Source organism: Mustelus asterias, chromosome 13 (assembly GCF_964213995.1).
Source record: "Mustelus asterias chromosome 13, sMusAst1.hap1.1, whole genome shotgun sequence".
NCBI classification, from domain to species: Eukaryota; Metazoa; Chordata; class Chondrichthyes; order Carcharhiniformes; family Triakidae; genus Mustelus; species Mustelus asterias.
In genome coordinates this window covers 99,176,653-99,320,831 of record NC_135813.1, presented here as the reverse complement: position 1 = coordinate 99,320,831, position 144,179 = coordinate 99,176,653, and the positions used below count along the sequence as shown (strand labels likewise).

At 44.3% G+C, this 144,179-nt stretch overlaps 4 protein-coding genes across 8 annotated transcripts in view; 1 reads left to right on the top strand and 3 right to left on the bottom strand.

The window, feature by feature from the left end:
• The window catches only part of ttc28 (tetratricopeptide repeat domain 28), a 764,757-nt gene extending 750,342 nt beyond the window's left edge, over positions 1-14,415 (bottom strand). For all 4 annotated transcript variants that reach the window (XM_078227381.1, XM_078227383.1, XM_078227382.1 and 1 more), the window contains exon 1: positions 14,141-14,415. In XM_078227381.1, coding sequence (XP_078083507.1) covers positions 14,141-14,167 — 27 coding nt within the window. In that variant the 5' untranslated portion in view covers positions 14,168-14,415. The remainder of the gene's footprint in view (positions 1-14,140) is intronic.
• Positions 14,416-24,051: 9,636 nt separating this feature from the next.
• On the bottom strand, positions 24,052-47,201 carry tfip11 (tuftelin interacting protein 11). Its single transcript, XM_078227380.1, has 13 exons — positions 47,073-47,201; positions 44,146-44,351; positions 41,655-41,814; positions 40,014-40,170; positions 39,440-39,567; positions 37,060-37,218; positions 33,887-34,390; positions 32,511-32,617; positions 31,608-31,776; positions 30,524-30,767; positions 27,276-27,418; positions 26,818-26,983; positions 24,052-24,788 (listed from the first exon to the last, which is right to left on the bottom strand). Exons 2-13 carry the CDS (start codon positions 44,343-44,345, stop codon positions 24,433-24,435), a joined length of 2,493 nt encoding a protein of 830 aa, XP_078083506.1. The 5' UTR covers positions 44,346-44,351; positions 47,073-47,201; the 3' UTR covers positions 24,052-24,432.
• Positions 47,202-47,275: 74 nt separating this feature from the next.
• srrd (SRR1 domain containing) lies at positions 47,276-56,847 on the top strand. Of its 2 annotated transcripts, none has more exons than XM_078227379.1 (7): positions 47,276-47,765; positions 50,046-50,086; positions 50,177-50,397; positions 51,790-51,888; positions 52,147-52,298; positions 53,136-53,181; positions 55,593-56,847. In XM_078227379.1, exons 1-7 carry the CDS (start codon positions 47,608-47,610, stop codon positions 55,797-55,799), a joined length of 924 nt encoding a protein of 307 aa, XP_078083505.1. In that variant the 5' UTR covers positions 47,276-47,607; the 3' UTR covers positions 55,800-56,847. The 2 variants fall into 2 exon arrangements, with proteins under 2 accessions (XP_078083505.1, XP_078083504.1); XM_078227378.1 differs by having other exon boundaries at positions 47,289-47,765; positions 50,171-50,397; positions 55,593-56,846.
• Positions 56,672-143,900, bottom strand: LOC144502945 (clustered mitochondria protein homolog). The gene is made up of 26 exons (XM_078227377.1): positions 143,750-143,900; positions 128,326-128,504; positions 127,330-127,501; positions 121,949-122,092; positions 119,991-120,136; positions 118,941-119,095; positions 115,475-115,600; positions 113,713-113,860; positions 103,828-103,920; positions 99,363-100,057; positions 96,464-96,561; positions 89,355-89,459; positions 87,611-87,711; positions 86,828-86,980; positions 84,991-85,053; positions 82,296-82,534; positions 80,833-80,917; positions 77,175-77,328; positions 75,981-76,120; positions 74,550-74,630; positions 73,115-73,240; positions 72,043-72,164; positions 66,532-66,625; positions 65,419-65,553; positions 62,756-62,829; positions 56,672-58,504 (listed from the first exon to the last, which is right to left on the bottom strand). The coding sequence occupies exons 1-26, from the start codon at positions 143,877-143,879 to the stop codon at positions 58,234-58,236; spliced, it is 4,029 nt and encodes a 1,342-aa protein (XP_078083503.1). The 5' UTR covers positions 143,880-143,900; the 3' UTR covers positions 56,672-58,233.
• Between the last annotated feature and the right edge of the window lie 279 nt (positions 143,901-144,179).

Here is a 144,179-nt window from a genome sequence, read left to right as displayed (position 1 = left end):
TAATTAGTTCAAACCCATGTCACCTCAACCAATCATCACAATCAAGTCAGAGGTAATTTTCCACTTTGGTTTTTTTTGTATTATTTGCTATTTTATAAACCTCTGCACTGTCACCTCTCAGCTACCTCATTTCAAAACTGAGAAGAACCTTTTCCATTCCTCAGATCTCCAATACAACAGATTAACTTTGTCAGTCTTCTCTGAACTCCCTTCCTTGTGTCTCAGTGACCTGACCTGAAAACAGAATGATGAGGTCTGACCATAGCATTATACAGCTTGAACATGTACTCTTAGGGCATGCTACTGTCTTGGCTTGGGTTTTGAGGACTCTGGGTCTGTATTCGATGGAGTTTAGAAGGATGAGAGAGGGATCTCATCGAAACTTGCAAAATACTGAAAGGCCCGGGTAGAGTGGACGTGGGGAAGATGTTTCCATTAGTAAAAAAGAGTAGGATTCGAGGGCACAGCCTCAGAGTAAACTGAGATGAAGAGGAATTTCTTCAACCAGATGGTGGTGAAATCTATGGAATTCATTGCCACAGAAGGCTGAGGAGGCCAGGTCATTAAGACAGGAATAGATAGGTTCTTGACTGGTAAGGGGATCAAGGTTAAGGGGGAAAAGGCGGGAGAATGGGGTTGAGAAACAAATCAACCATGATTGAATGGTGGAGCAGACTTGATGGGCCGAATGGCCTAATTCTGCTCCTATATCTTATGGTCTTATTACTGTTTGGTTCATCATCGCTCGCTTTGTTGATTGCTGTTTGGTAGAGATTGAATGTGGCGGATAATGAATCTGCACCGATCCAGAGATCTTTCAACTTTATCCCAAACTATTCCTGAACTTTAAGGGTGTACCTTGCCCCTTTTCTTCCCTACGTGCATTCATGCCAATTGTCCATGTTTGAGCCCATCAGCACTCTGGAGGCTCGCTCACAAGTCCCGACTAAAACCAAGTCACTCTCCACTCAGTGCTGCTTCTGTATTATCCACTCGCTTCCATCTCACCATCATTCGTAACTTGGTTCATAACTTTGTCTTGTTGAAAGTCAAAGTGATTCTCATAAAATAGAATCCATATAGTACAGAAGAGGCCATTCAGCCCATTGGATCTGCACCGTCTCTTGACAGTGTCTTACCCCAAGCCACCTCCCCCACCCTATCCCGCGCATTTTCCATGGCTGATCCATTTAACCTGCACATTTTGGGATGCTAAGGGGCAATTTAGCATGGACAATCCCCCTAACCTGCACAACTTTGGACTATGGGTGGAAACCGGAGCACCTGGAGGAAACACACGCAGACATGGGGAGAACGTACAAATACCACACTGTCACCCAAGTCCAGAATTTTTTTAATATTCATTCGTGGGATATGGGCATCGCTGGCTGGCCAGCATTTATTGCCCATCCCTAGTCGCCCTTGAGAAGGTGGTGCCTTCTTGAATCGCTGCAGTCCATGTTCTGTGGGTTGACCCACAATGTTGTTAGGGAGGGAATTCCAGGATTTTGACCCAGCGACTGCGAAGGAACTGCATATATATTTCCAAGTCAGGATGGTGAGTGACTTGGAAGGGAACTTGCAGGTGGTGGTGTTCCCATTTGTCTGCTGCCCTTGTCGTTCTAGATGGAAGTGGTCATGAGTTTGGAAGGTGCTGTCTCAGGATCTTTGGTGAATTGCTGCAGTGCATCTTGTAGATAGTACACACTGCTGCTACTGAGCGTCGGTGGTGGAGGGATTGAATGTTTGTAGATTGGTGCCAATCAAGCGGGCTGCTTTGTCCTGGATGGTGTCAAGCTTCTCAAGTGTTGTTAGATCTGCACCCATCCAGGCGAGTGGGGAGTATTCCATCACATTCCTGACTTGTGCCTTGCAAATGAAAGATAGGCTTTGGGGAGTCAGGAGGCGAGTTACTCGCCGCAGTATTCCTAGCCTCTGACCTGCTCTTGTAGCCACTGTGTTTATGTGGTAAGTTCAGTTGAGTTTCTGGTTAATGGTAACCCCAAGGGTGTTGACAGCGGGGGATTCAGTGATGGTAACACCATTGAATGTTAAGGGGCGGTGGTTAGTGTGTCTCTTATTGGTGATGGTCATTGCCTGGCATTTGTGTGGCACGAATGTTATTTGCCACTTGTCAGCCCAACCCTGGATATTGTCCAGATCTTGTTGCATTTGAACATGGACTGCTTCAGTATCTGAGGAGTCACGAATGGTGCTGAACATTGTGCAATCATGGGCGAACACCCTATTTCTGATCTTATGATGGAGCGAAGGTCATTGATGAAGCAGCTGAAGATTGTTGGACCGAGGACATTACCCTGAGGGACTCCTGCAGAGATATCCTGGAGCTGAGATGACTGACCCTCCACAACCACAACCATCTTCCTATGTACCAGGTATGACTCCAACTCTCCAGCAGAGAGTTTGCACTGATACTCATTGATTCCAGTTTTGCCAGGGCTCCTTGATGCCACACTCGGTCGAATGCGGCATTGATGTCAAGGGCTGTCACTCTCACCTCACCTCTGGAATTCAGCTCTTTTGTCCATGTTTGAACCAAGGCTGTAATGAGGTCAGGAGCTGAGTGACCCTGGCGAAACCCAAACTGGGCGTCACTGAGCAGGTTATTGCTGAGCAAGTGCTGCTTGATAGCACTGTTGATGACCCCTTCAATCACTTTACTGATGATCGAGAATAGACTGATTGGGCGGTAATTGGCTGGGTTGGATTTGTCCTGCTTTTTGTGTACAGGACATACCTGGGCAATTTTCCACATTGTTGGGTAGATGCCAGTGTTGTAACTACTGGAAATGTTTGGCTAGTGGAGCGGCAAGTTCTGGAGCACAAGTCTTCAGGACTATTGCCGGAATGTTATCAGGGCCCATTGCCTTTGCAGTATCCAGTGCCTTCAACGGTTCTTGATATCACGTGGAGTGAATCGAATTGGTTGGAGACTGACATCTGAGATGCTGGGGACCACTGGAGGAGGCCGAGATGGATGATCCACTCAGCACTTCTGGCTGAAGATTGTTGCAAATGCTTCAGCCTTATCTTTTGCACTGATGCGCTGGGTTCCTCCATCATTGGGATATTTGTGGAGCCTCCTCCTCCAGTGAGTTGTTTAATTGTCCATCACATTCTCGACTGGATGTGGAAGGACTACAGAGCTCAGATCTGATCTGTTGGCTGTGGGATCGCTTAGCTCTGTTTATCACTCGCTGTTTTTGCCGTTTGGCATTCAGCTCGTCCTGTTTGGTAGCTTCACCAGGTTGACACCTCATTTTTTCGGTGTGCCTGGTGCTGCTCCTGGCATGCCCTCCTGCACTCTCCATTGAACCCGGGTCCTTGCAGCGGTGAGGCAGCAGTGCTAACCACTGTGCCACCGATGTGCTATCAGTGGGAATTCTTAGATGAAACATACAAACTGCAGAATTATCCAGCATAACTGGGGAAGGAGGAGAGAAAAAAAAGATTCAAGCATGGACTAAGGTGATGAGGGAGGTGAGGGTGGGTGGAGGTAGGGACAAGTGCCAGCCTTGACTGAGGGAGAGAAAAAGAACTGCATATTCCAGAGAAGTAGAGAGACTGCAAAGTGGACAGATGCAGAGTGTGGGCAGGGGACATGAAGAGTGTTAATTTGAACTGAGGAGCAGGACAATATCCCTCTTTGATTGAGAGGTTGGAGGAGATAAAGTGTCTCTGAACCGGATGTGGTGTCAGGACAGATTGAATACTGAGTAATCCTTCAAGAAATAATTGTCAAGCCTTGTTTGGTCTGAAAACTATATAGCTCTTATTTTTCCTATACTTTTTAAACATTTGAAAAAAATCAATTGTGTAGAAGGTAAAGCTTTAAATTATTCACAAAACTGCAATTGTAATACAACATTTTGCAGGAAAACACATGCCAGTCCCTTCCCCCATCCAAGCGGAAGGTGCTCGAAAGACATCTACCTTCCAAGAACCTTCAGCAATTATATGTCCAGCACCATGCCAATCTTCAGCAATTCCATCCCCAACACCACCCCAATCTTCAACAATTCCATCCCCAACACCACCCCAATCTTCAACAATTCCATCCCCAACACCACCCCAATCTTCAGCAATTCTATCCCCAGCACCACCCCTATCTCTCCCTCCCCACAAGTTTTGACCTATCCAGGTTTCCTGGAAGGCAATCTGAGCACACTACAGTTTATGTTACTGACTTCTTCCTGAATTGTCAATGTTTTGGGAAATGAGTCAGCATTTTTGAAGCTATTGTTTAGTTTTCCTTTTTTCCAGTGTTCATGTTCAGTATTTTATAACTGTCCGTGTTAAACTTCTTCTATCATTTGACTCAGTTACAAATTTTATAGATCAGCCGGTGCACAACATGGTTTTGTGTCACGGAAATTGTATTTGACTAATTTATGAGGGCAGTGTTTAGCACTGTGCCTCACGGTGCCAGGGACCCGGGTTCGATTCCCAGCTTGGATCACTATCTGTGCGCAGTCTGCATGTTCTCCCCGTGTCTGTGTGGGTTTCCTCCAGATGCTCCGGTTTCCTCCCACAGTTTGAAAGACATGCTAGTTAGCTGCATTGGCCATGCTAAATTCTCCCTCAGTGTACCCGAACAGGCGCCAGAGTGTGGCGATTAGGTGATTTTCACAGTAACTTCATTGCAGTGTTAATGTAAGCCGACTTGTGACACTAATAAATAAACTTAAACTTCATTAGAGCTCCAAAAGGAAGTATCATGGATAAAGGGAGATCTGCAGATGTGATATATTTGGGATTTCCAAACTGCATTTTATAAGGTGCCATATCAAATGTTACGATACAAAATAAGTGCTTATGGCATAAGGGCTAATGCATTAGCATAAATAGAAAGATTGGTTAGCTAACAAGAAACAGAATAGGGAGAAATGGGTCTTTTTGGGTTGGCAAGCTAGAACTAGTGGAGTGGCACAGGGATCAGCACTGGATCTTTAATTATTTACAATCAACATCAAAAACACTTGGGAGTGAATGGGATCAAAGGTAATGGGGAGAAAGCAGGCCTAGGCTATTGAGTTGGACCATCAGCCTTGATAGTGATGAATGGCAGAGCAGGCTCGAAGAGCCAAATGGCCTCCTCCTGCTCCCATCTTCTATGTTTCTATGATTTGGATAAAGAGACAGAATGCACGGGTAGATAAATTTGCTGATGACACCAAAGTAGGTAGGAGATTAAAGGTGTGAAGAGGACATAAGGGATATAAACAGGTTAAGTGAGTGGCTGAAAATTTGGCAGATGAAGCGAGTCTCATGTGGGAAAATGTGAACTTGTCCACTTTGGCAAGAAGAATAAAAGCAATATGTTATTTAAATAGAGAGACTGCAGAACTCTTGTGGCAAAGACACCCAAGTGTCCTAGTACATGATTGCAAAATGTTAGTCTGCAGAAACAAGTGATTAGAAAATCAATTGGAACATTGTTGTCTATTGCAAGGAGAATAAATGCAGGAAAAAAAAGGAAGTTTTGCTACAGAGCTTTGGAGAGAGCACATCAGGAGTAGTGTATCATTTTGGTCTCCTTACCTAAGAAATTTAGCAGTTCAGAGAAGGTTCATTTATCTGAATCCTTGGATGAAGGGCTTATCTTAAGAGGAAAGGCTGGACAGGTTAGGCCTGTAGAAGAATGAGAGTTGAAACAAAAGATCCTGAGGGGACTTCACAAGGCAGATGCTGAAAGGATATTGCCTTTTAAGGGAGAGATGAGAACCAGTGGACATGGTTTAAATTAAGCATTCTCCCATTTAATTCAAGGATTAGGGGATTTATTCCCCCACCCTCTCGCCAAGAGGTCTGTATGTTGGAAATCTCTTCCCCTGGCAGCAGTGGAGGCAAGGTCATTGAATATTTTAAGGCTGAATTTGATAAATTCTCAATTGACAAGGGGGTGAAAGGTTGTAGGGGGTGGACAGGAAAATAGAGCTGAAGCCACAATCAGATCAGCCACGATCTTATTGCATGGCAGAACTGACTCGAGGGGCCGAATGGCCTATTCCTGTTCCTAGTTCATGTGTTTATATTGTGTAATTCCAGAGCGACCTCCACAGAATCAACTGCTTGGTATCATCTGCAAATTTGACCAAATTCCATTGTTTATAAGAGTGCGGAAGAAGTTTACAAGATCGGTCTTGGGGATGCGAAACTTCAGTTCGGAGGATTTGCTGGAGAGGTTTTCATTGGAGAGCAGGCAGCTAAGAGGAGATTTGATCGAGGATGTTCAAAGTCAAGAGGGGACTGGACAGCTTAGATAGGGAGAATCTGATCCCACTCATTAAAAGGACAGATTTCAAGTGTTTTGCACAAGAAATAAGTGTGTTGCAAGAAAACATTTTTCCACATGAGTGGTTGGGTTCTGGAATGCACGGTCTGGAAGTGTGGTGGAGGCAGCTTCAATCTGGGACATTGAAGAGGGGAAATGATTATAGCACTGAGCCATAATGCTCACTTGGAGAACTGGTGCAGACAGGATGGGCCAAATGGCCTCCTTCTGTGCGGGGCCAATTATGTGAAGTCACTTATTTTTCTTACGGATCACAAGACAGATTTCTGATATCCCACCCAGGCACAACTTTGCTAACAAGTACCAGCTGCTTTCAGCTCTGCAAGGGACAATTTGTGGCCATTAAAAGCATGTTGGCATCTGAAACATCCAGCCAATGGATATAAATCTGGTAGTTAGCTACCGAAAGAGACAGTGTCAATGTCATGCCCTTGGCTCATCACTACGTCTGCGCAGGAGCAGCATCATGAGCCATAGCTGCGGCTTGCTTTTGCGTCTGTCAAGGGCACCAGACTCGTAAATAAGTGTCTTACCAGAGGCAGCAGGTCAACCTTCAACACAGAAATGCGGTGGTCGGACTGAAAACAAAACCTTAGCACGAACGTACATTAAAATCTCTTCTCGAACCTTAAACAAGCTGTAGCTAACGGTTACAGGCTGGGGTGATAATGCAGGTTTACTGGAAAACTGATAGGAAGCTGCCAGCTACAACCTGTCGCTCAGGCATGGAAAGGACTTTAAAAGATGGGAAAGTCAGGGCCTCAAATTCTCTGTGTTAAAAAAGGAATGGACCCAGCAACTGAGATAAAGTAAAATTTATTTATTAGTCACAAGTAGGCTTACATTCACACTGTAATGAAGTTACTGTGAAAATCCCCGAGTCGCTATACTCCGGCACCTGTTTGGGTACACTGAGGGAGAATTCAGCAGGGCCAATGCACCTAACCTACAAGTCTTTGGACTGTAGGAGGAAACCAGAGCACCCGGAGGAAATCCACGCAGACGTGGGGAGAACGTGCAAACTCCACACAGACAGTGACCCAAGCCGGGAATTGAACCTGGGTCCCTGGCACTGAGAGGCAGCAGTGCTAACCGCTGTGCCACCGTGACGCTCTGATCGAACGAGGTTTAAAGATTTCAGCTGAAGTCCCACAGAAGGTGGAGTTTACTTGACAACGTTAAAATTTAAAACAACTCCGGGTAGCGACTTTTTAAAAAAAAGATTGCTTGGCCAAAAGACGTACAGTTGGCAACCTTCCCCCTTTAGAGCAAGAGCCTGTGCTCTCATTTAGAGAGCAGAATAGGTGCAATCGATAGGGAAACAGGGAAAAAAACAGGAGAGAAATGAAATATCCAGCCTGGGTGTGCAAGACAGAAAAGTCAAAACAATCCTGAAATCTCTGGAACTTGGTAACAGTGGGTGTTTCACTGCCATCTTTCCACAGCATTTGAGCTTCTCATCACATTAAACATGGAATACTTAACTGGCAAATTAGTTAGAGCAATTTTAATAGAAGCTGAATACTGTCCTTTTGCAAGTGCAATTCCGGCATTTATTCTCTCAGTAGGTTTAATAATATATACTCTTCAATTAGCGCAGCACTGCAGGATGTCCTTTCACTTAATTACCATGGAAACACTGAAGCTTTCAAAGCGCTACGACTCTTTACTGCTTTCTGATTTTTAAAAAATCTGCTTTTCAACTTATTGAAGGGGTGAGGGGAGCAGGGGGTGGGGAGGGGGAGGCTGCAGCCTCCCCCTCCTTCGCCTCTTTTCTCTCTCTCTCTCCCCACCCTCCCACCAGCTCCTGCTCCTCTTGGCTCCTTTCCATCTCCCCTTCTCTGTAATAAACCTGTCAAAAAGTATCACATCACACTCCTTTTCGCACAAATCCAGATTATTTCAATACTTTTTCATTTTGCTGATCACTTGTGTGGTTATGCTACTTTAATTGCTTGCCATTTGGAAGAAGACTAACATCGATGTAATTTAGAGAACACGCACTCCGTCATTGACCCTTGTTAATTTTATTCCTCACAATTTTAAGTGTTTAAGGGCGCAGTGACAGACCTCAGGCACTCCTGCAGCATGAAAGATGGATATGTAATCAGGGTCATCGCTGATGTCTCTCCAGACTCGACTGTCAATTCCCGCCTCCCATCTGGGACCAGTTATCTAAAAATATCATTGCCAATCGTGACTACAGCGTCTGCACCTGACAGCGAGAAAGTTTGATGCTCCGCACTCTACCCAGCTCCTAATTTCAGCAATGCTGTTATGAGGAATGTGAGTACATTGTGATATTAAAGAGCAGAGCTCCTCCAGTGCTACTATGCAACAGGATGTGTAGTTTCTGGGGGCAGCTCGATTGTAAAATTCATACCTTGGTTCACAAATCTCTCCATGCCCCAGTCCTCCTCCTCTCCACAACCTCATCCACCTCTATATCTCTGCACTCCTCCAATTCTCCATTTTTACACATCTCCTCCATTTTACACAACTCCAGTTTTAAACGCCCCGCTATTGGCAGTTATGTCGGCCTTTGGCTTCAGAGTTTCCTCTTTAAACCATCGGGCGCAATCCTATCAGCCAATCATGCCACGCTCCCGCTGCAGCGAGGTCGGAGAATTTAGCGCTCAGCCAAATCTCCGTTCACTGCAGCAGGATGGGAAAATCCCAGAGCTTGAGCTCTGGCGAAGTGTCATCCAGACTCGAAATGTAGGGTCTATTCTCTCTCCACAGGTGCTGTCAGACCTGCTGAGATTTTCCAGCATTTTCTGTTTTTGTATCATGAGCAGCAGTTGGAGTCGTTTCTCTTCCACCCTACCTCCCTCACACTTTGTTGCCCATTTTCTCCCCTCTTATCCTCTCTTGAATATTCTGACTTTTTACCTGGGTACAATTCCATGGGCACCCATTGCTTACCTTGTCCAAATGATTACTGTTCATCTGCAAAAATAGACAATGAAAATTGGCAGACTGTGTAATCGCTGGGGTGGTGAAGACTAATCCAATAGTGACAATACATGCATATTTCCACCAGGAAATGGTAATCAGGAACTCGTCAATTTTCCCTTTAAGCCAAAGGTGCTGAGGCATATCATTCCAACCCGATGACAGCCCCGGCTGACATTAACCAATTCTTTGCTGGTGGGGCCAGCTGTAGCTGCTCCCCCAAATACGCAGACTAACCTTTGAGCCATCAGGGTTGGAGTTATTAAAGAGTTGATGGATGTTAGTAGGACATCAACTTAGAAGACTCATAAAAAGGTACATGCTTATAAACCTCAAAGCACAACGCAAGAACATAAAACATAGGAGTAGGCCAATCAGCCTGCTGAGCTTGGTCCACCATTCAATGAGATTATGGCAGATCTCCTACTTCACATCATTTTCCTACCCTATCCCCATATCGTTTCAAATATGTCAAAATCTATCCAACTCAGTCTTGAACATACTCAATGACTGAACCTCCACAGCCCTCTGTGCTAGAGGATTCAAAAGATTCACCACCCTCTGAGTGGAGAAATTCCTCCTCACCTCAGTCCTAAATGGCCCGTTCCTTATTCGGAGACCGTGTCCCCTGGTTCCAGACACCCACCCCCCCCCCCAAAATCAGGGGAATAATCCTTCCTGCATCTATCCTGCTGAGCCCTGTAAGAATTTTGTATGTTAGCATGAGGTCACCTCTCATTCTTCTAAACTCCAGAGAATAAAGGCCCAGTCAACTTAAACACTCCTCAAAGGGAAACCCCTCCATCCCAGGTGCTAATTTAGTGAATCTTCGTTGCACTCGCGTTACAGCAAGTATATCATTTCCTTAGATAAAGCAGGCAAAACATGGTGCAAAACTCCAGGTACAGCCTCACCAAGGCTCTATATAATTGCAGCCATGGATTCGATAAGGAATAACACATGGCTAACACTGCGGGAGTTGTGTTATTGCCACAAAGTTTAAAAATCGTCAGGCAGATCATACAGAAGTGGGATCTGGTTTCCATCGTAATTACAGATCTTCTTGCGCCAAGATAAGGATAACGTAACAGCAACAAAAACAATTGGTCCTTGAGGTATGGCAAAGTTACAAACGAAGCAATCACTGAGTAAGGGATCAGCACAGAGCTGCTTGAGGAAGTGGATGCAGTGCATAACTGTACTCTAGTCTATGCCAATGGTGAAAATGAAAAATGCAGGAAAATTATTTAGTTAAAAAATAGAATCACGAGTTCTCAGATTGATTCCCATCTTGTTCAATTGATGGTCCTACATTGCCAATCAATGAAGCGGTTTAAAATTTTAGTTTGCATTCTGCGACTTCCCTATAAACTGCAAAGAAAGAGCAATCCTTGACAGATTGCGCGCCAAAAGCGTGTTGAAGGAAGTCTACAATTATCTAAATCCCACCCACCAATGGTTTCTTCACCCCTTCCAAAAATGAAAATGTGAGAAACTAGAGCAAAGCGAAAGGCAATGACAGACCACCCAGAACAGTTAAAAGACAAGGCACCTTCACCCATTTAACTGTGAAATTAACTCCATACACATGGAATAAATTGAATCCCGGAACACATGGACAATCAAAAAGGCATTAGTGGCAAAATCTGATTGCACAGTTTTCACACACAGTTCTTAAACATTCTCAATCTAAATCATGCTGTTTGCATGGTGAAGAATGCTTTGTGGTGGCCCACATAAACAGTCACTGCATTTCATTATGTAAAAATACTTTGATGCGATAAGATGCCCATATAAACCCCAATAATGTCAAATTAGAAACTGTAGGGCTGAAGCTTCCTTCTCTACCATCTCACCCCACTGTTCAAAGGTCAAAATTTGAACTTTGACTCCAAGACGTCAGGAAAGAGTTTCTATCACAAGTGACCTCCGAGGACACCAGATTTCTGAGCCTCTCAGCTGCCGCCGACATCACACGCTGCCAATAAAAATGATGAAACGGTTCAAAATCAATCAAAGCTCATTACTGACCACTGCCTGAAAGGTAAACAAATGCCCTTCAAATCACAGGTGGGGACAGAGTGTGCTCTGATGCCTAAAGCAGAACAGCAGCAATTTAACCTTAACTACCTCAATTGAAAATGGAAGTTTGTTGTTTAGAAAATATTCTCTACGTTGTACAAAAGTAGACACAAAAATCACCCCATTCAGCCAAAAATAAATGTATCCAATGGAAAGCAGTAATGACATCACATGAGTTTAACATCATAGAATCACAGAATCCCTACAGTGCAGAACCATTTGGCCCATCAAGTCTGCACCAACCACAATCCCACCCAGGCCCCATTCCCGCAAGCCCTGTTAATCCCCTGACACTAGGGTCAATTTATCATGGCCAATCAACCTAGCCTGCACAGCTTTGGACTATGGGAGGAAACCAGAGCACCCGGAGGAAACCCACGAAGGGAGAACGTGCAAACTCCACGTAGACAGTGACCCAAGGCCGGAATCGAACCCGGGCCCTTGGTGCTGTGAGACAAGCAGTGATAACCACTGTGCCGCCACGCCGCCCGTTCCTTCAGGGAACGTCAACATTTCGTTGACTGCAAAAATTGAAAATCAGCTGGAAAATTAAAACAAAAATGACTTAAATTAGGCACAAAATACACACGGTTGTTTTATTAATCAACTAAGTGCAGTCCCAGACATCTGTCCTCACCAGCTTATTAGCAACAGAGTGCAGAAAACAGGCCTTCTGCCCAACCACTCTGTTGGAAGAAGGCAAGTTGAATCAAAAAGATTGGCATTTCTGTATTGTGCCTACTTGGACTGTGAATAGCACTGAGCAGTTGAGACTCAGTTAACAAACCTAGTCTGGTGGGTGTGTGCTGAGCTGTAAAACATGAGAAAGTAGTGGTTACAGTTCTGCCACTGACGGTCGGAGCAATTTGAGATGATAATTAAGGGCATCAGAAAACATTAAATTAAATGTTTTTATTAAATTATATTGGCTTAATTAAGTTTTCACCAAATACATCAGTGCCAAAATGCTAAATAATTCTCCTGATAGCATTTGTCAAACACATTCTGCAGTGGGTCACTGCTGTAAAGAAATCACCATGTGTAGTAAAACAATGTCCAGTGTGGTCAAGCGACTTGGCTGACCTGCAAAAGGTCAAGAACCACAGCTTTAAAGCAGCACCATAGCAAACATCAGGACTCATGACTGGGGGGCCTGCCTGTGTGTGAAATTCAAACTGTATGCTGGGCAAGGTGGGGGAATTTGAGAATCAAAGTAGGAGTCCAACACTTTTCCAGAAAGTGCACAAGGCACAAATCCAGCCTTTAAACAGATTACATGCTTCATCTGCTTAGACATTAATTCCAACTGATGCAAAGATTTGTTGTATTTTTCCAAGATCCTCAACATCTGGGCAAGATATTTTTTTTTATGTATAACACATGATAGCTCAAGTTATTTCCTGCAATCTGTGGTGATTGCATCATTTTTCTTATTGGTAATTTTCCCCCTTCAAGCCAAACTACCCCTATTTTTCCCAGTTGGCCCAGCCTCAACATCATTTACCGTGGAGAGTCGGCAACCTCTTCCCCGAGTTGGACGAACGATGGAAGTTGAGGTGCAGCAGCAGGGCCTGAGCTGTGCTCCAACCTCCCTACTGGTTGCAGGGCCTGCAGTCTATGTTTGATCGTCCATACAGTACAGCTCAGACCATGAACTGAGCACAGTAAAAGGTCTGAACCTAGACCTTCCCTCTCCAGGGCTAGCAATAGTCCACATCAACTTAATCCTTTCCCATCATGCGTTAACCAACCCCATTGTGTGTTAACCACATCAAATATCTTCCACCACCCATTACAAATAAACAAACATGAAGTAAAAGCATTTTTTTAAAAAGACAGACAATAGTGAGTGATTTGAGAGGTATAATCTCCTCTTTGAGGTCCAAATGATGATGATAAATCTTAGTGCATAAATGTTTTTAAGCACAGAGAACAGACATCAGTGCAAGTGAGGCCCTTGGGTTGTTTGGGCTACCCTTGTTTTTCCTTCCTTTGTAAAAACAAAGCAACTTGCGAGGGGAGGGTGTTAGGTGTGAGAAATGCAGAGTAATAAACTACATAAGGCTTTATTGGCGTGATGCTGGGATCTGAATGCCAGGATTTCATTATTTTGTGTTTTATTTTCCAACCACCACCCCCCCTCCTTCACTTTTGAAAACGAACATTCCTGCCTTCAAAATAAGAAACCGTTAGAAGGGAAGAAAGCTGGTGATTTCCTTCTCCCCCCCCCCCCAACTCCCTTCTACTGGACCAAGTGAGGGGATTGGGGGACCCTGTACACACACATAGTGGGGGGGAGAGACAGGGGATAGTTACCAGCTACAATCATGGGGTTAAAGCTAATGAGTGCAGTAGCTGAATGGCTTGGGGGATGCGTTAGATGGGCGATGCCAGAAATCCTGCACTCACTCCACTCTTCCCAGGCCCCACACTCCTTCCAGCTCTGTTACAGCAAAGAGGGGGGAAAACAAAAAAAAAACTTGGTTCTGTAACAGTAATCAATCTCTACGCGGGTTGCAGATCAGCCGGAGATTAAATGCTCCTTCAGATGCGAAATCTTCATTAAAAAAAGTAGAATCGAGTCGAAATCTTTCTTATTTTAAAAAAATACACGTTCACCACACTTTGGAAAGTTTAAACTCGGGACAAAAGTTGAGATTTCCTCGCCCCACCCCTCTGTCAACATTTCTAATGATTCAAATAAAGGGGGGAGAGAATAAAGGAGAGAGAGTGAGCTGCTGGGAGGGAGCTGGGGTTGTGCAGGCAGAGTTAGTGGGGAGTACTCACCTTCTCTCTCTTGCTGTTTGCTGTCATGGTGCGGGGCTCTTGTACTGCGCTGGCTAGCGGCTCACTGGCCGGTCCCAGCACCGGCAGATCTCGCCATCCACTCGGACAAAAGCTGCAGTGACTGGGCTCAGTGAGCCGGCCTCTCCTCCCCCCGGATTCTCTCTCTCTCCCTCTCTGATCCTCCTCTTTGCGTTTATTAAAAGTTCGCCATGTTGTTCCACATACTTTTCCCCTTTGGCACCAGGATCCGTCCTCCCTTGCTAAAGCTCTGCGATGTAACGGATATGGCTGCGGGATCCCGTGTTGCAAACGCTCAGCGCTGCTGCCAGACACCCCCCCACCCCCCAACACATCCCCAATCCAATCAGCCCCGAGTTCATCAAATACCCCCAGCCTCAACTAAACACCCAACATCAATACCCCCAGCCTCAACTAAATACCCCCAGCCTTAACTAAATACCCCACATCAATACCCCCAGCCTCAACTAAATACCCCACATCAACATTCCCCAGCCTTAACTAAACACCCCACATCAATACCCCCAGCCTCAACTAAACACCACCACATCAATACCCCCAGCCTTAACTAAATACCCCACATCAACATCCCCAGCCTCAACTAAATACCTCACATCAATACCCCCAGCCTCAACTAAATACCCCACATCAATACCCCAGCCTCAACTAAATACCCCACATCAATACCCCCAGCCTTAACTAAATACCCCACATCAACATCCCCAGCCTCAACTAAATACCTCACATCAATACCCCCAGCCTCAACTAAATACCTCACATCAATACCTCAGCCTCAACTAAATACTCCACATCAATACCCCGAGCCTCAACTAAATACCTCACATCAATACCTCAGCCTCAACTAAATACTCCACATCAATACCCCGAGCCTCAACTAAATACCCCCACATCAATACCCCCAGCCTCAACTATATACCTCCACATCAATCCCCCCAGCCTCAACTAAATACCCCACATCAATATACCCAGCCTTAACTAAATACCCCACATCAATATCCCCAACTTCAACTAAATACCCCCCACATCAACATCCCAGCCTCATCTAAATACCCCAGCCTCATCTAAATACCCCCACCAACATTCCTAGCCTCAACTAAATACCCCCCACATCAATACCTCAACCTCAACTAAATACCCCACATCAATACCCCAGCCTCAACTAAATACCCCACATCAATACCCCCAGCCTTAACTAAATACCCCACATCAACATCCCCAGCCTCAACTAAATACCTCACATCAATACCCCCAGCCTCAACTAAATACCGCACATCAATACCTCAGCCTCAACTAAATACTCCACATCAATACCCCGAGCCTCAACTAAATACCCCCACATCAATACCCCCAGCCTCAACTATATACCTCCACATCAATACTCCCAGCCTCAACTAAATACCCCACATCAATATACCCAGCCTCAACTAAATACCCCAGCCTTAACTAAATACCCCACATCAATATCCCCAACTTCAACTAAATACCCCCCACATCAACATCCCAGCCTCATCTAAATACCCCAGCCTCATCTAAATACCCCCACCAACATTCCCAGCCTCAACCAAATACCCCCCACATCAATACCTCAACCTCAACTAAATACCCCATATCAATACCCCCAGCCTCAACTAAATACCCCCACATCAATACCCCCAGCCTTAACTAAATACCCCACATCAATATCCCCAACTTCAACTAAATACCCCCCCACATCAATACCCCCAGCCTCAACTAAATACCCCCACATCAATACCCCGAGCCTCAACTAAATACCCCCACATCAATACCCCCAGCCTCAACTAAATACCCCACACATCAACATCCCAGCCACATCTAAATACCACAGCCTCAACTAAATACCCCCACATCAATACCCCCAGCCTCAACTAAATACCCCCACATCAAAAGCCCCCATAATAAGACCATAAGACATAGGAGCAGTATTAGGTCACTCAACCCATCGATTCTGCTCCGCCATTCAATCATGGCTGATATTTTTCTCATCTCCATTCTCCTGCCTTTTCCCAATAACCCCTGATCCCCTTATTAATTCCCTCACTTGCAACCCCAACCCACAGCCACAACCCCAAGTACCCCACATCAGCAGTCCCATTAAATTCTCCCAAACACATCTAATACCCCAACAGCCAATCAAATACCCTACATTAACCCGCATAGTCTAATGAAACCATGACACACAACCTCCCAAATATCCCACAGCAACTCCTACAATTCCATAGCCACAACCCTAATAAGTACCCCACATCTACCCCCACAAACCTTCCCGATATAGCCACAACCCACTATCAAATACACCAAACCCCAAGCACATCGTCCTCCAAAGTCTTATTCCCCCTCCCCTGCAATGCAGCCCCAACCCTCAATCATAAACCCCAACACCAAATTCTCCATATCAACCTTCAATAATCCCACCCCACTCCCAAACCAGCCAAATGCCCACATTAAGATAAAAGCAAAATACTGCAGATGCTGGAATCTGAAACAAAAACAGAAAATGCTGGAAAATCTCAGCAGCTCTGGCAGTATCTGTGGAGAGAGAATAGAGCCAACGTTTCGAGTCTAGATGACCCTTCGTCAGAACTGAGAGCAAAGAGAATCAGCAGAGATTTATATTATGAGGGTGGGGTGGGGGGAATGGGGCAAAGGGAGTGTAAATGAGGATACAGAGGCTGAGGAGGCGCTAAAAAGTGTCCATTAAGTATTTAGAATGCATGAATGGCAGAACAGAGGTGCAGATTGTTAAAGGACTGCCTGAGGAATGTGGCAGTTGTCAATGTTTGCTGGGGATTTAGAAGCATCTGGCAACAGTTGCAGCGGCCTAAGGGGAGTGTGATACCATATGCAGGAGGTCCTGAACACCCCTTTCAGGTGAAGCAGCTTCAATCTGGTCTATTGCATTCGCTGCTCCTAATGCGGTCTACTCTACATCAGGGAGACCAAACATAGACTGGGTGACCGCTTTGCTGAAGAGGGGGAAGCAAGAAGGAGAGTTGGACTAAAAAGTGAAAAATGGAGGTGAGAAAGAAGGATGATAAAATGGATGAATGAGATGAAACAAAATGAAATAGAATAAATGGAAATGGGGTCAAGGTTGAGGGGAGAGTTCATGCTCTGAAGGTCTTGGACTCGATGATCAGTCCAGAAGGCTGTAAAATGCCCAATTGGAAGATGAGGTGCTGTTCCTCCAGTTTGCGTTGGGGTTCACTGGAACATTGCAAAAGGCCAAGGACGGACATGTGGACAGGAGACCTGTGTGGTGTGTTGAAGTGGCAAGTGGCAGGAAGGTCTGGGTCCTGCTTGCGGATGGACCGAAGGTGTTCAGCAAAGCGGTCACCCAGTCTATGTTTGGTCTCCCTGATGTAGAGTAGACCGCATTAGGAGCAGCGAATGCAATAGACCAGATTGAAGCTGCTTCACCTGAAAGGGGTGTTCAGGACCTCCTGCATATGGTATCACACTCCCCTTAGGCCGCTGCAACTGTTGCCAGATGCTTCTAAATCCCCAGCAAACATTGACACATGCCCATGAGGTCCCCAGCAAAAGGTAACACACTCCGCCAGGACACCCTGTAAATAGTGGTAGTCTCTCAAGATGCTATAAATGGTGACATCTTCCTCTGAACCCCTGCAAACATTTACACGCTCATCAAAAACCCTTGCAAAAGATGGCAGACTCCCCATAGATCTCTCTCACCAAGGTCCTCTGCTACTGTTGACACTCTTCTGGTATTTGTGCTATCTTCTGTATCAGCTAACAAAAAAAACACTTCCTATCACAGACAATGATTTCTATTAGCATACACTAACGATCTGCAATTAATTCAGTACAAAAACCTCATGAAGGTAACCAGGGTCTTTGAGACATCTTTTAGGGTCACTAGGGTGCACAATTTGAATACTCATGAACATCCACAGAATGTTATAGCCCAAACCTCAAAAACCTCCAGTATTCCATCAAACTCTTTCAACTCCTTTTAAACTATCTCTCAGATTCACAACCTGATACCAAAACTCTCCATCAGACCCCAGATGCTGCACCTCAACTTTTGTTTAATTAAGTTTATTTTCGCTTCTATTATGGGAGTTGCAGTACCATGTGTATTTACATTCCTTTACATAGTCGAATGCATTACTGCAGCAATTCATTAAATTGCTATTAAAGTCAGTGTATATTACTCTCCATCATGAGGTTACCTGTGCAATCCATGTTACAGCCATTTCATTTGGTCAAATTGTACATATTCCCTGCATACTTGACAATTGTCAAGTGTAAAAAGGGTGCATAATGGTGGCAATCTTTTGATACACTGTATTGTGTTTAACACAGAATTTTGCACACGTTTCTGTTGCTAAATATAACATGACGCATCTTTTATAGTGCCATATCAGGTTTGTTGCTCTCAGCCTGGTACACAAGTGACTAGACTGTACGACCTTTTAAGTGCTTTTGAACCTCAGAGAATGCCACAGCAAAGAGATCCAGGAGAGTTAGTGATTAATGAAAGTGGACAGGTTCAGAACGCAAGGCAGAAAGGATTAGTGGGGAATTTGCAGGAACAGGGACAAAAGACACAATCCAGCAAGCCATCTAAAATGGAGGAGATTCATCCCTTCCTTATAGTGTGTTTCAGGCACCCACAAAGGCAAAACACACCATAAAGACAATAACAGTTGCAAGTGTGGGGATGGTTCCAGATTCCCGAGGCAAAAATATTCAACTGCTGGTAGTTTAAGGGCAAGAAAAGCCCTCTACATTCATTCTACAAACAATCAATCAAAAACATTTCAATAGCTAGCTATTTGAAGAAATATCAACTCATTCTTACATTTACCAGAGGGAATTTTGATTGAATGGAGAGAGGAATGGTTAGTGGTTCTTAACTTCATATTTTTGGCATGGATGAACAGTATATTTTGCTATATGCTTCCAGATAAAAGCTTAACTTTTAAAGGGTGAATGGCAAAGTGGGGCGGAGTGAGGAGGAATGTTCAATAGGACTCAAGTGCAAGTCTGAGAGGAAAGGAAGAAAGCTAATATCAATGAAAATGAAGATCGAAAAATCCTCATGCTTGACACAAGGACCATCTAGTGACTTACTGCACAGATAAGAATGTTTATTTGCAGGAACTGAAGTATTTCTCTATAGCAAACGAATTGGAAAGAATTGAAAATAAATAATAGAATCTCTCATCAGAAATTTTTTGTCATCCTGTAACAGAATGGCAGAATCCCACCAAATAAATATACACTGGACTTGAAATTGCTGGAATCAATCATTAAGGAGGAGATGACTGAGCATTTGGAAAGACAAAGCTCAATCCACCATTGTCAGCATGGTTCTATGAAGGGAAAGTCATGCTTGACAAACTTGCTTGAATTCTTTGTGGACGTACCAAGGTGGATAGTGGGGAGCCTATGGATTTGGTATATCTAGACTTCCAGAAGACGTTTGACAAGGTGCCGTATAAAAGACTGATCCAGAAGGTGAGGTCGCAGGGGATTGGGGGTAGAGTACTAGATTGGATTGAGGATTGGCTGACTGACAGAAAGCAGAGGTTCGGAATAAATGGGTCCTTCTCTGGTTGATAAAATGTAACTGGTTGAGTGCCGCAGGGGTCAGTCCTTGGACCTCAACTGTTTACAATCTATATAAATGATCTGCAAGCAGGGACAGAGTGTGACATAGCAAAATTTGTGGATGATACAAAAATAGGTGGGAAAGCAGGCAGCGAAGAGGATATAAAGATTCTACAGACGGATATAAATAGGCTAAGAGAATGGGCTAAAATTTGGCAGATGGAGTTTAATATGGATAAATGTGAGGTTATCCATTTTTGCAGAAAACCAATGGAAATGCAAATTATTGCCTAAATGGAAAACAGATTAAAAATATGTCCGGTTAGAGGGATCTGGCTGTCTATGTTCATGGATCACAGAAAGTCAGTATGCAGGTACAGCACGTAATAAATAAGGCAAATGGGTTGTTGGCATTTATTGCAAAAGGACTGGAGTATAAAAGTGTTGTTGCAATTGTATAGGGTGTTGGTGAGACCACATCTGGAGTATTGTGTCCAGTTTTGGTCTCTTTATTTGAGGAAGGATGTGGTGGCATTGGAGGCAGTTCAGAGGAGGTTCACCAGATAGATTCCGGGGATGAATGGGTTGACGTATGAGGAGATATTAAACAGTTTGGGCTTGTATTTGCTAGAGTTTAGAAGGGATCTGATTGAGGTATATAAAATTTTAAAAGGGATTGTTAACGTAAATATAGACCAAATGTTTCCCCTTATGGGGCAATCTAGAACTAAAGGTCACAGGTATAGGTTGCACGGCAGTAGATTTAAAACAGAGATGAGAAGGAACTACTTCTCACAGAGACTGGTAAATTTGTGGAACTCGCTGTCCCAGAGCGCGGTGGAGTCTGAATCATTGAATGGTTTCAAGAGGGAGATAGATATATTTCTAATAAAGAAAGAAAAAGGGGGATATGCGGAACAGGTGGGGAGGTGGATCGGCCACGATCTGATTGAATGGCTGAGCAGGCTCGAAGGGCTGAATTTGCCGACTTCTGCTCCTAATTCCTATGTTCGCCTCTTATGGAACAGCCTGAGGTTCTTCTCAGAATGTCCCTGTTGCTTTAGTGATTCCCAAGGTGGGAACCAACGAATGTTATAGCATGGCTGGAGTCACACTGTCCTTAGTGCAACTAATTGTACTGAGGCACAATGGAGCCAAATAAAACCAGGGACCAGCATCAGGTGCTGAAAGTGGAGCAGAATTTCCAGTTGACATTAAGAATGACACCACTCCCAAGATAGCAAATCACAACAATGGATCAGAGAAACTGGTAAATGAAACATCAGAACACTTTAATTTCTGACATCCTTTCAACAAATTTATGTTCATACTTCAATTTGGATGCAGTGACTACTAATGATTGGAAAAAGAGCATGTGTAAAAGACTTTGTTGATAATCTTGAATAACCAGTAAATATCAGAGCTGAGTTTATTAAAGAAAGCATGCAAAAGTACCAATAAGAGCATGTAAATTTCCAATGCAGACTTTGATCCTGTATGACTGAATACTGAAATAATTTGTGCTAGAGAAGGGTGAAACTAAAATGTTGTCAACTGTTATGGGACTCTGAACTCAGTTCACCAGCAAAACAACCTCAAATTGTTCACACTGAATATTTTATTTGAAAACACTCAAGAAATAATTATTTTGTCATTACAAGGATGAGTACAACACCTAGAACTAGTGTAACATCTCGGATGTCACCATTTCTGTTCACTTGCTGTTTAATTTGGCAGTTTTATTCCACCGCCTTCCAACAGTCAAAGTAGACCAGGAGAGCTAAAACCCAGCGATAAGGCATTCTCTATTCAACTCCTGGATTCACCCACACATTATCTGGATGCCAGGCAGGTGAAGGCATATACCAGTTTGTTGGAAGCAAAACTAAAACTTAAATGAATGGTGTCAGCCAAAGAAAAATATGCGACATTACTGAACTAAAGAGAAGTATCTGGGGTAAAAATGTAACTGAAGATTTGCACTTTCTGTATAAAACTCACCTCATGACATTATTTTGTTTAAGCAGCAAAACAGCTGTTAGCAGAGTTCCAAAGTTGCATCACCAAACAATACTTAGCAAAAGTGAAAATGTGCTGTGTTGGAAAATCAGCGAGTACAGAATATTCTGACTAAAAATGTTCATTTTCCTGAACAGAAATGAAATCTTGTCATATGGAATCTCTCTCTTCACCTTCCAAACTCTTGATGTCTGTCTTAATCTTTCTCGTCTCCATTTCAACTGATAAGGCTGGTAACGTTCTCCTCTAAATGTTCCTCTACACATTATTCCAAACATTTCTGACCTAACCTTTAGAACACTGGGGGTGATTTTCCCATCTCGCTGCGCTGCTTTTGTAGCGCAGCGGGCCTGGAGACTCGAGCGGAGGCCATTTTGTGGGCTCCCTGCTGGGCTCCATCATTCCGGAGAGACTCCGGCAGCCGGATTTCCAGCGCCATCAGCTCCGTGCCAGAAACTGGCAAGGAGATGAGGAAATTATGCAAATCTTAATTGAAATCTCTGGGCCCGCTAGCCTTTCTCCCCCCGCCCCTCCACCCCCCCAGTCAGGAGTGGCTCACTCCAGCAGGGTTTACTATAGCTCCCCACTTACGGGGGACCCCGCTGGAGTAAAGGGGGGACCATCCCCCCAGGAGGTCGGAGGTGAGGGGGGTGGCCCCAAGGGGCAAAGTGCCAATGACCAGAGGGCACTCTGGCACTGCCCACCAGGCAGTGTCAAGGGGGCGGGACCTATTGGGGTAGTGGGTTCCACTGCCACTCTGCAGGGGAATCTCGCATAGGGAAGGAGCTCAGCTATTGGGGCTGGGCACCTGGGTGAGGGGGGTGGAAATCGGCAGATCAGGGCTGTGGGGGAGATCAAGGCAGGCCGGGGGGGGGTGGGGGTTGAGGCTGGCCCAGACATGTTCATGGAGCCAACGATTGAGAAGCCAGATATTGGGAGGCCAGCAGTGCAGGGCTACCGCACACCTGCTTATCTCAGCACTGACAGGTCGCACATGCGCAGTGGCCCGCTCAGCAATATGCTGTCAGCCTCTCCAGCAGGAAGGCCCCTGCTAGTGCACTCTGCAGTGCACAGAACATGGTAGATTCATTTTGAAATTCCTGCCGAAAAAAAAGCAGGATTTACTCCAGTTTTTATGCAAATTCGACACTTGGAGAATTCTTTTGGGAGAATCTTCCCCCAGTATATTTTAAACAAAGTCCCCATGATTCTGTGAAATCAAAGGGAACTCGAGGAAGTTTACAACAACCTCCCATATTCTACATGGAATGTTTGGAATAGTCTGCACTGTCTCCCTCAACTTGCTTCAGAAACTGTGCAGAAAAAGTGCACTCTGCAAAACCTACAGCCTAGCACATCACAGGATCTCCTGAAATATACAGAAAGTGCTGGAGATATACAGGTCATTCAGCATCTGAAAACAGCAAAAGACAAGTTAAACTTCCACAAGCATACATTCACTAGAACTACAAGCATTTTAATACAGTTAGGAAAAATTGAGAGGGGCAGAACTCCAATCACAGAGAGGGAGTTAAGGAATTAAATTATGAGACTATTTAATAAAAAATTGTTAGGTGATAGAAAATGTCAGACAGGCAATGAAAGGACTTTAAAGTAAGGTGCAAATATTGCAGGCAAAGAGAAAATCGATGGAAAAAATCTGCAAGTGCACAAGTCTCCCTCAACTTGCCTTTCCAGGGGGCGGCACGGTAGCACAGTGGTTAGCACTGCTGCTTCACAGCTCCAGGGACCCGGGTTCGATTCCTGGCTTGGGTCACTGTCTGTGTGGAGTTTGCACATTCTCCTTGTGTCTGCATGGGTTTCCTCCAGGTGCTCCGGTTCATTCAGGAATGGGTAATTTTGCCTCCACAGCCGAATATTATTGGCAGCCACTGGGAGAGTTTTGAAAAAGTTCATGATTACCGTCTCTTCCATTGTGGGTACGACAAGTGTCTGTTAATCGTAGCCAACTCAAGGCATTGGCGTCAGTGACTCAGCCTCCTGGATAATGGTAGGCAATTTAACATGGCCAATCCACCTACCTCACACATTTTTGGACTGTGGGGGGAAACCGGAGCACCCGGAGGAAATCCACACAGACACGGGGAGAACGTGCAAACTCCTCAAATAACAATAAAGACAGCAGCATACTTACAGGGAGCATGATTCCTGACATGAGGAGATAGTGTTACATGTCATTGGCATCCTTCACTCCATTGCTTCCAATAATAACCGACTCTGGCTTAATGATCCTTATCTGTTTAACATCTGATAATTTTACTGAGATTAAAACATTGATGTTGATACTGTTATGACACCAAACTCCTGGGTTTATTGTTCATAAATAAAAGATCTTACAAGAAACAGAAAATGTTACAGGTTTTTAAAAATACAACACACAACAAAGTGGGACTCCTTAAGAAACAAATATTGGAATCAGTCATTGAGTAAGGATCTCGGTTAGGGAATAAGAGTCAAACAGAGCTGTGAAGATCTCCTCACTGTTAAAGTCTCTTCCTCAGTCACCCCAACTCTGAATAAACAGGTGAAGTCTTCTTGTATAACTGCAGTCACTGGAATGAAAGAGTAGAACAGAAAGCAGAGAGAAACACATTGCTGCATCTCCTGTTTGCATGTTACTTAGCCATGTCAATGAGGCTCTGAAGTGATGTTGGCACCCACGTTTTCTCTCCCTGTACAAAAACAACCCCTCTGTCAATGTAAATAACTATCCGCCCAAAGGTATAGAGCTGTTTCCCCTCATGGCGTTTGCCCATCAAAGGCATGAAGACAATATTGTGCTCCTCGGCCTTTGCCTGGATCAAGTCCTTGAAATTCATTGGTATGGAGGTTGAGCTGACACCAATGCCACGGTGTGCCATGTTCTCAGCCTCACGGCGCTCCTGCATTGCTTCGTACTGAAAGTCTCTCCGGCGCTCCGTGTGGGTGAGGTATGCAATGTTCTCCCGAGCTCCTGGCTGCATGTAACCACCTGTTTAAAAATAAAAGAAGAAAATCCTTTACTCTACATCCAAGGATTGACAAAATTCCTCTTGGCTAATTGCATACCATAGTGAAGGTTTTAACTATCCGGGCACACTCATTAAAACTTGGTCAAGACAGAAAGAGGAAAGTTTTGTTTTCCGCCCAGAAGCTAACAAAACTTGGAAATAAGTTGCCAAGAATTACATTGAAGTGAACAGTGTAAGAATACAGGTTTGTTACAACTTAAACAAGCTCAAACATTTACCAAATTTTACAAGCATGCTTTGCAACGCCAAGATCTTTTCACACCAAACTGCACTTCTGAATTCTGCAAGCCATCCGTTACCTTACCTACAGCAGAGGCCTGTGGATCAGGGAAAAGGTACTCTTGTCAATTCATAGGCCTGAGGCTCTCTATAGCACCCATAGTGCAATCTTGGCTGAAACCAGCTAACACATCCCTGAATGGGGGTCAAACCTAGGACTTTCTTGGTCTAATGGCTCCGGAACTTACTGAGTATCAACATCCTGGGGGTTACCATTGACCAGAAACTGAACTGGACTAACCATAAAAATACTGTAGCTACAAGAACAGGTCAGAGGCTGGGAATCCTGCAGCAAGTAAGTCACCTCCTGACTCTCCAAAGCCTTGCAGCTCGAGCAACAAAGCTCGACACCACCCAGGACAAAGCAGCTTGTTTGATTGGCACCACTTCAACAAACATTAACTCCCTCCACTATCAACGAACAGTGGAAGCAGTGTGTACCATCTACAAGATGCGGTGCAGCAACTCACCCAGGCTCCTTTGGCAGAGCCTTCCAAGCTCATGACTACTACCATTTAGAAGCACAAGATCAGCAGCCACATGGGAACACCACCACCTGGAAGTTCCCCTTCAAGTCAGTCATCATCCTGACTTAGAAATATATTGCCGTTTGTTTACAGTCGCTGGGTCAAAATACGGGAACTCCTTCCTCACAGCACTGTGGGTGGACCTATATCACAGGGACTGCAGCGTTTCAAGGCGGCAGCTCACCAGCACCGTCCAAGGACAATTAGGGATGGACAATAAATGCTGGCCAGGCCAGCAACGCCCACATCTCGTAAATACATTTAAAAAAAATTATTAATGGTTTGTAAGATGTTTTTATGTCTATAACATATTAAAATCTTATATCTGTGCACACTTCCTGTTAGATTTTCCATTATAAAATCTCTTCTTTTATCATGAAACTATCCAATGCAAACTGGTTATGCTGTAACTATACAGTCCTACTAGTGGAGGTGCAGAGGAAGGTGGGAGGGAAGATGTTCCAGGATACAGATAGGTTGCTGCTACAGAACACAACTGTATTGGGGTAATGGCATGGTGAGATTGGTCTCGAGGTATAAAGCATGGGTAGGGGGTATTGTAGTGGTGGCCTCAATGTCTATGAATTAGTCAGGAGTGTAGTTACAAGGTGTGGGAGCATTGAGTCTGTGGCAGCAGGGCCTGGTTTCACCAGCCTTGTAGGGTGTTCCCCACCTAGTGCAAGAAACCCTCTTAGGGAATTCCACCTCCACATGAAGAAAGTGGTAACTGAAAACTAATGTTAGGTTGGTTTGATGCTTTTAAAAGTGTTAACGATGCATTTTAAAAGCACCAAAGGGGCTGAACCAAGCTATATTTATTCCTGAATAATATGGAAAAGATAGATTTGTCAAGTCATATATCTTACTGCTGTTTGTGGGACCTTGCTGTGCACATATTGGTTGCTGCACTTCCAAACATTACAACAAAAATACACTTTAAAGGTACTTCACTGGTTGTAAAGGACATTGGGACAAGTCACAACGACTGCATTACTCCTTTGAAAGGATTTCAAAATCCTTGCTTTTCCTTTCTTGAACTCTTTGCTACATATAAGGCACATTTTTTCTCTTTCTTACTAGTCATTTTCGTGTCTCCATCTTTCTTTCCATTCCCAAATATGTGCTCTTCCCATCCTCACCTTCCGGAGAACATCCAGAAGTAACAAAACCAAGAGATGCTTACCAACTGTGGAGGTGACAGCCCGATTCATAATGTCCAGGGCTTCATTAAACTTCTCCTTGATCGTTGGGTGGGCCAATACCTGGTCAGAAAACATGGACTTCCAGCCCAAGTACCATTTAGTGACCTCTTCATAATTGGGACTGTTACTGAGCCAAGAACATAGCACCTGGACAGGAGAAAGGGGTAATTTGGGGAATTCAAAGGAGAATAAAGGTCACATATTAAAAGTTGCATTAAGCAGTGAAGAAGTAAGTTGTATGTGAAGCTAAAAGAAGGAATGACAATGAATTGTATAAACCATTTCATGCTTCCCCTCTTTGCATACAATTCTAATAATTCAATCCTTCCAATTTGTTCCAATGAACAGTAAACAAAGTTCTACTGCCAAACGTACCAATGACTGAGACAGAGAAAAGTAGGAAGTTGACATATTGCAGCTCGGTCATCACAAGACTCACCTGCAACCATTTTGGGAAGAAGTTTTTCTCAAGCAGTCCTATGAGGCTGGAAGGTGAGATCATGTCCTCCCAGTCCATCGCCCAGTGGAAGGTATCCATGTGTTGTTGGTGAGGATTGATCACAAACTCTGCTAAACACATCCCTGTCAGAGATCAGAAACAAACACAACTCTGAAACATATCCCTGTCAGGAGTTAGCAACAGCCACCCAGTGTCAAATTTCAAGTTGGAAAGGCTCTCTAAAAAGCCACCTTAATTTTTTGTGTTATTAATTTTCTCTTTTTTTGTAAATGGGCATTTTTGAAGCGAGGAGATTAGTGGTAAGTTTGGATGTTTAGCTACAATGACAGCACTCACACATGCAGCTTTAAACCAGAATGGTCAACAATTGCAAGAACATGGTAGTGCAATGGTTATGTTACTGAACTAGTAACTGAGAGTCCTCCAAGAATAATCCAGAGGATTCTCAATTCCCAGTTTGAGCATTTGAACTTCATTTTAATTAAATTTGTCAATAAAAAAAAATTCTAACAGTAAAAGTGACCATGAAGCTGTCAGACTGTTTAAATATCCAACTAATTCACTGATGCTCGTTTAGGGAAGGAAATCTGCCATCCCATATGTGACAGAAAACTAAAAGGGTTTTCTTTTTGTTCATTCATGGGATGTTGGCGTCACTGGCTGGCCAGCATTTATTGCCCATCCCTAGTTGCCTGAGGGCAGTTGAGAGGCAACCACATTATTGTGGCTCTGGAGTCACATGTAGGCCAGATCAGATAAGGACAGCAGATTTCCTTCCCTAAAAGACATTAGTGAATCAGATGGGTTTTTTCCGACAACCAATGGTTTAATGGTCATCAGAAGAATCTTAATTCCAGATATTTTTTACTGAATTCAAATTCCACCATTTGCTGTGGCAGGATTCGAACCCAGGTCCCCAAAATATTAGCTGAGTTTCTGATTAGCGGAGTTAATAATACCACTAGGCCATCATCTCTTCAATTTAAGATTGATTCTTGACTGCCTTCAAAGTGGTCTAGCAAGTCACTCAGTGAAATCAACCTGCTAGAAGACAGTCTGCCACAATATTATCAAAACAATAACCTTAAAAATAATTAAAATAACTCAGAGTCTCACCAATAAAATTTCTCAAAAAGAAATGAAATAGTTACAAGGAATGCTGGTGAATGGGAGTGGTTTGTAATTTGCTTCCTGTGACAAATTAACAGTGGGATGCATGCAGATAGTTTCCTAAAGCAGCATTCCTTCAACCCAACAAGGCACATGGGATGCTCAAATCAGTCTGAACAAAGCAGAAATAGAGAGAATATTGCCACTGGCAGGAGGGTTGGTAACAAGACGACACGGATTTAAGATAATTGGCAAAAGAACCAGAGGTGAGAGGAGAATTTTTCCTTTTAAATACAGCTGCTATGATTTTGGCAAGAAATTGGATACATAACAACTTGTATTTGTAAAGCTCCTTTAACATAGTGAAAAGATCCAAGGAACTTCAAAAGAGTGGCTATCAAACAAAAATTTGATGCTAAGCCACATATGTAGGTGTCAGGACAGCTTGGTCAAAAAGAGGTGGCCTTTAACTAATGTTTTACAGGGAGGGAGAAAGGTAGCAATGCCTCAGGAGGAAAGTCCAGAGCTTAGGGCCACAAAAGGTGGAGCGATGTAAATCAGAGATGTACAAGAGGTCAGAATTGGAGCAGCACAGATATCATGCTGAGTTGTAGGGCTCTAGGAGTTACGGATATAAAATGAGCCAGGTCATGAAGGGATTTGAAAACAAAAAAAGCAATTTTAAAGCTGAGACAGTGCAGACCAGAGAAAGTCTCGCGGTGAGTTAGGATTTGGACAGTAGAGTTTTAGATGAACTCAAAGTTTACTGAGGGTGTTCAGTGGGAGACTGCCCAAGTGAGCATTGGAATAGCCAAGTCCAGAGAGAAGAAAGGTATTGGTGAGGCATTCGACAGCTGATGAGCTGAAGCAGGGCAGAGACGGGCGATGTGATAGCAATGGAAGTAGACAGTCACTAATGGGAGAGGATTATGAAGTTTGGAGGCTCAGCTCAGGGTTAAATGGGATACTACGGTTGCAAACAGTCCGGTTTAGCCTCAGACAGTGGCCAGGGAGAGTGATAGAGTTGGTGTGTAGGGAATGGAGTGTATGATGTGTATCAAATGCAATGGTCATTTTGGAACCCCACCAATAACGAAGAATTAAAAAGAAAAGAAAATTGACCCCAATCTCTGGTTTTAAAGAGGTGCGCTGGGGGCGTGAGCAATTAACCTGTGTTCAGGAAGTGGCCCCTAATTTAAATATTTCAATGAGACCACGTGCCTCCAACTTTCGCTCTCTTACAGTTTTAACGCTGGTCAGCTGGATTTCCCCAAGCCTCAGGGAACCCAGCAACTCAAAGGATGCGACAACAGCTGGACAGAAAAATTAAATGTTTTTCCAGCGCTGATTTTACTTTCCCACTGGCCCAACAAGCCGACCATCACCCCTCCACACAACTGAGACCCCACAGTTACAACATCCCGTGATGCGCGACCCATGATCTCCAACACACACCTTCTGAAAGTTCAGTGATGGCTGATCAAGACAGTATCTATATTGAACTATGACTGGGTAAAACTGGGTTGTATTACCTGGAGATAAGGAGTTTAAAGGTTGATCAACATGTTGGAAATGTGAAGGAAATTAATTTAATAGGGAGGGAATTCAGAACAAAGGGCTAATAATGTTAATAGTGAATCAAATAATAACTTCTGTGCAAAAAAAAAGGACTGTGACAATTTGAAATAACTGCCATAATTGTAAATCAGTGGAAAGTATTTAAAAGAAAGATATGTACTAACTTTCACAAAGATATTGAGGAATTATGGGCCAAACTGGTCTGTCCCTATTTACATATTCACACTGCATCCCTAAGTTAAGGGCAAAAAAACTAGCTCGTGTTCACACTCAGCTCTCTATCTAATAACTTCTGTTGGTAAGCGCATATTTGCGGATGTCGGGACCAACCGGAAAGTGACTTGGTTGTGATGATCCCTGATAGTCAATTAACCTGCTGAAACTCAATCTTGGCTCAACACAGATATTAGCAAACTTGATTAAGGTGCTGAATGGCAATTGGCATCTGCAGAGTTGTACAGTACAAAGCGCCAGTATCTTAAAAAGTAGAATAAAACTGTTTAAATTGCGACATAAATTATATTTATACAGTTTCTCACCTAACTTTGGAACAATGTTTTTCAACATGAAAGCTTCCCAAGATCCTGGTGTGAACACATTCTTCCAGGGCAACAGGATCAGTTTTGCAGAAGAGTCACTGGGGTGCCACTTCTGCAATGCATTGGAAAGTTTGTTGCGGATGGGTGAATACAGGGGTTCCAGGCGCATCTGCATCAGTGGAAGCCATGGGTGAATCCAGGCGTGGATTGGCACTGTGTCTGTCAGCGGATTCCAGTTCTCAACCTAAAAAGAACACAGAGGTCTGTCTGATGAGTGATGGGGGCTGGAGTTACGTACCTTTTATTGATTTTTGCCTTTTCTTGATGCTGCACGAGGCCTTTCTCAGTAGTTATTCGGCTAATTGTTCTTCCAATCCCCAATATTTTCTTCTACCCCTTCTCCAGTTCCTTGACAACTGCTGGTTATTGAAATAAGGTCACCTCCTTGGCAACCTGATGGAACCAGATAATTAAAGGTACCTTAATGAGCCTTTCCCACTTTGCCATGCTCCATTTATGTTCTGACTTTTTCTATCCAATTTCTTCTCGACTCCTATCTGTCCCGATTATCTCTTCCTTTTCCTATTCGCTTCCCATTCCTCCACTTTGGATGTTTCTGGCATTTTCTTTGCTCTATTTCATTTTTTTTCTCTATTCATTTTCTTTTCCTTCTTGTGGTTTATAATTTGTTCTTTAATAAACTCGAACATTTTGAAAGTTGAAGTCAATATTTTTAAAGCTTACTTCAATAGTGTCACAAGTAGGCTTATATTAACACTGCAATGAAGTTACTGTGAAAATCCCCTAGTTGCCACACTCCGGTGCTTGTTCGGGTACACTGAGGGAGAATTTAGCATGGCCAGTGCACCTAACCAGCATGTCTTTCAGACTGTGGAAGGAAACTGCAGCAGCCAGAGGAAACCCAGGCAGACATGGGGAGAATGTGCAGACTCCGCACAGACAGTGACCCAAGCAGGGAATCAAACCTGGGTCCCTGGTGCTGTGAGGCAGCAGTGCTAACCACTGCACCACCCTGCAAAATATGCAAACATGCCTTGTAACATTAATAAGATATGGCTCCTACCTCACGCTGTAATTTAGGAAAGATCAACTGTTCAAGAATATTGTCCAGTATCCAGAGAGGGATTGCAGGCATCCAGTTCTCCAAGAAATCTACCATAGGAGCACAATTCCGGGGCAGCCACTGGGATACAACATTACGGACATATGGCATCCATACCTCCCACATCAACCTGAGAATGTGAAAAGGGGAAAAAAAAATAGGGACTGGGAATAGTTCACTCAACCCAAAGACCAAGTTTTCCAACACACTGTAAAACACTCATATTCCAGCCCCTCCTCAATTTCTCTCCCTTCCTTCCTCCATCTTCATTCTCTTAATATAATGAAACATCTCAGGGTGCTTCATGTGTTCAAACAACATTTAACACTGAGCCACGTAAGGAGATATTAGGCTAACTCTTGCATGATGAAAGCGGTTTTAATCTTGTGTAGAGAAATAATTCTGGATTTTATGCTGAACAGTTTTGAAACAACTTGAAATACAGTGGAAGCTGAGTTCAGAGACCAGTCCTGGTGACTTATCAACTTTAAATAGTGCCAGCCTTTCTAATACCTCCGCTTTATCAATTTTTAGTCAATCCAGTGTCTCAACAACCTCGTCTGTCTCCAGCAATGTAATGATGCCTATTCATGGGCTGGGATCCAAATGGTAATCAAATTGTTGGCCATCTGAAGGAGAACTGGTATCTGCAGCAGCTCAGCTAAGTCTAGAGCAGAGAATCAAACCTGGAACAGTCTAATGTGCTAATTTGAGGAACTACTCTTCCTTTAATTCTGATTCTGACTCATAAGAGTCTTGAACTGGCTGAAATAAAGTGTGTGTGAAGTCCAGTTTACCTTCACAACCTGAAAGCAATCAACATTTCTAATTATCACTCTAAAAGTTTTGATTATTCATTCTTACCTGTGGTAGGGGTCCAACGACAACACATCACACCCTCCATGCTGCAGCTGGTCTCGCTCTAGAAGTTTCCTCCACTTGGACATGACGTCTAAGCCATAATTGTTATCCTAAATGAAGAAAAGAAACGACGCAGATTACTCCAGCTTTTGTCCACATTGTGCTCAGTTCATCACTATGAGGGATGGATCCCTCTCTTCCTTATTTTCTACAGTGGCTATATCAGAAAACAAATCCCAACAAGTCAGGTCTAGCATGGAGCATCCCCTCTCTGTTGGAGGCTCATTTAATCTGAGGTCTAGAATTAAGTTTTATCGCATTACATTACCAAGTGCTCAAGGCAAGGAAAGGCATGGAATGGAATTTAATATATTCAGTCCTACGTTGATTATATTTGGCAAAATACGGGACCTTTTTGGTGTACGGACTCTCAGTCAATGGCATTCCTCTGCTGGCTGACTTCATTAACCTTCCTCCACCATGTGAATCTTGACAGTGAGCGTTGCCACGTTTTTCACCATGCATCCTGTCTTCATTAAACATCAGTGTAGACACACCTTTCACCAAGAGATGCTGGACAGCAATCACAAAAGTGTGAAGACTAACTGATTTTAAGTGGATCCTACAATCACAAAATTCTTTTGTATGGCTGCGGTTGAGAGTACTATTCTTTTTGGATATCTGTCCTGGTAGTGTTGTCTCAGGAAAGTAAACTTTTGAAGGGTACAGTATTGAGCCAGGAAGGGTATTTCTTGATTAAACCTGTTCTCAAAGAATTTTGATAAAACTTAATTCTAGACCTCAGATTAAATGAGCCTCCAACAGAGAGGGGATGCTCCATACTAGACTTGACTTGTTGGAATTTTTTTTCTGATATAGTCACTGTAGAAAATAAAGAAGAGAGCGTTATGAACAGTGAAAATCATCCTGGTCTCATTATTACTGCTGGTTGCGTTCAGGGAAAAGGCTACAGTCCCTTAGATGCAGGACAGATCGGTTCTTGAACTCGTTTGTGCCTTTTAACATTTAATAGGAGTTTGATGAATGGATGAGGATATGAACTCAGGGTGAGACTCGCTGATTATTTTAACGTACTAGAATAGACTTTAATATATTTTAATCAGTTAGATTTTCGTGATGGGGTTTTCTTCCTTTGAATGTTATCTTAATTTATAAATAATTTTGTTTTAATGAACGAGCTATGTACTCAAAATGAATTCCTGTATGGACAATAAGGTGAAATTGGATTGATTTCCCTTTCTTGTTAGCCCCATAGGCAATGGGGACTTCAAACCAATGATCATCCTAGTGTGTTGCCCAGGACCATAATGGGTATGATGGGCATGATAATTACTCACGTTTGTGGTGGTAGTCCTTACCTGCAAAGGATTCCAAGTCTTAAAGTATTCTTTCAGCAGTGGAAATACAATGGCAATGGAGAGCTCTGCAAGGTCAAACATTTTGTACTCCTCAAAATATTTCTCCTGCAGCATCTCAAAGATTTTTGCACATTCTTCCAGGGTCAATGGATTGTCACAGTTCGGCTGAAGTCTCTTCTCACAGTCCTCCACAATCTGTAAGATGCTGCTGAGCTTGTCTATGATCTTATCCTCATGGGCGAGGATTTCGGAGAGCTTCTCATTCTCATGGGAGAGGTTGACCACCATGTCCCTCTCATACTGCAGCTGACGATCATTCTGGATGATCTCTTGCTCGGTCATTTCAATGAGCAGTTGCAGGTTGTGCTCCAGCTCGGGGAGGGAAAAGCCCTCTGACTTGGCATCTTTAACTGGGGACTGCGTGTCATCAGGAATATCATGCTTCTGGTTCATCTGACTGTAACTGTAATAGACTTTCTGCTCCTTTCCCGTCATGTCTATAACCTACACGAAGAATTAGAAAGTTAAAAAGTCACAATGGCTCAATTTCAATCCAAGTCATAACCAACTAATCAGGTGTCAACTAGTTTCACTAACTTTGACCTCACACAACACACATTTTCAGATCCAATTAAACAAGCAGGTGTACTTCATCACTAGTTGTAAGAAGTTGTCCGCTATGTTTCAGTCATCTTAATCTGATTACATAGTAATATTAGGTCAAGATTAGTTAACAAGAGTGTCTACCACTATGTGTGTTTTCAGATGTTCAGGGAATTGGTAGCAGATATTACTGACATTAAAAAACATTCATTTTTTCAAAATTCATGGGTTATGGTGTCACTGATTGGGCCAACATTTATTGACCATCCCTATTTGCCCTTGAACTGAATGGCTTGCTAGGCCATGATGTGGAGATGCCGGCGTTGGACTCGGGTAAGGCCATTTCAGAGGTATTTAAGAGTCAGCACATTGCTGTGGATCTGGAGTCACATGTCAGATTACCTTCCCTGATGCACATTAGCGAACCTGCTGGGTTTTTACAACAATCGACAATGGTTTCAAGGGCATCATTAAAGACTTTTAACCACAGATTTTTACTGAATTCAAATTTCACTTTCTGCGTGGTGGGATTCGAACCCGGGGTCCCAGAGCAGTACCCTGGGTCTCTGGATTACTAGTCCAGTGACAATACCACTGCACCCCTATATACTGAGTCTTTGTGAAAAAGATTATTAAAAAGGGGAAATCCATGATTTTTAAAAATTTATTCATGGGACATGGGCGTCATTGGCTGACCAGCATTTATTGCCCACCCCTTGTTGCCCTTGAGAAGGTGGCGGTGACAACTGAGTGGCTTGCTAGGCCATTTCTGAGGGCAGTCGAGAGTCAACCACATTGCTGCAGCTCTGGAGTCACATGTAGGCCAGACCAGGTAAGGACGGCAGAGTTCCTTCCCTAAAGGACATTAGTGAACCAAATGGGTTTTCCTGACAATCAATACTGGTCATCAGTAGATTCTTAATTCCAGATTTTTTTTATTGGCTAGATTCAAACCCAAGTCCCCAGAACGTTAGCTGAGTTTCTGGATTTATAGTGGAGCGATAATACCACTAGGCCATCGCCTCATAATTTGTTGTTTACCACACGTGGGCTGACTTCCCTGCCATTACCACACATGCACACCAGTTCAAGGAGTATCCCAGCGTGTGAAAAGGAGTAACCCTGGATTTCCACTGTTTTTTCACACCACAAAGCATTCTAACAGGCAAATGGACAAAAACAGGAAGCACCCTCCTGTAACACAAGCCAGCTTACAAATGTGATAATGTTGCAGGAGCATTGCAATAAAACCCACCTGTTATTTTCCTGCCTTTACACTAGGTGCAAACATTATCTATACAAACAGACATACAGTATTATTGGCCACTGAGTAGTTTATGGAAGAAGGCTTCAAGCGCCAAAAAAAAAATGTATTTAACCATTTTTTTAAAAGTTCTATTTCCTGTTGGCATGTAGACAACAGTGAGCCTTCGTGCAGTTGTCTTATTTTCTCTCCAGCAATAGTTTATTTTCCAAAGCTTATGCGAGGTGGATGACCAACGAGGCAATGTCAGGCTAGTTTCATGGCAGCTGGTCTCTGCCAACACCTGCAAATCCACATCTGCAGACAGGGGTTACCAGATCTCTCCTCAGTTGATCCTTAATACATGCAGTGGCTCCAGCTCTGAAGGTAAGTTAAGACAACAGGCTCAAAAGTATGGTCTAACTAATCATCATGCTAGAGATTCACCCAGGGTACATGTTACAAGACATGAAAAAGGCATGGTTGGGTGATATGAACTTTTTAAAAATCTGGAATTAAGAACCTACTAATGACCATTGTCAATTGTCCAAAAAGCTCATCTGGTTCATTAATGTCCTTTAGGGATGCAAATCTGCTGTCCTTACCTGCCAAGTCCAATTATGCAACCTTGGATGCCACCAACCACATTAGTAGGCACCATCACACCGAGTTGATAACGACTGTCTTTGCATCTTCAGAGTCAACAGAAATTCATTTGCAGAACTGTACCACCTGCGATAAACTTTTAAGCTCCTGAGGGATATTGATAAGGTGAACGTGGAGAGGAGGTTTCCTCTTGTCAGAGAATGTAGAACGAAGGAACAATTGTTTAAAAATAAGGAGTTACTCATTTAAAAACAGAAATTATGAGAATTTGTTTTCTCCGAGGGTCTTGAGTCTCTGGAAATCTCTGTCTCATAGGCAGTGAAAGCAGAGATTTGAATATTTTAAAAGCAGAGCTAGATAGATTCTTGATTGACAAGAGGGTATCAATAGGCAGGAATGTGGGATTGAAGTTACAAGCAGATCAGCCATGATCTTATTGAATGATGGAGCAGACTTGAGGGGTCGAGTGGCCTACTCCTGCTCCAAATTCGTATGCATTTTGCAAACATCACAGTATCAGCTCAGTGCCAGTTAGCTGTAGCCACAGCCTTGATTATAACTCCTGTCAGCTACACTAATACTCAGTTTGTGGAGATGATGCTAAGGAATAGCAGAGAGCAAAACAATAGTGCCCAACGTTCACAGGTCTACATCCAATCAAAAATTATATATGGAAATGTCTAAACATTTGCGGATATGGGGAAAGCCCTTTCCCATGCACCTTGACTTGTGAAAGTTCTGTCTGAGGCGTCGCCATTTTCCTGCCCAGACTCGTTGCTCCCTTTGCTTTAAGTTCCTCCACAGTTTTGAAGCTGTACTTGGGTTTCTTCTTTCCACCTGTGGGATCCTTCCGCCACTGGCTCATCTCCTTCTGAAAATCCTGCACACAAAGGGTTAATTAGTCACTGGGTACTGACCGCCCTTCATTATTGACAGACTGGGAAACATCCCTTCAACTGTCATCCACTTCAGAGATCCAGTCATGTGAATCCCAACTCGATTAACCCCCAAATTTCATCTAGGGACCAGGTACCAAGCAGTGGCTCATTGTGCATGAGGCAGACAATTAAAACTGCAGGGGTGGGGTATGTTAACCTGACACTGGCAGAAGCCCAGGTGCCGTCTGCCAGCCAATGCTCTCAGCTGCGCACAAACTGCCCACTGTATTTCTGACATTACAACAGCGACTGCCATTCAAAGGCACTTCACCAGCTTTGGACACAGTGAAGTCATGAAAAGTGCTAAATAAATCAAGTTTTCTTTTGGCAAAGGAAAGAAAAGATAACTCTCCCCAATCCTGCTTCCCCACCACCCAACACCGTTCCCCCCCCTGCCCCCCCCAACCCCGCTCCCCCCCCCGCCCCCCCCAACCCCGCTCCCGCCCCCCCCAACCCCGCTCCCGCCCCCCCCCAACCCCGCTCCCGCCCCCCCCAACCCCGCTCCCGCCCCTCCCCAACCCCGCTCCCGCCCCCCCCAACCCCGCTCCCGCCCCCCCCAACCCCGCTCCCGCCCCCCCCAACCCCGCTCCCGCCCCCCCCAACCCCGCTCCCGCCCCCCCCAACCCCGCTCCCGCCCCCCCCCAACCCCGCTCCCGCCCCCCCAACCCCGCTCCCGCCCCCCCCAACCCCGCTCCCGCCCCCCAACCCCGCTCCCGCCCCCCCAACCCCGCTCCCGCTCCCCCCAACCCCGCTCCCGCTCCCCCCAACCCCGCTCCCGCTCCCCCCAACCCCGCTCCCGCTCCCCCCAACCCCGCTCCCACCCCCCCAACCCCGCTCCCGCCCCAAAACCCTGCTCCCCCCCGCACCCCGCTCCCCCCCCCAAAACCCAGCTCCCCCCCACCCCCCCACCCCAAACCCCGCTCCCCCCCCCCCCCAAGTAAACAGTACAAGACTTGACACACAGCAGCGCATAATGCTTCTCGAAAAAGGATGCATGAATTTTGATGGGAAAGGTAAAAGGGTAAAAACAAATCCTCTTATTTAGGGTTTTTACTGACACTTTTCACATTTCTGAAAATCATCCAAGCTATGGCTACTGTAAGCAGGTACGAATGTCGATTAGTAACCAGACAACATGAAATGGGCATTACAGGGAGGCACCACTTCAACTATTTTCCCCCAGTCAACTAACTGAAGTTATTTTATTGGGAAATGGGTCACTTGTTGGTCCAACTCTAAGTATTATTCCAATGCACTCTTAGCCAGCCTCCACATTCACACTCTGCAAACTTGAAATCATGCAACACTCTGCTGCCCTTACTTCACACTACCCAGTGCCCCTATTAATCATGTGCCCACTGAACTACATTGTTTCCCAGTTAAGCAACTCAATTTTAAAAGTTTCATCTTTATTTTCAAATCTGTTCATGCTCTTGCCCCCTAGTCTTATCCCAGAAACCTCCAAGATCCCTTAATCCTGTCTGCTTGAGCAACCCTGATGTTAGTTCCTCCACTATTTTTCGTCGTACCCTCAGTTACCAATGCTCTCAATTCTGGAATTCCCTCTCTATACCTCTAATGCTCAGGCTGGAGTTTTACCACCTCTGGGGTGGGCGAGGCTCGCTGAACGGAAATCTCCGTTGGCCTTGGGCGGGATTTTACGATTCTTACTCTTTGACTAAGATTTTGTTCATCTGCCCATATATATCCTTATGTAGTTTGTGTCAAATGTTGCATTATAACACTCCTGTGTAGCACCTTGCAATGTTTTATGATGTTGACAGTGCTATGTAAATACAAGTTATTATTACTGTGTGGTATCTTACTACAAACTGCCCCTTTATTCACCAGTGCAACACTAAGCATTAAATGCCAAAAGAAGTTTGATTTACAGGCATGGTTGATGTAGATACACATACTTGTCCTTTGTACTTCTAGACTGGGGCCAGGGTCAGGTGAGGGGGAGACCGCAGAAAGTAATTATTCAGAGTCTCTCAACTAAATTGCTTTCCATTGACCATACTCAGAAACGCACGTGCATGATTGGAAGAAAGATCAAAATTGAACTATCTGGAACAGCTCCTTCGGAAAAAGGGAAAAATTGTGGATTTGATACAAAAAAAACCATACAGATAACGGGACAAGAGTTATATTATTCCAAACCTCGTCTGCTTCTTCATCAGAATCAACAATGGGAAAATCCTTCAGTGACTGTTCTGTTCGTTCAGACCCATAAGCTCCAATTGCTCCTTTCCCCTTCCTCATCTTTGCCTCAATTGGTGCCACAATTCCTGCAGAGCAACAGAAACAGCATTACTAACAACATGACTACACAACTCCTAAATCCACAAACTGGGCAAAAGATTAAATTGCATGGTTTGGAGCTGATGAAACTATGGAACTGTCACGCTCAGGATGGCAACTTGTTTAGGTTGCACTGTGAAGAATACCAAGTTAGATTGGGTGGTGGGGTGAGATTGCGGCAGCTGCAGGGATGAATTTAATCATTTCTCAGGAAATTAAATGGATGGAAGCATAATAATAGTTCCACATTCCATTGGAGTACTCATCAGTATCCATCAGAAGAACAGCACATTCACCCAGAGACCTGCGTGGCAGCCCAGCGGATGGGCACAGCTCTTGCCAACTTTCCCTAATGAACGCAATACATTTTATGAAATTAGTTACAGACAGAGAATTATCGCTAAAGTTACTAATAACTTTCTGATAACTGTACCTTGTGCATTCTTCCCAAGACCTCTGCCAGGTACGTAACCCATCTTCTGCAGCAGTTTCTGTCCAATCCCTTTGGTGTGTTTTTCCCAGGTGCCAATTTCCTGGTTTGTTCGATGTCCTCCGGTGAATCCTTTCGAACTAGATTTGAAAAAGCCACCCTGAGGAAAAAAAATTGATAAGTAAAAACTGAGGTCCCTGAACCAAATCTGGGGGATCAATATGCAACCTGACTTCATGGGAGGGGATGTCGTGAGGTAGGGGAAGAATACATATGTCCACTGAAAGAATCTGGAAAGAAGTGTACAAAGATTCTGCCCAGCGAAAGTGAGTTTTTTGGTGCCTGGAAAGTAAGTATTTAATGTTTTATTCAACCACTGCAGCTGGATAAATAGCTAATCGCGATGCATGACTATTTCAGTGAACAATACCAGTTACCCAATTGTCTAAAAAACAAATAAAGCACACATGATGTTACCATTTGCCCGATGTAAACAAATAGCTGACAACTGTTTTCGTGTGAATCTTTGTTTCAAAAGCTTCAAATTTATTGGATTTTAGGAAAACAACTTTAAATACTACCATATCCTGACTAAATATACTTTTTGACTTTCACTGAAAACAATGATTGTTTTTGAGTTTATAATAAAAGCAAACAAGGCTCAGGTTCACTAATCACCCTCAACACTCTGTCTCCCGACTAAAGTCAAAATTGAACAGTTAATAATTTAGATGTGAAACCTAACCAGAAAGACACAATAATACACAATGCATCACATGGTATAGAATTCTTGTCCAAATATGGTTACTCCAGGCAGCTGGAAAAGTCAGATATCTACACAGAATGTTCAGGGCAGCAGAAAAATAATCCCACAGACATATCTCAAAGAACTTGCTTAAAATTCAATTGAAATTTGAGGTGAGATTTTCTTAGCCCTTAAAATACACGGTTCAAAAATGTTTTTTTCTCCAAATATGAAATATAACATAAAACCATTGCTGGAAATAGGGCTCAATCTGCCTGACTTCATAGAATCTACAGCCCATCGAGTCTGCACCGACAACAATCCCACCCAGGTCCAATCCCCGCAACTCCACACATCCACCCTCCTCGTCCCCCTGACACTAAGGGGCAATTTAGCATGGCCAATCAACCTAACCTGCACATCTTTGGAGTGTGGAAGGAAACCGGGGCACCCGGATGAAACCCACGCAGACACGGGGAGAACACGTAAACTCCACACAGACAGTGTCCCAAGGCCGGAATTAAACGCAGGTCCCTAGCGCTGTGAGGCAGCAGTGCTAACCACCGTGCCAATGTGCCGACTTGAGTTGCATGATGTTGGCTAACCCATCACTGCCATCATGACTGGAAAAAGCTGCCAGAAGTAGTAGAGGTGGGTACAATTTTGTCTTTTAAAAAGCATTTAGACAGTTACGGGATAAGATGGGTATCGAGGGATATGGGCCAAATGTGGGCAATTGGGATTAGCTTAGGTGTTTAAAAGAATAGGGCGGCATGGAGAAGTTGGGCTGAAGGGCCTGTTTCCATGCTGTAAACCTCTATGACTCTATGTCTTTTGATGAATCAACATCCAATCACAGCTACTTAGTGACATGCCCAGGCCTTTGACTGAATACTTACAGTTTTCAGTTTCTTTGGTGCAAAGTCTTTTGGAAAATCTTCTCGCTTAGTTTTCTCCTCTTCAGAGTCATCAGAGTCCTTCTCTTCCTCATTTTCTTCGGCTGCAGGTCGACGGATTCCAGCACTGATGAAATTAACTGGCGCAGTGTAATCTTTGGAACTATGGAAACAGTGCAGATATGGCCAAGTTTAGATACAGCAAAAAAGTTATTGTACACTGCATTCAAAAGTCTAACTGCCGTTCTTTAAATCCAACGTACAGCTACTAGCATCTGAAAGCGAGCACACAAGAAAATCAAGATAGGAAACACACAGAAATCTGAACACAAATGCTGCCATGTTCCGAAAAGATAAACCCAATTGAATTTCTGAATAATTAGCTATGCTGCAATTGCATCTATCTAACTGGGCTGCGGAGGACCAGTACTGAACACATCCTAACCGGTGAATGGACATCTATATACTGACCATTACAGCAGGAGTTAAATAGTCCAAAATCAATGAGCCATCACAGGTGAATTGCCAAAGTCTTCCAGGCCTCACCAGTGACAAACACAGTGGCTGCCTATTCATACCAAAGGCTACAGACATAATTCTTCCACGAACAAACTGTACTGGTCTGGTGACAATCAATGCCACAGTGACTGAGCACAACCCCGGACCCAGATTTAAGTTTAAATGTATTTCGTTATTCGTCACAAGTAAGGCTTACATTAACACTGCAATGAAGTTACTGTGAAATTCCCCCAGTCACCACACTCTGGCGTCTGTTCGGGTCAATGCACCCTAACCAGCACGTCTTTCAGAATGTGGGAGGAAACCGGAGCACCCGGAGGAAACCCACGCAGACACGGGGAGAACATGCAAACTCCACACAGACAGTGACCCAAGCCGGGAATTGAACCCGGGTCCCTGGCACTGTGAGGCAGCAGTGCTAACCACTGTGCTACCGTGCCGCCCCTTCTCCACTCGACCAACTCTTGATTTTGGTCAGAAAGAGAAATGGTGAGACTTGGTCCCAACAATGATCGTGGCAAAATACTTCCAATCCTTAAAATGGTAGCCAGGGTCTTTCAATACCTCACAGCTACTGGTTACAAAATAGGATGAAAGGATGTCAGAATCATCTCACCCGGACAGCACCCGTCATCCAACAGTGCAAGAAATGGATAGGGGAGTCCAACAAACGAGAAACTGAAAAATATGTTCCTACTTCTGCCCTAGCTACGTTAACTGGTCTAAGCCTAGGCTGGAGCAATTGCATCTTGAGTCTATCAATGCAATTTGGCAAGAAAGTTGAGGTGCATAAATAAGTTGTCTGATAAATCAAGGGTTTTAGAACTCTCTAATGGTTCATCTCATTTAGAGAATAACCAAGCCATAAAGTGCAGGAAAGTCCCCGATTTTATCATTGATCTGGGTTTATTGAGCAATCCTTTGCTGCGCCATGGGAAAATTCTCCACTCGTTCGAATCAATCATCTCAGTCCCAGGACATTGTTACAGGAGTTTGTAAATGTAGTGTCCCAAGTCCACCCATCTTCATCTGCTTTATCAATGTCTTTCCTTTCATTATACTGTCAGAAGTGGAGACGTTCACTGACAATTGCATAATATTCAGTACCCTTTGAGACTCCTCAGATACATCCACGCCATATGCAGCAAGACCTGTATTCAGGATTCGGCTGATAAGTGGCAAATAACTTTCGCACAAGTGGCAGGCAATGACCATCTTCAATTAGAAAGAAATAAACCATCTCTCCATGACATTTAATTATATCACCTTTGCCGAATCCTCCACTATAAATGTCTTGAGGATTACCAATGACCAGAAACTGATCTGAATCAGATATATAAATACTGTAGCTACAAATGTAGGACAGAGGCTAGGAATTCTGTGGTGAAAAACTCACCTCCTGATCTCCTAAAGCTTGAAGACAATCTACGAGGTACAAGTCAGGAGTGTGATGGAATACTCTCCATTTGCCTGGATGAGTGCAGCTCCAACAACACTCAAGAAGCTCGACACCACCCAGGACAAAGCAGCCCACTAGATAGATGCCCCATCCGCCACCAACGCACAGTGGCAACAATGTACATCGTCTACAAGATACAACTCACCAAGGCTCTTTCAACCGAACCTTCCGAACTTGCGGCCACTACCAAGAGAAGGAGAAAGGTAGCAGATACACCACCTGCAAGTTCCACTCCAAGCCACACACCATCCTGACTTGGAAATCTATCACTTTTCCTTCGCTGTCACTCAGTTAAATTCCTCAAACTCCCTCTCAAACAGCACTGTGGGTGTTCCTACAATACATTGACTGCAGCAGTTCAAGAAGGTTGGCTCACCATCACCTTCTCAAGGGCAATTAAGGATGGGCAATAAATGCTGATCTAACCAACATCACATGAATGCATACATATTTTAAAAGTCATGATTTGTTGATAAATAAATGTTCACAGTTAGTGAAAGCACCGAGCTGGATTACCGTTTCCCCCCAAAGCTTGGCCTCTCATCATCAGAGTCATTCTCAGCCCACATGCCATAGATCGCATCCTCCTTTGTCTGTCGGTGGCGCACGCGGTCTGGGTTGAACTCGTTTTCCAAGTCCCAATCTGAAATCTCAAAGCGCTCCATTTCCACCTCATCGTCATCCTGGTCTTTCCCGTACAGATGTGACATCGACATTTTTACCTGCCAGATAATAAAACCAACAAGGAGACAATAAACATGGTGTTAACAGCATTTCGTTACAAGAACCAAATCTATCAACTTCCGCTCAAATATCCCTTTTGCTGCAATATTTAAATCCCAAGACTGATCATTTTTGATCAGTAAAAATTGAGGCCCAATATTTCGTAAAATAAATAAAGTACATCACAAGTGATTGGATTCTGAATGAAAACAAAAATTGCTAGAAATGCAATGCTGGTCACTGAGCATCTGAGGCACAGAGATGTATTAATACAGTGAAATCTTGATGTGCCAAACTCACGAGACAAAATTCCACTTGTGTCAATGTTATCCACCATTCCCACTGGAAGATTAGCAACAGCCACTGAACGATGCCTGTGATTAGCCAAAATTCCAGTAGTTGAACTGGTTTAGCTGAAATTTTTCCAGCAAGGAAAATAATTCCAAATCAAATTACAAAAGGGATGCTTCCCCCAATATGCCGGACTGACCAGAATGGAGTGTTTAGACCAAGCACGTTCAAATATGAAATGCTGGACAAGCCTTCATTTCACATCAAAATTTCTCTCTGAAGTGACATGCAAGCATGTGAATGTGGCAAAACCTGTAGGAAAGTTAAACGCCCACTTGCTCACCCACCTATTTCCCAGGAGAACACAGCAAAGGTCTTACAGATACTCTGGGATTTCGGACTGCCGCACCGAAACATTTAAGACCTGCTGGGTTGCATTGATGACATCGCAGATTGTACTGCACAAGTCTGAAAACAGCACACGAAGCAACAAACAATAACAGACTTCTTCCAATGCTAAATCCAATCCTTTTCCAAGGCTAAACCCCCAGCTTTTTTCCAAGGATGACATGTGGCACCATGTGAGATCTGCAGCTATCACAAGTTCTGTTTAACTTGAATTTTAGGGCTGAACCCTGTAATTTGACTCATCAAACGTTTACTGTAATTAGCTGATAAAGAGTTTCAATCGAAATCTCGTTATTCTTTCCATTTAAAATGCCAATCAACCTGATGTCTTCCATTTCCTGATATTTATTATCAGGGGATTTTCACTGTTACTTAATTGCTGTATTAATGTAAGCCTATTTCATAGAATCCTACAGTGCAGGAGGCCATTCGGCCTATCAAGCCTGCACCGACCACAATACGACGCAGGCCCTATCCCCATAACCCCATGCATTTACCCTGCTAGTCCCGCTGACACTAAGGGGCAATTTAGCATGGACAATCCCCCTAACCCGCACATCTTTGGACTGTGGGAGGAAACCAGAGCACCTGGAGGAAACCCACGCAGACACGGGGAGAATGTGCAAACTTCACAGCATACTTGTGACAATAATGAACAAAAACATTTGCTGATTCTTTTTAATCACAGATGTCACAATAAAAGGAATTTCTTGGCTACGAGTTGCAAACAGTACTATTGCCAGTCTATGTTCAGAAATAAATTGAAATACAGTCTACTCCCAGCTATTTCTTTTAATCCCTTTGTTGGAAACGCCAAGGGAAAAGAACAAAGGGATACACGGACAGTTAGGTTTTTAAACAAGAGTGCAGGGTTTGGACCTAAAGTTACAAGTAACCTAGAGAGAAAGGCAAAACACCCAACCTACAAAAGAGTAAGGGTGCATGGTATAGCATTTTACCCCACATTTTTTAAATTTGATTTATCACATGTATTAGTATACAGTGAAAAGTATTGTTTCTTGTGCGCTATACAGACAAAGCATACCATATATAAAAGGAAAGGAGAGTACAAAATGTGGTATTACAGTCATAGCTGGGGTGTAGAGAAAGAAAAACTTAATATAAGGTAGGTCCATTCAAAAGTCTAATGGCAGCAGGGAAGAAGCTATTCTTGAGTCGGTTGGTTCACGATGTCAGACTTTTATATCCTTTTCCTGACTGAAGAAGGAAGAGAGAATGTCCGGGGTGCATGGGATAAGATGTTGAATTGAAGCATTGTTACAGAGCTTGAAAGAGTTAGAGTAGTTTTAAAACCATAGGACGATATTAAAAGACAAAATTAGAGAGTATGCTGGGCACAGTTCGCAAGAAGTCACCACGTGCCTGTGCCATCTTGGAGTCAGAGATTCTATTAAGTAAGTGCAATTTGTTATGACGGTTCCTTATAGGTTCACTTGTCAAGTGGCAAGTGGTTAAAGATTTCTAACTAGCCCTGTCCCACCAAATTTCATCCTGCTTTCAACAAGTTTGGACACAGAAAGATGTCTCACAACACCAGGTTAAATTCCAACAGGTTTATTTGTAATCACGAGCTTTTGGAGCGCTGCTCCTTCATCAGGTGAGATCAACAAGATTGGAGATAGCATATTTGAAAGAAAGAACGATGATATCAGGTTCAGCTCATGAGGGTCTCCAAGGTTATGTCATTACATTAGTAGATATTGGACATAACGGCCTCTCTCCTAACCGTAAGACATTCAGTAAGAAGTCTCACAACACCAGGTTAAAGTCCCAACAGGTTTATTTGGAATCACGAGCTTTTGGAGCGCTGTTCCTTCCTCACCTGGTGTTGTGAGACTTCTTACCGTGCTCACTGCTAACCATGAGACGCTCAGGCCATTTACAGGGGTGGCCATCAGCACACGACATGTAAGGTCTCCGCCTGGGCGAAGCGGGGCCTGTGCGGCTCCGACAACCATCCAGCGGAATGTATTGCGGTGAAATCCGCCAGCGGGACTTACCGCACTCCCGCAGCCGGCCCCGAAGCGGCTGCTTTCTCCCCGCTTTGAGTTAAATCGATTTGTTTTTCCTCTCCGGACCCGGCGGTGCTAGGGCGCCATCTTGAGATGAAGTGCCCGGCGCGAGTTTCCGCTGCTGGGAAACATGGAGCGCGCACAAAGGTTCCGGCCCGGCATTGGGGACAGCGGGACTGGGAGGAGGGGGGGACGGTAAACCGTGTGACACCGCGGCCCCTGCGAGCTGAGAGGTCACCGAGGAAGAGGCGGGCCCCAGGGAATGGAAAAGGGGGGGCCATTTGGCGACAGGTTTAAAGTTTTCTCCTCACAGAGGTTACCTTGCTCCGTATCTCCAATTTTATTTTTGCCTTTTCACAACATCCAAACTGTGACCCATCAGCTGCTGCTCCTGACCCTGGGCCCAAGGCTCTTAGCACAAGCTTCCTCAGCAACACTAACACAGAGGATGCAGGATGCACCTGGCCTTCCTTGACCTTTTGATTAAGTGGCCAGACAGAGAGAGAGAAAGAGGAATAAAGAGATGTCTGCCTGTCCAGCAGGAGGGGAATGGAAAACCATCAGCAAGAAAAGGGGGATAAAGAAAGGGAGAGAAAACATCAGAGGCATGCCCTGTCCTGAAGTAGAGTTTCTGAGTGTGGCTGAAGGGGAGAGAATCCAACAGAGAATACAGGAAACAGTGTAAGTTGGCATGGATTTGGTCGTCAGAACTTGCCGTCCAGTGCTGTTGTGGAGTGTCTGGGGGATAATGTGGATATTGATTTTATCCCCTTCATTGTAGGGAATTACTACATGGTTCATTGTAGGGTGGCACAGTGGTTAGCACTGTTGCCTCACAGCATCAGGGACCTGGGTTCAATTCCGTCCTCGGGTCGCTGTCTGTGTGGAGTTTGCACATTCTCCCCTTGTCTGCATAGGTTTCCTCCGGGTGCTCCGGTTTCCTCCCACAGTCCAAAGATGTGCAGGTGAGATGGATTGGCCATAGTAAATTGCTCCTTAGTGTCCCAAAATGTGTAGATTTAGGGGGAATTAGTGGGGTAACGGGGATAGGCCTGGGTGAGATGCTCTGTTGAAGAGTCGGTGCAGAGTCAATGGGCAATATGGCTTCTTTCTGCAGTGTAGGGATTCTGTGATTCTACCTCAGCCTCTCATTAGCACCATGACAGAGATAACATAGAAGATAGGAGCAGGAGGAGGCCATTTGGCATAGGAAGTAAGCAATATATGAGGATTGTGGGCATAAACATCATATCAACTGATACTGTGCGACAATGAACAGTGGTAGAACAGCAAAGTGCAAAATTAATAAAATTTAAACTTTCAGATGCCACTGAAAATGGGAGGAAGTCCATTTGGATTACGCATGTAGCCTGTCACCTACTGGATAAGGCACTGCATATGGAACTGAACTGATGTTGACATTTAAGGCTCACCTTTTATGACCATTATGATCTGTGCATCAGTCAATTCATTTTTCCTATTCAGTATTAACTTCTTTGGTGGTGAAGGGAAGAAGAAACATTTGTGTTTACATTGAGATCTGATAAGATTATAACATCAAGATTATAAGATACAGGGACAAGAGAAAATTGGTCAGATGTGCAGTCCATCTGGCTGTTTAAGTTCACCTTTGTGCTTTGATCGGTTTGTACCTTCTCTTGTCCAGTTCACATCCCTCTGTTCTGTGATGAATTGAATTCTGCTGTTTCATTTTTCAATCCTTAACTGAGTCACATTGCCAGCATTGGCATCCAAATGAGTGATATATGGAAGAGACTAAATGGACCTTAAGTTCCAATTAGTTTCCTTTAATTTCCCATTCTTTTCAAAAGAATCACAGAATTGTTACTGTGCAGAAGGAGGCCATTTGGCCCATCATGCCTGCACTGGCTCTCTATAAACAAGCATGATTTAGTGCCATTCCCCTGCCTTTTCCCCATATCCCTATACATTGTTTGTGTTCCAATAATCATCTAATGTTGTCTTGAATGCCTCGATTGAACCTGCACTTGCTAGCAGTGCATTCCAGACCCCAACCTCTTGTTGTGTAAAAAAGTTTTTCCTCACAATACATTTACTTCTTTTGCAAATCACTTTAAATCTGTGCCTTCTTGTTCTTGAATCTTTACAAGCAGGAACAGTTTCTGCCTATCTGCTCTGTCCAGACTCCTCATGATTTTGAACACCTCTATCAAATCTGATTAAAAAATAACACTTTGCAACAAAATCTCTAGTACTGTCATTAAGACAGCTTTTCCACTCCCATATTCTCTCTTTAAACATGTATCTTTTCTCTCTGTCTCTTACATAATGTTGCACTGAGGAGATTAAGAAAATAAATGTTAAAAATAGCAAGTTTCTTCTCTGAGTGGCAAACATAGTTTTTGATTTATCAAATCTCATTCTTTGCCGCCTTCTCCCCAAAGAGAACGGTGCCAACCTCTCCAATCTGTCCTAACTGAAGAGTCTCATCCCTGGAGCCCTTTTGTTCATCTCTTCTGCACTCTCTCCAATACATTCACATCCTTCCTATAGTGTTGCACCCAGAATTGTACACACTATTCCAACTGAGGTCTAACCAGTGTCTTGTATAAGCTCAGCCTTAACTCCTTGCTTTTGTACTCCAAGCCCCTATAAATAAAACCCAGAATAGTGTGTGTTATCAACTGCTTTCCCTAGCAGTCCTGCCACTTCTAATGACATAAACACCCAGATCCCTCTGCTCCTGTACCCCATTAAGAATTTTATCCCTTATTTTATATTTCTCCATATTCTTTCTACCAAACTGCATCACCTCACACTTCTGAATAAGTTAGAACATTTTGATTCTCCCATCAATGCAGCAGACACAGGGGATGAAGTCATAGCTTGGGTCCACTGGCTCTGTCCCTGTAGATTTAACACCTACAAAACAGCCAAAGCTTCCTATGACTGGAAACTGATCATTGAATTTTGTTACAGAGAGGAACTACGGAATTCAGAATTCTGGACTGATTGCTATGGTGAGTTGGAAGATTTAAGTATTTGCAGTTCTTGGGTCTTTCAATCTGTTATTCCCACATGGTTATTGTGACAATTTGTTTCAGAAACAGTTCAAAGAGTTGTGAATATATATCATACAGCTCCGCTGGCATCTCCATCGATATCCTTTCCGAGTGAGGAAGCTCCAGAGTCCCTTGAATACAAAAAGGACAACGTAGACCATTGTCGAACTACACTTGACACGGTGTGTTATGGAATCGGAAACTTTTCCAGTTCTGTAACATCTCGCTATCAACTGGCCCTGCTGCTCCTGCTACTAGAGACACTACAGGTAAGCATAGTCAGGTGCCAAGATGGTAAATGCATGAAGTAAAAGAGACCAATGAGTAATGTCACGTTGCATTATCCCTGAATGCTTAGAAGCCCCATTTTCTATTTGAGGAACAGGGTTAAAATTAGCTTGTCAAAAGTTTGTGATCTCATCCTTAACATTGGGATGAAACATGTTTTTATTCTTTTTTAAATTCATTCGTGGGACATGGGTGTCGCTGGCTGGCCAGCATCTATTGCCCATCCCTAGTTGCCCTTGATGAGAGGGTAGTTGAGAGTCAAAAACATTGCTGTGGCTCTGGAGTCACATGTAGGCCAGACCAGGTAAGAACGGCAGATTTCCTTCCCTAAAGGACAGTAATGAACCAGATGGGTTTTTCCAACAAAGGTTTCATGGTCATCAGTAGATTCTTAATTCCAGATTTTTTTTTATTGAATTCAAATTCCACCATCTGCCGTGGCGGGATTCAAACCCGGGTCCCCAGAACATTACCTGAGTTTCTGGATTTATAGTCTCGTGATAATGTTACTAGGCCATTGCCTAGTTGCTTTTCCATCTTCGACTCCAGTGGTGAATCTGCTTCTCCCACTACTTATTGCATTTTTCATCTGTCATTCTTCTATTGCCTAGTACTTCTATAAGGCTTGTGTGGAACCCAGTCAATGCCATGCAGCCATGTTTAGCACATTAATGTTCTACTGCAGTGTTATAAATGGACATCTGCATCTTGAATGGACTGTTCAAGATGCAGATTGTCCATCTTGAACAGTCAATACAACATATTAAAAAAAGGCAAAAGTTCGACAACTGTGATTGTTAATATGCGTACAAATACTGTCTTGGAGATCATTGTCACAAAGCAAGCTCTGGGGGAATATCATTATGAGACCTTATTGGGACAGTTTAGGAGGCTTTACTTTGGACCCAACTCACATCATGTCTGACTGAGAAATAATTCATGGGAATCACAAATAAAATAATTTTCTTGTTTTTATGCACAAGTTTTCCATGTTTTTGCTGTATGATGTTGTATTGGGCAGCAAGTGTATGAATGCAGCTGGGAGAGACTTTCTAATCTTCATTTCCATTTCAGAGAATGCAGCTGGCCTCTATTTGAACCACCTCTGTGATAGCCAAGGATCAGATCATTAATTCACTACACTCAGCAGGGAGCTGTGGACGGGTAGAAAGAGGCTGTGGATGGGTAGAAAGAGGCAGTGGCTTGTCTTATAAAACTCTGCAGCAACCATGCACAATTTGAACTGAGCCGACCAGAAAAATCAACATTTTAATTTCACCAATAATCAGAGTGTTGCACTAAGTTTCCTGCCTTAGTATGTTGTGATTTTAATTTGTGAAAAGTTTTAAATTTTACATCATTGAGTCCAACAGATCCCTCGAGATGGCTGTCTTCTCTTTGATCCCCTATTTACAGAATGGGAGAAGAGATTCTTGAAGGATTGTGGGATGGTGGTGCTCAAGGACAATGAGGTAAAATACTTGGTCACATGCACATTTTGTTTTAAGTATTGTGTTCCGGGTAATCCCTGTCTGACAAAAATGAAGCACTTCTGTCTGGTTTTAGCTTTCTAAAGACACCTTTTAATTCAATCCCTGATCAAAACACGTTTTTCTTATGGGGCCACGTGATTACTTCAGTAGCAAACCACACTTGTCGGTGTGATCAGAAAGGTTTCTTTTTGCATCCCTCGATGTTATTGACAATTTCCTTTTTAAAAAAACTATCAGGAAGGAAAGCGGCCCATCAACAAGCCAACGCTCTTCTACATGATTCATTGTGGCAAAGCCCTTTACAATAACCTCCTGTGGAAAAACTGGTCACCAGAAAAGCTCGCACAAACCATTCTCATTGGAAACAGTTTTAAAGGGATGGAGGAGAGGTAAGAAAATTCTGTGCCTGTTCATCCTTCACATCGAAAAAAAAGTCGGGGGGAGGGGGAGAGATGGGGGACAAGAGGAAAATGGGAACAAATTATGCTCTGAGGGAGGTTTATGGATCAATAGTACTGTGAGAGGAAAGGGTTCCAGAATTGGGACTTCAAATTATAGAGTAAAATTTCCTTTGTAAAAATTTTGGGGTGATCTATTTTGAATTTTTAAAGAGGAATTGATAAATTTTATTCAGACAAGCTGTTCACTTTGGTGAAGAATTGAAATGCAAGGAATGAACTTGGTATAAGAAGGGAAGTCAAAGGGCAGCACGGTAGCACAGTGGTTAGCACTGCTGCTTCACAGCTCCAGGGACCTGGGTTCGATTCCCGGCTTGGGTCACTGTCTGTGTGGAGTTTGCACATTCTCCTTGTGTCTGCGTGGGTTTCCTCCCACAGTCCAAAGATGTGCAGGTTAGGTTGATTGGCCATGCTAAATTGCCCCTTAGTGTCCTGGAATTCGTAGGTTAGAGGGATTAGTTGGTTAAATATGTAGGGACATGGGGGTAGAGCCTGGGTGGGATTGTGGTCGGTGCAGACTCGATGGGCCGAATGGCCTCTTTCTGTGCTGTAGGGTTTCTAAGATTCTAAGATTCTAAGAAAACTTTTCAACCGAATGGTAATAGAGCTGTGGAATAAGTTATCAGGGACAGCCATTGGAATGGATGTTACAAATAGATTTATGAATCACCGAGATGTGTTTCTGAAGGTACTGAAAAAGGTGGTAAGAAAGGAGATTTGAGAATATCAAAATAGTTGGGTCTAATGATTTTAAAAAATATATTACAGATTACCAGCCCGAGTACTGCAGAGAGACTACACATATATTAATCATGTATCCTTCTCTGATTTCAATCAATGATTCAAAGATTATTGCAATTGAAACTGGACTAGTAACAACCAACACCAATCATGGTTCCAAAGCTGTGCCCTCAAGAGTCCACACATTGAAGATTGCCTCCTATCTCCATTTTTAGTTTTCACATAGCTGCTCTGTTACAGAGGGCACCCATTGTCAATCAGACACACAGTTTTTACATTCCCAGTGGGAACATTACCAAAAATCCATCATTAGAATCATTAGTGGCCAGTTTTCTCTCTTTGCACTACCCTCGAGCCCCCCTCCCCGATTCAGGCACAGAAAAGTTAGGGACCAAGGGTGGCAGCAGTACTCATCCTTCAGACCTTGATAAAATGGTTGCTTTTCATAGTCAACTTGAACTGTGAGTTGTGGAATATTTGACTTTAGGCAGGACCCATCACAGCCCAATCTAATCTGGTTCTCACTTATTGTCCCTTCCTTTCAGCACAATTAATCAGGAGCAGGCACACAGACTAATTTTTATCTACGATTCCACCCCGGTCACCAATTCCAAGAGCTTTGAAGCCAATTGTAGCACTTCACTAGCACCGGTAGGGATGCCGTGAACTGATTTTATACAGAGCTGGGTCATGATGGGGGTAATTTGCCCGGAGCTGCTAATTTATGAGATTCAAACCTAAGAATTGCCAGGAGACACAAGCCATTAATTCACTATACACTGAAAAAGTATTTTCTTAAAACCTCCCTCCTCACTAGCTGAGAGGTTTTAAGTTGATAATTTGCAATCAAAATAGATATTTTCTTCTTCGCCCATTATAAGCTGAAAAACTGTGACTCGCCATCTCTGTTCCAGTGGAAATTCTTCCAATATGCACAGTGGCTCAGTGGTTAGCACTGCTGCCTCCCAGCGCCAGGGACCTGGGTTCGATCCCAGCCTTGGATGACTGTGTGGAGTTTGCACATTTTCTCTCCGAGTGCTCTGGTTTCCTCCCGCAGTCCAAAGATGTGCAGATTAGGTAGATTGGCTATGCTAAATTGCCTCTTATTGTCCCAAGATGCCTCGGCTAGGGGAATTAGTGGGGTAAATGTTACAGGGATAGGGCTGGGGATGGGCCTGAGTAAAATGCTCTGTCGGAATGTTGGTACAGACTCAATAGACTGAATGGCTTCCTGCACTGTAGAGATTCAATGATAAGATTTTCTTTAGGAATTATAGTTTCCCAGACTGGGTAAAATTCTGGTGATTCTGAGCTGTGTTTTCTGTGCTACAACTCACATCTAGATACTGGTGCAGGAGGTCTATTGGTGTACAAAACCTGCATATTGTTGCTACCTGTAGATTAAATTAGTGGATGTTACATTATTTGCTTCAAACTGGACCGTATGTCCCAGTACTGACTATCCATAATGGGACCAATCTTTCATTCTGTTTTCCTCTGGGAGATATCACTAGAATATTACATCTATTGTAACAGGTGAAGATAACTAAAATGATGCAACATCATAATTGAATACACATATGTGACTAGACATTATAAAAAACTTGAAGGGTTGAATCCTAATTGTGGTGCACAGCAGGGAGCGATCTGCATCACAGCCAGCGTTGTGGTAGCTGTGTGTTGAGAATGCCGTTCAGAGAGTCATCTAATGATGATCAGATGCAACTGGTGCCAATGCCCTTTACTACAAGACATTTTGTCGTGTTGGTTCTGAAATAAGATGTCAGTTACACAGAGCTTGTTTGTGGTAACAGCAAAGCCCAATTAGTCTCGGTGCTACCTTTCCCAAGTCCTGATATCTGAGGCAGGGGGACTATGCCTCGTGGTCTGCACCCACCCTTGCACTGAAATGCCCCAGTAGGTAAAGATGTACTGACTTACAATCCTGCTGATAGCGGTGTCAAGCTCTTCATAGAACTGGTCTTTTGCCTCTGTGGCGGAAGAAGATAGACTTGGGATACTGGAAGGATTTCCATACAGCAGAAATGGCTGGTCCAGGTTTTTTCGAATGGAACTATGCCATTTATTTTGGCATGGGAAACCTTATAACGGTTACTCAGCGAGTGTGGAGAAGGGTTAAAAAATGATTTGCTATGCAGAGCATTATGAAATTCCACTGTCGAGGTGAAGAGAAGAGCATCTTGTTATGAGATAATTGGATGAATATTTGGAGCAGATGATGATCCACAACTATTGAGATGGAGATAGGCAGCAGAATTAGTTTTAGAATGCTCTGGGAAAGAGCCAGAACAACCAACCTCCTTCATTGTCTTAAATCTTGATGGTGCTAGGTTGGACACTAAAAGGAAATGCATGCTATACACAGGACTTAAGGATATATTATATATGTATCTCAAAACTTTTGAAGACAAAACCAAGACACTCTTGTCCTTCATTTATTGATCCTTAACCTGTACTAATCAGATATTGGCCTTAACTGAAGAAACAACATTCCCCTGCAGCAGTAGATACACGGATGTATTTAACGACACGTCCATTCATCAGTTTCCTACAAAAAAGCTTATTGCAAAGCCTTCAGAGTTCTGGGAAGGTGCTGCCGAACCCACATACCAGGAGTGTGAGGACTTGGAAATAATCCAGAAGGGCATCGAATGTTTTTCAGTTTCATAGCTGGGAGGAAAATAGGAGTGAAACCAGTTTCAAAGCTTGTTGAGGCAGAAACATCTAGCGCAGAGGTTACCTATAAGAATCAGCAATTTCACCCCTTTGGGATGGGAATAATCTGCAGAGCAAGTCTAGTTGCCTTGGTACAGAATACTTTCAAGGAGGAGTTTCAACTGCCTGCACCCGTTGGTCACCAGGAATTAAAATCAAGTAGCTTTGTTTGGCTGTAGCAGGATTACCACTGTTTGTCCCTGTGACTCAGGAGCCTCATTTATATGCGAACCAGTGTGCATTGAGCCCCCAATGACATTCCAGGTAGGACAACTAGCAACCTGTTGAAAGAAATGGGATCTCCCAGAAGATAAGTTTTATACTGAGTTGGCCTCTAATGCCCAATCACTCTCTCCCACCTGACGAGCACGGTGACACAATGGTTAGCACTGCTGCCTTACAGCTCCAGGGACCCAGGTTTAATTCCAGCCTCAAGTGACTGTGTGGAGTCAGTACAATCTCCCTGTGTCTGTGTGGGTTTCCTCTGGTTGCCTCCCACAAAGAATTGTAGGTTAGGTTGATTGGCTATGCTAAATTGCCATTTAGTGTCCCAGGATGTGTCGGTTAGGGGGATTAGTTGGGTAAATACGTGGGGTGATGGGGCGAGGGCCTGGATAAGATACACTGTTGGAGAGTCAGTGTCGACACAATAGGCCGAATGTCTCCTGCATAGTAAGGATTCTATTCTACCTCATCAACGAGACTCGGCCAAAGCCCCATCTATGTAACAACTGCTTTCTGGTGCTTGACATCTGGACTGCCCAATCTTCGCCTGCCTGCAAGCCCTTTATGCCAGTGGGCAGCAAATTAAAGAGAAAGGCAAATAGTAAGTGGTGTCCATATTTTATTAGTGAGTATCTAAGCACAGTATTACAATATTCATAAAATCATCTTGCAGCAAAGGAGTTTTTCAGTCATGGTCAAAAATGCATTCACCTGCTTCATGAACTATGGTCCAACACAAATTAAAGCAAAAATAAAGCCTCCCAATCTATAAACTATGAACAGTGGATTGGCTGATTTCATATTTGAATCAAAGAATTGTACAGCTCATCAAATAGAAAGAATTGTTTAAAAAATGTCAGTATTGGGAAAAGTTAAGAGGACTAAGAATGCAGCAGGAACCTTGTACCTGGAGAGTTAATGAAACTTGTGAACATATGCAAGCTGCTGGCAGTACAAACTGGAATTTAAAGTAGCAAGGCTTGGATTTATCTATTGCTATAGGTCATTAGAGGAGGTCTTGTGGCACCGTGGGTAGCGCCCCTACCTCTGAGCCAGAAGCTCCGGGTTCATGTCCCACCCTAAGACTTGATGGCCAAGGAAGGTCCGTTCATAACATGGTCAACCTGCAACTCCTTCCAACACTGGCAGTAGAGTGGAAGAGACTCCTGGTTAACCAAGCTTGATGTGGAGTGGTGACCCTTAAGCTATACAAGCCTCTGGCAAAACCTGTTCCAGGAATAACTAGCTATGGAAACAGACAAAATCTGCCTTACTGCACCACTGAGTGCGGGAAGAGAATTAGAATTGGTCAGTATGATGATGCTGAGGGACCTTGCAGGTAATCAAAGCTGAGGAGCACATCAGAACTGGTCTACTAAACCAGGAATTTACCAAATCATTAATAATTGAGATCTTGGAAAATTTTTAGAAGCTCACTAGAAAAAACATTAAAGTCTAAAGAGAAACACAAAACAATCAGTTTCGACTGTCACATGGAGGGTTAAAAACTGAATTTGACCTTCCTCCAGAAATGTAACCAGCTTAATGGTGGTAATTTTGGCAGTAGTGAGATAATCCACCCCACCCAAAACACACGCACACACACACACACACTCAAACACGTTGCTTTATCATGCTGTGACATTGTAATACAAATAAGACAAAAGCATCATCAAAACCATATGAGATATATCCAAGAACAACGCAATAACAGGTCTTCAACACATCAGAAAGTGACAGTGGGAGACTTAGCTATATCAGAAATCATAGTTAAATTCAGGAATGGGTGGGTCTATATTATTGAATATCAAATTCTCTGATGTTTCACAGCTAAGTTACCCATTTTATAAATTGACTAGTGGTGGGGCAAGGACTCGTCAGCTGTAATGTTGCACAAAACTACATCCAATGAAGAACAACAAAAGTAAAGTCTGATTTTAATATTATTAAATAAAACTTTAACATCCAGTAATTTGGGGTTTCCAAATGTACTATAGACAATTATGCAACTTAATTCCAACCTTGTGATGAACCCTAAATGCCAACCACTGACATAGGGACCTAATTTTACAGTCACCCCCCTCCAGCCACATCTGGGATCTAAATGAGACTGTATGTGTTGAGAAGTAGGCATTAGTGTCTTCATCACGAATTAGAAAGGAGTTTAATCCATTGCCTTGTCGACTGCTGGTGAACATAGTTGCGCAGAATGCCCTGATGGCACATGGTTAGTCTCTGTTTTACTATTAATCACTGTTTCATCTTCAGCCAGATTCTCTGCACCATTCACGATTTCACCTGGGGTAGTTCCATTGACTGGTGCCAGACTATCCATCCCGATATCAGTGAGGGCCTTGGTCAGTCTCTGAGATGCCTGGATTTCTGCCCGAATTAGTTTACGCATTCTATTCGTTGCTTGTTCCAGGGCAAACTTTCTGCAAGGAACAACAAAGGTAACAATGAGAATAGGTGGCAAAAAGGGTCAGGGAATCATTGCTAGTGTGTATGTGGGAGAGAAGCACTGGGTCAGCATCGAGAGAATTATAGCAGGTGGCAAATGAAGCGAACCAATTCTGATCACAGCAGACAAATTTCACAATAGAATCAAACCAAGTCACAGGCATGTCACTTGGCATCAAGTTTCACAGAACAGAACATCCCACAGTGCTGCCTCGGAAAAGCAGCAGCATGATCAAGGACCCCACGCACCCTGGACATACCTCTCTTCCACCTCCTTCCGTCGGGAAAAAGATACAAAAGTCAGAGATCATGTACCAACTGACTCAAGAACAGCTTCTTCCCTGTTGCCATCAGACTTTTGAATGGACCTACCTTACACTAAGGGGCCGATTTGACCAAATCGGTTCGAAGTGCCGGGTGCGGTCGTAAATCAGATCCGCGCCCGGTAGCCGCGCTCCAGCACCCCCACACGCCTTTTTTCGGCGCGGGTCCAATAGGCGGGGCCTAGCGCATTTGCATCTGTCGGAGCACCGACCTGCACATGCGCAGTTCGAAGCCGTCAGCACTCAGCGCGCCCGAGCGTGAAAGTCAAAGGCAGCGCTGACAGCACTGCTGTCTGCGCTGCCTTTGACTTTCTCTGGTTGGGAGGGGGGGGGGGGGGGAGGGGGATGTGACGTCTCTTCCCTGGGGGGGGGGGGGGGGGTCTGACATCTCTTCCCGGGGGTGGGGTGGGGGGTCTGACATCTCTTCCCTGAGGTGGGGGGGGGGGGGGGGGGCTGTGATGTCTCTTCCCTTGGGGGGGGGGGGGGGGAGGGGAGAGGGAGTGACTCTCTCCCCCCCCCCCCCCCCCCCAAGTGAAGAGACGTCATCCTACATCAGCACCCCCGGAGCAAGGCCAGGATCCAGGATCACAAAAGATGCTTTCGACGGACACCAGCGATCAAGGTAGGTCGGGGGCCCAGGGGGTCCGATCCCGGGGGGGGGGCTGCTGGTGGGGCCTGCATCCCAGGGTGGTCCGATCCCAGGGTGGGGGGGTGGTGGGCTGCCGGGGTGGTTCGCGGGGACGGTCCGCGAAGGGTGCTCGGGGGCGATTCGGAGGTTCAGTTGCTGAGTTGAAGCCCTATCGGACTTGAATTCAGCAACACAGTAAATGCGCGGGTGCCGATTGGATCGCAGTCTCGTAAAGTGGGAATCCTTGGGTAAGTTGGGTGCGGGCTTCATTATGCCGATTTAAATGAATTTAAATCGGCCGGCTGGCCGATTCGGGCGTGTGCCGGATCGGCCGTTGGTAAAGTCGCGATTGGCCTAGGGTCGGGTCTGGACCGGACCGCGTTTTAGGCCCGACGCCCAACTTTACCACGACGGGCGCGAACGTTTGGTAAAATCGGGCCCTAAGTTGACCGTTACAACTTAGCTATGACTGTAACACTACATTCTGCACTCTCTGGTTTCCTTTTCTATGCCTCGTCTGTATAGCATGCAAAAAACTACTTTTCACTGTACACTAATACATGTGACGATAAATCAAATCAATGATCTGATTTACGACCGCACCCGTCTGGTATGGGGAAGATATTCAAGAGTGAAACAAAGCAAAGCCCTTTGAATTTGGAGAAAAGGAGAGGATATTTGTGCTTTTCAGCACAGAGTGGCTCTGGTACATGGCCCAGCTGTTTGATGCACAGGGGTCAGTAATGCAGGTCCCACTGTATCTTCCTGCCTCAAATAACTTGTTCAAACTGCTGTGCTGTGGAGATATTAGCATGTAATTAATGCCACAGATTGAAATAGAATGGCATCTTTAGTAATATCCTACACACACTTCCTCACAATAGATAGAATTGCACTTAAATTGGGCCTCCCTCTTCAAGGTGTCCGAAAGGTGTCCGTGGGGCAGCACGGTAGCACAGTGGTTAGCACTGCTGCTTCACAGCTCCAGGGACCTGGGTTCGATTCCCAGCTTGGGTCACTGTCTGTGTAGAGTTTGCACGTTCTCCTCGTGTCTGCGTGGGTTTCCTCCGGGTGCTCCGGTTTCCTCCCACAGTCCAAAGATGTGTGGGTTAGGTTGATTGGCCATTCTAAAATTGCCCTTAGTGTCCTGGGATGCGTAGGTTAGAGGGATTAATGGGTAAAATATGGAGGGATATGGGGGTAGGGCCTGGGTGGGATTGTGGTCGGTGCAGACTCGATGGGCCGAATGGCCTCTTTCTGTGCTGTAGGGTTTCTAAGATTCTAAGATTTACAGTTAGTGAATTATTTTTGAATTGCAGACTCATTGAGTGGGATTTTACAGCTTCACTTGTCCGAAACCGTAAAATCCCGCCCGAGGTCAACAGACGTTTCCATTGTCCTCCCCTCGCCCGCTACAATTCCCATAAAAACTCCAGCCATTGTTGTTTTGTAGACAAGCTTGGCAGTCAATTGGCTCACAGCAATTTCCAACAATAAAGAAAACATTCAATTTTCTAGCTTTTCTCCTCTGCTACAGAAGCTGATTCCTTGCTGAGTTTACTTCCACAATCACTGGCTGCCCCCCGCTAGCACCTGGGCCCAAGTGACTTCATGCGTCAGCCTAGAATGCCAGAGTGTTTTCAAACTACTTGACAGTGAAAACACCACAGCCGAGATTGTGATCCACTTCAACATTTGCAGACTTCTGTGATGGTACTGGGCCTTCGAGAAATGTATTATAATCACGTTTCTTTGCGGGCTTTTCAAGCAGCTCCTAGCATTTTATTGTGGCACCGTTTTGTCTGCAAGCAGTGTCCTCTAATTCTTACTGAAGCAATATAATGGATATCATGTTTATTTTTAATCTGGACTAATGCGGTGTTCTGGGGTTTTATGATCCTTTTGGAATTGCTGGGTGGAGTATGACTGACAGGTAAGGTGATGCCTGGGGCTCAGTCTTTTCCACCAAGATCTTGGTTTCATTTTTCTCAGATGCTGTTTGGACTTGAGACAGAAAGAAGTGTCTCTTGTTTTCCCCTCTCTGGAGTTGGAAATTCTGCTGTCTGTGAGTTGCTGTTAGAAGCTGGTGGAGGCAGGAAGTGTCTCTGGAGGCGTGCTGAAAGTTCCAGGACTGGGAAGCCTCAGAGTTTTAATCCAATATTCAACAGACCAATTCACAGCAGGTGTTAAAAAGCTGCAAAATCCAGCATCACATTTGCTTTTTGTGCCAAGTCTATAAAAGGGTGTATGTTTGTGGGGTGCTGTTTCACTTGGAACATCAGATTGCTAGCTAATAAGGTTTATATCATGTTTGATTCTTGTAATTGGTAAAAGTTATGCTAAATCTTATTATATTTTAAATATTGTTCTTAAATAAACTTAGTTTGATAAAAGCCTCCTAGGGGATCACGACATTCTGCACTCCTGTCCTTCTCGATGTACGGTATGCTTTGTCTGTTTTGTGCGCAAGAAACAATACTTTTCACTGTATACTAATACATGTGACAATAATAAATCAAATCACTTCAATTATACCTGGAGTGAAACACCTTATGCTCACCTGTGCCAAATTCAAATGTAAAAATTTACGGTCTAGGCTATCTTCGTAAAACACTTTGGAGTTTCTGGCCTGGGTTTAACACTTCCCATCAAGAGTCCTGGGATACTGACTGTGAGCAAAAGGAAGGCATGTTTACCTAGGATGCCGAAGCCCACAAGAGTATCCTCACCAGTGCAGGGAGCTCAACTGTAGCAGTGTCTAACTGTTGCCCACACTGAAAACAGCAAATTCAGCACAGGCTTGGTTGATCTTCTAGTTTATGGGTGGGATTCTCCAGCCACGCTCACCTGAAAACTGGAGATTCCCCCCCCCCCCCCCCCCCCCCCCCCCCCCCCCCCGACTTCAATGGACCTTTACATGGTCTGACCCCCGCCCACTGGAATTCCAGTGGCGTTCGGGATGGGAGAATTCTGGCCTATAAGTCTCAGCACCAGTCTTGCCAGCAAACCACTAAATGAGCCATCGGGGAGCAGTGTAAACTGCTTTCAAACTGCAATGCCACCCGCAGCTGAGACATAAATTTCATTTTCATTGGAAGGTTAAGTATTTCCACTCTTTGCTATAATTGTCCATATCAATCTTTCTGTCAGTATTTGCAGATTGATGTTTGAATATTTTACCAACGAAGTAGTTCTCAAATAACAGTAATTCAAAATGGAGCAATCTCCTGGGGGAAAATATAGCAGTAATTCACAAACAGAATGGACAATATTACCTGCTATCACTACGGACAATCCCATTGATCAGGTTAAGCTGTTGCAGTATTGTCTTGTTATTCAGGGGTGTGGTCTGAAAGAAAAATGGGCAAACCGGCAAGTATTATCACCTCTGCTAACAGATATCAATTTACATGTTTCCATTCCTAGCTATCCAACCGTAGCCAGAGAATCACTTGCAATAGCTTCCCTTTCCACTCCCGCACTGTCACCACAAGTGTCCCTGAGGAATCTAACCCACACTCTACTATTTCAAATCTGCATGCTGCCCCTTGGTGTCATCATCAGACACAGTATCAGCTTCCACATGTATACCTCTGGCATCGTTTCTAAACAACCACCAAGACTGCCTGTTTTCACTTTCATAGCATTGCTGGACACTGCACTTGCTTCAGCTCACTTGCTGCCGAAACCTATGCTTTTATAAACTCCAGGATTTACTCTTGGATGACCTCCCATCTTCCATAAACTTGTGATCGTTCAAAACTCAGCTCCTTGTGTCCCAGCTCACAGTTAGTTCCATTCACCCATCACCTCGTGCTCATTGACCTACGGAGGCTCCTTGTCATGCAGTGCCTCAATTTTAAAATTCCACTCCTCTGTCAAACCCTCCACGGCCTCAACCCTCCTCATTCCCGTAATCTCCTTCAACCATCAGTTTTCTGCACTCCTCCAATACTGGCCTCCTGAGCATTTCCTCTTTTAATCCCTTCACAATTAGCAGCTGTGCCTTCAGTTGCCAAGACCCCAAGCTCTGGAATTTCCTCTGAGCCATTGCCACTTCTCTTTTTATCTTTCCTCCTTAAAACCTACCTCTTCTAGATTTAGGCCATCTGACCCAATTTATCCTCGTGTGGTTCAGTGTCAGATCTAGATATTGCTCCTTGGGACATTTTACTATGTTAAAGACAATAAATAAAGTTGTTGTAAAACTGGCAAATGCTACATAACCAACTAATTAGCAACAACTTACCATTCACTGGATTTCAGCTTTCATGATAGTGGTACATATTACATCGCATAGAATCCCTACAGTGCAGAAGGAGGCCATTTGGCTCATCGAGTCTGCACCGACCACAATCCCACCCAGGCCCTATCCCCATAACCCCACACACTTACCCTGCCAATTCCCCTGACACTAACATCAATTTAGCAAGGCCAATCAACCTAACCTGCACATCTTTCGACTGTGGGAGGAAACCGGAGCACCCAGAGGAAACCCACGCAGACACAGTGACCTGAGGCTGGAATTGAACCCGGGTCCCTGGCTCTTTGAGGCAGCAGTGCTAACCACTGTGCCACCCCTGCTGACAAAGACCGCTTGGTCATCACCAAGATGCTCCTCCCTGGGAATAGATTCGTCATGATGTGGAGATGCCGGCGTTGGACTGGGGTAAACACAGTAAGAAGTTTAACAACACCAGGTTAAAGTCCAACAGGTTTATTTGGTAGCAAAAGCCACACAAGCTTTCGAGGCTATGAGCCCCTTCTTCAGGTGAGTGGGAATTCTGTTCACAAACAGAACTTATAAAGACACAGACTCAATTTACATGAATAATGGTTGGAATGCGAATACTTACAACTAATCCAGTCTTTAAGAAACAAAACAATGGGAGTGGAGAGAGCATCAAGACAGGCTAAAAAGATGTGTATTGTCTCCAGACAAGACAGCCAGTGAAACTCTGCAGGTCCAGACAAGACAGCCAGTGAAACATCTCGCCAAGGCCATCCCCACACCCCCACTTCTTGCCTTCAAACAACCGCACAACCTCAAACAGACCATTGTCCGCAGCAAACTACCCAGCCTTCAGGAGAACAGTGACCAAGACACCACACAACCCTGCCACAGCAACCTCTGCAAGACGTGCCGGATCATCGACACAGATGCCATCATCTCACGTGAGAACACCATCCACCAGGTACACGGTACATACTCTTGCAACTCGGCCAACGTTGTCTACCTGATACGCTGCAAGAAAGGATGTCCCGAGGCATGGTACATTGGGGAAACTATGCAGACGCTGCGACAACGGATGAATGAACACCGCTCGACAATCACCAGGCAAGACTGTTCTCTTCCTGTTGGGGAGCACTTCAGCGGTCACGGGCATTCGGCCTCTGATATTCGGGTAAGCGTTCTCCAAGGCGGCCTTCGCGACACACGACAGCGCAGAGTCGCTGAGCAGAAACTGATAGCCAAGTTCCGCACACACAAGGACGGCCTCAACCGGGTTATTGGGTTTATGTCACACTATTTGTAACTCCCACAGTTGCGTGGACCTGCAGAGTTTCACTGGCTGTCTTGTCTGGAGACAATACACATCTTTTTAGCCTGTCTTGATGCTCTCTCCACTCCCATTGTTTTGTTTCTTAAAGACTGGATTAGTTGTAAGTATTCGCATTCCAACCATTATTCATGTAAATTGAGTCTGTGTCTTTATAAGTTCTGTTTGTGAACAGAATTCCCACTCACCTGAAGAAGGGGCTCAGAGCCTCGAAAGCTTGTGTGGCTTTTGCTACCAAATAAACCTGTTGGACTTTAACCTGGTGTTGTTAAACTTCTTACTGAATAGATTCTTCACCCACCCGGCAAAATCCATGCTAAAAGAAATGGGAGCAAATAGGTACTTTATCCCTTTGTAACCGAGTACGTGGTCCTGACCTGCACTGGAGGAAGCTTGACACTTGATCCATTCTTGTAAATCTCATTCATGGTTCTCTGTAGGTTCACTGCCTGCTGAGTGACGTGCTTCAGGAACTCCGAGCTCGATTTTGTCTTTAGATGAGTCTCCCCAAGCTGAGTTAGAAATAAAAGTGCAAGAAAAATACAGTTTTAGTACAGCCACATTCCCCATACAGTTGCTATTATAAGTAGTTAATATTCTGGAATTTTGCTGAAACCAGCAACATTTTAGGTCCTTCTCTTGAGACAATAAATGGTAGAGGAGAATGTTTGTGCAAGGAGAGTGCTTAATGGGCCAAAGGGTTTTCCTGCGTTTCAACATTGCATAAAAGTCCTTTGTTCCCAGCTTTAGAATCGACATGCAAACAACATTGTCAGCACACGCCATCACTGCCTCTACCTTAAAGAGATGACCACTGTAACCATAACATAGGATTCCCATTTAGTCATCGCACTGGAACAAAATCTTACATATATATTCTACAGTACTGAGCTCGGTCATTCAGACAAACCAAGTCCATGCCAATATTTATGCTCTACATGAGCCTCCTTCCATTCCTCTGCATCTAACCTCATCAATATACACTCCTATAGTGTGCTGTCTGGTGGGAGAAACAAATTGCCATGTGAATCTCACCATGACGTGTCTAATATTGGAATTGGTTGAGAGGGCAATGGCGATGTGGACCATGAGAATTAAGTGCATGACATTTTACTGACATTTACATGACATTTTACTGATAGCATTGCAGATTATAATGTTAAACAATTGAGGTAATTTGTTGAAGAGTCCCTTCCTCTGTCAAAGAGTGGCGTTGAGGAAAACTTTATGTAGCCTTGTACATGGATCCAAGGAACAAGAGTAGCTGGATGGATTAATTGATTAAAAAATGAGTGTTGCTTAAATCAGTAGAGATCTTTATTTAGCAAGGTAAATATTATTTTCTGTTCGGCTGCATGACTTGCCATTTATTCTGCACAGCACACAGTTGCCTTGTATTTAATGAAGTGTGAAGCAGTAAGGTAGCTCTCAAAAGATTCACTAAAGGTTGACTCTACAACATCTGGGAAAACAGCTCTGAAATAACTGACCTGAGTCCTGTAAATGGTGTAGGCTTCCTTCTCATGCTGCACAGCGGTTCGGAACTCTGCCTTGCTAGCGTTGACTTGGGCCATGAGGTGATAGCTGTACAATTCAAACAAAAAAGAAATTAGACAGAAGTATGGTTCAACTCATGATGTCGTCCTAAATGTGGATTCTTAAATTTCGGTCCATTTCTTGTAGTGTGACATGAGTGTACCTTTAAGAGTTTTTTTTTAAAATCATGTTCTCTGTAGCTCACAGCCTTAGCTGATGTCATTGTTGCCGGGCTGTCTACGATGAGTCCTTTTATTGCTCCTTAAGTGACTTAAATGGGGGTTATTTATTTTTACTCTGGGTTATTTTATGGTCCTGCATTGTTAGGAGAAAGGTCATGGGTTCCGGACGGGTTTATTCCCCTTCCTAGGAAATTCAAGGTTTAATTTTCTGTTTTTGGCTGGCAGCAGTGTTTAGAAGGGAGTGGACATCAGACTGAAAGCAGTGTCTCTCTCTCCCCTTGGGTTTTGGAAGTTCTGCTGATTAGCTGAAAGCAAGTTTCTTGCCTTCCGGGAGTAGAAAATCTGCTGTTGGTGGCTTGACCAGAGAGTTTCCCTGGTCTGGGAAGATGTTCCAACTTCAAACTGTTCTGTGTCTATCAAGAGAACTACAAAAATCATCCAAAGGACTCAATTCCAGTATCACATGAGCATTAGACTTTGCTGTGTTGAACCTGCTTAAAAGATTTTGTCTAAAGGAAGCTTGGTTTTGATTGGAACATCTTAGATGTATTTGTTAAGGGTTATACATTATTGGGGTTGTTTTGGTTTGTAATTGATAAAGGTTATTGCTAATTTTCTTTCCACATATGTTAACTATATTCTTAAATACACTTTGTTTGATAAAAGCTCCCTAGTGGGTTATTTGAATCATACCAGAGGTAAACCACATCATGCTTACCCGAGCTAAATTCAAGGTGCAAAATTTATGATCCAGGTGAGCTTCATAAAACATTGTTTCTGACCTGAACCATAACAGTGGGATGCAAGTGGACTTTGCAATGTGGAACTTCCTTGCAACATACTTTGTAATGGCTCCTATAGACGAGGTCGCAGATGGGATTGGCAAGTTAGTTTATTTATTAGACACAAGTAAGCTTACATTAACACTGCAACAAAGTTATTATGAAAATCCCCTAATCGCCACACTCCGGCACCTGTTTGGGTACACTGAGGGAGAATTTAGCATGGCCAATGCATCTAACCATTATAGACCGGTTAGTCTTACTTCGGTGGTTGGTAAATTGATGGAAAGGGTCCTTAGGGATGGGATTTACGACCATTTAGAAAGATGCGGATTAATCCGAGATAGTTTGATAAGGTCCCCCATGGTCGGCTTATGATGAAAGTAAGGAGGTGTGGGATAGAGGGAAAGTTGGCCGATTGGATAGGTAACTGGCTATCTGATCGAAGACAGAGGGTGGTGGTGGATGGAAAATTTTCGGACTGGAGGCAGGTTGCTAGCGGAGTGCCGCAGGGATCGGTGCTTGGTCCTCTGCTCTTTGTGATTTTTATTAATGACTTAGAGGAGGGGGCTGAAGGGTGGATCAGTAAATTTGCTGATGACACCAAGATTGGTGGAGTAGTGGATGAGGTGGAGGGCTGTTGTAGGCTGCAAAGAGACATAGATAGGATGCAAAGCTGGGCTGAAAAATGGCAAATGGAGTTTAACCCTGATAAATGTGAGGTGATTCATTTTGGTAGGACTAATTTAAATGTGGATTACAGGGTCAAAGGTAGGGTTCTGAAGACTGTGGAGGAACAGAGAGATCTTGGGGTCCATATCCACAGATCTCTAAAGGTTGCCAGTCAAGTGGATAGAGCTGTGAAGAAGGCATATAGTGTGTTAGCTTTTATTAACAGGGGGTTGGAGTTTAAGAGCCGTGGGGTTATGCTGCAACTGTACAGGACCTTGGTGAGACCGCATTTGGAATATTGCGTGCAGTTCTGGTCACCTCACTATAAGAAGGATGTGGAAGCGCTGGAAAGAGTGCAGAGGAGATTTACCAGGATGCTGCCTGGTTTGGAGTGTCGGTCTTATGAGGAAAGGTTGAGGGAGCTGGGGCTGTTCTCTCTGGAGCGGAGGAGATTGAGGGGAGACTTAATAGAGGTTTATAAAATGATGAAGGGGATAGATCGAGTGAACGTTCAAAGACTATTTCCTCGGTTGGATGGAGCTATTACAAGGGGGCATAACTATAGGGTTCATGGTGGGAGATATAGGAAGGATATCAGAGGTAGGTTCTTCACGCAGAGAGTGGTTGGGGTGTGGAATGGACTGCCTGCAGTGATAGTGGAGTCAGACACTTTAGGAACATTTAAGCGGTTATTGGATAGGCACATGGAGCACACCAGGATGGTAGGGAGTGGGATAGCTTGATCTTGGTTTCAGATGAAGGTCGGCACAACATCGTGGGCCGAAGGGCCTGTTCTGTGCTGTAATGTTCTATGTTCTATGTAGTCAGCACGGATTCGTGAAGGGCAAGTCGTGCCTCACAAATTTGATAGAATTTTTTGAGGAGGTAACTAAGTGTGTTGATGAAGGTAGGGCAGTTGATGTCATATACATGGATTTTAGTAAGGCGTTTGATAAGGTCCCCCATGGTCGGCTTATGATGAAAGTGGGGAGGTGTGGGATAGAGGGAAAGTTGGCCGATTGGATAGGTAACTGGCTGTCTGACCGAAGACAGAGGGTGGTGGTCGATGGAAAATTTTCGGATTGGAGGCAGGTTGCTAGCGGTGTGCCGCAGGGATCAGTGCTTGGTCCTCTGCTCTTTGTGATTTTTATTAATGACTTAGAGGAGGGGGCTGAAGGGTGGATCAGTAAATTTGCTGATGACACCAAGATTGGTGGAGTAGTGGATGAGGTGGAGGGCTGTTGTAGGCTGCAAAGAGACATAGATAGGATGCAAAGCTGGGCTGAAAAATGGCAAATGGAGTTTAACCCTGATAAATGTGAGGTGATTCATTTTGGTAGGACAAATTTAAATGTGGATTACAGGGTCAAAGGTAGGGTTCTGAAGACTGTGGAGGAACAGAGAGATCTTGGGGTCCATATCCACAGATCTCTAAAGGTTGCCAGTCAAGTGGATAGAGCTGTGAAGAAGGCCTATAGTGTGTTAGCTTTTATTAACAGGGGGTTGGAGTTTAAGAGCCGTGGGGTTATGCTGCAACTGTACAGGACCTTGGTGAGACCACATTTGGAATATTGTGTGCAGTTCTGGTCACCTCACTATAAGAAGGATGTGGAAGCGCTGGAAAGAGTGCAGAGGAGATTTACCAGGATGCTGCCTGGTTTGGAGGGTAGGTCATATGAGGAAAGGTTGAGGGAGCTAGGGCTGTTCTCTCTGGAGCGGAGGAGGCTGAGGGGAGACTTAATAGAGGTGTATAAAATGATGAAGGGGATAGATAGAGTGAACGTTCAAAGACTATTTCCTCGGGTGGATGGAGCTATTACAAGGGGGCATAACTATAGGGTTCGTGGTGGGAGATACAGGACGGATATCAGAGGTAGGTTCTTTACGCAGAGAGTGGTTGGGGTGTGGAATGGACTGCCTGCAGTGATAGTGGAGTCAGACACTTTAGAAACATTTAAGCGGTTATTGGATAGGCACATGGAGCACACCAGGATGATAGGGAGTGGGATAGCTTGATCTTGGTTTCAGATAAAGCTCGGCACAACATCGTGGGCCGAAGGGCCTGTTCTGTGCTGTACTGTTCTCTGTTCTATGTTCTATGTTCTTAACCAGCACATCTTTTGGACTGTGGAGGAAACTGGAACACCTGGAGGAAACAAATGCAGACACGGGGAGAACTTGCAGACTCTGCACAGATGGTGATCCAAGCCGGGAATTGAACCTGGGTCCCTGGCACTGTGAGGCAGCAGAATTAACCACCATGCTGCCCATAGAATTCTGGAACCTGAGCTGCAGAAAATCCCCCTGAATCCAACATGATTTGAACACAATCTTCTGATCCAGAGTCAGACGTGAGACTTGGGGGAGGGGTTGGTTCTGGTCAAGTCATAAACAAGTCACATGTTGTGATGAACCATCCTTTTAAATTTCAAATCAGACATGGGTCGGAACTTTGCACCCCCACCACCACCTGCCACAGAACTAGAGCGGTGAGGGGTGGATAACGGAAGTGCCCATTGACCTTGGGCAGGATGTTATGGTTTTGGGACGAGAGAGGCCATAAAATCCTGCCCACAGTATGTTTCATATCACTGAATTTTCAGACACGATCACAGCTATTGCCAACTTAAGGAAGTGCGTGGTTCAGTGCATTTTTTACTGGAATAATTGCAATAGGAGCCAAATAAACAAACAAGCTTCAAGAAAGATGGAAACAGCCAAAGATATCACAATGAACACTCAACAGCCTAAACCCCCAACTGTTCGCTATCAAGGCACGTCAATATAATACCAGATTCTAAGATATATCAGCAATTGGACCACTGCAACTGGCAGGGCAAAAAGAATAGTATTTATTTACAACTTTAAACATGGTTTGAGAGTTTTATATTTTTCAAATCAGAGGAATGTCAGTGGAACACTTTTTATGGCACTTGTAAGCCAGCCCACAAGCCTTAGTACTCATTTCTCATACTCCAGTTTGCCATCTTAGAATTCCTCGAGTCTGGAGGTATACAAAGGTTCGTCCGTAACACTATTTCCCTGTTGATAAGTAAATCCTAAAACTATGACCTGTCGGAGAAGGAGCTTGTGATATTTGCAGATTAATGGTCATTGCAATTTAATTTATAGTCTGTGAACTCCATGTTATGCCCCACAAACAACATAGACGTTGCTCTTTTCAGACGTCAGCATCAAGTATTCCCAGGTCAGGTAAATTTTAGATGCAAGCTTTTAATTCCTGCTCACCCTCCATGGCACCATGTCCTGGTCGACATTAATTCCTCAACCAACATCACTAAAAGACAGATCATCTAGTCACTATCCCACGGTACAAACTGTCTTGCCATATTCCCCACATTTTATCAGTGGTTCCAACGGTGGACAGAGTCCTATGAGAATTTGGCAGAATGTCATTTCTAACAAATAAAACTGGTGTGGGCCTCTCCAGTTTTCGCTCCAGACCTTGTGACTTTAACTGCCAAGAAAAGGAGCGGGCATGATTTGGTGAGGCAGGGACGGTTAGAGCTGGGAACCAGCTCCACTGCGATTGGAAGGACGTCCTGGTCACTGAACAAAAATTAATGTCATCACCCCGCCCCATCACTGAGCTATCTGTGCCCCTCCTGGTTACCACCGGAGGCCCCACCTCCGGAGCACTGTGGCCCCCAACTCCTGATCATCACCAGCATCCCCCCCACCCCCAAAAACCATCACCGGGCATGCTCACAGTTGATTTTGGTATCTGCTAGATTACGGGACACTTTGTATCCTGTTAATTCTATTCACAGCCAAGTTTATCAGATACAGGAGGAGCCAAGTGCTGTACCTCAGAGCAGTCTCCAAAGCCTGGGGCCCATAATACTTGAGGTTTAATTCCAGAGATTTCTGCAAAAATCGAATGGAGTGATCACAATCCAGCGCAGCTTGGAGCATTAGGCCGATGTTACTCTGTGGGTAGGGGGAGCAAAAAAAATAAAGTTAATTTTGCACTGAGAAACTCGCCTCTAAGCTGGTGAAGCTTCTACTGTTCCCCCATTCCCTCCTGCTACAGGTATGATTAATGGGGACTGTATTCTCTGAAGTGCCTTTGAACATTTTTTCTACAGTAAAGATGATATTTAAATACAAGTCCCATTGATTTCCAGTCATGAGGTTGCTACAACGCGTGGGTGACCAATTCAGGTGACCACCATCTTTGAATTTTAGCTTACAACCCACATCCCCCAACACATGCCTGTAATGACTTTAATCAGACCATTGAAGTTGGTCTATTGGAATATGAACTCCCTAATTAAGGGGCCTTCCATCTACAGGTCCAGCCAGCCGGTGATCGAGGGGGGGGTCATCCAACCTGACTGTCTGCCTCTCTACCGCAGTTATATTCACGAACGGGTGTCCCTGGAGAGGGAGCATGCAGTGTCCAAGTGCACAGTGGATGCCTTCTGTGCCTGCTGGGCACCACAGAGACTGGGGTGTATTACTGACCCCTTTAATCACATTTTAATTTGATGTTTTAAGCTTCCTTTCCACTTTGTTTTTTTGTTTCGGGCAGTTCCCCTCCTTTTAGGGAACTGCCCTTTTTGAGTTGTCCCCAAGTTAAGTTGATTTTGTTTATTTGGTTGCAAACAAAAAGATGTCCCTAACTAAAGGGTCAATTGATGGACCAATCAGGGAGACTTTACTTTGTATATAACTGGGGGGTGTCAGTTCTTCTGCCACCCCCGAAGGTAGACTGCTGACTGACAACACTGTTGGAATTGTGAATAAAGAGATTTCGATTAAGGGACTACTGCCTCTGCGAACTTATTACAATACCCCCACCCAAGAAGAAAACACACCAGGGAGGATGTTACTTTAGCTCATTCTACCCCAGGGAAAGCTGCCATTTACATACTTACATCAAGAACAGCTATTTGTGGGTGGTCTTCTCCGCTGATGGTGAGCATCAGGTAGAGGGCGCGATATAGCAGCCTGAGTGCTATTGACACCTGATTGTTAGCAAAACAGTAGAGTCCCAGTAGAGTCTGTGAATGAAAACAGTGGAAGACAGCGATGAGCAGAACGTTTCACCTCAATCTACACCTAAGCAGGAATTAGTTCCTCATTTCAAATCCAAATTAATGAACCCCCATGCTGAAGCTTACTGGAGATGCAGCAATGCATCGATCAGATCAGGGATATTACACAGGGTTCAACCATGGAGTGTATAATAATGAGGTTTGGCTATGACATTCAGAACAGTGAATTACTGGCGTCTAAAGATATTAATTGCTTAATTTTCCAGTTATTTACTTTGTAATTGTTCTTTCATCTTTCAGAGCCTCTTGCCTCCAAGTCAGTGATTGGCAGAGGCTGAATTAAGTTGACAAACAGCAAGTAACGAGAAACTGATACTGTTGATAGGAGGTCGGTGTCTGAATGAACAGCTTATTTGACGGTTTCTTGGGGGGTTCACTGGCATCATCACATGAACATGTCCCTGACAATTTCACTGGGAAGATTGTCCGGATCAATCTTTGGTGATCTCAACTGATCACCTAATTGCATAAATCGGTCTTTTTCTGAAGATAATGGAAATACAGCATTCCCCCAGAGAAAGAGAATTATAGATAATCACTAACCCAATCACATGTGTTTTGTAACTTCACCAGTAATACTATTGTAGGGATCAGAAAGGTTCCAGGATCAATTTCCATTCCATTGAGTTGGCTCAGTTCAGTGTGGTAAGCAAGGGTGTTAGGGTTTGCAGGGGGCAACTGCTAGGAGTTTTTTTTTAATACTTTTCCAATTCAATCAAATCAAATCCAATTCAGAGTCTCAACAAGTTGAGACATTTCAGATCCAGGCTGACAAGACAGGGCAAGCGACCAAACCACCCTGTCCTGGGCCTGATCTACATGAGCCAAGCTGATTGGAGAAGGGGGAGGTTCCTCCTCCAAGACTTGAGCTCATTTGCATCTTAGCCAAAAGGCCGAGATGCCGCTTTTAAAAATTGCTTCATATGAAACATATGAAGCTTCAGTGTAACCTAATGACCTCAACCAAGTGCAGCCGATCCATACTACACTTGATCTTAGCCAAAAGCAACTGCTAGGAGTTCCCATTCCAGATCACGATTTAGTTAAAATTGTGCATGTGTGTGGACATGGATGCTATCAGGACTGAGCTCAGCTGTGATCATATCACGGTGGAATAGCTTGCCAACACAAAAAAAAGGCAGTGTGCCAAGGGCACTTGAATATGGAAGTGTTCTCCAGCACAGGTGGGTGGCTTCAAGCTAAAACAGGAGAGAAAAGTGATGGGAAAGACTGGTGGAAAATACATGTTACTCACATATTCATGGATGGTGTTGGGATGGTCAAAGCCAAGGATCCGCTCGCTGATTATTACAGCTTTTTGCTGATTGCTTATAGCCTGTATAAAAACAGAAAAATACATCAGCATGCATCACATTGAGAAGCAGCAGCATTTGGGGCGGAGGGGGGGGGGGGGGGGGGGAGATCATCTCCATCTCAAAAGAATCAAAATCTACTGGCTCACTGACACTAACTTGTCACCCCGAAACGTGACTGTGTTGAGCTAGTTAGTTCTGGAAGGACACCATGGATGTTGCTTCTGTAGCTGCAACTTGAGGATCAGATTTGTATTGAATACAAAGTCTTTCAGATTTTGGGCAGCCAGAGATCGGACCTCCCAAAAGGATGCATTACTGGACCCTTGGACGTCCTAAAGCGAGGATTTTGCAGGAATTGCCCGGGGAGTTTCAACTTATGATGGACAATTCTCCAGTTCCCCAGGACCCTCCGAAAATGTCTCCAATTCTTGAATCAGAGACTGGCAGATTCCAACTCCATTACCTGGATAGTTGCCAAAGAGATACCAGACTGAAATAAACCATGTCTAGCTCCTGGACAACTATACAGCTAAATCCCCTGACACTTTGACCTCCTTCACCCGACCCTCTGACTCCCGCTCCTCCGACTCCTCGTGACCCTCCACTCTCTCAACAACCCCCCCGAGCCAAAATCCTCCAGCTCCCCGTCCCCAGCATTTCTTGAGAAGCTATCCAGCAAGCGAGTCGGAACCCGCTGACATCTACAACTCTAACTCTGAGTTGGTGGAGACTTTCTTGGAGGTTCCTAGGGAGAAGGGAAATTGTCCATCAGAAGTTGAAACTTACCAGGCAATTCCTGAGGAACCCTTGCGCTGGGACCTCCAAGGTGTTATGTACCACCTTCTCCAGGGTCCATCCAGTCTCATACCATCCAGAGACCAGAGGGTCTGGGCCATTGTCTCCCAATGTTCAAATTAAAAATAAACTTTTCTTCTCTCACGAATACTAATGACAAGAGGCTAGCAGAAAATATAACAGTAACAAAACTAATAATGCAAAGCTACAGGGATTTCAATTTACCAATTTGTTACTTCCCTCATGAATCATGTGTGTGGGGCGTCTGGACACTTAGCTTAAAGTTCAGGTGGCCATAGATGCATGTATATTGTGGAAATGTGTAGTGTTGCATACTGCGCGTGACTTGCAGAATGAGGCAGTTTAGAAATCATCACTCAATGCAACCACCTCACAGACACAATCATGCCCAGGATAATTTCAGGATCAGATTCTCCCCCTGCTAAAAGTTCCCCTGGGCACCTCCCATCACGGACCTAGTAAGATCAGATTCCAACATTCTAGGAAAACAACCTTATCTTGATGGTGTGGAATGGTGTCTTCCCACACTCTCCAAAACTGGAACTATTGCTCACCTCAGGAATATTATCCATAATATAATTGACCCGTGCCAGAAGACTCATACAACCACAGATGTCAGGGTGCAAGGCTCCATACACATTGTTGAATAGGTTCAAAGATTCATTGAGCAACTCAAGACCTTCCTTAAGGTTTCCTGGAAATATAAAAACATTAGCACGAGTCAGAACTGCAAGTGAGAGAAGAGAAGAAAGCAGAAAAAACACATACATGGGGGTAAATTCTCCAGTCCCGCAGGAATCATCCCGGGTGGGACAGAAAATTTGACAGACCATGAAAGATCCATTGACCTTGGACAGGAATTTCCAGTCTCGGGATGGGCAGGACCAGAATATCCCACCCGTAATTTCTTCCCCTGATCGCTCTCATCATTGGATATCTTCAGAGAGGCATCACCAGGGGCCCAGGATCTGAAGTCCATCAAAAATTGGTGTCTTTTGGAAAAAGCAGCAGGAACATCGGTGGCCAAGTCGCATCATGTTGTACTTCCCCCAGGCACTTAGATTGCGGCAAACAAATCTCATCGGATTTGAACAAATTCATACCATAACTCCCCGCTCCCTGCCACCAGGGAGGCTTTTGGTTTTTCTTGATTGTCCGATCGGAAGGGAAGTGTTGCAAAATTGAAAACTGATAGGAAAGGAGAAGGAAACATGTAGCTTGGCCGCTTCCTCAGTGGGCAAGAATTCTGAGCAGGAGAAAGCTATTAGTCACTTTGTACCAGACCCTTTTGCAGGGATCAGTCCCATCTACCCACCTTGTCAGTATATTCCCTATTGAACAGCGACTGTGTCCAAGATGCATGGGTGATTGGCCATGCTAAATTGTCCCTTAGCATCAGGGGGATGAGCAGCATAAATACTTGGGGTTGCAGGGATAGGGCATGGGTGGGATAGTTGTCAGTGCAAGCTCAATGGGCCAAATGGCCTTCTTCTGCACTGTAGGGATTCTGTGTCCACTGTCACCAAGTCATAATAAAAACAGAAAATGCTGAAAAAACCCAGCAGGTCTGGCAGAATCTGTAGAGAGTGAAACTCGGCTCCAAAGAAGAATTATATCAGATTCGAAATATTATATTTCTCTCTCCACAGATGCTGCCAGACCTGCTGGGTTTTTCCAGCATTTTTTGTTTTTATTTAATTCTTACAATGTTCTACCAACACAGACACTGACCCCTTGGCACAACATACCTTTCTGAATTGTAGTCTGTGCATTCTTATAAACTCGATCAGCATCTGTTGCCTTCACAATGATGTGCTTGAAGACAGGGAAGGAGTTGAGAATGTCGTCCTCTGTGAAGGTGGGCTTGTGGCGACTGTCAAAGTTATATTCTCGCAGCAGAATCTGAGGGAAAATATTCAAGAATATAATGAACAAGCTGCAACAAATCAGCAAAATAGTTACCACAGACTCCCACATACAGGACAATATCACGTTGATCCTTCATTTATTCTGGGTAACTGATTTCAGCCAGGGGAGTTGACTTAAGTGCTCTTGCTGAAACTTTTGTGAATACTCCCGATCACTATCCTCGCTAGAAAATACACAGCCAAAGACATAATCAGAATTAGCCCCAACTCATCAAAGTGACATCAGGATAGCTTGCTCATCCCGATTGTCAAGATACACATTAATAATAGACAATTGTTAAAGTGACTGGCAATGTGACATGTCAATGTCTTCAATGGATTTGATTTATTATTGTCACATGTATTAGCATATAGTGAAAAGTATTGTTTCTTGCACGCTCGACAAACAAAACATACCGTTCATAGAGAAGGAAAGGAGAGAGTGCAGAATGTAGTGTTACAGTCATAGCTAGGGTGCAGAGAAAGATCAACTTAATGCAAGGCAAGTCCATTCAAAAGACTGTTGGCAGCAGGGAAGAAATCGTTCTTGAGTCAGTTGGTACGTGACTTCAGACTTTTGAATCTTTTTCCGCGATGGAAGAAGGTGGAAGAGAGAATGTCCGGGATGCGTGGGGCCCTTAATTATGCTGGCTGCTTTGCTGAAAAACCAACAATTGCAACTTCAGTATAGAGCTCCGGAAGAGGCCTGTAGTATCTATCTGAGACTGGTGAAGATACAAGAATTTGTTTCTCCCTCAAGTTCCCATAATTTAAAGAGAACAAGTTACATGGAAACAAGAAGCAGGAGTAGGCCATTCAGCCTGCTCCACCATTCAAAGTAAAGGCGTTGGGGAGTTTCCATCCAGCAAGGATAATAATCAGGAGCAGGAACGCTGTTTTATTTCTATCCCACTGCATCTGCAAAACGAGTGTAAATGATGCCCAATTTCTATCCCATTGACACCTGATTTGTACTGCCAACATAAGTAGTCTACACCAGCAAGTCAAGATCTAAATGTCAGCAGACTAGTCAAGCTGAGCAAACGTCACAGCGAGTGAACGTTCGCTTTTACCAAATGTTCACACAATACATTTTTAAAATCAAGGAAGTGGATAGAGATCTGAAACAGCAATTGACTATTTTACCCCCATTCTCAACCCCAAGATGCAGGGAGGCCAATTGCCTTGTCCACCTATACCCTGACTGACATGTGCTAACTTTTTAATTAATTAACCCTACATTCATAGATCGGGATGATCCCAATCTCTCCTTGAACAGCAGGTGGCCTCCCGACATCACTTGGTGCTAAGTGGCTGATTTGAGAGACTGTGAAAAAAAACCCCACTCGTGCAGGACGTGTTCTGTAAAATGTTATGGAATCTCACAGGGCAAAGCAAAAAACGTTTAGCTGAAAATAGAACTTAATCGCTGGCTGAATCAGCGCTGGGGTGGATTTTTATTCCATTAGTGAAGCACAAACATATATAATTGCAGCTGCTGAATTTTTGAGAATACTCCTGTGAAGCATCGTAGGGTATTTTAGTGCGTTTCGGTGCTATGTAAATTGTTGTTGGAATAAAACTCAGACTCGTGAACCCCAATGACCTCTAATCAAATCCAGCCATGGGACAAGCCCAAAAATATTTTGAGCCAGTACTAAGTAATTTTAGATTGTGTAAGCAGGAGTAGTCTGTACATCAGTATGCTGCTAACCAAATAGCTCCACCTGAGAACACTTTTTACCTACATTTATTCTCTCTTTTCTTCCCCTATACACAAGAGTGCAACTTGTATTCATCAAATGTAAGGAAGCAGCAAAAAGGCAAATGGTATATTTGCCTTCATAGCGAGAGGATTTGATTATAGGGATGTTTTGCTGCAATTTTACCGGGCACTGGTGAGGGCACACCTGGAGTATTTGTGTGCAATTTTGGTGTCCGTATCTGAGGAAGGATGTCCTTGCTATAGAGAGAGTGCAGCGAAGGTTTACCAGGCTGATTCCTGGGATGGCAGGTCTGTCATATATGAGGACAGACTAAATTGGTTAGGATTATATTCGCTGGAGTTTGGAAGATTGAGAGGGAATCTCATAGAAACTTATAAAATTCTAACAGGGTTAGACAGGGTTGATTCAAAAAGAATGTTCCCGATGGTGGGGGAGTCCAGAACTAGGGAGTCATAGTTTGAGGACAAGGGGTAAACCTTTTAGAACTGAGGGGATGAGAAATTTCTTCACCCAGAGGGTGGTGAGTGTGTGGAATTCACTACCACAGAATGTAGTTGAGGCCAAAACATTGTCTGATTTCAAGAAGCGATTAGATATAGCTCTAGGGACTAAAGGGATCAAGGGATATGGGGGTAATGGGGAATCAGGATATTGAACTCGATGATCAGCCATGATTAAAATGAATGGTGGAATAGGCTTGAAGGGCCAAATGGCCTAGTCCTGCTCTTAGTTTCCATTTGTTCACTCTATGCGTTATCTGCAGTGGATGGGGAGATTTAATAACTAGTGCATGGAGGAAATCTCTCCTCCCAAACTTTCTCAAGCAGCAACAGCCTTCCACACCCAAGGTGGCATTCTTGATGTGTGAGGCCTACAGCTGAGTGGGAAGGAATTGACATCCAAGCCTGTCCCTGTCCTCAATCAATGTGTGCACAGGGACACATAGACCACAGGCAGTGAAAGTGGGAACAGGTTAATTTTCTCTCATCTCTCCACTTACACTGCAGATGAGACCAATTGATAGTTTCAGCCATGGCTCAGTTGAAAGCACACTTGACTCTGAGGTTGTGCATTGAATGTAAAAATATAGGCTGGCACTCCACTGCCACACTGAGAGCTTGCTACACTGTTGGAGCTGCAGTTTTACTTTTAAATGAGATATTAAACCAAGGATCTACATGTCCTCTCAGGTAAAAGATGCCAAGATACTATTTTGAAGATGATCTGGGGGGGTTATCGCCAGCAAAGATAGCCAAAATTTATTCCTCAAATCAACATCACTAAAATATATTATCACATCGCTGTTAGTGGGGCCTTGCTCCATTCAAATTGGCAGTCATAAATCTGACTTGCAATAGTGACTCTATTTCCAAAAGCCTCATTGGCTTTAAAATGATTTGGCATTTCCCCGAGGTAGTGATAGATGCTATATGCAAGTCTTTCTTTTTTTTTGCGTGAATACAACACAAACCAGAAATCATATAGCTTATCTGATTTGTCCTGGCTGAGTCCTGGAATGGAATGCTGCAATTAAGTCATTCAAAATTTGAGTTCTCAAAGCATTAATCAATTTTCCATCTCTTGTCAGGTTTTACTCAGCAAATTGGATTTGTAAACAAATTAGCTTCACTGCCATTCACTGAAATGCCCGTGTAATGAAGCTACTCAAGCAAAGCATTGGTACAGCTGAGAGAGTTTCATGTAAATGGAGCAGACATACAGAATGACAGGTCACACTGTGCTGTATAGATAGAGCGGAAGAGTGGCAGTACCTGAATTCCAGCCTTTATGCAGAACTCACGCAGCAGGGACACCTTCTGCAGACCAAACCGCTCCACCACCTGATCAACCCCATCACTAAAACACAACAATCACACAAACATCAGCTAACAGTGAGAGGAGTGTGTCAGGGAAGTGTGCCAACAAGTCGAATATGTGGCACTTCGGACATCTTTTGTATACATCACACTAGTAGCATTCCCCTCATCACAGGGTGGCAGCACAGTGACATAGTGGTTAGCACTGCAGCCCCATAGTGCCAGGGACCTGGGTTCAATTCTGGCCTTGGGTCACTGTCTGTGCGGAATTTGCACATTCTCCCAGTCTCTGCTTGGGTTTCCTCCAGATGCTCTGGTTTCCTCCCACAGTCCAAAGATGTGCTGGTTAGGTTGATTGGCCATGCTAAAATTGCCCCTTAGTGTTAGGGGGATTAGCAGGGTAAATAGATGGGGTTAAGGGGATAGTGTGAGTGGGATTGTGGTCGATGCAGACTTGATGGGCATAATGGCCTCCTTCTGCACTGTGGGATTCTACGATTCCCCTCATCAACTTCCTTTTTAAAACATTTTCAGAGCGTGGGTGTAGTTGGCAGCATTTTTCTGCCCTTGAGAAGGTGATGGTGAGCCTTGAACCACCGCAGTCCACGTACACCCACATTGGGAAGGATTAGTATTTAGCTCCTTGTCCTTTTCTATGACCTAAACCTGATGATATGATCATCACTATTCCCTTAAAATTCTCCAACTGACACCTGATCCACCTCAATCTCCAGAGCCACATCCAACAATGGATGCTCCTATTTTCTACATTTCTAATTCTTCCTTGCTCATTGGGCTGGAAACATACTGATCGACAAAATCTACTGCAATTAACCAACTACTCCAGGACTTCTCCCCCTTAGAATATCACTTGGGTGTCCAGCTGGTCAGGAGATCCAACATGGTTGTTTGCATCACTGCCCACCTCAAACTGGATGGCATATTCAACAACCCACCCTGAAGTGGAAACCTGCACGTGTCCATGTGGACTAGCAAGGCATCCATGGTCTCCCTGTGTCTGCATGGGTTTCCTCCAGGTGCTCCGGTTTCCTCCCACAGTCCAAAGATATGTAGGTTAGGTGGATTAGCCATGGGAAGTGTGTGGGGTTTCAGGGATAGGGCAGGGGTGTGGGCCTTGGTGGCATGCTCTTTGGGAGATTCAGTGCAGACTCGATGGGCCAAATGGCCTCCTTCTGCACTGTAGGGATTCTATGATGATTATATCAGGACCCATGCTGGCCAGTACTCTGCACCTCCCAAAGTGGAGCAGGAGCTGTCCCCCTCCACATATTAATGTGCTTGAGAAGACTAGAAACAAGACTCTGCAGGAATCCCTTCCACATTGGCAATGGATGATGCAGGAAGTGATTGAGAAATAAACATGTTCTAAGGTGCCAACAGCCAGTGCAATTACCCACCAGGCCAACGTGTAGTCAAAGCTTTCAGCAGCCTCGCTGTTGATCTGTTTCCACAGCTCCGCAGGGGTCAGGCTGGCCCACGTGGTGTCATTCCCAGAGATCCGTAACTTCCGCTTGCTCTTTTTCCTGCGAGATACAAGCTCATCTGGAAGCAAATGTGCTACAGGATTGGGGTAGGAGCTCAGCAAGCAGTTCAGGAAGTGGCTAATGGCAGATGAGAGCGCTGATATCTCCACACCCTGGAAGAAAAATTTAAAATAAGACATTCGGAGTAGCATCAGAATAAATCAGAACTGAAGAACCGGCAAGACTTAGGAAGCAAGATAAATCCCTTATAAAAGCGAGCAGGCATATGTTCCACATTCTAAACCAGATCTTGAAATTGTATTTGTTCAGGTGCATCTTTCCCTCTTAAAAGCAGCTGTTCAAGTTGATGATAACATAGAGTAGAATAATTGGGTTTCAGCCCAGGGTCTAATCACTGGTGTGGGTCAGTGAGAGAAAGGACACAGCAACATAAACTTCAATGTTGTTGTATGGTTTAACTCCACACAATCAACTGACCCTGCCTTTCACATTTTCCTTCTTTTCCCTATGACTGTCTCTACTTTCTTTGAGATCCTTTGGTCCATCAACCAGACATAGCCGAGAAGGTAAAGAGATGCCAAACCTGCCCGGCTCAGTTGCATTGTTAGGAGGTTGAATGCACCGAGGTGTGACTCTACCCGCAGTGAGTGTGTGTCATTTCCATCCTGTGCTTCTCCATCGTGACCTGGCTGACACCAAGAATCCAGCCATCCAGATTCATGACCCGCCATTCTGCTTTCCTGGATTGGTACTTCAAAGTAGTGCTGCCTCTTCTCAAAAGCATTTTAGTGATGTTGTTTGCCAAATATCCATTCCACCTGCCTCCTTCCACCTTGAAAGAGAACACTAATAGCAGACACTGAAAATATGGTTTGAAATTTATCAGGAAGGCGAGTGGTGTGTGGGTGGGGCTCGCACAAGGTTGGGAATCCCAGAAGGACAGATTTTGCAAATGTCCCACAGAAGGTAACTGTAGTGTTCCTGTACATTGTTTCCTGTGGAATTCCTGCCCACAAACGGGAGAGGTGGTGGTGGGCCGATCTAATGATACAATGGGGAGCAAACAGACAGATCGGTAGTGTTGGGAGGTTTACTAGCTAGCTTGGTGAACCTGGAGGAAACAGATCAGCGATGATCTTATTGAACAGCAGAACAGGTTTGAGGGACCAAATGGCCTATTCCTGCTCCTGATTTGCATGTTCGAATGAAACCTTCAAGTTGTTCCTGGCCCACAAGGAGTGCTGTAAAGGCACTTGCCTTATGGATTCAGCCCTTCTCAACTTATTTCAAGTGCCAGGTTTCCCAAGGTTTGGGAAACTCAGTTGCCAATCTTTTTAGGAAATCAAATAAACTGAGGGACAAAGTAAAAAGGGACAGTCTTTTAAAGGGAGGGACTGCCCAAAACAAAAAACACAAAGCATAAAGCATAAAGGAAACTTAAAACATCAAACCTAAATGTGATTAAAGGGATCAATAAAACCCTGCGGCACTCAACGAGCATGGAAGGCAGGAAACCCAGCTGCTTATGGTTACAACATGGAATGGCTGTTAAAATGGAGGCAGGCAGCCCCATTATAATATTTAAATGACCAACCCCAGCTTCCACCCCACCTCTGTTAAGACCAGAAACTGCCGGGATCAGTTCCTGGGTTTTTTTTTGCATTTTAATCTCCGAGGTGATCAGTTTTCAGGAGTTAAGACTCAGCCCAATAGTTTTGGGGAAAATATTTTCCAAGAGCAACAGAGGAGATACAGGACTGAAATCCAATCCACACAATTTCTCCCGAGCTCCACTTCAGTTCATTATATGGACACAGAGATAATTATACAACATGTCGATGAAAGGTTACCCAGCAACCAGCAGGATTGGGGAGCCGAGTGAGGAGAATGGTTGGAATCTCATCAAAACAGCCAGACACATGATATTTTCATAAATTTCTATTAGTTATCTTGAATTTCCTTGCCTTCTTCCCCAAAGGTGACGACCCGCAAGAAAGCGGTTCGAGTTTTTGGAAGGTCACTACATAATCCCGGATTCTTTCCCCACACATGCACTTTCCAGCACAAGTTTAAAGGATAGTAAGCAGGGGCGGTGATGCCGGCTGTTTTCCTCCCCCTCACCAAGGCCCATTTTAACGCGACTGCCAAACTGACCGAAACCAGCTCATTTCAGCACTAAACGTGAACTGAACCTTACAATGTAGAAGGAGGCCATTCGGCCCATCAAGCCCTGCACTGACAACAATCCCACCCAGGGCCTATCCCCGTAACCCCACATATTTACTCTGCTAATCCCCCTGACACCAAGGGGCAATTTAGCATGGCCAATCCACCTAACCTGCACACCTTTGGAGTGTGGGAGGAAACCGGAGCACCTGGAGGAAACCCATGCAGACGTGGTGAGAATGTGCAGACTCCACATAGACAGTGACCTGAGGCCAGAATTGAACCCGGGTCCCTTGTGCTGTGAGGTAGCAGTGCTAATCACTGTGCTACACTGCCATCCCGAACAGACATTCCTGCTCTGCTGGAATGCCATTAGAAGACTGCATTACACCCACTCCCCAAGGCAGAGCTAATGAGTTTGCTCCAGGAACAGAAAGATTACCTGCAGATAGAGGACGATGATGTGCTTTGCTGCCCTGGTGACGATTTCGCTGATTAGTAGTTTCTGCAGAAATACAAACACTCACTCAACCTTAGACAGTGACCAGCTGCTCAAGGTCTAGATTTAGAATCCAAATGAGCAAACTCAGCGATTGTATTAAATTTTAACATCAAACTTTAAATTTAGTTGTCACTCCCGATAACCCTTTTGAGGAACGTGTTTACATTCCAGTGACACCGGAAATTCATTGTTGATTCAATGAGATATGTCACCGCATCAAATGGAAAAAGCTGAGACTATAGAATTATATTACTGCATGATTATAAAGATAACCGTTCTGGGAATAATTATTCGTCCCGTTGCAGACTGTCTCTTTCTCACCACAATGCCATTAGAGACCCTCAAGTTTCCACCTACATCTTCGTGAATGAAAGTTCGTATCCCTTTGATTTGCCCCCCCCCCCTACACTTCTGAATGTGCTGTGGCCATTTGGGGCTGAATTTCCCAGCGTGTTGGTGATGGAAGGGTTAACAAAAATGGAGGGGAGTAGGGGAGGCAGAGAGTGAGGAGTTGTCAGGAGGGGCGCCCACCACCTTCTCTCCGCCATGTCAAATTGCCTGTGGTGAGGACAAAGTAGTGGCTCACAGCCAGTTAAGTGTCTCTTCCCACCTCCATGGGTATTTTACCCTCACTAAGGAGATCCCACTGCTGCATGGAGAGCTCACTTGGTGAAACATGGCAGCCTTCCAGCAGGTTCAACATTCTTAATCAAGTTCTATGGTTCACAATGGCCACCTTCGCATCAACGGCACCATCGCTGTTCCAAGAACAAAGTCCCCCCATCACCCTTGATCATCACTGCTCCAGTAGCCAGGCCCCAGCTTCCTCCCAAGGTCTACTTGATATTCAGTTTAAAGTTTATTTATTAGTCACAAGTAGGCTTACACTAACACTGCAATTTAGTTACTGTGAAAATCCCCTAGTTGCCACACTCCGGCGCCTGTTCGGGTACCACGAGGGGGAATTTAGCATAGTCGATACATTGAACCAGCACGTCTTTCAGACTGTGGGAGGAAACCGGAGCACCCAGAGGAAACCCACACAGACATGGGGAGAACGTGCAGACTCCGCACAGACAGTGACCCAGGCTGGGAATTGAACCCGGGTCCCTGGCGCTGTGAGGCAGCAGTGCTAACCACTGTGCCACCATGCCGCCCTCGAGGGCACTTCACCATTGAGGAACCTTCGACCTGAAGCTACAGCCTCAACAATGACTAGCGCTGGCACTACTGCTTGGGATGATAGCTCTCGTGGAAGGTCCGCCATTCCTAGTTAACTGGCAGCCATTTAAGTGGCCACGTCCAGTAATTTGCCACCCTTTGTCCAGCCACACTCTGAAACAAGATTGGCTTATACTTTCAGCAGCAGTGCCAGGACCTGCCAATGAGAAACAACATTCATCTCAGTTTTGTACAATGCCCGAGTGGCTCTCTCTCACGCGTATTATCAGTGAGCGTTGTATCACAGATTAACCCAGTGCAGTCTGCACACCTACTCCTGCAGGGATACTGAGGCTGATTCTGTGTCTCACTGACAGCTTGGCCAAGATTAGCAAACTCTGCACAGTCTTGGGATCAAAGTTGGAAATTCTTGCTCTGTGTGGCTCAGTTCCACACCGTGCAGTAAAATTATGAACTGAGCCGCTGCGACAGCCCCTCGAGTAGAAAGTCAGGATCATCAGTTGTGAGTGGGGAGATTTTAGGGCAATTCCTATGTACACAATTTTCATAATCAGTCCTCCTCCACAAAGAAATTGCTCCTTATCCGAATACATACAGAGATATGGTCCAGGTACTGTTTGTCTTCTAACTGGCTGATCAGCTGTGCTATTTTACCAATGTATCGAATATTAATTCCACAGTTGTGCAGAGCATTTGTCAGCGTGATACCATCAGCTGGCACAATGACATGATTCACGCAGTCTTTGATCTAAAAACGAAAGAGAGGGAAAGTTCAGTCTTGTATGCCAGACACCATTTTAACAGACATTTCCTCCCTGCAGCTATACCTCCTCCCAACAGCCATACCTCCTCCGCAACCAGTTAGTGACAAACAACAGCTGTGAAAACATTCCATCGACTAGGGCTCATTTGTTTTCACGTTTTGAGAAGTTTAAGGCTTGCAATCAGAACTATCTATTCTACTCCCATTTCCTCGCTCTCTACATGCCTTTTTAAAAAACTTTATCCATGCCCTTTAATGTGTTTCTTTAAGCGTTTAGCCAATTCCTCCTTCATTAACATCTTTGAATTGGTTCGGTAGCTATTTGTGATAAATCATTCCATGATCGTAATGAACAATTGCATTAAAACATTCATTCTAACCTCTCCATTCTGGTATGAGTGAGAGATTCTGGTAACAATTCACTAGTCATTGGGATTTTTTTCTCCTCCAATCAATCCTTTCACAATTTCAAACACTTAAATTAAATTCCCCGTAACCTTTAACGCTCTAAAAACATAGCTTTAGTGTTTTTAGAAATCTGTCGCAATGTTAATATTTTCCCATTTCTGATCTCATTCTCGCAAATCTACATTTTTTTCTATAAGAATCACTTACAAAACTGGGAATCTGTACGGTCACTAGGAAAGCTGCAATTTCCTTCATCAATCGCTTCTGAAGTTGTAGAGCATCCTGCTCAGACTCTGGAAATCTTACAGCTGTAACAAAAAAATTCAATTCTGATTACAAACCACCCACTGCATCTCCGCAGAGATGTATTTTACGATGCACCAAGCAATTAAAAACTCCACGCACCTAACGTAAAACACACAAAATTTCATGCAATCACAGTAAGCCAACAAACATGAATGTGCTTGTGGTAAGTTAAATTATCTGTTACATGCAATGGAATAGCAAACCATTTTAATGGAAATCACTGGGTTTCCCCCATAATGGTGGTAAAGTTGAATAATGTCTCCCAATGTTAGTACCAAATTTTCTTTGGTGAATATTGAGTTTGTCAAGATAAGGGATGCCAGCGATAATATCAGCTGTTTTGAATGAAGATGCCACAGGTCTCCATGGTGGCACCCGCCTTTCAATCAATACTATCTTTGGCCTCACTTTATATCCCCAACCAGTCATTTCCCAAAACAACAATATTTTTCACGATTGACGTCTACTTCCCTCCTTCATTTGTTGACAAATACAATTACATTAAATCGTATCAAGTGACACTTACTGGCAACAGCTCCTTGGAAGTTCAGATGGCATGAGTGGACAAAATACGAGAGTATTGTGCATGAAGATCCCCAAAATGTTAGGAGGTCACTTACTCTACGAGATGAATACTACAGCCTTCCCCCCCGCCCCACTGAATTCTTTGAAGGCCAGGGAGTGGGGGCTGGTCCTTACTGTTAACTGTATACTTAAATAAAACTTCGTTTGATCAAAGCTCCTTAGTGGGTCAGTTGAATTGTACCTGAAGTGAAATATTTCATGCTTATCGTAACCAAATACAAAGTGCAAAATGTATGATCCAGGTGGACTTCATAAAACACTTTGGAGTTTCTGATTTGAATAATAACAACATAAACAGCAAGATACTGAAAAGTGTGGAGGAGCAGAGAGATCATGGGCAGAATTTTCCAGCTGCGCTCGCCCAGAGACTGGAAAATCTGCATGGTCTGCCTCCTGCCCGCTACCATTCCCGTGGCGGGCACGATGGGAATATTCCAACCCTTGTGTTCACAGATCCCTGAGAGAAAGCAAGACAAGTCACTCATTACAGGGAGGATGTGATTGCATGAGGGAGGGTACAGAGCAGATTAACAAGGAACGGAGAATTTTAGCTGTGTGAAAGGAATGGATGGGCTGGGGTTGTTTCCTTTTGGAACAGAGACCAATGGAGATTCAATTGAGGAGTGTGAAGTTATAAGGGGCCTAGATATGTTGGAAAGGACCTAAAGGTGGCACGGTGGCACAGTGGTTAGCACTGCTGCCACACGGTGTCAGGGATCAGGGTTCGATTCCGGCCTCGGGTGACTGTATGGAGTTTACACGTTCGGGTTTCTCCGGGTGCTTCGGTTTCCTCCCACAGTCCAAAGATGTGTGGGTTAGGTGGATTAGCTGGGGGTAAATGCATGGGTAGGCCTGGGTAAGATACTCTTTGGAGAGTCAGTGCAGATTCTATGATTCTACTTAGCAAAAGAGGTCAATAAACTGGAGGCATTGGTAGAAAGATTAGAGGGAAGTTGAGGATAAATATTTTCACCGAGGGTGCTGGGGATAGTACACTTTATCTGATAAGGTGGAAGATGCAAAAACCCCCCATTACATTTTAACAAGCACTGTACATTACCTGGTGAATAAACATTTGGATTGAAACGAATGTCAAACATGGTGTCACTGACGGAGCCTAGCTCCTGACATACTGACATCATTTCTTCAATATGTCTTGTATAATCTACGGAGGAAAATAAGAAAAGACTACAATGCAAGTTAGGATACAATCTCCAGACATCAGACACAACCATTATATGAGAGCATTTAACATACAATATTTCAAAAAGCTAGAACATTAGACAGTGTCTCATCCTCTATTTTCCTGTACTGTTATCTAATGCTGTAGGATCCAATAAAAGCTGTAAAGAAATATTGCACATTTGTGGAGAAATGTGCAATTGTGACAGAGTACAAAGCAGACCCAAGTGCCTCTTTAGCTTGATGATGACTATGTTACTCATCATGTTTGGCAGATAGTTGGGTTCAAACCACCCGGAACATGAATCAGCGAAGACTAAATGGTGTTTAGCATTACACTGGAAGATGTCAGCCACCGTGAATGACCATGGGAGGTCCAGGATCTTATGTTGGTGCAGTGGTTCTTTTGCTTGGTGTGGCTCGAATGCACTGCACATCTGCAAACATCCATCTCCATGTCGGTGTACATGAAGGACAGAATATTGATTCCTTGGTCCTGTATCTGGTTGATTCCAACCCACGGTACCCTGGTGAAGTTGGCGAGTGTGGTACCTTTGCAGCGAAGCAGGGATGATGAATTACTGGCTATACAATATCAAACTGTCCTGTACGGTCAGTTCATCTCTAATGAAGAATGTGCGGAGCTCATGGGGAAGCTCCCTTGAGGACTCGAGCCAGCCCCTCATGATGATATTGCGCAGTTGTTTGCATGTAATATCCACCTGTAAGGCACCTTTGAGTTCCGGGATTCTTTGAGAGGACAGCACCTCTATTGTCATGATGTCTGTCTTCCTCATGATCCGACTGCTCTGTAGTGGGTAGGCAGGCTCTGGATAGGGTACCAGCCAAGTACAGCTTCTTACCATGTTTGTAGATGATGCTGAGATGTAGTGTTGCAGCTTTAGCAGCATGCGATGTAGCTGCGTAGACTGTATAAAGAGGCTTTTTTAAGGTAGTTATGAGTGGCTGATGATCAGTTTCAGCTATTATAGGATGACCATATATGAAGCAATGAAATTTCTGACAGGTGAAGGCTAGAGCAAGGAGTTCCTTTTTGATCTGAGCAGAATGAATCTCAGGGCCCGATTTCTCCATCACGTTGCGCCCATTTTCAGGTGTGAAAACTTGGTTAAAGTCGGGCATGAGATGAGTAGCGCGATCCGTGGCCGCCTCCGTGCCTGTTCCCCCTTTACCAAGGCCTGAAAATGGCCGCAATCGGGACCGCGCCCAAAATGGGCACGATGGCCATTTAAATTGACTTAATGCGCTGCATGCCCGTCCCCCTTTACCACCGCATTCACCCATCCGGAATTGGTGCGAAACAGACATGCTCCAGATAAGTCCGATTCGGGCGCTCCAGTTAGTGAGGAGGTAAATGCCGAGCTTCTGACGGCTCTCTGCTTGAGATCAGTGAGGGGAAGGGAGGTCCGCTGCCACTCTGCCCGAGATCGGTGGGGGAGGGGAAGAGGGGAGGGAGGGGTCTGTGATCGGTCTGGGTGGCGGAGGGGTGGAGGGGGATAAGGGGGTCAGTAATGTTGTGGGGGTAGGGCAATGTCTGTGGGGCCAGGGGGAGGCATTTTCCGGCCCGGGAGAGATGCGGCATTCTATCATTTGCTTTCTGCGCATGCGCAATTGGAGGCGCCGATCGGAGCTGCAGGGTTTCAGGTGCTTTAAGCCCCGCCCACAGGCAGACTTACTGATATTTTTTCAGGCAGAGTCCGTATGGGGGCGCCTCAGAACGGGTCTAAAAGTTGGATCTGAAACACTCCCAGTTTCAAGTCCGCCCAGCACTTTGAATCAAAATGGTAAAATAGGACCCTCAGTGTCAGTGAGGGCCCGTCATACAAAGACTATTGGTCTGCCATTCTGAATGCAGACTGCGCCATGTCCATGCTGGGATGGTCGCCTGATGTACATCCAGATGCTCAAACAACAAAGTATTGTAGCACTGGTGGGGCTGTGAGTACCTGTTGAAGGCTGCAGTGTGGTGCTCTTGCCGGCACCATTCAAAATCCTGGTGGAGGAGTTGACAAAGAGACCCAGTGACCTCACTATAACACAGAATTAACTTGGAAAGATAAATTTATCATACCAAGGGAGTGCTTGTTCACAGGGATGGACATTAATATGTAGCCATTGTTTTGTCTATCTGGCTTTCACTCCATCGCTGAAATGACATAAGGGACCTGGCTGATCCCGAATCCGCATTTCTCAGGATTAAGCTTTAGCAGAATGGTCCAGATTCTGTCGAGGACAAAATGGAATTCTGCATATTGTTCCTGCATAGCATGACCCCAAATGAGGATGTCATTGACAATGATTTTGCTAGATTGGATTGCAAAGAGTTACTCCATCCACCACTGGAAGATGCTGCTGCCAGTGAAAACTCCATAAGCTAAATGAAGAAAACAATGTCTGTTTACCAGAGACATGGATGTGGTTAGTTTTGAAGATTCTTCATCTAGGAGGATCGGCCAGAACCTGTATTTCACACCCAGGATACTGAAAACCTTGGCATTAGGCATAAATGCTATCACTTGTTCCACTGCTTTCATAGGATGAAGACTGAGCAGCGCCTTGTTCAAAGTGCACTGGGTCAATACAGATCCTGACCGTGCCATCTTTCTTTACTGCGACCACCATTGCTGAAACCCATTCTGTGGCTCTGTCTATGGGAGTTATGATACCTAGTGGCATCATCCGATGCAGCTCACTGACTATTTTCTGCTTCATGGCTATAGGTACTCTTCACAAACTGCTGGAAGTACTGAGTCATCTAGTGCCACATGGCATATTACTGGCAACTTATCAACGATGTCACAGTTGAAGAGGTCTTTGTACACTATCATTTCGGGGGCCTGGTGTTGTAAAGCATGAACCTCTGGACTAAATTGGATGAGATCCAGTGTAATGATGTCTCAAATGCCTACTAGCGGCCTCATGTTCTGGTCAGCTATATGAGACTTAAAACTGCCCTGTGTGAAGTGGAGAGTGGACACACCTTCAGTGCAGACAGTTTGTCCATAGGCTATGAGGTTTCCCCCGAATACTGGGTTCCAGTGCTGCATATGGGTCCAGTTCCTATAGCAGTCAGCTGGGCAATACGTTACACTTTGCTCCAGTGCCAACCTTCAGTTTTGCATTGCAGCAAATCATGTTCAGTGCGGTGTGAAGATGTCATCCCTTTCTGTGACAGTGTTGGCACACTCACAGTGGAGCCTAGTTGAGACTCAGTGTTTTGGTTGCCTTGGCCGAGCTCCAGTTTGTTTGCCTTGCTAATGTTCCTAACCTTGGGAGGAATGACCGGCTGCAGTATGGCTGGTGGCAGAGAAGGACTGCTGTGGTTTCAATCTGCAGCATTTTGATTCCACTTGCTATGTAGAAGCATGCCGTTCTGTGATGAGAGTGACGGTCACTGTATTTGGGCAGGGCGTGCCTTGTCCCGCAAAAACCTCTGTTTCTCACCTAAAACCTTTACTGCTTTTTTTGGACTGTTTGCTGAGCATGCAGATGCTACTAATTGTTTGTAGCGTTAAATCATTCTTTCACAGCAGCTCCTTGTGGACAAAATTGCTGTGGACTCGCAGACTATTCGATCCCTGACTAGCAAATCAGTAAGGGTGCCACATGCACATTTCTTCGCTACGATTTTCAAGATTGCTGTATAGGGTCGCATTGATTCATCTGCTCTTTGGCTTGTTGAGTTTAACGCATGCCTGTTCAGTATTATTGTATTCTTCACCGGAAGGCAAATCTTCAAGCATTTTTAAGAATTACTTCGGGGTCCTCTTTCTCCTCTTCCATTTGAAAAACTTCTGCCCTGCCTCAAGGCCTGTTAGAAAGGTGTAAACTTGTACCCTTTTTGATTTGTCAGATAATCTGGCACAGTAGATACACTACTCCTTCTCAAACTTTGCCCAACTGTCTGCAATGTTTTCGTCCAACACGAGCGAGTTGATGCAGCAAAATCCTTGTGCCATTCTTCCAACTCCTGAGACCATGGAGAAGTGCTGGCTTCCCAAAGACTGACAACTAATGACTTGTAACAACTAATATTTGATTCACTAGCTGAGCAGCTAAGACACGCTTGTACTCTGCCCGCGCTCTGGGGAGAACTCCCATACTCCCGGTCAAGTGACGCTTTTAGTGACTGTGTCATCACGTGACTAGTCTACAGCCACGATGGGCTTCCTGTTCATGGCATAACCCGTCTTCCACATAGTTTCCAGCCTACGCACCTGCCTGGACTCGGAGCCCCCCCCTTTTGCACTGCCAATTAACAGCTTTCCCGCCAGTCCAACATTCAAATTCACTGTGCTGTGACAATGGGGGAAGTGTGGGAGGGAGCAGACCTCAATTTCCATTCCACCTCCCTCAACCCACCTAAACCTGTTAATACCTAACCCACTGAGTTTAGGTAAGGCTTGACCAGGGATGTAAGCCTCGTCGTAAAGAGAATGGGTGCACAGGAGTCCTGGACAGTTAGATTGCGACAACAAGTCTATTAAGGTGGCAATTTTTATTGTGCGTGCATTCCTTTGTTTCTTGCTTCAGTTTGATCCATGCATCAACTGTTTCAGCTTCTATTTCTACACTTTCCTGGCTGCCACAGAACGGTTTTTTCTCCCATTCTTGTATGCTGTTCACTTCAAAAGGAGCAACTTTTAAAAAAAGAGACAAAGATGTGCATTCATTTGTGGGTTCCAAAGGTGCGGTTTAAGTTAGTGGAGGAGGAAGAGTTTGTGATGGAGAATCAGCAACTCCTTGGCATTCTGAGTTCTGCCCATCACTACCCCAGGATGTGCACTCAAACGCACCAGAGAACACTAATTTTCAGCCTCTTCCACGTCAAAGTTGCCGACTGCCCAATGATCTGCACACCTCTGAATCAGGGATGCACCTTGGCATTGTAGTGAAGAGAACTACAACATGAGGTTTTCATGCTAGCCTAGCCTTCCAAAGCATCCACCTGCCACATTGGTCTACGGCGCATTAAAAGAAGGTAGACCCTGCAGTATTGGATAGGATTGAGAAGCACTAACTGAGCAAAACACAGCCACCAAATAGGCATCAGAGCTTTCTCAGAATCACACACAATTACCCCTGTAAGCAGCAGAACACTTCATTATATGAGCTCGATGGCATTCAGCGAAGGATAGGGGCTGCATTCAAATTAATGTAATCACGGGAATAATATTGTGCACATCAGTGGCCATTACCATGGGACAAGGTGTAGTGCCTTTATTGTACGTTTCAGTGTCTCATAGAAGGCACCTACAGCTATGGACTCCACTGTGAAAGCTGCTAATGCAGGAGTCCCTCAGCACAGACACTTCGGCATTGGTTTGCCATTCTTTGACTGCAATCTTCTAAAATCAGGTAGAATGGCATTGCAGCTTAGGCACAAAAAAAACAGTGCATGCCAGTGGTAATGGTTATGCACATTGCTTAAACAGTCCTTTCCAGATGGTGTGGCAGTTGCCAGCTTAGGTTCATGATATACTTGCCTTGAAGGATCACAAAGAAATGTGCACACTAGCTTTTGCCATCTCCCTTAGAGCCATGGAATCCCTACAGTGCAGAAGGAGGCCATTCCGCCCATCAAATCTGCACCGACAACAATCCCATCCAGGCCCTAACCCCATAACACCACGTATTTACCCTGCTAATCCCCGACACCAAGGAATAATTTAGCATGGTCAATCACCTTAACCTGCACACCTTTGGAGTGTGGGAGGAAACCACGTAGACACAGGGAGAACGTGCAAACTCCAAACAGACAGAGAGTCATACGAGGCCGGAATTGAACCCGGGTCCCTGGCACCGTGAGGCAGCAGTGCTAACCACTCTGCCACTCTTTTACCAGTCCATTTCTTAAATTAGCAGGCAAGTACAAGAGACCTGGATAACAAACAAAACCAGAAAATGCTGCAAAATCTCAGCAGGTCTGACAGCATCTGTGGAGAGAATATAGAGTCAACGTTTTGAGTCTAGATGACCCTTCTTCAGAGCTGATAACTGCGCTGACTGAGGCAGAGACTTCCCTCAAAGGAGATACCAGCTGTACTTTTACGAGAGATTAGTCTTCAGCCCCATCTCCTTTATCCCCTGCTCCAGGATCTTCGACACCACAGCATCAAAAAGGGAACTTTTTTGCCAGAACCTTCCTGCTATATCATTATGAACAATTATCCCACTTTTAGTTACATTGCAAATTGCCCTTTTATGGCAAGCAGCAGGCTTCCAAGATGTTGCACCCCCCCTATCAGGTGTGCTGTGTGTCACGCTCTCCAGACAAGCTTCTCCCGAGTCTGTAACTGATTCAAAACAAGGTACATGGCTTACAATTACCAAATTGTAACAGCATCTCACATTGAAATTCCGTTTCCCTTTACAAAGAACTTGCATTCTTTCGAGGTGCAGTCACTTACTTTGTTGGCAAGAACAGCAACTAATTTGCGCATAACAAGGTCCCGTAAGTGGCAAAGGAGATAAACGAGCAGCGAATTCTCTTCGATTGTTTCTGTTCAGGGACCTCTATTTGGTGGCATCTTCAGTTCTTTTTCGAATGGCACTGTCAACCGAGCAGACAAGCCTCGTCTCGAGAACAGAAGCAGCAGTTACAACACTGTGGCACTCCCTTGTTACTGCACGAACGTGCCGGCTTACATTATGCGCAAAAGAGCGCGAAAAAGCAAATTGCTGGCTTGAAGACAAGTGTGCATCAATGAGAAACTCCGATAATTAGCACAAAATTGGGACTATTGTCGCTTTGTTGAACTGACACCACAGTGCTTTCCGGAACGCCAATCTCAAGCCGTGTAGATTGTAGTGTTTGGAGAAAGGGTTCAATCCGGAGTATACCCACACCCCAAATCAACCCTTACAATGACAGTAATGAGTTAGTCCACAAAACAAACCCTATCATGACCTCAAGTCAATTCAGTTGCAGTTCTAGAACAATTAGCAAGCACTGGACTCCCTTACCATAATTTTCTGTTGCGCTCTCTCCATCCTCCATTAAACTCTTCCTTCTGTCGCTTCTGCGCATTTTCTCCTTCAAGAGCTTTGCGAACTGCGTGTGCCTAAAGTATGAAAAACAGCCGAACATAACACGAGCAGAGATGGTAAGTTGGTGGCTAGCAGCAGCACCACTGTCAATATTACAGAGCACAGATTTCTTATCGTACGCTCAGGAAGTTGTTCTGTTAGATGACATTTCAAAAAAAAAATCACGAATTTGGCGCACTGGCATTGCAAAGCGATGGACTGCACAGCAACGGGTCTCAAGAATGTATCTGCTTGTGGCACCTCACCGTTTTTACCTGCACCAGTAGAACATGCCAAGTGGAGGATGGTGCTTTGCACCAGGTGATGGAGCTGAGAACCAGAGGGCAAGTCTCCTGGTCAACACCCGACATCAAGGCTTTGGCAGAAGCCTAATTCCTCCAAGAAACCATTGAAGGACACAAGAGTTCAACATGTGTGAAAGCCAAGCCATCTTCCTCACAAGAGGGACAAGCTATAAATCTATCACCATTTTGTGCCATGTACAATATTTGTATATTTATGCCTCATAACATTTTACATGCAAGAGAAGTTTTAACTGTAGCAGAAAATAAAACAGTTTTCAAAGAGGCTTGTAAATTTTAAACTAGCGCCTCCAAGTCTGAGCTCCCATTCAAGCCTGCTTACGTCTATTCAATCCAATCATTCCGAATTGGGGGAAGATTGATCTTGCTATACATCTAGCCAATATCATAGAATCATAGAAACCCTACAGTACAGAAAGAGGCCATTCGGCCCATCGAGTCTGCACCGACCACAATCCACCCAGACCCTACCCCCATATCCCTACAGATTTACCCACTAATCCCTCTAACCTACGCATCTCAGGACACTAAGGGCAATTTTTTTGTTTAGCATGGCCAATCAACCTAACCCACACATCTTTGGACTGGTGTTTGCTTAATATCTGTCCTGGTGTTTGCTTAAAAAAAATTACCACACAATGCAGAACCTTTGTTCCAACAAACAGCATTGTTCGATCACCACATCAAATATGTTGCACCCACCTGGTGATTTATCCAGGCTACAAATGAAAGCAGTTCACCATATTTCAGAGAACATGTGTTCCCATGTAATACATGGTATTACCATCAGCTGACAATAGGTAAAAGCTAGGTTCTGTCCCACGTGGAGGAGAGAGGGGGGAGAAAAACAAAGAAGGAAAGGCAAAGACACACACAACAAGTTTACATATTTCCCAGCAGAATTGACAGGGATGCAGTATACGACAAGAGAACATTTGAAGCAAAAGGACATGGGCCTAAATTTTCCAGTGCCACCCACCATGGGGATCATCACAGGCAACAGATGGACAAGTCAAAAGATCCCTTGACCTTGGGTTTGAATTTCCAGACTCTGGGCTGGCGAGACCAGAAGATTTCGCATATGCTTATCCATAACGCAAAATGTCAATTGTGCACCATTTTAGTGAAGCAATTCCAATTGCAATTTCCTTTTGGAGTTACCCGACTGTCGTCCCAGGTGATAATAAGGGTGCTACAATTAGTTGAGCAATGTCAAGCCTGGAGGGGTGAAGGCAGGGAGGGGAATTAGTCAATATTCCTTAGTTTAATCACTATTCAATGAGGCCCTGAGGGAGAGTGCACATTTATAGTTGTCCAGTGACATCAAGGTATGACACACACACCCCCCCCCCCCCCCCGCCCCATCCAACTCCCCACTGGTGTTCTACCTGTAGAAATCTAACAACTTATGGTCAGGTATCAAAGGTCAGCTGGTGCCACTGAGGTCAGCCAGAACCACAGCTCTGCATGGAGCAAGAAACAAGACTTTTAAAGAAACAACAGTAAATAGATTTTCAAAACCAAGTTTAGATGGGCCAGGATTTTACAGTCCCATCAGGTCACGTCTCCCTCAGTGGATGCGGCAGCCATTTGAGTTGCTGTTTATTCTGGCGGGACCATAATGTCCCAGCGGGCGGGAGGGGCCGTAAAATCTTGGCTATGGTTTCTCAAAAAACATTCATAAGAAGCCACGCGAAAGACTCATCACCCTCCCAACCAAAAAGCTACTATTGTGTCAAATAAAAACGGAACAACTAAGATCGATGGCTTATTGTTATGCAAGGGCATTAAGGTTTATGAAACCAAGACAGGTAAATAAAAGCAAGATGCAGATCAGCCTTGATTTAATGAATGGCAGAACAGATTTGAGAGACTGAATAAGCTACTCCTCCTACTCATGACAAAGAAAACGATACATAGAAACAGGGAAGGTATGGTCTTCAGATGACGGATGGTTTGAAGGATAGAAGCAAAGGGATGAAAGAAATATTCTCAAACTGGAAAGAGGAATTATGGAGATGTTCTGCAAGGCTTCAAGTTGAGACTATTCTTACGTATTAAATGCATAAATAATTTGGACTTAGATACAGTATATTGAATATTAATATTGCTGATTACAGCAAAATGGTTTGAGGATTGTGAAAGATTGGAGGAGGACACCAATGGATTAATATGTAGGCCACAGTTCAACAATGGAAAATGTGAATGGTAAGGTTTGAAATAAAGTAAAGGAGCTGGGAAACCTAACAAGATTGATAAATGGTAAATGCAAGTACATTAAAAGGAAAATAAAAGGCATGGAACTAAATGCAAAATAATTAATAGTTGCTTCAGAAAGAAATATTGAAAGTGAATCAAAACACAAGCAGTAGACTGGGAGTAAGAGAAGTCTCGGTGATTTAGGTGGAGGAATACATCAACATGGAGAGGATTGACTGAAAGATCAGATTCTATGCTGTAATATTCTATGATCCGCCATGCATTATGATAAATTACATTAGATAAAACATTACTTATGTTGGACGAAATTCTCCACTAGCTCTGGTCGAAGGCAGCACAGTTTATGCCGATATTCCTTTGGGAATCCTAGTCTTTGACAATCCTCATGCAACTCTACACCAACAATTGGCAGGAAGTTCAAATCGGAGGGGAATGTCCGGAACAGATCCAGAAGGTAGCGCCGCCCATCATCGCCAACAATCCCTTTGCAATCCACAGAGGAGCACAACATGATGGGCTGTTCGACTTCATTCAGGACCAGGTGCTTCTGAATCCAAAGGGGTTTGGATGTTTTCATCAGCAAGTTGATGTACTCATGATTAGAAATGACAGTCTTCCCAAAATCTATCAATCCATACACCACATTCTGATCCTGCACCTGTTCCAGAATTCCAGGGATAATAGATTGTGCGATTATTCGATAGCCCCGGTAATCCACTATTACAGTCCCCAACACATGCAGACCCTCCACATCCAGGTTACTATAAGCTTGGATCCCTTTCAAGTCATTGCTGGACGCGACGTAGGCAGCGTGATCCCCCCCGGACTCTTTGTAGTTGTCCTGGACATCGAATCCAAAGCTGAAGAAAATGTTATTCCAGATGAACATCTGCATTTTGGTATAGTCTCCCGGATTGATGGCAGTGATGTTCCCGTCAACAACTGCCATTGCACCACGAGTGGCGGCTGCTACAAAATCACTGTTCACCTAGTCAGAAACAAAAAGGGCATCTTAATTGGTGACTCTGTTTGGATGCATGTCCGATCGAGGGATAGTCTTTAATGCAGTGAAAGCCCCAACACTCAGCCCAGATGCAAGTTCCTAGGTCTCCAAAAAGTGACAGTGTAGGCAACGGAGCAGTTCTTATGCAGGCTTACCCGATTGGAAATTCCCAGGTCAACAAATTGAAGCAATTTTTGGAATACCTGTGAAGGAACCATCACAGAATTGTGGTGGGGCTGAAGGAGGCCTTTCTGCACAGTCTGTCCCACTGAATAACTCACTGAGTGGCGTTCCCTTGCAAATTCCTCCTTTTCAGAAAACAGTCCAATTCCCCTTTAAATGCTTGAATTGAACCTACTGCCTTCACACTCAGACACTACAATCCAGACTCTAACCACTCACCTGTATGGAAAAGCTTTCATCTCATCATTTTTGGTTCTTTTACTAATTACTTTAAATCATTCCATGACTGGGAACAATTCTCCCCGTCTATTCTGTGCAGACTCCTTAGGAGTTGAAATATCAAATCTCCTCTCAAACTACTTTCCTCGACAGAAAACAGTCCTAACTTTTCCAATCTATCTTCCTAACCGAAGTTCCTTATCGCTGGACCCATTCTTGTGATTCTTTTCTGAACCCTCCCTAATACCTTCATATCCTTCCCAAAGTACAGCACCCAGAACTGGACACAATATCCAACCTGAGGCTGAACCAGTGACTTACACAATTCAACATAACCTCCTTGCTCTTGTATTCTGTGCCCCTATTAATATATATAAATATATGGGTCCCACTGCTCCTGCACCTCCTTTAGAGTTGGACCTTTTATTTTACATTGTCACCTTTTATTTTATATTGTCTATGTTTGGCCTACCAAAATTAATTATTTGACATATCTCTGCACTAAACTTCATCTGCCACCTGTCTGTCCATTCCACCAACTTGTCTATGTCTTTTTGAAGTTTTACATAATCCTCTTCACCATTCATAATGCTTCCAAGTTTTGTATCATCCACAATATTTGAAATACTGCCCTGTACATCAAGGTCTAGGTCAGTAAATATATATCAGGAAAAGCAAGGGTCCCAAAACCAACCCCTGGGGCACTCCACCACAAACAACACACATTAACCCCTACTCTGTCTCCCGTCACACAGACAATCATCAAGTAACTGATCAACTGTCAATCTGTGCACATTTATAGAAATAATAAATTGAAGGAATGAACTGATGTTTGAACATCAGAACAGGAGCAACAGGAGGATGAAACTGTTGAACAGACAGAACAGCTTGGATTCATGCGTGTTATTCTCTTGCCATTAATAAAAACAAATTCATTCTGGAATAAGAGAATAATGTTCCTCACACAATGTCAACATTGTAACACTGTTAATTGTGAAATGAACCATCCGTCACTAAATGAAATGTTCTAGTGGTAAATAATAAATGCAGTGGAAGGTCTCTCAAAAATTATATTTTAAAAATTCTAAATTAAATATAGTTCTTGGGGCTAAAGGGATATGGCGGGGAAGGGGGAGGATCAGGATATTGAATTCAATGATCACCCATGATCAAAATGAATGGCGGAGCAGGCTCGAAGGGTTGAATGGCCTACTCCTGCTTCTAATTTCTACCCCTATCCTTTCCCTCAGAGATCCACAATTCCCTGTTGATTGTGCCTGGAAGATCTGCAAACTGCAGCAACATATTAATTCCTTCCACAGGAGATGGCGACATAATGCCAGGGAGTGTCAGGCCACTGGAGGAGGATGTGCCAACACATACCAATGGTCACAATGGATTTGAATTCTGACCTGGCAGTTGAGGATGGGGATGATACATCGTGGACTTGTTCAAATGTGTGTGTTTTCTTTGATAATTGTACTATTCAGCTTCTTTGTTAGTTGCCATTTCCTTTTTAACCCAATGGAAGAAAGTAGAATGCCACTCGAGCACAACAAAATGAATTCAGATGTTGCAAGATACAGCAGAAAAGAACAAGTTCTTTCAGTTTCCACTAACCCTGACAATGATAAACACTCAGCTGCCCCGTATCCAATGTTTTCCTCGTGGTCAGCAGCTCTGACACATCCACTGAGGAACTGACATGTGGGGAGACCCAGAGCACAAGGAAGATGTGGAAGGGAACTTTGATGTAGTTGAGCAGAGGTTTGCCACTTGCGGCAGAACAAACATACGATGCTCAAGAGAAGGGGTGCTAGTAGAGAGAATCAAATATTCTGCATCCTTCAAGATGTGCAGCAAATGGCCAGGATTTACATTCCATACCCCAAAAATCGGAAATGGATTCAACAAATTGCAGGATAACCTGAAGAAAGTGACCACTGTGGAAGTAACTGCAAAACCTCCCTAGAGGATGATGGATTCGGGAAAATCAAGTGATTCAACAGAGAGGTCCTCAATGTAGATCGGCAGTTCCTACACCTGGGGTCAATGTCCACTTGAAAAGCCTATGGGCCAGCATTTAAGGGGGAAACTAAGGAGTATTTTGTTCACTCTCCAAGGCATGTATAATATCATTCATTTCAGGAAATCCACTCCTCCACTCACTGATTACCAGAATCCTGTTCCCATGACAAAGAGTCAACATGTCCTCCATTTATGCCAGAATGCTAGTACTCTGAGAAGAGGTGCAGACATCCATATCTGAGACCTGTGCATCTAGGCCTGCACAGCATGCTGAATGGATAGGCTCTCCTCTTGTGCAGCTGGATTAATCTGGCTTCACTTAAAGATTCCTCTTCTCCAGCATACAAGTCATGGAAAATAGGATTCTCCACCAGGAGGAGAACCTTCAGATCAAAATTCAATAATAGACTGGAAAAGAAGAGAGATTTCCTTGGATAGTAGTGAACATGAGAGAATGCTTCTTGAGGTTTTTTTGGGTGTCACTAGCTGGCCAAACATTTATTGCTCAGCCCCAATTGCCCTTGCTATTTAAGAGTTAACTACATTGATGAGATTCTGGAGTCACATGCAGGCCAGACCAGGGAAGGAATGCAGATTTCCTTCTCTAACCAGATGGGTTCTGAAGGATGTGAAGTGGTGCTTTTAGTCCTCACCATCCACTGCACCAGGTCCTGAGAGGGCATCTCCCGTGCCATCTGCAAATCCTCATTCCAGGGACTTTGAGTTGAAGAGTGAACATTTTTTATCCAGTCCCTGCAGTGAGCCCAAAGTTATGGCCAAGTTTCTGTCAGTAAACTTCAACTGTGTCCTTTAACCAAGCTTTTCCACCTTGACAAACAGCTGCTGAAAAACTGTGTTTTATAAACAGTGGCGGATGTTCGCAAGGGTGATGGTAAGAGGAGAGTAACAGAAGCGAGTATGTGGCTGTCACTGGGAGAGTGGGCACAGAATTCCAGAAATGTTTGGTCCCCAACATGTAATTGTCAATTTAAACCCTCCCCTGATCCAATAATAATGCTGCCACTGTTTACTGGCATTTAATTCCTAATACAAGTTCCAGAAAACATACAACAACTCTCCAATGTAGCCAGCAAGCCAGTGGCTCAACCCAATATGTTGTCGCAGATTAAGGCTATTGTTCTTAGCCCCATCATGTGGAAGCCAACAAGGCCGTATGGTTTCCTCAAGGGCCGCTGGGTCTATCTGGATAAGATACACCCGATGCTGCTCTCAGACAATAGTTGGAAGTATGTTGTATTAATGCAGTGGTGAAATACAACAGAGACCACATGGGGATTATGTGAAGAGGTATTTTTATTTCTCACCTTAAAGATGGTCTGCTTCCTCACTACCCGCTGCATCAGGTCCTGACAGGGCATCTCAAATGCCATCTGCAACTCCTCGTTCCAGTCCCGGGGCTTTAGGGAAACATGAGGCAGTAAATCATCCAATTAAACAAAAGGCTGAATAATCACCTTGTAATATCAGACACCACTGAAATTTCAGAGTTCTAGTTTATTCAGTTATTACAAGACTTTCACAAAATATTCTTTGGCATGAATTTTCAAATCCTTGCCATCCCACTGCTCAGTGAATAAGTGAGACTGCAAACTAACAGTGATGCCAGGTAGAATGGATAGTGCTTGACTCTGGTACATCCATACTTTTCAATATGGTGTCCAATTCTGGTCCATGCACATCGTGAAAGAAATCAGGGAAAGGAGCACAGGAAGAAAAATTAGCACCTTGTGAGTGAAGCCTCGAGTTAATATTATTTACTCTGGCGAAATGTAGGCCGAGAGGGTGTCGAATAAGGGTCTGGCACATATAGGAGGCAGTGGCGTAGTGACATTGTCACCTGGACTAGTAATGCAGAGAGCCAGGGGAACGTTCTGGGGACCTGGGTTCAAATGCCACCAAGGCAGATGGTGGAATTTGAATTCAATAAAAATCTGGAATTAAAAGTCTAATGGTGATCATGAAACCATTGCCAATTGTTGTAAAAACCCACCTGGTTCACTAATGCCCTTTAGGGAAGAAAATCTGCTGGTCTGGTATGGCCTACATGTGACTCCAGACCCACAGAATGTGGTTGACTCTCAAGGGCAATTAGGGATGGGCAATAAATGCTGGCCCAGCCAACGATGCCCAAATCCCATGAAAAAAAAAATAGGGTTAACATGACTGAGTACAGTACCGCCCATACAGTGATGTAAGAGAACACATGACTTGCACCAGGGTTAGTCTAGTGTTGGACAAAGCCATGTGTACCAGCAAGCATGGAAACAGCTCTGAGCTTGGACCCTTTACTATATATTTGTAAACACTTCTAAGAGTCAATAAATGCTTACAATTAACCCATGTATGACTATGAAGACTTCTTCACACCTAAGGAAATGTAACCAACACTCTACAACATGGTGGCAGCTTATGGAAAAACCTGAAGCCTCACAGAAAAGGCAGAGAAAAACTGAAATGTTGGAAGATTGAGAAAAAATTCAGCAAAGCAGCCTGACCAGGAAAGAAGTTCCAGAAGCAGAGGAACAGGGAGAAAAAAAATCCAGGAAAGGCAACCAGAAATTTAAAATTCCTGCTGCAGCAGAGGACTCCATTGAATCTCCTTTGGTAATCCACTTTCTAATCCCAGAGTGCAGAGTCAGCAGGTCTAGCAGGGGTGAGCTAAATCTTTTAAAGTGCTAGGCTACAGCAAGTCCTGAGCTATATTTAAATAATTCAGAGTCAGAAGTGCAGTTTGGAAAAACTCACCATTAAAACCCGATCTCCAACTCAGCGTCTGGGCTCTCTCTGAAAGGGAAAGTCTAATCTGGGAGAAACAGGACTTCTAAACTCAGCTGCATGAAAGCAAAAGCCAGCATTTGACAAATTTGCAGCTTTAAGTAAAACATTGAGCAAAGAACTCTGCTGGCAGTTGAACCAGACAGCCACTGTTGAAATAAACATTTAAACTGAGCGTAATCGCCACAGTGGAACCAACAAACTCTCCAAGTGAATGATGATGCCATCTTGAAATTCAGAAAGCTCTTAAAGCAGAACCTCCCCTTTTATATTTCTGGATCAGAATTTCACTCAGACTCATTCAGGGGCCAAAACGAATGTAGAATTGGGTGTCCTGGAGAATTACTAAAGTACATCAGGTCCACGTAGGAAGTCAAAAGCAGTCCAGACTAATAACTTTTTGTCCTGGCTTGCTGAACTTGAAGATGAAGTAATCCTAATGTAATGCATTGATGAATCCTTAATCAGCTTCAATTAAATATTAAAAACCTTTGATGAATATTTTAATCTTCAAGTTCTGGAGCATACAAAACTCAAAAAGCATGGAAAACCCCCAACAAAGCTACAATTGGGAAGAAATTACCTGAGCTAAACTACATGAGGGTTCCAGTGAGGCAACAAATTTTCCATAAGTCCTAAATCGCTCTCTTTGGAAACCCCAATACACTCAGAATCCCTGCAGTGCAGAACATTATTTGATCCGCAAGTGCAGGTGGCACTGGGAAGTGAGAAGCTGACGGTGAATGAAGGAAAGCTATCTGATGAAACCAAAAATATACAAACCCAAAGGAAAATGAAATAAGGTTGGAAAATGTTTGCATCAAAGGCATTGGAAGATTTGAAACACAAAAGTCAAGCTGAGTAAATATCTTTGAAAATGCATGATAAACAAAAGTATCCAAAGAAACACTGTTTATGATCTGAACAATAAAATTTTGGAGACGTCAAAATATACCAGAAGGGGATGTTAAATTGAGTTACATTGTTGGCAAACCAAAGTGAAAGTTGGGAAACTTCAACCAGAAATGTGGCCAGACAACAGCAGGCAGAATATACACTCAAATAAGTTGCGGCCTTGAAATAACTGAAGAACTAGTTGGCAGAGAGGACTTAGAAATATTCTACATTCCAGGAGAAAGCCAAGAGATACAAGAAAGGTACAGAGCTAAAGAAAACGGTTGGACATTCAGAAGAAAACTTGGGAAAATCATTACATTTCAGAAGCTATAAATGAAGAGATGAAAATTAAGAACCTAGAATTATTTGATTTATTGTCACATGCATTGGGATAGTGAAAACTATTGTTTCTTGCATGCTATACAGAACATATTGTTCATAGAGTACATAGGGGAGAAGAAAAGGAGAGGGTGCAGAATGTAGTGTTACAGTCATAGCAAGGTTATGGAGAAAGATCAACTTTATATAAGGTAGGTCCATTCAAAAGTCTGATGACAGCAGGGAAGAAGCTATTCTCGAGTCGGTTGGTACGTGATCTCAGACTTTTATATCTTTTTCCCGATGGAAGAAGGTGGAAGAGAGAATGTCCAGGGTGCATGGGGTCCTTGATTATGCCGGTTGCTTTTCCTAGGCAACGGGAAGTGTAGATAGAGTCAATGGATGGGAGACTGGTTTGTGTGATGGACTGGGCTACGCTCACAACCCTTTGTAGCTTCTTGTGGTCTTTGTCAGGGCAAGAGCTTCTCGTAAAAAAGTGTGAAGAGTCTCAGAAACAATTGCCAGAAGTGTAATTACAGAATGTGAGTTTGAAGGATAGTGCAGAGGAATTATGCTCTGAAGAAAAACTGATCTGTGCAGAGAACCAAATTTCACGTGCAGAAGACATATTTGTAAAGGAGAAAGAACACTGGGATATCGCTCACAGGAAGGAATATACTTGGAAGAGGACTCGAAATGCTTAAAATGATGAACTTGTAGAAACACATTCAACAAAGCTTGATGAACTGCCAGCATCTGACGTCTCTAGTATGCATCATGCAGAACGTCTGGAACAGGAGAAAGAATTGTTGATACATCAGAACAATTGCCTGAAAACAGAATTAAAACCAAAAAACTGGCAAACATCAGTCCAATCTCAACAACATAAAGTTTGAGATTTGCAAAATGCACAGCAAATCTAGATAAGAGAAATCCTACAAAACAGAGTGACAACCACACAAGTGAAGAGTGCAAGGAGCAGTCAATAACCACAGAAGAAAGATTCCAAACAGAACCAAATGCCCAGGTGAAGTTGGTGAATTTCTGAGAGTTCCACAGATAACTCTGAAACAAAGACAACTCAACTTGCCATAGTATTGCTGAGCTGGACAAAAAGATTCACAAGCTCAACAAATGACTGGAAAAGAAGAAACTACTCAAATATTTGGGTAAAAATTGAGAGACAAGTGGGAACAAGGTTTATCATTTTTGAGACATTTAACTTCCACATATAATCGCCACGACCCAAACGATGATTGAAGAAGTGGAAAAAGTGACAAGAAGATGAGCGCAACGTTTTTCCACCCCGCAAGAAATGAGTGAGGGTTGCAACCACCAACCAGCGCAACAAGTGAGGTTCAACACAAAAGAATGGAAGAAAGGACTGAAAACAGACTAAGAGGCCAGGACATCCTCCAAACCTACAGGAAGCAGCAGCAGCGACAGAGCTTACCACTCCTCCGGCTGTAGTGCGAATGAGATATGGAAGTGTGGTAAAGCCTCCAGACGGCTTAAACATTTAAATTCAAGGATTTGAAGGGGGAGACAGGGCAGAGATAGTGTGGTAATGACAATGTAAATGTATGATCATAAAAACAATGCAAACACAAGATAGACTATAATCACTTAAAATACACTGGATAAAGACCAGAGGGGAGATGAAGTACAAGGGTCTGGTACATAGAGGGTTAGTGTGGGACTGAGTACAGTACTGACCATATAGTGATTTAAGAAAAGAAACATGATCCACACCCAGGGTCAGTCTAGTGTTGGACAGAGCTGTGTGTCCCAACCAGCATGGAGACAGCTCCAAGCTTGCTTCACAGCTCCAGGGACCTGGGTTCGATTCCCAGCTTGGGTCGCTGTCTGTGTGGAGTTTGCACATTCTCCTCGTGTCTGCGTGGGTTTCCTCCGGGTGCTCCGGTTTCCTCCCACAGTCCAAAGACGTGCGGGTCAGGTTGATTGGCCATGCTAAAAAAAAATTGCCCTTAGTGTCCTGAGATGCATAGGTTAGAGGGATTAGTAGGTAAATATGTAGGGATATGGGAGTAGGGCCTGCGTGGGATTGTGGTCGGTGCAGACTCGATGGGCCGAATGGCCTCTTTCTGTACTGTAGGGTTTCTATGATTTCTATGATTGTACCCTTTACTGTATATTAGCAAACACGTCTAAGCGTCAATAAAGGCTTAAAGTTAACCTATGTATGACTGTGAAGATGTCTTCAGACCTACTGAACTGTAACCAACACCCTACAAACAGAGGGGAGTACGATTAGAGTTTTAAATATAAGGGATTAGATTCAATCCATTCGGATAGGTTATTTTAGATAGTTGGGACAGCAGTACTGAAGGTCATGCATAAAAGATCCATGGACCAAGAATTAGATTGGACTGCAAGAAATATTTATCATGACAGAATGTCACTGCCCTCTGGCACAAATTGCTAAACATGAGACTGAATTCCTTTAAAAAGGGAAATACTTTCTAACACCACACCTACAAACATCCACTCCCTCCACCACCGACGCTCAGTAGCAGCAGTGTGGATTATCTATAAGAAGCACTGCAGCAATTCACCAAAGATCCTTAGACAGCATCTTCCAAACCCATGACTACTTCCATTTGGAAGGCTAAAGGCAGCAGATAGATGGGAACACCATCACCTGCAAACTCCCCTCCAAGCCACTCACCATACTGGCTTGGAAATATATCACCGTTCCTTCGCAATCGCTGGGTCAAAATCCTGGAATTCCCTCATTAACGGCATTGTGGGTCAACCCACAGCACATGGACTGCAGCGATTCAAGAAGGCAGCTCACCACCACCTTCTCAAGGGGCAACCAGGGATGGGCACTAAATGTTGGCCTAGCCAGCGATGCCCATGTCCCACAAATAGAACGTAGAACATTGCAACGCAGTACAGGCCCTTCGGCCCTCGATGTTGCGCCGACCAGTGAAACCAATCTAAAGCCCATCTAACCTACACTATTCCAATATCATCCATATGTTTTTCCAATGACCATTTAAATGCCCTGAATGTTGGCGAGTCCACTACTGCTGCAGGCAGGGCATTCCACGTCCTTACTACTCTCAGTAAAGAACCTACCTCTGACATCTGTCCTATATCTATCGCCCCTCAATTTAAAGCTATGTCCCCTCGTGCTAGCTATCACCATCCGAGGAAAAAGGCTCTCACTATCCATCCTATCTAATCCTCTGATCATCTTGTATGCCTTTATTAAGTCAGCTCTTAACCTTCTTCTCTCTAACGAAAACAACCTCAAGTCCCTCAGCCTTTCCTCATAAGACCTTCCCACCATACCAGGCAACATCCTGGTAAATCTCCTCTGCACCCTTTCCAATGCTTCCACACCCTTCCTATAATGCGGCGACCAGAACTGTACGCAATACTCCAAGTGCGGCCGCACCAGAATTTTGTACAGCTGCAACCTGACCTCCTGGCTCCGAAACTCAATCCCTCTACCAATAAAAGCTAACACTCCGTATGCCTTCTTAACAACTTTCGGGGATCTATGCACATGGACACCGAGATCTCTCTGTTCATCCACACTACCAAATATCTTACCATTAGCCCAGTACTTTGTAATCCTGTGAATAAATGAATTTTTTTAATGAATTTTTAAAAAACTTTCAAACACATTCTCCATCCTTTCAGTTCTGACAAAGAGTCCATGACTCGAAACATTAATCTGTTTCTCTCTTGATAGATGCTGACAGACCTGCTGAATTTTTTCAGCGTCCTCTATTCTTGTTCCTTTAAAAGGGAATTTGACAAACTTGAGAGGAGGGCATTTCCAATGTCTACAGGGTGACTTGCTAATAGGGTGCAGCTTTGAGGGGCTATGAGCTATCACAGCCTCTTAGAGTTTTCATGATTGCATTAGGGCATCAGGAATAAAATTCCAAGAGGTCATCCTGAATTAAATGCAACTTTTGCCCCCTCTCAGGACTTGGTATAGTTGAGTGGATGAACATTGTGCAGTGTCACACTGTTATCTGCATGGAGAGATGGGCTTTGGTTGTCCTTTAATATTTCAATATTTTGTGCAGTGTTAACTGGTTCCAGCAAGATAATGCTGGGGCATTACTAATAGTAATAAGTCTCACAACACCAGGTTAAAGTCCAACAGGTTTATTTGGTAGCACAAGCCACAAACTTTCAGAGCGCTGTTCCTTCAGGTGAGTGGGAGTTCTGTTCACAAACAGGGCATATAAAGACACCAACTCAATTTACGAAATAATGGTTGGAATGCGAGTCTTTACAGGTAATCAAGTCTTAAAAGGTACAGACAATGTGAGTGGAGAGAGGGTTAAGCACAGGTTAAAGAGATGTGTATTATCTCCAGCCAGGACAGTTAGTGAGATTTTGCAAGCCGTGGGGGTTACAGATAGTGTGACATGAACCCAAGATCCCGGTTGAGGCTGTCCTCATGTATGCGGAACTTGGCTATCATTTTCTGCTCAGCGACTCTGCGTTGTCGTGTGTCATGAAGGCCGCCTTGGAGAACGCTTACCCGAAGATCAGAGGCCGAATGCCCATGACTGCTGAAGTGTTCCCCAACAGGAAGAGAACAGTCTTGTCTGGTGATTGTCGAGCGGTGTTCATTCATCCGTTGTCATAGCGTCTGCATGGTCTCCCCAATGTACCATGCCTTGGGACATCCTTTCCTGCAGTGCATCAGGTAGACAACGTTGGCCGAGTTGCAAGAGTATGTAGCATATACCTGGTGGATGGTGTTCTCACGTGAGATGGTGTTCTCACGGATGGCATCCGTGTCGATGATCCAGCACGTCTTGCAGAGGTTGCTGTGGCCGGGCAATGGGACCTTGTGCGAGAACCTCTCTGGCTACGTCGAGGGCATCCTGAAACCCAAAGAACCCCCCAGTTTTTGTCGCAACACTACAGACTTCCTACAGAAACTCAGCACACATGGAGCAGTTGAACCAGGAGCACCCCTCATCACAATGGATGTCTCGGCACTCTACACCAGCATCCCCCACGACAATGGCATTGCTGCAACGGCCTCAGTACTCACCGCCGACAACTGCCAATCTCCAGATGCAATTTTACAACTCATCCGCTTCATCCTGGACCACAATGTCTTCACCTTCAACAACCAGTTCTTCATCCAGACACACGGAACAGCCATGGGGACCAAATTCGCACCTCAATATGCCAACATCTTCATGCACAGGTTCGAACAAGACCTCTTCACTGCACAGGACCTTCAATCGATGCTATACACTAGATACATGGATGACATTTTCTTCCTTTGGACTCATGGTGAACAATCACTGAAACAACTATATGATGACATCAACAAGTTCCATCCCATCATCAGACTCACCATGGACTACTCTCCAGAATTGGTTGCATTCTTGGACACATGCATCTCCATCAAGGATGGTCACCTCAGCACTTCACTGTTGCCCACGGATAACCTCACGATGCTCCACTTCTCCAGCTTCCATCCTAAACATGTTAAAGAAGCCATCCCCTACGGACAAGCCCTCCGTCTACACAGGATCTGCTCGGATGAGGAGGATCACAACAGACACCTCCAGATGCTGAAAGATGCCCTCATAAGAACAGGATATGGTGCTCGACTCATCGATCGACAGTTCCAACCTGCCACAGCGAAAAACCACACCGACCTCCTCAGAAGACAAACACAGGACACGGCGGACAGAGTACCCTTCGTCATCCAGTACTTGCCAGGAGCGGAGAAGCTGCGACATCTTCTCCAGAGCCTTCAACATGTCATTGATGAAGATGAACATCTCGCCAAGGCCATCCCCACACCCCCACTTCTTGCCTCCAAACAACCGCACAACCTCAAACAGACCATTGTCTGCAGCAAACTACCTAGCCTTCAGGAGAACAGTGACCACGACACCACACAACCCTGCCACAGCAACCTCTGCAAGACGTGCTGGATCATCGACACAGATGCCATCATCCCACGTGAGAACACCATCCTCCAGGTACACAGTACATACTCTTGCAACTCGGCCAACGTTGTCTATCTGATACGCTGCAGGAAAGGATGTCCCATTGGTACATTGGGGAGACCATGCAGACACTATGACAACCGATGAATGAACACCGCTCGACAATCACCAGGCAGGAGTGTTCTCTTCCTGTTGGGAAACACTTGGGCAGTCACAGGCATTCAGCCTCTGATCTTCGGGTAAGCGTTCTCCAAGGCGGCCTTCAAGACACACGACAACGCAGAGTCGCTGAGCAGAGACTGATAGCCAAGTTCCACACACATGAGGATGGCCTCAACCAGAATCTTGGGTTCATGTCACACTATCTGTAACCCCCACGACTTGCCTGGGCTTGCAAAATCTCACTAACTGTCCTGGCTGGAGACAATACACATCTCTTTAACCTGTGCTTAACCCTTTGTCCACTCACATTGTCTGTACCTTTAAGACTTGCATTCCAACCGTTATTTTGTAAATTGAGTTTGTGTCTTTATATTCCCTGTTTGTGAACACAACTCCCACTCACCTGATGAAGGAGCAGTGCTCTGAAAGCTTGTGCTACCAGATAAACTTGTCGGACTTTAACCTGGTGTTGTGAAATTTCTTACTGTGCTTACCCTAGTCCAACGCCAGCATCTCCACACCATGGCATTACTAATAGCCAGAGTCCCTGGACAACGGAGAAGGCACAGCTAATAAATGAAGAAAAACAAATCTGCCAACATTTCTGCTGGCTAGTGACTACCACTTAAACCTGTGAGCATTCGTTAGGTACAAGATTGGGTTTGTTGTGGTTGTGGCAGAGTCAAATAGCCTGCTGGTTTGCAGCTCATAAACTCCCTACAGTGCAGAAGGAGGCCATTCAGCCCATCAAGCTGCACCGACAACAATTCACTTAGGCCCAACCCCCACGTATTTACCGTGACATCAAGGGGCAATTTCGCATGGTCAATCAACCTAAGCTGCATATCTTTAGTGTGTGGGAGGAAACCAGAGCACTTGGATTACACCAGAGTAACTATACTCAATGAGCCAATAGAAGAGGAGAAAAAAAAAGTGAAATTACTATTGTACAACCAATTATTAGAATAAAATTTAAAACTTGCCTTGACATTTTCCAGCCACCCGCCCCCAACCCCAACTCTTAACAAAGACCTCTGGATCAGAACATTGTTGGCCACATCTCACCTGCCCAGTGATTTGCTCCTCATACCCTAATCGGGAGATATATGCATCCTCCGCCCTCACACAATCAATGGTATGCTGTCTTTGTGGGGTGGTCCAACTGTGGGTTTGGAATGGTGTGGCAACCCTCTCCAACGGATGACAATTCACCCTGGAAATAAAGAACGGAAATCACAAACAAAAACACTACAGCTGCCACGTGGCCAGAATGTTTATCATGTTGTACAAAAACTTCTGAACGATGCCACAACCTGCAGCTGTATTTGCAACATAACAAAAAGCAGTTGGCAGGAAATACAGACAGCAGCACATCCCCAAGATCAAGGGAAAATATTCCTGACTGCCACTAACCATTAGCATTAAGCCTAAAAACATTTTCTTTGAAATTCTACTGCAAATCCAAAAGGGACAGTACTGTGCTGGAGTCAGTAAATTTAAAGCACTCTCACATTTAGAATTAACTGGTTGGTAATCGCACTCACTGAGGCACGGTAGCACAGCGGTTAGCACTGCTGCTTCACAGCGCCAAGGACCCAGGTTCAATTCCCGGCTTGGGTCACTGTGTGTGGAGTTTACATGTTCTCCCTGTGTTTGCGTGGGTTTCCTCCAGATGCTCTGTTTCCTCGCACATTCTGAAAGACGTGCTGGTTAGGTGCATTGACCCGAACAGGCGCTGGACTGTGGCGACTAGGGGAATTTCACAGTAGCTTCATTGCAGTGTTAATGTAGGCCTACTTGTGACTAATAAATAAACTTTTTTAAAAAAGGTGACCAAAGTAAAAGACAACAGAAAAGTTACCCAACAGGAGGACAGAGCACTGGTAACATTGACCCAGGGGAGAAACTTAATGGGCTGAACTTTCCCGTCTCACCCACCACGGGAATCGTAGCGGGAGGGACAAGGACCATGCAAAGGTCAGTTGACCTCGGACAGGATTTTCCGGCTTCAGGGTGAGCGCGGCCAATACCTGTTGATGCAGGGATAAAGCGGTGATTGCCATTTGGATGTGGGTTAATACTTTTTGAACAATTCACAGAATAAACTTCTAATGGGTTTATTTTAGAAAATAAAGGTCATAACATTCTTACCAAATTAGGGGCGTTCTTCAAGATGATCATTTTTCTCTTTTTAAGAAAAAGCATTGGCTCAAACTTAAACCGACATTTTTGCAGAGTCCATGAACTTTGCTCTTTCACCTTAGAGAGGAACCAAGGATAGGCTGGACACTTTTTTAAAATACTTTTCCAATTCAATCAAATCAAGTCCAATTCAGAGTCTCAACAAGTTGAGACATTTCCGATCCAGGCTGACAAGACAGGGCCTTCACACCTGTCTTGGGCTTGATCTACATGAACCCAGCTGATTGGAGGAGGGGCAGGGTTCCTCCTCCAAGGCTGGATCTCATTTGCATCTTAGCCAAAAGGCCGAGATGCCGCTTTTAAAAATAGCTTCATATGAATATGAAGCTTAAATGTAACCTAATAACCTCAACCAAGCGCAGCATCCGATTCATACTACACTTGATCTTAGCCCGGACACTTCCCAGAGGTGGGGGGAGGAGTAAATTAAATCTACCCTCAAGTGGCAGCTCAATGATGTAATTCCCAACACTTCTGAGGCTCCTTAATGCGTGGGGTGCGGAGGGGATAATGAGAACAGAGTTCCAGGCATTTTAGAAATCGATGAAAAGGTCTCTATAGTAATGGTGCGACTGGAAATTTATTATCTACCTTGATAGATATCGTCCATTAGCTCCATTCATACCTTTTCTTCTGCAGCGTTGCAAAATTCTTCTTGAATTTCGGGCTAATTTGATTCAGAAGCTCCAACAGTGAGTGGCACAGCAGGCTAGGGCTGCCTGGTTTTGGGTTAAACAGATCCACAGTTGATCTAATTTAAAATAGGTAAACAGCTTTCATTTGAAGGTGTTAGAAGTATACAGGGTTGTTACTGTTAATGTAATGTCTTGGACTAAGAGACTAGGTCTATCAGAGACTAGTTCTAATTCATTGAATACAACAAGATCCATATGATAGATTTTTTTCTTTTTAGCTAGCACCAAATTTCCTCATACTGGACTTCAGGAAATGCATGTTTATCAGGATCAATCTGAAGAGAGGTGACGCTATCAACTCCCTTGAGGAAAAATCCAAATCTCCCTCAACCTGCAACAGTCGAGTATGCACCAAGATACATAAAGGCGTTCTTAGTCAGCAACATTGCTCGGATGGTAATTAAATATATTGTTGCACGTTTCAAGTTACCATCCATCCACATTACCACCAGCTTAATTACCAGGTCCCATTGCCACTTTTGGCAATCCCAGAGGTGTCAATAGGGAAGGTATTGACAGAGGGAGGTTTGCAAAATAAACACTCCCCAATCTCCTGCTCCCTCCCCACAGAGTTACTTGAAGAAAATCTCCCACGGTTAAACAAACAATCTCTGGGGAATAGAATTGCACTATCAAGGGTATGAAATGCATTAGGCAAAAATAAGTTCATGACACATGCAATCATTGAGGCAAAAAATCAAACTGAATATCCAGAGAATTAATCATGCTTGATCAGTATGACGGAGTTTGTTGTTCAGGCAGCAGACAGAGGGAGCGAGGGCCATGCAGTTAAAGTTGTGCATATGGATTTCCAAAGGTTTTGTATGCCGCTGTAAAGTCAAATGCCTAGGTGGCCTGTTTGGTTTCATTCACTGCTCCCCACTGCTGGGCGGCACGGTGGCACAGTGGTTAGCACTGCTGCCTCACACGCCAGGGACCCAGGTTCAATTCCTGGCTTGGGTCACTGTCTGTGTGGAGTTTGCACATTCTCCCAGTGTCTGCGTGGGTTTCCTCCGGGTGCTCCAGTTTCCTCCCACAGTCCAAAGATGTGCGGGTTAGGTGGAATGGCCATGGTAAATTGTCCCTTAGTGTCAGGGGGACAAGCTAGGGTAAATGCACGGGGTTATGGGATAGGGTCTGGGTGAGATTGTGGTCGGTGCAGACTCGATGGGCCGAAAGGCCTCCTTCTGCACTGTATGATTTTATGAATAGCCTGCCGCTTTAATCGGTTTGGTGGACATACGCACTGACACGTGAAAATTCAACAGGGATGATGACTGTTAACACAGAACAGAAAATGCCAGAAATACTCAGTAAATCTGGCAGCATCTGTGGGGAAAGGAACAGAGATAGCTTTTCAGGCCGATGGTCTTTTGTGACAGTGGGAACCGCAGCTTCCATAAAGAGAATCAGCATTTTCTGCAAGGGAGAGGCGTTAAACAATGCAAACACCAAACTAGAAAATGGATCGAGAGTCAGACAGAGAATACAAGACCTGACAGGTTCTATTTAGTGTACAGCTGCAGAGTTTGGCTGGTCACACCCAGGTAACTGCTGCTGAAGGTTTCCATCCTATAAATTGTGCTTTCAGATATTTTCTACGTAATCGCAGTTGCCAGGCAACCAGCAATCAGCGGTTTATTTTTAGTGTCAAAAAAGCCAGTTGGTGATTTCTTTTCTATTAAGCCACTCTGGTGCAGCAAGAAAGGTCCGTTCTTATCTATGACTGATAAAAACGTAATGAGTTTTACGCTTTTTAACCATCTGGAAATGCTTAGTGGCTTCGTGTTACTACCAGAATATGGGACTTAAGAGCCTAATTTGTGAAAACCTGAATAAAGAGCCTTTTGTGCTACACGTACTTGGTGGAGCGGGCTAGAGGGGTCATTTGGTCTACTTTTGCTCCCATTTCTTACATTCCAAGCCAAATCCAGAGAGAACTACTCAGTGGCTCCACTTTCCTGAATTTACCTCAGGAACCATGCGGTTCTCAGTGTGAACCAGCAGCATGCTGCATCCCAGAGGAGCCAACACTTTGCATGTTTCACAGAATGGTGCCGCACAGTATCGGTCAGTCCAGTTATAATGGTGGGAATCACCATGCTGATGAGCATCGTGACACCAGACAAATGCAGGTTGGGCAGTTGCTTAAAATACATGACAATGGTGCTGATGTTAATCAGTGCCTTTACTGGCCACCATTAGACTGATACCAGGAGCTGAAATCAAAAGGGGGGGGGGGGAGGAAACCCACGGATCTCCCTTGCTCTCGGTTTAACACATTCTGACAGGTGTATCTCGACTAGCTTGCTGGTTTTGGGAAACATGGTCCAAAATCAATTCTTCCAGTTGTCCATTGATTGGGTGATGGAAGGGAAAAGGATAGGGGTAGTTAAGAGAGATTTGTGTTCCCATAAAAATGTAATCAGTCCATTTCTCTTCCCACCAATGTCCATTGCCACAAGCATTTCAATTACACCCTGTGCACATAAGCATGCCTGGAACGCTGCTGGCCAATCTCTGCCCGAGAGAAGCCCTGTCTGCAGCCACTTCATGCTCATTCAAGGGTGAAATGGCTGCAGGGCACTTGGGAAATCGGCAGAAATGATGGAAGGGAGGCTCCCATCATCCGAACTATTCAGGCCCTAGTTGTTCCACTGTCAATGTCACGGTGTCCGAAAGGAGATTGACAATTCACACAGATGAACATTGAATCAAATGTTCACCCAGTAAAAAGCTAGGGTTGACAGAATACCTACAGTGCAGAAGCAGGCCATTCAGCCCACCGAGCCTCCACCCACAACAATCTCTCCCAGTCCTTATTGCCATAGCTCCACGTAGTTACTCTGCTAGTCCCCTCAACACCAAGGGGAAATTTAGCATGTCCAATCAACCTAACTTGCACACCTTTGGAGGAAACCTAAGCACGCAGAGGAAACCCACCTAGACACGGGGAGAATGTGCAAACTCCACACAGACAGTGACCCAAGGCTGGAATTGAACCCAGGTCCCTGGCGCTGTGAGGCAGAAGTGCTAACCACTGTGCCACCTGTGCCGGGTTAGTGCACAAAGAACAGTTTTTCAACTGGAATATATCAGAAATTATAAAATGCCCGTAGGGTTTTGACTTGTGAACCACAGACACAATACAGCCATGCAGCAAGCTCCCTGCCTCCCAATTTTGTACAACACTCCCCAGTTCACTGATTTCACAAATTGACCCTAGTGACTAATTTTACTATTTCACATTTGAATACATTTGATAACATTCTAACAAGTAAATCATCCGAAATCCCAAATGGCCCAGATCTGCCTCGCATCTTTTTAAAAAGACCTTTCGAGGTTCCCTGCATGAATATATCCATTAGAAGCATCAAGCACAGGACTTGCACTCACTGGTTGATGTAGAAACCGCGTGTGGATGCAGTGATGCTGATGTGACGATCCTCCATGGTGATGATGTTGAAATACATCAGATCCCCACGTATTTTACGGTTACCAGGAGGAGGGTTCCAACCACTTGCTGTCAGAGACTTCAGACACTGCAGGGGCTACAGAGAGGGTACCCATTAGCGAACTCCACTCCCCATTCCACCTCCAGGGAAAAGACAAGCCAGTTAACAGCAATACATACCTTTGGGCAGCGCGGTGGCACAGCGGTTAGCACTGCTCCCTCAGAGCACCAGGGAGCCGGGATCAATTCGGGTCACTGTCTGGGTGGAGTTTGCCCGCTCCCCCCGTGTCTGCGTGGGTTTCCTCCAGGTCCTCCGGTTTCCTCCCACAATCCAAAGATGTACGTGTTAGGTGGATTGGCCGTGCTAAATTGCCCCTTAGTGTCAGAGGGGGGTTAGCAGGGTAAACACGTGGGGTTGCGGGGCATGGTCTGGGTGGGATTGCTGTCAGTGCAGGATCGATGGGCTGAATGGCCTCCTTCTGCATTGTAGGGATTCTGTGATTCCTGAATCAGATTCCTATCCATTTCTGCAGAAATAATTCTATGCTAGGATACGGACTCTACAGTCACCATGATTTTTCAATTGAAGGAAGAATCCGGAAGAATTGCAGCCTTCCAATGGCTGGCAGCGGAATCTTCTGGTCCCGCCTCAGTCAACAGAGTTTCCCGTTGGTTGAACCCTTTGCTGCCAGGGAGCTCGCGACAGGGGGGGGGGGGTCACTATTGGCAGGCCTGAAAAATCCTGCCCAAAATCTGAGACACACCAAGACTAGAGCTAGAACACCCTTCAGAGGGCACTTATTGTGAACATTGAAGTAGGTTGATAAGCAGCCGTGTTTCCTGAACATTACATCATCCTCTAACCCTCCCCTATTTTGTCTAACTAGGCATTTCTGCACTATTCCAAATACAAAGGCAGCGGAACAGTTTTGAACAGAGCAGCTGTTTCTGTTTGAATACACACATATTACTTTATGTGCTTCACAACACACCTTGTTATCTGTGGTTGGAGGCTGTAGGAACGAAAGAGGTCGATCTTTGGATCCCGGCAAGATGTATTCTGGGGGAGAGCAATCAATAATCTCAAGTGGTTGATCCGAACAAGAACGTTTTTTCCTCTTTCCAGTTGTCGCTATATCTAGAGAGTAAACATGATATTAATTGAATGTTTACAGTACAGAAGCAGGCTATTCAGCCCATCAAGTCAGTGCCAGCTCCCTGCAAAAGCAATATGGTTGCTCCCACTGCCCCACCCTTTCCATAAAGCCCAACAATATTTTTAATCTTCACGTCTTTATCCAATTTCCTTTTGAAAGCCATCACTGAATCTGCCTTCACCACATTCTCAGTCAATGCATTCTGGATCCTAACCACACAGTGTAAAATAGTATTTCCTCATTGCTTTTTTTGCAGTCATGTTAAGTAGACGTTCACTGGATCTCGACCCTTCCACCAATGGAAACAGTTTCTTTCCATCCATTCTGTCTCGACCCCTCATGATTTTGAGCACCTCTATCAAACCCCTCAACTTTCTTCAAAAGGAGGAAAAACCCCAGTTGCTCCAGTCTATTTATGTAACTAAAGTCTCTCAGGTCTGGAACTATACTGATCAATCTCCCTTGCATCATCTCTAAAGGCTTCACTTCTTTCCAATATGCGGGGCCCAGAGTTGAACTCCAGTTGAGACCGATTCAGGTTTAGAAGGACTTCCTCGCTTTTGTACTCCATGCCCGTTTTTATAAAGCCCAGGATCCTGTATACCTGTTAAGCAATCTCAAGATGCGGGCTGGGCCATTTAGAACTAAGATGAGGAGAAACTTATTCAGAGGTTAGGAACTTATGGAATTCTCTACCACAGAAGACTGGGGAGGTCAAATTACATTAAAGGAGGAAGTTGAAAGATTTCTAGCTTTTAAAGGTGTCAAGGGGTATGGGGAGAGTATGGGAGTATAACATGGAGATAGATGATCAGCCATGATCCTATTGATTGGCGGAGCAGGCTCGAAGGGCCAAATGGCCTACTCCTGCTTCCATTTTCTATGCTTCTAACCACTTTCTCAATCTGCCCTGCCACTTTCAAAGGTTTGTGTACATATACCCATCCCCTAGATCTGTTTCTTCACCCACTTTAGAATTGTACCCTTTAGATCAAATTGCCTTTTCGCATTCTTCCTGCCAAAATTTATACTTCTCTGCAGTAAATTTAACTGTCACGTGTCTGCCATTCCACCAGCCTGTCTTTATCTTCTTGAAGAAGTCTATCGCTATCCTATTCACAGTTCACATTGATTCCAAGTGTTACATCTTCTGCGTTCACATTTCCCCCTCCCCCCCCCCCCCAGGAGAGGCTGGGTAACATTCATATGTTTCCTTAGAAGAATGAGAACCTGATGTTGGGCCTGAGGAAGCAAAGTTCACGCTGTTTAAAGTTATTACCTAATTTAAGCCCAGTTAAAAAGAGCCATATCTTCAGGAGGGAACCGTCAACACTCATTGAAAGCATGCAGCTTTCAATTTAAGAATATTTGCCAAGTCCCTTGGATATGTCTTTCAGTACAAAGAGCTAATTTTTAAGATGACACAACACACAAATCATAACTTCATCAGCAATCTCCTTGATTGAGTGAGATTGCAAATTAATTTTCAAGATGAGGCCAGTTTGTGTTGTGGATATTCCAGGTAAGCGAAGAGTATTCCATCACACTCCTGATCTCTACCTTGTAGATGGTGGACAGGGTTTGGGGAGTCAGGAGGCGAGTTACTCTCCACAAAATTCCCAGCCTCTGATGTGTTCTGATAGCCTAATATCCAGGATCTGTTTTATCTGGATATTAGTTAGAGACTGCCCAAATCCATAGAATCATACAATAACACAGCACTGAAAGAGGTCACTAGGTGCATTATCATTTTCTCCATTTCATTTCTATTCATAACCATGTACAAATCATACCTCCGATATCTCCCTCAGAGATGCTGGTTAAGAAAGATGGGGAGTTGCACTCAATGCCATTGTAGGCAACAGCAGGATCCAGGCTCTTCAACAGATCCCGGATGTGGCGGATGTGAATCTTTACCTCTCGGACAGTGTAAGGTTCTGAAACGGAAAGGAAGTCACTTCAATGCTGTGCCAGAGCACAATGTCCGCTCCACCTGACACTGCAAAGCTCTGGAAGGAGAAAGAACAATTGTAAAGGGCCCAACACAATATGGGGCTGATGGAAATCTGGAACTTTCTCCGTCCATAAACTGTTGAGGCTGGGGGTCAATTGCAAATATAAAAACCAAGATTGATAAATTAAAGGATTACAGAACCAAGGCAAGTTGATGGGAGTTGTGGCGCATATTAGCCTTGACCTAAACTAATGGTGCAACAGGCTGGAGGGCCTGATGTTGGGCCTGAGGAAGCAAAGTTCACGCTGTTTAAAGTTATTACCTAATTTAAGCCCAGTTAAAAAGAGCCATATCTTCAGGAGGGAACCATCAACACTCATTGAAAGCATGCAGCTTTCAATTTACCCTGCCTACCCTGTCCCCATGTTTCAAATTAAAAGCTTGGTCGTAATCCTTGCAGTTTATTCACCAAACTTTTTTAAATTAATTTTTACAGCATGTGGGCATCACTGGCTTGGCCAGCATTCATTGCCCAGCCCTAATTGCCCCCGAGAAGGTGACGGTGAGCTGCCTTCCTGAACTGCTGCAGTCCACATGGTGTAGGTACACCCACAGTGCTGTTAGAGAGGGAGTTCCAGGATTTTGACCCAGCAACAGTGAAGGAACGGCGATATATTTCCAAGTCATGATGGTGAGTAGCTTGAAAAGGGAACTTCCAGGTGGTGGTGTTCCCAGGTATCTGCCACTCTTGTGCTTTTAGATGGTAGTGGTCGTGGATGTGGAAGGTGCTGCCTAAGGATCTTTGGTGAGTTAATGCAGTGCATCTTATAAATGGTACACACAGCTGCCACTGTTCATCAGAGGTTGAGGAAGTGCCAATCAAGTGGGCTGCTTTGTCCTGGATGATGTTGGGCTTCGAGTCTTGTTGGACCTGCACTCTTGCAAGTTAGTGGAGAGTATTCCATCACACTCCTGATCTACCTTGTAGCTGGTAGACAGGCTTTGGGGAGTCAGGAGGTGAGTTACTCTCCACGGAATTCCCAGCCTTTGAGGTGTTCTGATAACTACGGTATTTATATGACTAGTCCTGTTCAGTTTCTGGGTCAATGGTAACCCCCAGGATGTTGATAGTGGGAGATTTGGCGATAGAAATGCCATTGAATTCCAAGGGGCGATGGTTAGATTCTCTTGTTGAGATGGTCATTATGGGGCATAAATCTTATTTTCCACTTGTCAGCCCAAGCCTGGATACTGTTCAGGTCATGCTGCATTTGGACATTGCTACATTTTTCTGATTAACTTTTTTTTAAAAATCAAACAAGCATTAATCATCTTCTGGGAGATTTTGTCACAGGAACAGGGAGAGTTACTCAAATGCAAAGCTTCAACATTGAATTAGAAAACTCAAGGCAGGACTGTCCTTCCACATTGGAAGCACAGGTAAATATAGTAATACATATGGTACAGTACCCTATATACACTAGCAAAGTTACAAGTTCCATGTATCCTGGTCTGTACTGAGGTGATGGTGTTAGAAACCCTTTGTAACAAAGTGCATGTAGGTAAAGCAGCTGTGACACACCTCGCCACCAACCCCATTTTAACAGTATACCAACACTCACCATGAAAGTTCACCTATGAAAAACAATTGCAGCTAACAGTTTGTAGCACCAATGGCTATTGGCAAATTTTAGAAAGGATAAATTGGAAGTCCCATCACCATTCCACTTTTGTCTTGCACCTCAGACCTGGTCATTTACTCATTGCTGCCCTCCAACCTTCTCTCAGTTTTCACTTTGCTGCTGATACCAAGCGAGGTGGAAATGGAAGCTGTGGGGATCACGCAGAGTAGCTTCAAAGAGAGACAGGGCGGGATTTACCGCACAATCCCCCACATGTTTCAGTGTTGGAGGGGGTCCGCCATTGGCCAGCGGAAAAATCTTCTGGTATAATATAGGGAAGCGTGAAGTTATTTACCTTGGTCACAAAGCGGAATATTTTTTAAAAGGTTAAGAAACGAGGAAGACATAGAACACACAGGTATCTCGGCTGCACAGGGAGGTAGCTGGTACCAGTGCAGGACTCAATGTCCGAGGTTCAACTGATCCAGACATATTTCAACTCAGGCTGAATATTGCAGGCAATAATCCAGAAGGGCTTTAAATGTTTTTCGGTTTCATAACTGGGAAGGAAATAGGAGTGGAATAGGTTTCAAAGCTTGTTGAGGTGGAGGCTACCTATAAAGAATCAGCAATTTCACCCCTTTGGGATGGGAATAATCTGCAGTCCAAGTTTAGTTGCCTTGGTACAGAATACTTTCAAGCAGGAGTTTTAACTGCCTGCACCCGTTGGTCACCAGGAATTAAAATCAAGCGGCTTTGTTTGGTCGTAGCAGGGTTACCACTGTTTGTCCCTGTGACGCAGGAGCCTCATTTATATGCAAACCAGTGCATCATGAGCCCCCAATGACATTCCAAGTAGGGCAACTGGCAACCTGTTGAAAGAAATGGGCTCTCCCGGAAGATAAGTTTTACACTTAGTTTGCCGCCCTTCTCATACTCCTCCCTTCAAACATACAAAGTAGGAGAAATAGGCCATTAGGCCCTTGAGCCTGCTCCACCATTCAATAAGATCATGGCTGATCTGTTTGTGTCGAGATCCACATTCCCTCTTGATTCCCTTGCTCAACAAATATCTATCAACATCTGTGATAAAAATATTCAGTGACCCCACTTCCACCACCTTCTGAGGCAGAGAGTTCCAAAGTCACACAATCTTCGGAAAAAAATGGCAGATGGGGGCGGGGGGGGGGGGGGGGGCAGACAATGCAAAGGTCCGTTGACCTCGGATGGGATTTTCCGGTTTTGGGGCGAGCATGGGTGGAAAATTCCACCCATTCTCCTCATCTTTGTCCTAAACGGGTAGCCCCTAATTTTAAAACAAATGGTTCCAGATTCACCCACACGAGGAAACATCCTTTCCACATCCACTTTGTCAAGATTGCAGAATGTGTTGCTCCTCATCACTACTGCTGCCTTCCTTGCACTCAGGTAGACTCTCAATTATATTTGGAAGCCTTGTCTCCACTCACAATACTGAGAGGGTGATGATACCCTGCATTGCCTGAGCTCTCTCCCCACAAGCAAACCCACTGACACCTGTGTGCCAGTGGTCAAGAGCTCCCTCGCAGTCACTCACCCTCTTATTAGCCCAATGTATTTTCCCTTGGGATGGCCATGACCAGCTGTCTGTTGTGTTGCTGCTCCACTATCTGACTCAATGTGTAGCTGCATACTCCCACCAGATTTTCAACAGAGCTCTCTACGAGCTCTCAACAAGTTATTTCACAATCTTAGCCGGACCTATTTGGGAATCAGGCAGATTTCCAAGGCCAGCCTTCCATTGAAACTCAATGGGAAACCTGGTGCCGCTTTTTTAAAAAATTGGATGCCCACGTGCTGGCAGAGGGAGAATGAGAGACACCGGACAGTGGGGAGGAAAATAGGGAGCTCAATGCAGTTGGGTAGCACTGGACTGAAGCGGATTTTTTTCCTCAAGCCGGATGGTAGTTTCCCAGTGGGATGGAGAGTGGAAGAGGTTGGAATAAAGGAAAGTGGATGAGAAAGAGCAGAGGGGATAGCGGTGGCACATTCCTTCCCGGTGGAGAGAGGGGGACATGAAAGAAGAGTTGCACTGGATTAGGTAGAATATCCACCTCCATGGAACTGACTTTCTTCAGCTGGGGTAAAGACTTTCTGTTCAACTGTGCAGTGGGCTGGGAGGGATGCGGTAGGTGCTCAGTGGGGAGAAGGTTTGAAATGTGCTCTTAGCAGAGCGGTTGGGATTGGCAGTTACGAAGCTGCAGTCATAATTCATATTTTTTAAATTTACAATTGAGTGACTGAATTTCACTCTAGTAGCTGTCCCATTTGATTGGATGCTTCATCTTCACTTTCCAAGAACAATGATGTCCATTGGCTATTTATTTGGGTTTGGGGTGGACCTCCCATCCTCAGCTGCTGCTAAGTTTTGCCATTTTCATCTCAGATTCATTTTGCATCTCTCTCACATCTTGAATACAATTTTTTTGATTTTCTGATGAAACTAGGGAATTAGAGTCAAAAGAGGTTTACAGCTTGGAAACAGCCCCTTCGGCCCAACTTGCCCATGGCCCATGTCCAAATCCCTCAATACCCATTTTACTCAAGCAATTGTCTAAATGCTTTTTAAAAGACAAAATTGTATCCGCCTTTACCACTGCCTCTGGCAGTTCATTCCAGTCACTCACCACCCTCTGGAAAAAATTGCCCCTCTGAACCCTTTTGTATCTCTCCCCTTAAACCTATGCCCTCTAGTTTTAGACTCCCCTACCTTTGGGAAAAATGTTGACTATCTAGCTGATCTGTGCCCCTCATTATTTTATAGACCTCTATAAGATCACCCCTCAGCCTTCTACACTCCCGGGAAAAAAGTCCCAGATTATCCAGCCTCTCCTTATAATTCAAGCCATCAAATCCTGGTAACATCCTAGTAAATCTTTTCTGCACCATTTCTTAAATGTTCTTGGATATGGTCCTTTCACAACAAATGTTCTAAAAAATTAGTTTTTTTTATTTGCAACTGCAGATATACAGCTCTTGCAAAGCTACCAGCGCTACTTATGTTAAGCAAAGAATTAATTGTGATTACTCAACCTTGAGGGTGGTCACATTTATATTATCACCGATTGGCATCTTGAGACAATTCACCATTTTTAATATATAATGGGATATCAAAATAGAGGTCCCGTCTTGCTTTTAAAACACAACTCATTTTGGCTTTTCTTCACACTTCACAGTCACTCGATAATTTTAATTCTATAGCCAAAATCAGCCCACCATTCCTTCCCCAACTTTCGGATGGCCTCAGTTGAATACCTAAGCAGGTGATCTGTATTCCTGCTTTCTGCCATTTGCAACTTACACGATAGCGATCAGACTGACTTCATTCCCTCAGGAAGCCTCCATCCATCTGTTCCTAATGACAGCACAGCCAAGGTTAGGCTATCAACAGGTGAGGGATCATGGGAACAAACCAATCTGAAATATTGTAACTCCTAACCTTACATTTTTAAGGAATCCTTGTCAATTGTTCAGGCAGCACCTTGGTATCAAGTGAGTAAAAGCTTGTAGGTAATCTAGCCAAAGCACTACGATTCTTCAACAGAGTGCCTTGCTATACCTTCTATCACTCGGAGAACCGATCCATCCTTCAGTCCTTCTACACTGGACAACTCCACAAAGTTATCCAGGATGTTGCCATCATACTGGAGTGAGAAGCAGGTCCGATGGCATGTGTCCTCCCGTTCCATCAGAACCTGGATAATCTCCTGGACCATCTCTTGGGCTGACACCTAGAGAAAGGGCATAAGATGATTTGTGTCAAGTTGCATTCAAAGTGCGAACCTTTATCAAATGGTCACAGAGCAAACCGTTTCAAATAACTGGGTGTTTATTATGCCAAATGAACACTTTGAAAATGGTAGTTAAAGTAAACACTTCAGGCATATTTTTGTGTGATAGCCTGAATGTTCAGTTCCTTTGAAACCTCCAAAATTAATTGGCTATGGGTTCTCCGAAGTGGCCTATTTTGTTGCTGAATCATCATCCATGACTTTACCATCTCCAATCTATTCATCTTCCCCAATTTTGATGAATATCACTTCATCCAAAAGCTGACTGCTCATATCCAACTGTTCACCTAGACGAGTTCAGATATTGGCTGCTAATCTCGCACTGCCTCAAATTTAAAATTCTCATCAAAATCTCTCTGCATCTTTGCCTCTATCTCTGCAAATTGTCCCCGTGCTCTTTTCCCCCAGCAAACTCTCCATTCTTCTGGCCCTGGCCTCATTTGTAGCCCCGTCTTCCCTTCATCCCACCACAGACAATGATGTCTTAGTCATCTGGACTCCACATTCTGGAAAAAAAAAATTGCTCCAAATCTCTCCATCGATCCTTCAGGACCCTTCTAACATTCGCCCCTTTCACCAAACTCTGGGTCACCACTTCAAAAATATATCCTCTATTGCTCCGGATGAATTTATCTTTTGAGTAGATCTCCATAAAGCATTTTGAAACATTTTTCTACACTCTACTGTAATAAAAGGTTGCAGTTGTTGAGAGATGCTGTCAGAAAACCAAAACGGCAAAATGAGAAAACAGCTAATTAACCCACTTGCAAGTCAATGGCGTCACTTCCGGCTGCATGGATCCTGATTTTAAGTGTGTTCAGAGTGGGATCCACCTCTGCAACACCATTTGTATGCACATCAGCAGCAGCAGTGATTGGACTATTCACTGGCAGAGTCCTCTCAGAGCTTTTACCATTGGATAGAGCTTTAGAACTCTCAGAATCTGCAGAGAATGAAAAATAAACTTTTAAGGAGCAAAACTTGAGAATTGTGACCAGTAAATTTTAATGTAAATGATTGCACACCATAACAGAAACCACAAAGCATGAATACATAATCCAAAGCTGCTATTCAGAGACCACTGGGGTTTAATTTGAATCCAAACCAGAGTTGATGGATTATGACCGCTTATGTGGGGTTGACATCTGCTTGGTCAGTGAGACGTTATTAATTGATGTATAATTATCAAATTTCTAATAAACTGAAATAAAGCCAGCTCCAGGAAGTGGACTTATTTGCACGTTTACAGAAATCCTCCATCCCCACTCCCTTTTATTTTTTCTTATGGATCGCCAGAGTCTCCCCAAGGTGCAAATCTGAGTTGTACCTCGTGGTGTAAGCACAGGCCCACACTCGCTACTGCAGGGAGCTGGGGTAGATGCTGTTTTCGGACGTTTGGTCCAAGGGTCAGTTCATTGGGCATTTCAATGTAGGGTGCTCATGAAAACCCGACATCATTGCTTGTGCCTGTCCTCACACTCGGTCAGTCAGATCAGAGTTCATGGCGGGCTGGTCATAACATTAAAAATCATGAGGTCCGAACAAAAATGACAAGTTGGTTCCAAAACCTCCTCAGTGGCAGAAAGCAAAGGTCAACAGGTGACTGGAGTTCCACACTGGCGTTACACAGGGCTTGGTATTGGATTCCTTGTCATACATGTTAGATGATCAATGATCCAGACTTAGATGTAGGGGGCATGATTAAGAAGTTTGCAGATGACAAAAATTGACTGTGGTTGATAATGAAGAAAAAAGCTACAAATGCAGGAAGATATTAATGGACTGGTCGGGTGGGCTGAAAAGTAACCAATGGAGTTCAAGTTGGAGAAGTGTGTGAGTTAATGCATTTGGAGAGGGCAAACAAGGCAAAGCGAGATATAATAAATGGCAGATCACCGAGAAGCGTGGAGGCACAGAGGGACCTTGAAGATTGGGCGGCACGATGGCACAGTGGTTAGCACTGCTGCCTCATTGCCAGGGATCTGGGTTCAATTCCCAGCTTGGGTCACTGTCTGTGTGGATTTTGCACATTCTCTCTGCGTCTGCATGGGTTTCCTCCAGGTGTTCCAGTTTCCTCCCACAGTCCAAAGATGTGTGGGTTAGGTTGATTGGCCATGCTAAATTGACCCTTAGTGCCAGGGGATTAGCAGGGTAAATATGTGGGGTTACAGGAATAGGGCCTGGGTGGGATCATGGTTGGTGCAGACTCGAAGGGCCAAATGGCCTCCTTCTGCACTGCAGGGATTCTACGACTGTCGAAAAACCCATCTGGTTCACTAATGTCCTTTGGGGAAGGAAATCTGCCATCCTTACATGACTTGGCCTACACATGACTCCAAAGCCACAGCAATGTGGTTGACTCTTAACACCCTCCAAAATGGCCTAGCAGGCCTCTCAGTTCAAGGGCAACTAGGGATGGGCAATAAATGCTGGCCAGCCTGCAACGCCCATTTCCCACGAATAAAAAAAAACATGTCTATAGATCCCAGAAGGTAGCAAGACAGTTAGATAAGATGGTCAAGAGGGCATTTAACATCAGGGAGGTTATGCTAAAACTGTGTAAAACACTAGTTGGATAAGAGTACTGAGGAGATCGATGAGGATGCTGTTAGGAATGGAGAGTTTTAGCGAAGAGGAAAAATTAGATAGGTTCAGGTTGTTTTCTTGGGAACAGAGGAGGTTCAGGGGTGATTTAATTGAGGTGAATAAAAATGAGGGGCCGAGATAGAGCGGATTAGAATAACTTCTTTCCCATAAGCAGAGAGGCTAACCACCATGGGGCATGGATTTTAAATAATTGGTAGAAAAATTAAAGGGGGCGGGGTGGGTGAGCAGTAATTTATTCACCCAGAGGGTAGTGCGGGCCTTGAACTCTCTGCCTGAAAGGAGGGTAAAAACATAAATCCTCACTGCGTTAAAAAATAATTGGATAATTACTTGAGGTGCTGTAACCTTCAAGGCTCCAGTCCCATAGCTGGAACCTGGTATTAAGCTGGATAACCCTTCTTTTTCAGCAGGCATGCAAATGGACTGAATGGCCTCTTCCTGTGCCAGATAGGGACTGGGTGGGATTGTTGTCAGTGAAGGTTCGATGGGCCAAATGGCCTCCTTCTACACTGTAGGGATTCTATGATTGCATGGGAAAAGGTGATTGCCACCATTTGGGACTCTGCGGTTGCTGATCTCCAAGAACAACCAAAAGGTTCTAGGTCTTGGAATCACCAAGGTATGAGCACGTCTATAGATTAGGAAGGGTTATGAGCCACTTGTTAATTTAAACACACACAAAACAGTGTATTATTTACATACAAAAGCACATATTGTGCCGGGTTATTCAATATGCATACTTTTTGATTCCACAAAGAGCCATAATAATCTCACTTAAAATATTGGTTGAATCTGAGATGGGGAGGTGTGTGCCTTCCTTATACAAACCTCCCATAGGTTTCCAAATTCCACATTTACAGACTTACCACAAACCAACCTTGTTTCCAACAATGATTAAAAGTGGAGGCCAGATAGAGGAGTGATGGACTTGTCCAAGGTTAGAAGCACATTTATTCTGCTCACATTACTTTACAACAATGGTAAAAGGGTCACCGATCTGAATTGCTAATCCTATTTCTTGTACTAGCATCAGCCCATGGCATGCTGACAATGTTTTGTGAAATTTGTGGCAGAAACTAGCGTCTGTTCTCAGGAGGAGGAGATAAAGAAAGTTAAACCACCTTGGCCACACGGATGAACAATGCAGCTTGAAGCAATCAAGTGGGAAGACCAGTTTTGTGGTTCCCCAAATTTGCTGCAGCATTCTGACAAACCTGTCTGGTGGGGAGAACTCTGGGTGGATCTGTCAAGCTCAGACTTCAGTAACCCGAAACAATGCTTTACAATACAGGCTGCAACACATCTCCATGCAGCTAAATCCTCCTCTCTTCCCCCCTCCCCTCCATTTCAATTAGTAACATAGAATTATCATTATTCACACTATTTAAACATTCCCTCCCTGACTTTTTCTTTGGCCCTTCGCTATCACATGTGCTACCAGAGCTCAGGGGAGCGTGACAATCTGGATTTCACGCCTCTTTCAACTTCATGTTCCATGCAACAGTGCTAGCAATAACCTGCTCAGTGACGCCCAGTTTGGGTTTCGCCAGGATCACTCAGCTCCTGACCTCATTACAGCCTTGGTTCAAACATGGACAAAAGAGCTGAATTCCAGAGGTGAGGTGAGAGAGTGGCAGCCCCTGACAGCAAGGCCGCATTCGACCGAGTGTGGCATCGAGGAGCCCTCGCGAAACTGGAATCAATAGGTATCAGGGGCAAACTCTCCGCTGGTTGGAGTCATACCTGGCGCATAGGAAGGTGGTTGTGGAGGGTCAGTCATCTCAGCTCCAGGACAACTCTGCAGGAGTCCCTCAGGGTAGTGTCCAAGGCCCAACCATCTTCAGCTGCTTCATCAATGACCTTTCTTCCATCATAAAGTCAGAAGTGGGGAAGTTCACCGATGATTGCACAATATTCAGCACCATTCGCAACTCAGATACTGAAGCAGTCCATGTTCAAATGCAACAAGATCTGGACAATATCCAGGCTTGGGCTGACAAGTGACAAATAACATTCACGCCACACAAATGCCAGGCAATGACCATCACCAACAAGAGACACGCTAACCACTGCCCCTTAACATTCAATGGTGTAACCATCACTGAATCCCCCGCTGTCAATATCCTTGGGTTACCGTTGACCAGAAACTCAACTGGACTCACTACATGAACAGTGGCTACAAGAGCAGATCGGAGGCTCGGAATACTGCAGCGAGTAACTCACCTCCTGACTTCCCAGAGCCTATCCACTGTCTAGAAGGCACAAGTCAGGAGTGTGATGGAATACTCCCCACTTGCCTGGATGGGTGCAGCTCCAACAACACTCGAGAAGCTTGACACCATCCAGGACAAAGCAGCCCGCTTGATTGGCACCACATCTACTAACATTCAATCCCTCCACCACCGACGCTCAGTAGCAGCAGTGTGTGCTATCTGCAAGATGCACTACAGCAATTCACCAAAGATCCTTAGACAGCACCTTCCAAACCCATGACCACTTCCATCTAGAAGGACAAGGGCAGCAGATACATGGGAACACCCCCACCTGCAAGTTCCCCCCCAAGCCACTCGCCATCCTGACTTGGAAATATATCACCATTCCTTTGCAGACGCTGGGTCAAAATCCTGGAATTCCCTCCCTAACGGCATTGTGGGTCAACCCACAGAACATGGACTGCACCGATTCAAGAAGGCAGCTCATCACCATCTTCTCAAGGACAACTAGGGATGGGCAATAACTGCTGGCCAGTCAGCGATGCCCATGTCCCACGAATGAAAAAAAAACAGTTGTTCTTTGCTAATGCTGATCAGCCCAAAAAAAAAACCATGGCTGGATAAATTCAGAAATAGATAACCATACCACAAAGCTGAGTTAGGTTTTTCATTTAACCTTTCTTAAATCAGGATACCGGCCTGAATGGAAAAATTAATTGGCATGTAGGATCCAAGGTATATTAGGAAGCTAGACTAGACCCCAACAATTTTTTCTATCCTGGCATAAATGTGAGGATAGAATGTTTTGTTCCAGGCATAATTCCACTGATGCTTTATAGTAAACAAACGATATTTAAAAACATAGTTTAAATATAACTTTGAAGCAGCTTAACTATTAACAGGCGAATATTTAAAAATGAGGAAACAACTTTAATTTCTAACTTATCACTGTTTCAGTTCCAAATAAACAACATTTCTCTTAGACTTAAATGCCACTTTAAATATATTTGCAACCATAAATATATTTGCTATAATAAGTGCAGACAGTTTTGAAGCTTAGAGAGAAAAGCCTGCAAAGTCCTTCTAACTTCAACCAGGCTTCAGCTGCAAACTAAACTACTTTCTGCAAAAGCTTTTTCTCTCTGCTGCAGATCCAGGACTACGCATAAACCACATCACCACATGACCCTGTCAATCACCCTAATCAGAAATCCCAGTAAAATAAACAAAAGTCCACTGACTCTATTTAACATAATCACTTGCAAGGCTAAAATGTGTAATTATCCTGCTCACCCAGCCTCTGAATTGTACTCCTGCTACACATACTGACTGCCTGTAGCATAGAGCTGAATTTTGAAACATTCTCCTTAAACATAAAAAATCCATATCAACTTCACAACAATCACCACATTAAAGAATTACTTTACTGATTCACCGTGGTTCAGTAAGAAATAAGAACAGCTAGACTGAATGGCTTTATGAACAGCCTTGAGCATATTGTAATTAAATCTTTGTCGGGAAAACTAGGCCAGTGGAGAATCTCCACTCACCCCCAACTCCCATCGACTTTAATTTTACTAGATTGCCCTCTTGTCATACTCCAGTCAAATGCTGCCTGATACTAAGGGCTGTCATCCTCACCTCACCTCAGACACTCAGCTCTTTTGTCCACATCTGTCCTAATGTTGTTTGGAGCCAAGTGGTCCTGTTGGAACTCAAATTGGGACTCCGGGAGCAGGTTGTTACTAACCTGTGTCTAACTGGCGCTGTCAGCAACACATTTCTTCACTTTTCTGATAATTGAGAATAGATTGACAGGGTGGTAATTGGCTGGATTAGATTTGTCCTGCTATAATTGACAGGATGTATCTGGCCAATATTTCACATTGTCGAATAGATGCCAGTATTGTCACTGTATTGGAACAGCTTGGCTAGGGCCATAGCTAGTTCTGGGACAGATGTCTACAGTATTACATGATGTGGAGATGCCGGCGTTGGACTGGGGTAAGCACAGTAAGAAGTCTCACAACACCAGGTTAAAGTCCAACAGGTTTATTTGGTAGCAAATACCAAATTTGCAAATACCAAATTTGGTATTTGCTACCAAATAAACCTGTTGGACTTTAACCTGGTGTTGTGAGACTTCTTACTGTACAGTATTACACCCAGAGTGTTTATCAGGGTCCAAGGCCTTGTGATGCTCAGTTCGCTCAGCCGTTTTCTATTATCATGTGGAATGAATCAAATTGCCTAAAGACTGGCAAGTGTGATGCAGGGAATCTATTACTGATTTTCTTCAACTCCCATGTAATACTTCCTGACTCCACCATCAATACTGTGGTTGAAGTTAGAAGGCTTTTGCGGGCTTCTGAAACTTTACCTCTCTCTGAAAGCTTCAAGACTGTCTGCACTCGTTATAGCAAGTATATTTATGGTTGCTAACTGTATTTAAAGTAGCATTTACGCCTGTAAGAGGAATGTTGCTTATTTGGAACTGAAAGAGTGGCAAGTTAGAAATTAAAGTTGTTTCCTCTCATTCTTAAATATTCAACTGTTAATAATTAAGCTGGAGTAGAGAGAGTGCCAAAATACACCCCCCCACACCACAACAAAGAGGAAAATGGTGAATGTGAAAGCACTCAGGGGAGAGGAAAGTTGTGTTTGGTTGGTGAAGGAGGCAGACATCAGGGTGCTGAAACCTCAGCAGAGGCAGAGAATTCAAAGTAAAGATGGACAGGTTTACAATGATTTACAAGAACTGAAATCAAGCAGGAGGATCAAATCAGAGAGAGAAAGCAATAAAGTCAAACTCAAAAACTGAAATCAGAATCAGCAGGCAAGTTCATCAAGTTGAAATAGGTGTAGGCTTCAACTACTAAAAAACTTAATAGATTTCCCAAATGTGGAAGGATCTGAGCGAGTGTAAATATTTCTTTGGAGGTGAGCTGCCTTCCTGAACTACTCTAGTCTATCTGGCGCTGACACACCCACAGAACTGCTGGGAAGGGTTTTCAGGAATTTGATCCCCTGACAATAAAGGAAGATCAATATAAGTGAGGATGGCGAGTGGCTTGGAGTGGAACTTGCAGTGGGGTGGTGTTCCCATGCATCACCTGCCCTTGTCCTTCTAGATGGTAGAGATCACCGATTTGGAAAGTTCGGTTGAAAGAGCCTTAATGAGTTGCTGCAGTGCACCTTGTAGATGGCACACATTTCTGCCACTGTAAGAAATGAATGTTTAAGGAGGTGAATGGGGTGCAGACCAAATTGGCTATTTTGTCCTGGATAATTTTGAGTTGAGTGTTATTAGAGCTGCACTCATCAGGCAAGTGGAGAATATTCCATCACACTCTTGACTTGTGCCTTGTAGATGGTGGACAGGCTTTGTGAAGTCAGGAAGTGAGATCCTCTCCTCAATACCCAGCCTTTGACCTGCTCTTGTAGCCACAGTATTTATATGGCTGGTCCAGTTCAGTTTCTGATAAGCCCCCAAGTTATAGATAGTGGGGGATTCAGCAATGGGAAGATGGTTGGATTGTCTCTTGTTGGAGATGGTCATTGCCTGGTTCTTGTGTGGCACAAGTCTTACTTGCTACTTGCCTGTCCAAGCCTTGTTGTACATTGGCATGGACTGCTTTAGTACCCGAGTTACAAACAGTATTGAACAATATGCAATCAGCAAACATTCCTACTTCTTACCTTATGATGGAGGAAAGGAAATTGATGAAGAGGGTTGGGCCTAGGACACTACCTGGAGGAACTCCTACAGCAATTTCCTGGCACTGAGATGATTAGCCTCTAACAACCATCTTCCTTTGTGCTGGGCATTACTCCCCACAATTGCCATTGACTTCAATTTTGCTAGGGCTCTTTGATGCCACACTCAGGATGTCAATTACACTCCGTCTCATCTTCCCTAATGCATCCAGATGGTTCATCCGTTTTGAACCAAGGCTGTAATGTGGTCAGGAACAGAGTGACCCTCTAATAAATTTTACTTACGTGGGATCATTTTCAAGCATTTGGGTTTACATTCAATTCATGGAATGAAATTTAAACAAAACATCCAGCTGGCATCTCAAGACGAGTTCATAAAATAATAAGATTTCATTGATGGTGTTTCTGTTACTTGCCAGTTCCCAAGTTTGGGAACTTCAGAACAATAAATTAAATGATTTAATTATTCAGTTTTCTGCCATTCATTGCTTTTGGTGCACACTGACTAAAATTAATTGCTTTCAATTCATCTATGTGTTTATTCAATTCAGTACTTTCTTGGAAATTATTTTGTTGTTCAAACACCTGAACCTGAAGGTGATGATCTGTGTTTGCACTTTAAAGTAGATCCCAACCAGTCAGATTAGATACAAGGTGTGTTTACAGAGAGAGGTATTTTATTTTGAATAGCTGGCTACTTCACCAGTTGTGCTCTCTGTTGTGGTGTCCTCGTTCAAGAAAAGTCACATGATCATAGATCAGGCAAGCATATTTTGAATTCCAACGTCTTGGTGGCTGCATGACCCACCCAGAGAAAACTACAGAGCAAATGCGGTTGTAAATTAGGTGCTTCTGTCGAAGGTTTGTTTAAAGTTGTACAGCACATAACATAAGGAGCAGGAGTCGGCCATCTGGCCCCCCGAACCTGCTCCATCATTCAATAAGATCATGGCTGATCTTTTTGTGGACTCAGCTTCACTTACCCAGCCTGCTCACCATAACCCTTAATTCCTTTACTGTTCAAAAATCTATCTATCTATCCTTGCCTTAAAAACATCCAATGAGGTAGCCTCAACTATAAGAAAAGTGCAAATGTCCAACAGATGTCACCAGGAAAATTCACAACCTGAAATGAAAGGCATTAATCTAACAGTGCAGTCATTGCAGAACCCTGGGGAGGAGAGACGGGTGATTGATTGAAACCAATTTGTATATATAGAGAATGTACATCACACAGCCTCTCCCTTGTTACTGCTACAAGTAACTTGCCGCGATGCTGTCGATGACAGTGCTGACCTCAGGAGCAGCATGTTACAGTACACCATTCACCTCGATAGACCCTGGAGGGTCTGAAACACATCAGCTGGTTTCTACAGGTTGCCGTAGGCATTTCCTGCTTTAAAAAAGGTGCTTCTGCAAAATGCAAGTACACTCCAGTTGGTGTGGTATATCCTGTTTGTCTAACATTGGTTATACTGAAGAGATTATGAAATGGCCAACTTATCCTTTTCTCTTTGTATTGGTCTTGCCAGACTCTGTCTCTGCCAGATAGAGATGTGAAAAGGTCAGAGTGAAAAGCAGACTGTATACTGTCTTTTTCCTGAAAGTCCCTGTGTAAAATATCACTGAGGGGCAGCCACATATTCTAATCAGTATCCATTGGGTAGGGCACTACAATCAAATCATAGCACCATTGAATCCTTGCAGTGCAGAAGGAGGCTATTCAGCCCATTGAGTCTGCACCAATAACAATCTCACCCAAACCCTATCCCTGTAATCCCAGGTATTTACCCTGTTCATCCCCCTAACACTAAGGGTCAATTTAGCTTGGTCAATCAACCTAACCTGCACATCTTTGGAGTGTGGGAGGAAACCCACGCAGACACAGGGAGAATGTGCAAACTACACAGACAGTCACCAGAGGCCAGAATTGAACCCGGGTCCCTGGCACTGAGGCAGCAGTGCTAGCCACTGTGCCACCATGCTGCCCCTAAACTACTGGCTTAAAAATAATTGTAAGAGTTTTAACAACACCAGGTTAAAGTCCAACAGGTTTATTTGGTTGCAAATACCATTAGCTTTCGGAGCACTGCTCCTTCGTCAGATGGAATGGAAATCTCCATCTGACGAAGGAGCAGCGCTCCGAAAACTAATGGTATTTGCTACCAAATAAACCTGTTGGACTTTAACCTGATGTTGTTAAAACTCTCAGTGTTTACCCCAGTCCAACGCCGGCATCTCCACATCATTAAAAATAATTGCACATGTGATAAGCTATTATAGAAACCATCCAAACATAGAAACAAAGTGATACCAGCAGACTAGGATCTGGGGGTGGGGCTGGAAGCAAAGGAGGATCTTCCAAACAGCTTCCAGCAGTGTTGTGGTAGGTGGATGGGGTTAGGTAAAGAGTTGGGGGAAGGAGGCTTCTGAGGAGCATAAACACCAGCATGATTGTGTTGGGTCAAATGGGTCTGTGTAAGCAGACCTGCAGAGCCAGAATTTCCGACTCTTTCTGCATTGAGTCCCCCCACAAGCCGATTGCTGGAGAGAGATTGCTGCCTTGCAAAATCTCACTAACTGTCCTGGCTGGAGACTATTCACATCTCTTTAACCTGTGCTTAACCCTCTCTCCACTCACATTACAGGTGCAGACAAAGACTTGATTATCTGTTAAGACTCACATTCCAACCATTATCTTGTAATTGAGTTTGTGTCTGTATATGCCCTGTTTGTGAACCGAACTCTTCACTCACCTGATGAAGGGGCAGCGCTCCGAAAGCTCGTGCTACCAAATAAACCTGTTGGACTTTAACCTGGTGTTGTGAGACTACTTACTGTTCCCACCCCAGTCCAAAGCCATGGCAAGAGAATGTGTAGGCTGCACAATGTGATCCATCAGCAGCCAGGCCTTTACAGTGGTCTGCTCTGCCCGGTCTTGGCAGCAGTCAGCTCTCGGTACTACTGAGCCAGCACACCCAAGTCAATAACTAATTGTTAACACAGAAAAGTAGGTGCAGTACTTACTCACTGTTCAAAATCACCACCAACATGCAAAAACAATTAATCTCCTTCTGTGGTAATATGGTAACTTTCACTCCAAATTGTGCATAGTTGCGCTTTGATTGAATACTCCCTGTTCTCTGCTAAAGTCCCTCCCACTCCTCCCATTTGAATGCCAGCATTCAAAAGCACTTCTGATCTAACGTCCCATGCCAATCTCTTACACATTTAAATGAAAAACACCTCAGGCAAATGGAAATGCTGACGAACAATATTTTTCTCTTCCCAACCACAAACAGACACCAACCAGCTCCTGCGATCTATTTCAGATATAATAGCTTCGCTGTTGGGCTAAAGTCAATAAGCAGTTCACAAAACAGTCACTGAACCTTCTTCAGAAAATGCTGGGAAACCTCAGCAGGCCTGACACATCTGCGGAGTGAGAATAGAGCCAACGTTTCGAGTCCAGATGACCCATGCTGTCAGACCTGCAGGGATTTTCCAGCATTTTATTTCAGATTCCAGTATCCATGGTAATTTGCTTCTAAGTGAACCTTCTTTCAATCAAATAATTCTAACAACCTTCTGAATGCAGCCTCCCATTTTATTTCAGGTGGCCTTGTCGTTCTAATCATCACAAAGGTATCTGCTGAGCATTCACATTAAAAAGACTAACTCAACCACACTTCATCCAATAATCTGGGCTAAACCTTAGTGCTGTAGATCAAAGCTTAGATTGAATCTGCCTATTCCAGTGCCAAAACAAATGACACAAAGGAAAGTGATATTTACTCACTGCATTGAAAGAGATGGCAGTTGCCAATGCTGCAGGGTAAATAACTGCACCAGTTACGGCCTGCAATCTGCCCAAGTGAGTAATGGACAGCAGGAGGAGGAGGAAACCAGATACACAGGCAGGGCAACCAGAAAAGCCTTTTGACGAATACAGAATTTTGATTTGATTTATTGTCACATGCATTAGTATACAGTGAGAAGTATTGTTTCTTGCATACTGTACATATAAAGCATAGCAAGAGTTTTCACAACACCAGGTTAAAGTCCAACAGGTTTATTTGGTAGCAAATTTATTTGCTACCAAATAAACCTGTTGGACTTTAACCTGGTGTTGTGAAAACTCTTGCTGTGTTCACCCCAGTCCAACGCCGGCATCTCCACATCATATAAAGCATAGTACACATAGAGAAGGAAAGGAGAGAGTGAAGAATGTAGCGTTAAAGTCATAGCTGGGGTGTAGAGAAAGATCAACTTAACGCGAGGAAGGCCCATTCAGACGTCTGATGGCAGCAGGGAAGAAGCTGTTTTTGAGTCAGTCGGTACGTGACCTCAGACTTTTGTATCTTTTTCCCCGATGAAAGAAGTTGGAAGAGAGAATATCCGGGGTGCGTGGAGTCCTTAATTATGCTGGCTGCTTTGCCGAGGTAGCGGGAAGCATAGACAGTGTTAATGGATGGGAGGCTGGTTTGTGTGATGGACTGGGCTTCATTCACGACCCTTTGTAGTTTCTTGCAGTCTTGGTTAGAGCAGGAGCTATACCAAGCTGTGATGCACCTTAGAAAGCATTTTTTCTGGTTGCATCTGTAGAAATTGGTGTTGGTTATGGCTGACATGCCAAATTTCCTTAGTCTTCTGAGAAAGTAGAGGCACTGGTGGGCTTTCTTAACTACAGCATCTGCATGGGGGGGACCAGGACAGGTTGTTGGTGATCTGGATACCTAAAAACTTGAAGCTCGTGACCATTTCTACTTCATCCCCATTGATGTGGACAGGGGCATGTCCTCCACTACACTTCCTGAAGTCAATAGCTATCTCCTTCGTTTTGTTGACATTGAGGAAGAGAAAGCTCATTTTTTGAGATCTGACCCACAACTGTGGTGTCATCAGCAAACTTGAAAACTGAGTTGGAGGCGAATTTGGCCAAACAAAGGCATATAAGGAGTATAGTAAGGAGCTGAGGACACAGCCTTACAGAGCACCAGTGTTGAGGATGATGGTGCAGATGTTATTGCTTATCTTTACTGACTGCATTCTGTGGGTTAGGAAGTCTAGGATCCAGTTGCAGAGGGAGGAGACAAGCCCCAGGACATGAAGTTTGGAGATGAGTCTCGTAGGAATAATGGTGTTGAAGGCTGAGCTGTAGTCAATGAATAGGAGTCTGACATAGTTATCTAGGTGTTCCAGGGTTGAGTGCAGGGCCAGAGAAATGGCGTCTGCTGTGGACCTGCTGCGGCTATAGGCGAACTGTAGTGGATCCAGGCAATCTGATAGGCAGGAATCGATTTGTGCCATGACTAAGCTTTCGAAGCACTTCATAACGATAGATGTCAGAGCCACGGGTGATAGTCATTAAGGCACACTGCCTGGCTTTTCCTTGGTACCAGGATGATGGTCGTCTTCTTGAAGCAGGTAGGGACCACAGAGGACCACAGATTGTTGTAAAGAGAAGTTGAAGATGTCTGCGAATACCCCCGCCAGCTGGTCCACGCAGGATTGAGTGCTCATCCTGGTACGCCATCCGGGCCAGTTTTTTTCCATGGGTTGATTTTTGAGAAAGCTGCTCTGACGTCAGCGGTGGTGACCTCGGACACAGGTTCGTCCGAAGCTTCCGGGATGGAGGGCATGCTTTCGCTGGTCTCTTGCTCAAAACGGGCATAGAATGGGTAGAGCTCATCGGGGAGGGGTGCATTGGAGTTGGCAATTTTCATTTCAGCTGATACTGTTACACCAAATGTTAATTTGAACCATTTTCTACATGTTGCGAACGCCTTGCCTTTCGAAATGAGCTGTTCATTTTTAAAGTGCCTGAACTGCTGCTGCCACAATCGTAAATGTGTTTCAAAAGAAATCAACAAGATTTAAAGTACTTTAATAAGGGGAATTATTCAAATAGAGAGCCAAATGTCAACACTGCGCCATGCAATTTAATTGATTCAGCCTCCAACATCTGCTACCACCTATTCGCACACTTGGCTTCGTTTTAGCTTTTGTAACTTTGAATAATCCATCCTGCAGAGGATTTGCAATGCCTGACACGGTTGCGTCATTCCTACAACCCATGATGCCATCCAATGCTAATAGTGGGTGTATCACTTCAGCAATAACTGCTGCCAGATTGAGTGAAAGAGAGATGAAAGATTTTGTGAATAGAGCAGGTTTGTTTTTTCTGTAGTAGTTTGAGTCGGTGTGTTGCTATTCCAAGGCAAGGGCGATACATGATCGAAGTTCTGGATAATGAAGCATGGCAAGTAGCTGATCTAATAGGAAATGAGTTAACACCAAACTGATGATTGTGAAAACCATGACAAAGAATTTGAAAGGCTATAGAAGGGCTCAGATAAGCTAGCAGGAGGTGCAGAGGAATTGTTGCTGCTGTACAGTGTACAGAAGTGTGAAGTAATACACTTTGGAAATAATAATAGGTAAAAATGGAATAAGATTTTAACTGGAGTGGAGGATCTGTCATGTGCACATGTACAGGTCATTATGCGACAGCGTGACCAAAGGCCATATCACCAAGAGCATTGTTACATTGGTTCTCAGGGTACAAAATGCAAGGCAAGGAATTAATTTTAAACTTGCACAAGATGTCATAAAACCTAAATTGCAAAGCAGCATGTAGAGCTTTGGGCAAATCATTATAGCAAGGATATAAAAATGAATAACAGCATACATTGGGCACTATATTACCAGGAATGATAGGTTATAGTTCGGAAATTTTTTTTAAGTTCGGACATTTCTCACCAGAGCTGTGAGGGTTAATGGGTAGCCTTATAAAGTTGTTTCTAGTGATAAGACAGTGAGGGGTATCGCACACAGAATGAAAAGGAATGTTAAAAGTATTTACACGGCAAGTTGCTAAAATGTCAGTGCCAGAAGACATTGTTTTTTTTCAAAGAATTTGATAGTTACTTGTAAAATAGAATGGGGTGGGGAGGAGAGTTTGCAGAAGTGTTGGATTAAAATATCTGGGCTCGTGTGGGTTAAAAAAAAAGCATTGGCAGGAAGTTTGGTTTCTGCACTGCAACATTTGATAATTCAACTCGACTCGAGAGGAATCACAACCAACCCCCAATAGTGATCTCATAGAATACCCTCCACCGCCAGCCCCCCACACACACACACTGCAGTGTGACTCACTGAATTGAGGTGAGGAGCAGAAACCATGCCCGAGTGCCCCTCCCTTCATTTCACCAGGTATGCCGAGGTACATCATTGCACCTACAGGCTGTCTCCTATTCAATAGCTCAGTGTTGAATATTTAAGAACTGAAGGGAACTTTTCTGGTCTGCACACACACTTCAGATCTGCATTGCGTGATGCAGTATAAACAGTAGCACAACAAAGAGAGTGAACATTTCTAACTCTCCTGTCCTGCCCACAATGGGTATCCAGAGTCCTGTAAGCAAGGTTCCTCTCCGCCCTTTCACCATAGCCTCCATTCCTTCTTCCTCCTTTCGTTTTCTCTATCTCTCCTTTATTCAAGTTGGTGCACCGCCCTGCTGTTAATTATTTTCTGACCGTACTTTACTTCCGCTCACACCCAGTGCTGTCTTGTCGTGGGTATTCCCCGGTGCTGTGCTCTGACTCCTAGCTGCCCCATGCAGGTACATTTCGGATCCGTGCTTCTCACCTGTTGCACTCCCTGGTGGTTCCTTCTTGGGACGGCTGCTGCTGCTGCTTTCCCCCGCTTCACTGCCCGAAATACTCACCATCCCGCCTCTCTCACTGCCTGCTCTAACACAAACTAGCTCTCTCTCCATGTACAGGTAACTCGCGGCACCCTTGGATTGGACTAGTTATAGGAAGGAGCAGGGTCACGCCCAATTTTCATATATGGTCACATTTCCATGGAGACGAGGCGTGTCAGTGGGTGGGTCCCCCCAGATTGGGGATAACTTCAGCCCAACAACACTGATCGGGATTGAAATCCTAGCATGGGGGGACCAGCGTAATCGAAATAAATACAAGATAGTATTAAGTTTAATCGGAAACAAAGTAGTTGCCAAAGGAACAAAGAACAACCAACTCTTGTACCCGTACAAAGTGCCCCCAGATAATGG

Coding starts and splice junctions, on each gene's coding strand:
- tfip11 (XM_078227380.1), bottom strand. CDS start 44,345: ATGTCGATGTCACATCTGTACGGGAAAGACCAGGATGACGATGAGGTG. Junction 41,815..44,145: donor CCAAGCTTTGGGGGGAAACG/GTAATCCAGCTC, acceptor CTGTTTCCATAG/TTCCAAAGATTACACTGCGC. Junction 34,391..37,059: donor CAGAACTTTCACAAGTCAAG/GTGCATGGGAAA, acceptor TTCTTCGTGTAG/GTTATAGACATGACGGGAAA.
- LOC144502945 (XM_078227377.1), bottom strand. CDS start 143,879: ATGGAGAGAGAGCTAGTTTGTGTTAGAGCAGGCAGTGAGAGAGGCGGG. Junction 96,562..99,362: donor GAGAATTTCGTCCAACATAA/GTAATGTTTTAT, acceptor TTCATACTTTAG/GCACACGCAGTTCGCAAAGC. Junction 77,329..80,832: donor GCATAAAGGCTGGAATTCAG/GTACTGCCACTC, acceptor ATTTTCCCTCAG/ATTCTGCTGCGAGAATATAA.
- srrd (XM_078227378.1), top strand. CDS start 47,608: ATGTCTGCCTGTCCAGCAGGAGGGGAATGGAAAACCATCAGCAAGAAA. Junction 51,889..52,146: donor TGGTGCTCAAGGACAATGAG/GTAAAATACTTG, acceptor AAAAACTATCAG/GAAGGAAAGCGGCCCATCAA. Junction 53,182..55,592: donor ACTACACATATATTAATCAT/GTATCCTTCTCT, acceptor TGTACTAATCAG/ATATTGGCCTTAACTGAAGA.